Source organism: Balaenoptera musculus, chromosome 10 (assembly GCF_009873245.2).
Source record: "Balaenoptera musculus isolate JJ_BM4_2016_0621 chromosome 10, mBalMus1.pri.v3, whole genome shotgun sequence".
NCBI classification, from domain to species: Eukaryota; Metazoa; Chordata; class Mammalia; order Artiodactyla; family Balaenopteridae; genus Balaenoptera; species Balaenoptera musculus.
In genome coordinates, this window is record NC_045794.1 from 79,261,670 (window position 1) to 79,365,203 (window position 103,534).

Here is a 103,534-nt window from a genome sequence, read left to right on the forward strand (position 1 = left end):
TTCTTTAAACTTTTAAAAAAATTTATTTATTTTTATTTATTTTGGGGTGTGTTGGGTCTTCGTTTCTGTGCGAGGGCTTTCTCTAGTTGCGGCGAGCGGGAGGCCACTCTTCAACGCGGTGCGCGGGCCTCTCACTGTCGCGGCCTCTCTTGTTGCGGAGCACAGGCTCCAGACGCGCAGGCTCAGTAGTAGTGGCTCACGGGCCTAGTTGCTCCGTGGCATGTGGGATCTTCCCAGACCAGGGCACGAACCCGTGTCCCCTGCATTGGCAGGCAGATTCTCAACCACTGTGCCACCAGGGAAGCCCTGTTTATTTTTTAATAATACAAATAGTTTGCAAAGCCTCAATACTACCTGTAAAGTGATCCAAGTCTGTGGCCTGTGTTTACAAATCATTGATCTAACCCAGTGGTTTTCAACAGGGGACGACTGTGCCTTCCAGAAGACACTGAGCAATGTCTGGAGACATTTTGGTTGTCACAACTTGGAGGGAGGGCGTTGCAACTGGCATCTACTTGGTAGAGAATGGGGATACTGCTGCAATACATCCATTCTACAATACAAAGGGCAGTCCCCACAACAAGAATTGTCTGGCCCCAAATGTCACTAGTACTGAGGTTGAAAACCCCGATCGAGTCCAATCCCTTCATTGTTATCAGCGAAGAAACTGAGATCCAGAATGGTCACATGACTTTTCAAATTAGGCAATACATTCAAGGGTTCCAGAAATAGAACATATAAAAAGGCATACAGGGGCTTCCCTGGTGGCGCAGTGGTTGAGAATCTGCCTGCCAATGCAGGGCACACGGGTTCGAGCCCTGGTCTGGGAAGATCCCACATGCCGCGGAGCAGCTAGGCCCGTGAGTCACAATTACTGAGTCTACGCGTCTGGAGCCTGTGCTCCGCAACAAGAGAGGCCACGATAGTGAGAGGCCCGCGCCCCCGCTTGCCGCAACTAGAGAAAGCCCTCGCACAGAAACGAAGACCCAACACAAGCCATAAATAAACAAACAAACAAACAAACAAAAAAAGGCATACAGGACTTGAACAGACATTTCTCCAAAGATACACAAGTGGCCAATAAGCACATGAAGAGATGCTCCACATCATTAGTCATTAGGGAAATGCAAATCAAACCCACAATGAGACGGCTTATTATTATTAGGATTACTAGGATGACTATGATAATATTTTTTATTGGTAAGTAAGTGTTGGTGAGAATGTGGGGAAATTAGAAATCTCATACATTGCTAGCGGGAATGTAAAATGGTGCAGGCATTGTGGAAAGCAGTTTGGTAGCTCCTCAAAAAGTCAAGTACAGAATTACTGTATGACCCAACAATTCCGCTCTTACGTTAGAAGGATCAGTCCGTGATAGCGTGAACATCCTCCACCTTCTGCACTATACGTGCAGTATAAAGACTGTAGCGGGCCTCTGCTCACAACGCAAAAGAAACAGATGGAGCGGGAGCCCACCACACCGTGTTCTAGACGCCATCTAACCTCATCTGAAATATATTCTGTACTTGACTTTCTTCGGTGCGTTTCACGTCCCTTAGCCTATCTAGTCTTGCTTCTCCCACTTCCCCTGAAGTGGGTTGACATGAGCATTGAGCATTACAGAACAGAGAGAAGGGGACCGTGTCAGAGGAGACCCCCCAGCACAGATTCTGTGGGAAAGTGAGGAGGAAACCCGAGAGCCCCAAATTCGTTCTCCCAGGTGTACAAGGACAAAGGAAACCCCCACTAGCCAAGTTGGCGAGACATCACGTCCACTCTACAGGGTACACAGTGTACCCTCGAGGTAGGTGAACAAACGAGAAACCCGAGCCGCCTCATGGCCTTTGCAGCCTCGCAGGTATCCTCTCGTTGGCGTGGAGCAGCCGGTTTCCCACAGGTCCGTGCACTGCCAGGGAGGCGCGCACGCTCTCAGCGCCGCTGGTTGCCAGGAGACATGCCCAGCCACCTCCTCCAATCAGCACGCACCTCTTTGCGTCCAATCACAGAAGCCAGAAGAGCGGTAGTCGGAGGTGAAAGGTCACGCTGCTATTTGGCGGCCATTTCTCTGGAAGCTACGCGGCTGGGGCCCTGCTGTGGCTACTCCAGTCACGAGGGTCGGACGACAGCTGGGTCGGCGGCGAGTAGCCTGCAGCATTTGCCCACTACTGCAGCAGTAGTCGCGATGGTAAGGAGAAAGAGAGAGGCCAGTGTCCCGTGAGAGAGGGAGAGAGAGAAGGCGGGTGACCAGCGTTGCCGGGCCTGGTGGTTGGTTCTCGCGTTTCCCATTCATCCGCGTGAGGCGCGGCGCGCCGGGTTGCCAGCACTTTTCTCCCTGCTCTGGGTGTCTGAGGCGCGCCCTCCTTCCGAAGCGCTCACCTCCGCAGGAGTGCCCCTGCCCCCTTCCCCGTCTTCTTCGTTTTGTATCCGAGCCTGAGGTGTCCTTGCTGCCTGGGGCCACAGGGCTGGGGTAAAAATGCAGCGGTTTTTCACGTCCCACTTATCACACTCCACAATCCGCTTTCGTCCCGTGATGTTGGGGGGCCCTGCAGCCCTTCGGAATACAGAGCCCAGACTTTGAGCATTCTCCTGTTCGTTTAGCAAAGCTTTACAGAGCGCCTGCCACCTGCCAGGGCCAGGCAACATTCTAGGTGCTAGGAATATAAGATAAAAAGTACTGGTGCGGACCCTGCTCTAGGTTAACTCAGACATTAATCAGACAACGATAAATACATAATTTCGAATAACGTTAACTGCTAAGAAGGGAGCAAACAGGGTGCTCTGAGGGGGGCGCCGTGGTACGTTAGAAGAGTGGTTACAGATGGCATCCCTTGGAGGAGGGATTGAACCTGAAACCTAAGCGATATGAAATGCAGCCCCGTGAAGAGCAGGAGGAAGCGTGTGTACCTCAAGCTCAGGGAACAGGAGCACAGGCTCTGAGGCCGGAAGGAACACCTGACTAGCTGGAGGAATTGAGAGAAAGCCACAGCCGCCTGCAAGGATAGTGGTCATGAGATAGGGTCGGGGAAGACCTCTTAGGCCGTTTTAGGAGGTCTGGGTTCCACTCCAAGTGCAGTTGGAAGCCATCGAAGCATTTTAAGCAGAGATATGGTATGATAAAAATAATACTTGTCGTGTGGCTAATAAGTTGGAGAAAGACAAGAGTGAAAACTGGAGACCCATTTGAGATCTCTCTGAATGTGGTTATTCTAGAGGGGTTTAGTAGCCAAGTTTCTTGGTTGTTTTCTTTCTTTGGGCCGATGAGTGAGCAGATGAGGAAAGGAAGAAGAGTCTGAATTCACTGGGGGTACTACCGGTTTGCTGAATAAACAAACATTAAGTGACTGCCCATATGTAGGAGGCACTGCAAAGTCAAAGAAGACCCAGTCCTAGCTCCTGGAGTTCAGTTGAAGATCGTGGAGCATGATCTGCCCCTGCCTCCTTCTGTAGCCTCATACAAAACTAATTTGTGTGTCCCTGAGATCCCTTGTTGATTCACTCTTCCCTCCTTTTACACAGGTACCCCCCCACCCCACCCCGCCAGATCAGCCCTTTTCCCTCTGGAAATACCTCTCATCCTTTAAAACAGAGGCATTACTTATTTCAGGCAACTCTTCCTTTTCTTTTAACCCTGGATTGTTTGATTGTTTGGTACCCTTGTACATAGCATATCTCCTCTTACTACGTTGCAAAATAATTGTCCATTTGCATGTGTTTTGGCCCTCCCCCCTCCCACTGTGGGCCTGAGGACAGGGACTGTTATCTGCTTTTTTTTTTTTTTTCTTTTTTCTTTTTTCTGCCTTTACCTTTGTTTCTTTATGGCCTTGGAACAGTGAGTGATGTATATTAGGTGTTCAGTGTTTCTTAAGTGAACAGTGAATACTTTTATGAGTCTTGATGGATTGAAGGTGAAATTGGCTAACTGGGTATTTAAATTTCTCGGATGCTCTTCAACAAAAGTGAAAATTGTGTAATAATGTGAGAGGGAATCAAGAGTTTTGCTTCATTTGGAACTATAAAATATTGGTGATTTGATAGAGAAGAGAGTAGGTAATGGAAGCCAAACTAAGGAAAAATAATCAGTTGGGTTCTTTTTTTGTTCTTTGTGCAGAGTTTGCCCCTCAATCCCAAACCTTTCCTCAATGGATTAACAGGAAAGCCAGTAATGGTGAAGCTTAAGTGGGGAATGGAGTACAAAGGCTACCTGGTGTCTGTAGATGGCTATATGAACATGCAGGTAAGCTGAAGAGTTACAAAGATCATTAAATTGTATTTTTTTTTCTTCATCTGACTCCTCAAAGGTTTAGTGTGACTTACAAAGATGTAATTAATTTAATTGACAAACACAGAGCAAAATTCAGGAATAAAGTCAAGGCCAAGGAGGGTGTTGTAACTGTGATAACTATGTATGAGACATATTAAACCAAAATTCAAGCACAGATTTGACTCCTAGTGGTTAAAAGTAAGAAGAGCTCAGACATTTGATTCACAATGCCATAAGACAAATACACTAGAGTTTGCAGAAAAAGCAAAACTTTTCCCAGCACTTAGCTCTGAGAGAAACTTTTCCAGTGAAATTCTTAAGTCTTTTGATGAATGCTAAATGTACAACATCAAAGTAATTTGATAAAAGCAATTCTTGAGGGAGAAGACAGACCGACCAAAAGAATTGATGAACTGGCTACTTGTCTGTTAAACTAGCTTCTATAAATGTTTCAGCCAGGTTTTGTTTTTTGTTTTTAATTGAGGTAAAATATATATAGCACAAAATTTACCACTTTAACCATTTTCAAGTGTGCAACTCAGTGGCATTAACTGCATTCACATGGTTGTGCATCCATCACCATTATCCATTTCAAGAACTTTTTCATCATCCCAAAGGGAAACTCTGTGCCCATTAAACAGTAACTCCCCATTCCCTTTGCCTCTTGGTAAACACTGTTCTTTTTGTCTTTATTCTAGGAACCTCATATAAGTGGAATCCTACAATATTTGTCCTTGTGTGTCTGGCTTATTTCATTCAGCATGGTGTTTTCAGGGTTCATCCATGTTGTAGCACGTATCGGAATTTCATTCCTTTTTATGGTTGAAATATTCCATTGTGTGTAGCGGTCCCTCAGTATCCTTGGGGGATTGGTTCCAGGACCTGCCTGGTATACTGAAATCCACAGATGCTTGAGTCCATAGTTGGCCCTCCGTATCCGTGGTTCTGCATCAGCTCGTTCATGCAGTCTCAAACCTGTGTTTTTCAAGGGTCAACTCTACCTCATTTTAATCGTTCTGTTGGTGAATATTTGAATTGTTTCCACCTTTTGACTTGTGAATAATGCAGTGAACATAGGTGTACAAATATCAGTTAGAGTCTCTACTTTCAGTTCTTTTGAGTCTGTATCCAGAAGTGGAATTGCTGGATCATACAGTAATTCTTTGTTTAATTTTTTGAGGAGCTGCCAGACTGTTTTCCACAGCAGCTGCACCATTTTACGTTCCACCAACAATGTACAAGGGATCCAGTTTCTTAACATCCTCACCAACACTTGTTATTTTCTGTCTGTTTTTAATAGTCATCCTAATGAGTGTGAAGTGGTATCTCATTGTTTCGATTTGCATTTTCTTAATGATTAGTGATGTTAAGATCTTTTTATGTGCTTATTGGTCATTTACATATCTTTGGAGAAATGCCTGTTGATGTCCTTTGTCCGTTTTTAAATTGGGGTGTTTGGTTTTTTGTTGCTTAATTCAATAGTTTTCAGCCAGGTTTTTTTTTTTTTTTTAAACTTTTGGGTTTATTTATTTATTTATTTATTTATTTATTTATTTATGGCTGTGTTGGGTCTTCTTCGTTTCTGTGCGAGGGCTTTCTCTAGTTACGGCAAGTGGGGGCCACTCTTCATCGCGGTGCGCGGGCCTCTCATTATCGCGGCCTCTCTTGTTGCGGAGCACAGGCTCCAGAAGCGCAGGCTCAGTAATTGTGGCTCACGGGCCTAGTTGCTCTGCAGCATGTGGGATCTTCCCAGACCAGGGCTGGAACCCGTGTCCCCTGCATTGACAGGCAGACTTTCAACCACTGCGCCACCAGGGAAGCCCCTCAGCCAGGTTTTTGAAGAAAGAGTTTGAGGTTATATTTTCCTGAAGTGCAGGTATTTATGTGACTGATTAATGGCTGATGAATGAATTTTAAAGGGTACCTAGATAGATGGTCAAACCAGTCGTGACTCCAAGTATTCCAAACTGGTAGTGCTGTAGGCAGAGTACTAATAGGAGCACTTGTAGGCCCAAAGCTGAGATTTTCCTTAATTTAAGAGTTTACCACCTGAACAGACAATGCTCAGGTCCCCAAAGTTCTTATAGAGCATGGTTTTGGCCTGGAAAATTCCCTAAGCAGGAATCATTTACCAAGGCCATAGAGAAATTTGAAAACTATATCCATTGTGCTGAAAATGTTCCAGACTTAGATAGTGGTGATAATTACATAACTTTATGAATATACTAAAAACCACTGACTTGTATACTTTAAAAGAGAATTTTATAAGAATTATATCTCATTAAAAGAAAGGAATAAAGAATACCCACCAAATATTTGGTTTTAGAAGTAATATAGCTTCCTAGTGAACCTACCAGAGTTATGAAATGTATCTCTGAGTAACTAACCACATTGGTGATGCTTTTGAGTTTATTCACTCAGTGAATATTTACTGAGAGCCCCTTATGTGCCTGGCACTGTGACTACACCAGTGAACAAAACAAAGTCCCTATCCTCAAGAAGTTTGTGTTTTAGTGATGGGAGATGGTAATATAATGTGATATGATATCAGTAATGATAGATGCTATGGAGAAAAAGAAAGCAGAAATGGAAGAGGGTGACAAGAGTGTACAATATTAGATGGGATAGCCAGGGAAAGCCTCTCTGAGGAAGTAAATTTAAAAAGAGACCAGAATTGAATGAGCAACTGAAGAGAGTGTTTGGGGAAGGAGCATCCCAATTTGAGGGAACAGCAAGTTGCAAAGGCTTTGCGGCAGAAACATGCTTTTTCTTTTCAAGGCAAAACAAGAAGGTGAGGGCAGAGTGAGTTACAGGAAGTATGATAGAAAGATTGGAATGGTAGTCATGGAAGACCTTTTAAGGGATTGTAAGAATTTTGGGTTTTATTTAAAATGTGATAATATACAAACAGCTCATACAACTCAATATCAAAAAAAAAAACAACCAAACAACCCAATCAAAAAATGGGCAGAAGACCTAAATAGACATTTCTCCAAAGAAGACATACAGATGGCCAAGAGTCACATGAAAAGATGCTCAACATCACTAATTATTAGAAATATGCAAATCAAAACTACAATGAGGTATCACCTCACACCGGTCAGAAGGGCCATCATTAAAAAGTCTACAAATAATAAATGCTGGAGAGGGTGTGGAGAAAAGGGAACCCTCCTACACTGTTGGTGGGAATGTAAATTGGTGCAGCCACTATGGAGAACAGTATGGGGGGGTTCCTTAAAAAACTAAAAAATAGAGTTACCATTATGACCCAGCAGTCCCACTCCCGGGCATATATCTGGAGAAAGCACTAATTCAAAAAGATACATGCACCCCAGTGTTCATAGCAGCACTATTTATAATAGCCAAGACATGGAAGCAACCTAAATGTCCATCGACAGATGAGTGAATAAAGGAGATGTGGTACATATGTATCACACACACACAATGGAATATTACTCAGCCACAAAAAGAATGCAGTAATGCCATTTGCAGCAACATGGATGGACCTAAATAAAGATGATCATACTAAGTGAAGTAAGTCAGACAGAAAAAGACAAATATCATATGATATCACTTAAATGTGGAATCTAAAAAATGATACAAATGAACTTATTTATAAAACAGAAACAGACTCAGAGACATAGAAAACAAACCTATGGTTACCAAAGGGGAAGGAGTGGGGAGAGATAAATTAGGAGCTTGGGATTAACAGATACACACTGCTGTGTATAAAATAGATAAACAAGGACCCACTGTATAAAACAGGGAACTGTAACTATATTCAATATCTTATAATAACCTATAATGGAAAAGAATCTGAAAAATGTATGTGTAACTGAATTACTTTGCTGTGCACCTGAAACTAACACTTCATTGTAAATCAGCTATAGTTCAATTTTTTAAAGTGTGGTAGAAGGCCTTTGGAGCATTATTATAGTTTAGAAACCAGCCAAATGTTGGTGAACATCTGCTGGAAATCACTTTTAAAAAAATTAGTTGATGTTAATACATTATTTCTGAGAGCTATTGCATACAAAACTAATTGTTGGCAACAATTTCAGACAAAACCATATCCCCTGAGTATAAGAGGTTATTTTTTGTTCTCTATAGGAGAAGGAATAATATCCAGTAGCATTATTAATTCATTAACATGTTTTAAATGCCTTACCTTATATCCTCTCTAAGACCTATTTTTCTTTCCCTTTGCCCACTTGCCTAGTTAATGAAGGAAACTTCCCTGTTTCCTTTCTATCTTGTTCATTTCTTTTGTGAGTCCCAGTAGCACTGATTGTAATTTTTTTAAATTATAAGTAAAGTTTATTATCTTTATGTAAAAGGAAAGCTAAACATTTTGATGTAAAATTAGAAATAATAGAGTTCTCTAAAGTAACTATAAAGGTCACTCTTAATTAAACCTCCTCTTAAGAACTTATTTTTTTCCTGTTTATTAGCACATAATTTTTAAAAATTCTTATTCAGTTCTTTAGTTTGGTTGTTGACTAATATAAGAGTATTTGGTATTTTAGCCATAGCTTTTGTACCCATTGGGTTCCTCAGTATGATATAATGCTATTACTCTGAGAAAAGTTAATGTCTGTTTCTTTAGACCTGAATTATTCACAGCTTATTCATAAATTGGAGACTGTCTTCCTTGACATGTTGTTTTAATGTTTAATAGAAAGAAATATTACATTATTGAGATATTTAAAAAATTGTGTTGAAACGAGCTTTATTATATATCAGTTCTACATCCATCAATGTTAACTTTACTGAATGTTTATATGAAACCAAAAAGTACTACAGTAGTAATAGAAAGCTAATCTTCTAATTATTGTAGGTAAATGTGAGTCATTGGTACCGAAAGGTCTCAGTTAATAAGTTCTCTCACCAATATTAGGTGTATAATACTATTTTCCTCTTGTGTGATTATACTAATATATTTTCTTTTTATTTAAAGCTTGCAAACACAGAAGAATACATAGATGGAGCATTATCTGGACATCTGGGTGAAGTTTTAATAAGGTAACAAAACATCAGTAGTTTATATAAGGAGTTACTGGTGAGCAGTAAAAATACCTGTTTAAATAAACTATTAGTGCCCCAATCTCAGGATTACTTTTTTTTAATCACTATTAATTTAATATAACATTCTACAACTAGACTTCAAGATTCTTGAAATTGTTAAACTTGTCAAAGCAGGTTTAAATATTTTGGAGCTGTTCATTCTTAAGGTTTTTCTAGTGTTGATATTAAACTTTCTAGCTCTTAACTGTACCTTTTTCAGTGGTTTTATTTGCAAGAGCTTGGTTTTGAATTTTAGGTGGGTCTGGCTGCTATTAGGATTCATATTATACTTATTTTCTAGAACTAGCTTCACATCTCCAAATTCTAGTCATTGTTCCCTTTGGAAGATCATAAAGATACCATTTTATAACAACCGCATGGTATAAAAATGAGTGTCACGTGCTCTTTAACAAACCAAAGGTAAATTTTTTTAAAAAAGAGAAAGAAATGATGTGATTTTAGCATTAATATTTTTGTAATGAAAAAATCTAATAAAAGTAGTAATTCAGATCTTATATGGTTTCTTGTTGGAACAACAAAATGGACTGTTTTTCTGTTTACAGGTGTAATAATGTCCTTTATATCAGGGGTGTTGAAGAAGAAGAAGAAGATGGGGAAATGAGAGAATAGCATCTTTCGGGGGGAATTTTTTTTATATATATTTGTAGACAATAAAGATTTGTTTGTTTTTCAACTTGACTGTGAGCTATTCATATTCAGATATTTACATGCAGAGCTCAAATGTTGAAACAGTTGAAAAATTATTCACAGAACTAATGCTTTAAAAGCCACCCAACTTTATTCAAGTTGGTTTTCATGTAAGCCCAATGCTGTAATTTTTTTTTCTATAAGGGAAATTTATTTATATGCTCTATAAATGTTTATGAAAGTCAATTTTAGCCCTTGTAATTGTGTATTAACTGAGACCTTTTAAAAGCAACTGTTTCTTTTAAAGTTATTTTTGAGCCACTTTTGACACGTATAAAGTTGAATATTTTCTTAGAGTTAATATAGACTGTATTATTTTACTTAGTAGTCAATAAGTTACATGTTAATTCTATATCAGTGTGAGCTAAATGATATGCACATTACAGCTAAAATTGAAACATCACCTGAAAATTAAAATGGTTTTGAGTATAGAACACAACAGAAATTGTGAACTGACATTTAGGCTGAAGACATACGGTTTGTTCACTTGAGAGAATTAAGTTTTCTGAACAGAACCCCTTAATGTGAATTAAAAATCAGTCTCATGGTTGGTTATGTCTCATTATGTTCTCATGAGAACATAATCTAGTAGTTTTCATTTAAGTTTTAAACTCCTCAAATCAATATTTTAGAGTTGCACATTGTTAAAATGTATACTCCACAATGATAAAATTTACACTATGAACTTTCCTGTGGACTGGTTGAAAAAAAAAAGATTATTTAAAGTCTTAGGTTGTCAGGATGCCATTATTGCACTTAAATGGTCATTCACCATACAGTTACATCAGTAAGGTCACTTTGGATGTGTATCCCCACCTGGGACAACAGAAAGTATAAATGTTTAGCTATATAGAATAATGGTTAGGATATGGATAATAAAGGTCTTCAACAAAAGAAAATAACTCCCATTTCCAATCCTAAGGGCCTTTTAGAGTAAGGACCTGTCTTCCTGAAATTGGTTAGGCCTGTGTGTGGGGCAGAATATTGCCATTACTGAAAAGCAAAAATCTACAAAATATGCCTAAAGCATTCTGGTTATAAATGTCTTACTGCTCCTATTCAAGTGAAAAAATATTCTTCCTGCAGTGATTTTGTTCTTGTATCCTTGACTAAAAGTAGTTCACGTTTGTTACCAGATGGAGGTTTTGAGCGGTAGATAAGTCGTCTTCCCAGCTGAAACAAAAGAAAAAGTACTTAATATTTTCATATAACCATTTTCTATTGAAGTGTAACTAAAATACTAATATTAACTTGATTTTTCCTAAGAATAATATAGTTTAAAATAGTAAATAATAATCCCAATTATAAAGGGATTGATAACCTAATGGATGTCCAAATGCAGGCAAAGTTAAGTAACGAATGGAGCACCATGGTATGCAGAAGACAGGGCAGTTAGGTTTTATGGGGAAGTGGGAGGATTTAGATAAAGTCATCAGATAGCTTGTGTTTCAGATATGCTAAGCTTAGAGAAACTCCATGTTTTAGGCCAACACTTCATTTCTCAGTAACTGCCATAGCTAATTTCTACTCCATTGGTTGGAAGAGATCACTTTCCTCTGCTAAGCAACAGCTGACTGGCATTTAAAAATCCTGTAAAACAAAAACTTGAGAAAACCATGTACTATTTTCTTAGGCACTAGAAATCCTGTTGGCTCTTGGTCCCACCAGGAGAGGCTTAGGGATACCCCAGTTCATACCTATTTATTCTCTCTGGAGCATATACTCAAGTATATCATACTAATCTTTCTCTTTGAGTCTTTTCTCCCCCTTCTCCTTATTCATTTATTTATTTTTTGTTTTGCCTTTATATCTGAATTTGTATAAATTAAATGGATAAGAAAACTTCTGTTGACATGAAATTTGATGGGATGTTTCCATTGTGCCTCAAAAGGGGCACCAACCCTTTGTGTGACTGTCCCCTGCATTGCAGAATGTTTGACATTCCTGACTCCAGGGAACTAAATAGCACTAGCAATCCTCCCCTCATTATAACAACAAAAACATCCTTAGAGGACTGGAATCCTTGAATTCCTTTCCTAATGTCATATTTTTTCCCCCACTGGTGATGATCTCCTTTGATAACCTTTGTTATTTCTGTCTGAGAAAATTGCCAGTGATGAAATGTCCTAAATGTCCTCTGAAAGAGTAAAATCTTCTTTCAGAGGTCTTCATACATTGTTGACTTATCAACATTCTTTCTCCAGTTTTCTTCCAGATTTAGTTTTCATTCTCATTTTTAGTTTGTTAATTCAGTAAGCATTTATTGAGTGTCCACTATGTGCCAGGCATTGGGGATACAAAGGTCATAAAACTCATTCGTGGTCTAAAAGGAAAGATGAATATATTAAAAAATAATCACTTTAATTTGGTGAGTTTAGTAAATAATAGTGTATACATGTAGCAGGGTGATGAATGGTTAATTCTCTCTTAGAAGAAGAGAAGTTAGGTCTTCATAGGCAGAGTTGAACTAGATAAGTACAGACCCTTTTAAAGATGAAATGCTTATTTAAATAAAATTAATCATCACTTTTTGATATAGTACATATTAACAGTTACCATACTTCAGAACTTTAAGTACTTACCTCAAAGGCTGTTGTGAGGCGCACAAGCATTCACTATAGGTTAGCTGTGACTATGGTGAGAATCAATGTCCATATTAGCTTTGCAGATAACTATGAGATTGCCCTCCTGGAATATACTTCAGACTCTAGCTCAGAGGAGGGAGAGTGGCATATAGAAACAAAAGGCCCTTCACACCCAGGGGGAGTCATAGACCATGTGCACTCTGTGACTGCCCAATTCTAAACTTATTGAACAGGTAATCTTGAAATATGAAGAACCTTGGCTTCTGGTCAGATTCTGCTGCTAAATCTGAAGTGACTCTGGGTAAATTATTTTAACTTCAACTATAAGTCTCATTATTTTTACAATGTGAGGATTAAAAGACCCTTCCAGTAATACGTAATTCACTTACTATTACTTTTTTAGTTCTCTAGTTTCATGGCACCTGGAGCTAAAGAAAAAGAGGAGAGGGGAGAGGTTTCTTTTACCAAAAAGTTAGTCTAATGGAGAACTGTAGAACCAGTAATTTGAATCATTCTAAAAGTAGCAAGGAACCAGAGAGAGATCAATTTAAGCTGTTAGCAATCTTACTGAAGTTTAACCTGGATAAATTAGATGAGTTAGGTATTTTGGTTTTGCACCACAGAAGCCCTCACACATTGATGTAGTGGAACCTATTAATAACAAAACACAAACCTTTTTCTTTGGTTGTGCTACTGCCCTTTCCAGAGCAGCTTTTAGCCTTTCCTCCTGGTGTTTTTGTTTTTCTTTCACTTTCTCTTCACGCAACCTGTCAAGAGGGGAAGACATTGTTCTAACTATAAATCACAGAAGTAAAAAAGACCTACATCATTACTATTTGGTAAAGAATTATCTAAATATTATAAAGTTTCCTTTAAGGTTAAATGAAAATAATACTTCATCTTCACCCAAATCTATGGGTTTTGAATATTCAGGTGAAATTTCAACAACAAATCCTGTTTGTGTTGAAATGGGAAGAAAATGCATGTCACCATTTTGGAAGAAGTAAAATCTACCGAAATCTTGGTCTAAAACAAGCACCTCAGCAAAGCTTTCTCATCACTCCATTTACAGTTCAGTACTTCGCAGTTAATCCGTATGACGGCCACTTGAATTAATTTCCAGCTATTTCCCCCCTTTTTAAACCTTTTTGTTGAAGTATAATGTGCAGAAAAGTACACAGATCACAAGTGTATATAGTTCAATGGATAACCACAAAAACATACTTTCCAGTAAATCTTTTTGAATGTTATCCTCAAATTAAGGCCAAGAAATACTATTTGTCTTTGTTCTCTTTAGGGTTGTTATGAGGATAAAATTAAATGAGCTGACTTATGCAAACTGTCTAGTCCAATGCCTGGTGCAGAATAACCACTGGACAAGTGATAGCTTTTTTATGGATGTATATAATTATCAATGTAAAATTCACTGAACATTTTTTACGCAAAATTAGGTGTTATGTTAGGTGCCTCCAAACCATGGGAAAAATCCAGTAAAATTCTCCTTTTGATAAGAATGATAAGTAATTGGAATTAGATTCATGTATCACTACTGGAAATAGTAGAAATTACAAGATGCAAATGCTCTTAGTGTAATTAGTCAAAGGTCATCTTCTGGAAGGAGTGATCTTTCATTTATGATTTCTTAAAACATTTGCTTCATATTCAATAAAATCCCATCAGGATCACCTTAATATATTCTGGACTTTGTTTTTATATGGAGGAAACAATATCCCCCCCACCCCAGTAATGTAAGCAGTAACAAAGTATCTAATATTAATGGCTACTCTTTGAGTACTTACTATATGCCAAGCATGCTTTAGGGCTTTTACATAGATTATTTAATTTAATCCTCACAACAACCCTGTGAGATAAGTTCCATTATTACTGCCATTTTACAGATAAGGAAACTGAAACTTAAGAGAGGTTGTGTGGCCTGCCTAAGGTCACAAAAGTTGTAAATGGCGGAACCTGGATTGAACCCAGGCAGGTCAGCTCTAATTCCCATGCTCATAACCATAGTTCTAGTATGCCTGGCAACATGTTTTTTTGCTATAACATGAACATTATTCCACCTATAAGCATTCTCTATATGCTACATTATACTAAGGATCATATTATATTTATAATAATCATTGCCTCAAAGGTAGTATGTACATAAAATCCTTATTTAACTTGGTATGGAAATTTGTAAATCAGTAGATTCTCCAGGAAAGGCCCCAAGCTAGGCAAAGATGTGGGGACATGGGGGCTGGGCAGGGGTGGAGGTGAGGGTGGTGGTATGTGTTCCAGGGATGATAATCTTCATGAGATTATCTTGAGGAATAAATGACTTAATGAGTAAATGTGATGTATGTAAGTGTTGGCAGTTAGGAACTGAGGAAAACCCTCATTACATGGCTCTAACTTTCAAACAATTCCTTCATAGATTGAGTCTCCCTGTAGTTCTCCAATGAAAGGCTCCTAATTCTAGTCTTGGGCCCTTCACCACAAGTATAGTTCTCCTTCTACATGATAGCCCTTTGAAAATTTTCATGTAAGTAGTGAATATTCACTCTGAAAATTCACTTTTTCAGGCTAGAAGGACCTCTTGCCCATCCAAAACTATGTCATTTGCCCCTGATGAGCTCTTTCCTTCACAGTGCTCGTTTTACCATTGATAACGAGATATTTATTTCGTAAGAATATGGATGTTATGTGTCTCCACACTAAATAATAGCTCCATGAGGAGGGCAGGGCTGAGTTTGATTCCACTGTATCTCTATATGGCGTATAATAGAGACTTGCCATATAACAGACTTCCTTAATGTGTGTGGAATCCAAGCAAAAACAGCTTCTCATTAAGTCTTTCACTACATTTATATCATAAGACAGTGACTGTACTTTTGCCGTCGTTCTTTCTGTTTCATCCTCTCAATTGCCTCCACGTTTTCTTTGGGAATGGATTCAATGAGATCACTCAGTTCCACCAGGCGAGACTCTACTTTTACCAGCTTTTGAACTGGGTTGAGGCTGCCAACCTCAGCATCTCCAATGCAGACTTTGTATACTTGATTAATTTTTTTACTAAGAGAGTCTATCAGTTTTTCCTGAGGTTGAGAAGAAAAGGAGAGCAGAAAACATAAAATTTCATTACTATTTTCTTGTTCATTCAATAAACATAAAATTCCCTTTTACTATATTATAATGAAAAAGGCTTTTATGTTCTAAATATTTCCTTTTTTAAAAGAAAAACTTTAATACAACATAGAACAGTGAGAAAATGCAGCATTGAATTTATATTATAATTTATAGTCAGATCATTACTATAGTAACACCTTGGATTATTTTCTTTAAAAATATTTCAGTCTAGGTATAAGAAGTAACTTAATAGGACAGATTGTCTTTTTGCTTGAATGTTTTTGTGTATCATTCCCATTCAAGTAGACACTACATAAACATTTTAAATCCTTTTTTTCCCCACTCTAATGCATTTCCTAGCAGCACAGTGTGTGAGCTCCCTTTTTTGCACTTACTATTCTATTTGGTAAAACTATAATCCTGTATGATAGTTATTTACGTACACGCCTTATCTCCCCTCTTAGACTGTAAGCACCTGGAAGGCAGGAGCTATTTCTTATTTTTACACTTATATCTAAAGCAGCACCTTGCACATAACTGTGCACTTAATAAATGTTTGCTGAATAAATGAATGCATTCTCTAAGAGCAAAAAAAAAGTTACAAGCAAACAGATTCCTAAGCTGGCCTATAAAACCTTTTGAGGAGTTTTCATTCTCTCCATTGGGAAGCCATTCTAGTACTCTAGTCTAAGCAGAAGCTTAGGCCAAACCTTGCTGATCCCTGTACCTGGCCACTGTGCCGTTTTAACTGTTGGTAGAGATGCTCGAGCTTGTAGGTAACATGTTTCGGGACCGTAAGGAAACTTTCTTTCTGTGTCTCCACTGTGTACCCGGCATTCGCAGATAAAAGGATCTCAATAAACTTCTGGGCAAAGTAAATCGTTCTCCAGGTAGCATCCTGCCCCCATTCCTGCTTCTGCTCAGGAAGATGAGAATCACCATAAAGCCAAGGACAAATAATACTCAAGACAGATGTAGCTCCAGGAGCCATGCGAGACCCCTCCTGAAACCACAGACTCATTACAGAGCCACCAACACTTAATTACAAGTTAAGATCTGTTACCAATAGTTTACTTCAAACAGCTTGTCTGTCCCACCTCCTAGTTTAACAAGCTTTCTGATGGTCCTGTTTGCCATAAAGTCCCCCGTTTTTCTTCTAAAGTAACACTTACTGTATTCCCTATTTATATTTAAAACATGCTTCTTCTAGGAAATTTGGAGAAATACAAAATAATGAAAAGTCAAAAAAAGCAAAAGTCCTATTTGCCATAAAGCTTCTTTTTTCTCTCCCTTTCTAAATAACATTTATTGTATTCCCTATTTATATTAACACATTCCTTTCAGAAACCATCAAGGGGCTAAAATATTGTACTTGGATATGAAAAAAATTACTGCAATGTGGGTCATTAAAAATATATATTCTGAGAAAACATCTTTAATATGAGAATGATTAGTAGTTGATGGAAGTTTTGTGGGGAAACCTCTTGAACACTTAGAAAGAGCTTTAGAGATGGATGGGCAGCGACCTTTAGCATGTCTTTTCTTTTTAAGTTCTGCCTGTCAAACAGGAGAGGAAAAGACAAGGAGAGATATTTTATTAAGATAAGTTAAGAACAGTGTAAGAAGTAGGATTGGGGAATGAAGTTAAAGAAAATACTCATGTATGAAAAAGAGATTGAGGGCCTGGCCCAACAGAGCAGAAGGACAAGGAAAAAGGGAGCTCAAGGCACAGGCCTACAGATGACAGAGAAGTAAAGTATCAGTCCCATCCCTGGAGCTGCCACCAGGTGGCGGGCCCAGCCCAGAGCACCTCAGAGGAGGGGCAGCCAAGAGAGGCTGCAAGAAGTGGGAGGAGCTGCTGCCTCCTGCTGTGTAGCGGGACAGGATCGTGACAGGACCGTGAAAAGCTCTGAATACTGGATATGAACTCTGGATGCCTTCAGCAGTGAGTGGGAAGTGATCTGACCAGAGCAATGTTTAGGAGAAATAGTTGTATCAGAACTGGATAGGCGAGGGGGTAGATGTCTAGATGACCTTTAAAGTCCTTTCCAACTCAAGGATTCTGTAGTTCTAATCCATGTCATGTTCTGCTGAGTGCTGACTGTAAACAACTTTCGCAATTGAACTTGATTAGCTCCCTGTGCCAAAGAACAATAAAACGAGAGATGAGGATGTTCTGCAAATTGAACAACGGAATAGCTTACATTCCATTTCATGTTCGATAAACAGACAACTGCACAAAACAACATGTATGAATCTCACAAACAATGTTGAGAGAAAGAAACCAGACAAGCCAGACATACTACATGATTCCATTTATATAAAGTTCAAAAACATGAAAGCTAATCGATGGTGAGAGAAGTCAAGATGGTAGAGACTGGAACGGGGTGTATGGTAGAGACTGGAACGGGGCATGCGGGAGGCTTCTGGGAGTGGTAATGGTGTGTTCACCTTGAGGAAACTCCTTGAGAGATAAACTTAGGATCCGTGTACTTTTCAATATTACATTATAGTTGAGTTTAAAATTTTATTTTAAAAGTAAAATATTGAATCAAGGAAAAATGTTTTTAGGGGATTAAGTACAGTTAAGAGTGTGGAAATTTTGAAAGAATAAAATACTCATAGCTCCAAAATACCTATGATAATTTATGAATGTCAAAATTAGACACAGCTATGCTTATTCACTCATAAAGGATTATGTTTTGCACATTTCAATATAGGAAAAGAATGGGAGTGGGGAAGCTGGAAAATCCTTAGAAAAGAATACTTTCCCCCCTGCCAATTGTCCTGCTCTGCCTCTGCTTCTCTGCCCCAACATTTCACATTTTTGGGAGATACTGTGAATTATTAGCTCCATTTTCCCAGAGTATATAATACACGGATGCCAAAATTACACTTGTGACCCAAATGTCATAGTCTTTAAAAAAGTAATTTGCAGATCAATTCTATCTTCTCAATTTAGGGCTCTGGTTGCTTCAAAGTTTGAGTATTGAGATGCCACTTTTTTTCGTAGCCACCCTAAATTTGGATGAAAGGGGCTTGGTGGAGGGCATGGGGAGATACCACTGATATTCACCTGACGTTTTTCATGTTAATCAGTTTCAGAATTATTTAGAACAGAATTGAAGGGTGGAAACAACCCAGGTGTCTGTCAACAGATGAATGGATAGACAAACTGTGGTATAAAAATACAGCGCAATATTATTTGGCTGTAAAAAGGAATGAAATTCTGACGCATGCTACAACATGGATGAACCTTGAAAACATGCTAAGTGAAATAAGCCATACACAGAAGTCCAGATACTGTATGCTTCCATATATATGAGGCAACTTTATAGAGACAGAAAGTAGAACAGAGGTTACCAGAAGCCGGAAGGTGGGGGAATGGGGAATTATTGTTTAATGGGTATAGAGTTTCTGTTTGGGATGATGAAAAATTCTGTAAATAGATAATGGTGATGCTATGCAATATTGCAAATATCCTTAATGCCACAGAATTGTACGCTTAAAATGGTTAAATTGTAAATTTTATGTTATGTGTATTTTACCACAATTTAAAAAAAGGTTTAAAAAAAAAAACCAGCATTGAAGAACTGAGAGGTGGCTGTCATCACACTTCCTGCTCTGGCAGCGCACAGCCCCATCCCCTCCTACCTCCGGGTGTTATGCCACCCTAGGAAATGTGGGCTGTGAAGGAGCCATACACAGGTTTGTCTTTTATAACCCTGCCCACCTATGGGTAGGGGAGCACAGTCATCTTCTGATAGAGTCCCCTTAAATCTACCTCTGTTTGAAAATCAAGTTCATAACTATAATTGTGATATTAGTCTCACATATGAGTTTTGAATTTTATTCATTTGAGATTTTTACAAGAAAACCAATGTTAGCTGGAGTTTGTTATGGGTCTTAAGACTAACCTAAGCATTCATTCAACAAACATTTATTGAGCACTTACTTTATGAGGACACTAAGCTGACTAGATAGGGTAAGACAATCCCTACCCTGGGGTTTGCATGGAGCTGGGAGAAACCAGCATGCAAACAGATAAGCACACATGGATCTATGCAGATCCAAAAGAGGCCACAATCTATTACAAGCTCACTGTTGGGAAGATAATTCCATTCAGTGCTGATTCAGTGCTTCCTCTGTTAATTATTTGCCCCTCAAATTAATACCAAAATGATCACAGGTAGTGAACTACTTCATATGTTTGGTAATATGTATACTGACTAAAAGAAATGTATTTATTCATTTATTTTTGGCTGTGTTGTGTCTTCGTTTCTGTGCGAGGGCTTTCTCTAGTTGCGGCAAGCGGGGGCCACTCTTCATCGCGGTGCACGGGCCTCTCACTATCATGGCCTCTCTTGTTGTGGAGCACAAGCTCCAGACGCGCAGGCTCAGCAGTTGTGGCTCACGGGCCCAGCTACTCCGCAGCATGTGGGATCCTCCCAGGCCAGGGCTCGAACCCGTGTCCCCTGCATTAGCAGGCAGACTCTCAACTACTGCGCCACCAGGGAAGCCCCATACTTTGTAACATTTTAAGAGAACTCCAATGCCAATTTGAATGCTTTCTATCTACTGTGTAAATTAGCTATTACATATTGACAAGGTAATTAGTTTCAAGCTGCTTTCCTGGCTCTATCATCAACCTGGGACTTGTGGTTTGCTTTAATTCCCCTATTCCAATGCTTAATACACAGGGAATGCAGATTATTATTATCATGAGCCAAAATAAAATTACTACAGGCAAAGAACGATTACCTGAGCATCTGAATTAAATTCTCCAAAACTAAATAGCCTGGACCTTAATTCCAGTTCTGCTGCTTTTTCCTCTTCTCTTACACAGTTAGCCTTAAGCATTTCCTTGTGTTCCAAAAGAAACTCTATGTTTGTATTTCTATTGCAAAAGAAGAAAGAGACCCTTGTCTGTAATTTGTGGTTTAGTGAAATAAGGCATCAGTCAGGAGCTTCAGCACTCCCTCCAGATCATGTGTCAACATCCTATGTCTAGCAAGCCAAATACAAGTTTATATTTTAAGACATTGACAAAGTACATGCAACTTTTCAGGTTAAAGTGAGAAAAATAAATGCACAGATGCTTTTTAACTTCCATCAGGAAGCATTTTCTCACCCCACCCCCACTTCTGTGGTTCCCCTGAGTCCCCCAAATAGAAAGCAGCAGAGCTGAGGTATCGGGAGCCCAAGCTGTGTGACCTAGTATGTCAGTGTTCTCAAACCTGGCTGATAATCAGAATATCTGAGGAGCCACTGGGTAAAGTACAGACTCCTGACTACTCACTTAGAGATTCTGATATAGATCCCCTTTTCCTGCCCAACCATACCCACCCCATCCCCTCAAATCATATTGTCAGGGCGGGGGCCCCATACACTGAGGACTGGGAGAGAGGAGACAAGGATTAAAAGGATACAGTAGTCTACTGGGTGGTTATGAGATTATGGTTTTAGGTTCTTAACTTATGAACAAGTTAATATGCTCCGAAGTTCAATGTAGTTTGACTTAACTATTTAAAAAGATTGCCGTCTTCTGATCCAGAAGACTCTTCCCAAAAAGGTTCTACACATTTTTAGAATGAGTAGATATAAAGATCTATTCTCTGCAACTTGAAGCTATTTTCCAAAATTGTAATCATATAAAATTTTAGAGTAGAAAGGAATTTTGTGAGTCATCAAATCCAGCCTCCTTCCCAACAGAAATCCTTTTTTATAATAGCCCTGATATATAAATATGTACATTATAAAATGATATAGTATTTAAGTCACACACACAAAAAAACTTTTGCTGAGAGTCACAGCCAAGGAAAATGCATTTATTAGCATTATCATCCAAAGCATGAATTGATTAGCCAGATGATAGCATAAAACTGTATGGAACAAAAATTAAGGCAGTAGGTGACATTTCAATTCTTTTTAATCTTTTAAATTGTCTTTTATTATTGCTAGCTAGGAAAATATTTTGACAAGTGAAAGTAGGGACTAAAATTAAACTAAAGCCAGTCTATTCTGTGTAAATATAACTTCTACCTTTTACACTCTTCAGTGTAAACTATTATTAACAAAAATCCCATCCTAAGTCCAGAGAGACCACAAGGAAGGGCCATACATAAATGAGTTGGACTTTATCTCTGGTTAGAAATCTGTTAATAGAATAAGTCTACTTGTTTTTAATGACTTACATTTTATCCTGTATAAGTTTTTCTCTTTTATTTACATCTTCAAGATTTTCATCTACATCTTGGGAGTATTGTACCAAAGTAAGATTCTGCTCTTCCAGCTCTGTGAGGACCTGAAGTAACTCTTCGGGTTCTTTGAAATAAAGTTCTGGCTCCTAATCAATCAATAATGAAGAATATAATTCACTTAAAAACATGCTACCTGTGTACATGTGACATCTAGGAAAAAAACAGTGGGGTAAAGGAATACCGTTCTGATTATGAGGGAGACATGGGCAGAGAGTGACAAAGGAGCCTATTTCCACGTGAGAGCTGGCCTTCAGGAAGAGAGCACTTTGGGTGTTAGGGGGAGATGAAGGTTATTAGAGAAGGGGAAAAGGAAGAGAGTGAGGAAAAGAGAAAGAAGAAGGGATGGAGCAGAGGAGGAGGCAAGGGCAGGAAAAAGGGAAAGGCAGGTCTAGGGAAAGGTAAGGGGAGAGGAACAGAAGAACGGGAAAGGCAGGTCTAGGGAAAGGTAAGGGGAGAGGAACAGAAGAACGAGAAAGACAGGAGGCTAAGTGAAGGTCATTTTCTCCCCACATTTTAATGATTTTCTATATTCCAAAATTTTAAGTATAAGTTTATATTACTTTAAGTAAATTTAATTATTAGCAAGATGACTTGGATATTTGCACACCCATGTTCATCACATTTACTATAGCCAAGAGGTGGAAGTAACCTAAATGTCCATCAACGGATGGATGGGTAAAGAAAATGTGGTATATCCATTCAGCCTTAAAAAAGAAGGAAATCCTGTCATTTGCTACAATATGGATAAACCTGGAAGATATGAGGACATGAGACTAAGCAAAATAAGCCAGTCACGAAAAGACAAATACTGCATGATTCCACTTTTACGAGGTATATAAAGTAATCAAACTCTTAGAAATGTAAAGTAGAACGTGGTTGCCCGGGGCTAGAGGGAGTGGGCATAGGGGAGTTGTTCAATTGGTGTATAGTTTCAGTTTTGCACGATGAAAAAGTTCTAGAGGTCTGTTACACATCAATGTGCTTATAGCTAACACTACAGTACCATACACTAAAAAATGGTTAAGATGGTAAATTATGTTTTTTCTACACTTAAAAAAAAAAGACTTGGATAAGGTATGTTATACATAATACATGGATGGTGTTTTCAAGTGTTTCCCATTCGTTTTGAGTTTCTGTGGTTATATTTAGGGTGGGATTGGCTCAAAGTCAGGGTTGTAGCCATACAGGGCTGTTTTGTTGAAGGTCAATTTATCTCGCAGTCCAGCTACCCAGTATATCTCAAGCCCCAATAAAATGATAAACAATCAGAAGGTGGTTATTTTTACAGGAAAATTGTAGATAATGTATATCTCCTAAATTGTTACCTTCTCATAGACCTTTATTTATTTATTTATTTATTTATTTATTTAATCTTTTGGCCACAACGTGTAGCATGCGGGATCTTAGTTCCCCGACCAGGGATGGAACCCATGCCCCCTGCAGTGGAAGCATGGAGTCTTAACCACTGGACTGCCAGGGAAGTCCTGACATTTATTTTTCATTAAATGTCTGATGACAAAGATGAACTGTATGTAACTGGAGAACAGTATCAAAATCATATTTTCTTCTGGAAAGTTGTGGAATATTTGGAATAGGACATTTTAATTTCAAAAGAAGAAATGAGCATCTATACTTTTCACCAAACACAATTTTTAAATCAAGAAAGATCATCTGGTTACCAGATCATAGTCCATATCATCATTTAAAAAGAATTCCAAACTGTCTTCTGAACTGATACTTTCAGCTCGGCTGTAAAAGAAAAAGAAAATGCCTGATTTCTGAGCCACTTTCTGTCAACAGATTTGCTTTCATTTCTAAATTGTCTTTGGAACCTAACTGTAACATAGTTCTTTTCAATAGCCTGTTTAGCCTTTTAGGGAATTGCTGATTGCAGGAATCCATGGATTCCATGAATATGCAAAAGAAAATCAGATTCAGTCCCAGACAAGGGTGACATACACAAACAGACCACAAGGAAGGGCCATGCCACATGATACCAATTATTTGAAGTGCATCTATAAAATTTCAAATTTAAAAAAAATTAAACAAACACATGACAATCTGCATTGCTACATCTGCTTTGTCCTTTTTAAGGCAGTCTTCTTGAGAAACTAAACATGTGCTCTAGTGCTCAAAACAAAACGTGTGTTCCAAGTAACACAATATTTGTCTTTTTTTTTTTTTTTTTCTTTTCAATATTTGTCTTTTTAAGAGTAGATTTTACCTTTTAAAATATCTTCTGATCAGGCTGAGGAAATGTTGGTTGGGGGGTGGGGTGGCTGATGAGGTACATCTTTAAAGAATAATTATATGGCTTGCAAGGTGGCTCTGGAAAAATCCTTTAAGAAGGATAAATTGAAAATGATTGGAATATTAAGAGGGGCAGGGACTAAGGAGAGAGTAAGGCGGCTGTTGGTGTGATCTAGGTAAGTAACACTTTCAAGTAGAGGGTAGTGATGATGGGAAAAGTGAGTAAATGGTTGGGGCTTGGGAGGAGAATCTAGAGATGCATGAAAGAAAGAATTCATGGGAACCAAGAATAGAAAGAGCTACTGGGGCCAAAGCAGAAGAGACAAAGATGACTCCAACGCTTGTAGTTTGTGAGCCTGGAATAATGGAGGTTGCACTAACAGGAAGGAAAATGGTTAAAGAATGGGATGAGAACAAGATTAAGATCTGCTTTGTTCATGTTGAGTTTGAGGGGACAAAATAACCTACCTGGAGCTGCCCGTTAGGCAATGGGAAATAAGTTGTAGGAAAACTGAGAAAGGGCCATAGAAGTAAATGAATATTTGGGAAACATCCCCTGAGAAAGCATTTGGTACTGCTGTCCATGCCACTCTTCTTGGATTCAGTGATAGCATTTTTTAATCAATCTTCTCCCACCTCTCTGATACTCTTTTACCTTTTGGGGTTCCTTTTCTTTGGGTCTGGTTCCTCAGCCTTCTTGCCTCTCATTCTAACCATTCTTTTGGGCTGATCTCATCCTCTCTCACAGATTCAACCATTGCTAATATACTGACTCTCACATCTCTCTCTCCTTCTCTTGAGCTCTGGACTTCAATGGCCAGCCTCTAACTGGACACCAGTATCCACTTGGGTGTCCCCTAGGGAGCTCAAACCAACACATCCAAGATCACACTCCTTATCCTCCTCCCAGGCCTGCTCCCCTTACTGTGTTCCCAGTATCATTGAATGACAACATCATACACCCGGTTGCCACACTAGACATTTGGGAGTTCTCTGTGGCCACTCTCTTTTCCTCACACTTCCCCCAAAGTGTAGGGGAAGCCTGTCAATACCACTTCCCTCATGTGTCCCACAGCCTTTCCTTCTTTGTTCCCGCTGGTTGAGGCAGTCCATTATCTCTCACCTGAGGAACTGTGACAACAGGCTCCTAACTGGCCCCTCCACCTCTAGTTTCATCCCTGTCCATTTTATTCTCTAAAATACCACCATATCCAATTTTCTAAAATGCAGATCTGATTGGGTCTCTGTCACACACTTGCTAAAACCCTCAGTGGCTCCCAGGGCACTTGGAACAAAACATAGACTCCTTTGGATGGCACCACTGCTTCCCTGTTCATGATACAATACCTATTTACCCCTCGAGCCTCGCCCACTTGCACCCTGCGGCCCAGCCATTCTGAACAGAGCCAAACGCCATCACCCCTGTCCCAGAAGGCCCCTCCCTCTTCCAGAGCGTGTCCTCACTGACCCCTCCTCCTCACCAGACGCAGCTTAGATGCCACCTGATCTGGAGGGTGTTCACTGATCCCGCCCTTGCTTTCCCAGTCCCTCACCTCTCCTCTGGGCTGAGAGTCCTTCCTTTGCATGCCTGTGGCATCCTGAGCTTATCCTTCCAATGGCCTTATCACATTATAGTGTAACTGACGAATTCCTTGTCTGTCTCCCTCTCTAGATGGTAAGCTCCTGGAGGGCAGAGACTGTCTTTTATTTATTGCTGGCCCTGCAGGGCACTCAATAAATATGTGCTGAGTAAATGAAGGAAACTAGGAGAGTGGTGAGCTTTCTGAGAGAGTGAATGTGACGTTTGAGTATTACTGTGTGCATCAACATGAAGAACCCTTATGATATTCTGTATTTGATTGTATCTTGACTCTGTTGATATCAATATCCTGGTTGTGATATTATACTACAATTTTGTAAGATGTTACTATTGGGGGAAACTGGGTAAACCGTAGTGGGACCTCTCTGTATTTTTTTCTTACAACTGCGTGTGAATCTACAATTATCTCAAAATGAAAATTTAATTAAAAACACAACAAAACAGTGACTCCTAAATGCCACAGAAGTGCAGTCACCCCAGGGCCCCTGGAATTCAGAGCACAGTGTCTGTGTTGGCTTTTGTCATGGATAATACAGTGCTGGCCCAGATCCTTCCTTTGGGGCTGATGCACCCATCCTAGACATCAACATATTTTCTTAAAAGCTCCCCTGGGGTAGCTAGGGTTGAGAACTACCAATTTATGAAATAATGAGTATAAATGAGTCAATAATCAAATAAGGGAAGAAACAAAAAATGCTTTATAGTCTTATTGCAGCAATTTTGAATGACATGGTAAAATTGCAAACACACAAGTCAGCAGTGGATTCAAACAACTGGGCAGTGAATTCTGAGAGGCAAAGACCCAAGATGCAGGGCGCAGGCAGTTTCTGCAAATAGCAGTTGTAGGCCCTCATCAAAGGGTGCAGGGAGGCCTATGAGAGCTTGGTCACCTCAGGAGCACATGGAACCACTACCTCCGGCATCTGTTATGGTGGGTGTGGATACGTGGTACATATGTTAAAGAAAGGCTAAAAGAAATATTTGCTAAAAAAAAAAAATTCACAGTTTCCAAGAGAGTTAATCAATATGTACCGTACTTTGATAAGGATGATTTCTTTTGCTCTAGGGTGGGAGTGGTCGTCTTGCGCGGTTTTGCTGTTCAGAATTTCCAGGAGAAGTCCATGTCATTGGTGATGGTGGAAGTGAAAAAAATAACATGTAATTAGAAGTGAGTCCTTGTTATTTGGTACAAGATATTCATTTTTTCTGCACCGATATGCCCATTACTTTTTTTTTTTTTTTAACTATTTTTTTAAAAAATTATTTATTTATTTTTGGCTGTGTTGGGTCTTCGTTTCTGTGCGAGGGCTTTCTCCAGTTGCGGCATGTGGGGGCCACTCTTCATTGCAGTGCGCAGGCCTCTCACTACCACGGCCTTTCTTGTTGCGGAGCACAGGCTCCAGACGCGCAGGCTCAGTAATTGTGGCTCACGGGCCTAGTTGCTCCGCGGCATGTGGGATCTTCCCAGACCAGGGCTCGAACCCGTGTCCCCTGCATTGGCAGGCAGATTCTCAACCACTGCGCCACCAGGGAAGCCCTGCCCATTACTTTTTAAAAATTATTATTAGAATAATAATCATATAGGAAATAGAGCTCTTTTATTCTACTACTTTTGGTTCCAAGCATAAAATCAAAGGCACTGTTTGGGGTGGGGGGTGCGTATTGTCAAAAACATGGCACAACTATTAAAGGTCACAAATCAGGGACGTAGATGGTGAAATATAAACCATGGTTCTATTTTTACCTAATCATACATATTTCTAATCACAGATTTTAAAAGATCAAGATATAAAATAAAAATTATGGACTTCAATTATTACATCTTGTGGAGAGACCTACCATAGGCCCATACAAGTCGCCCATGCACTCATTCCCCTGACAACAGTGTCTGGGCCTGACCCTGGTCTGAAACTGAGAAGTGGGCAAAACTGGTCTTGGGTCTCTGCATCCACTGGCCCCCAGGTCCCCTCACCCCAGCCAGGCCACGCTTCCTCATGCCTGTGCTCTCGTGACTTCCAATCACCCTTTCTGCTATTCTGTCTTGAAACCACAGCAGGTCCCACTCTCCCACCCTCTACCTGGGAAGTTCCTACTTATTCTTCAAAATCCAGCTCAAACGTCACCTCCTCTTAAAGACTCTTCTGGGACTTCCCTGGTGGCACAGTGGTTAAGAATCCGCCTGCCAATGCAGGGGACAAAGTTTCAATCCCTGGCCTGGGAAGATCCCACACGCCATGGAGCAACTAAGCCCATGCGCCACAACTACTGAGCCCATGCACCACAACTACTGAGCCCGCACGCCACAACTACTGAAGGCCGCATGCCTAGAGCCCGAGTTCCGCAACAAGAGAAGCCCCCGCTCACTGCAACTAGAGAAAGCCCGCGCGCAGCCATGAAGACCCAACACAGCCAAAAATAAATAAATAAATTTATATATATTAAAAAAAAAGACTGTTGTAAATGCCTCAGGCATAGATCACATTTTTTGCTTTTGCTCCCAGACCCCTCACTATCACTGCTGTATCGTTTGCCCTATTGTATTGTATTGTATTGTATAGTATAGGTCCAGGGTGCAGAACTATGTCCTATTGGTCTTTGTGTACTCAGAGTCTTAAAAAGTACCCGATACATTGTATGCCTCCAATATATACATGGTGAGTGGGGGAAGGAAAGAAAATGGATGAAGAACCAGTGGATTCTACCACCGCCATAAATTACCATCTTAAGCTTTTAAACTGATACTGGAACACATATTACTAAAACGTCTTGTTAAGGGATGTTATTTAAACTGAGTGACTTCTATATTCAAGATTTTAAAGAGAAGAAGACATTGACCCCACCACCTACTTCCTCCACCCCCCTCCCCTACACTCTACTCCAGATCCTCTAACAGGCAAAGTAATATGTCTTAAATAATTTGGATCCTAATTGGCCTCACAGTCCGAAGGAACTCACTTTCTCAATCTGCTGGCCAAGTGCACTTATATCAGGGTTGTTTCTGGGCAGGCAGATTGCACTGTTGAGCTTTACCTGCACCACTAAATAAATACCTCCAGTGGTTGACAGCAGGATAAAGGAGAGGAGTCACCAGAAGTCAGCCTGCATGGGGCGGGGTTGGGGGACGGGGTCACAAACTCGAGTGACTACAGGGCAGGGCAGGCTGAGGCTGAAGGCATTCTTGGAGTTGATTATGGGCATGGTAGAGCTTCCTCGGTTTTCCCAGTTACTTCCCTGAGTTACTGGCCAATGGCAGTCACCTGGTTGCCATTGACCTGGTTTGCTGGGCCCTGGGAATGGGTCCATCAATACCAGAAGGCAGGCCTGAACCACAGGAATGAGGAGGTCCAGCCAGGAAGGACCTCAGGGGATGTGCTAGTCAGCCAGGGACAACTCGTGCCAGATCCTCTGCCCCTGACTTCTCTGCCAGTTCTGTCCATTCGCCCATCTCTCTGAGTTTTGTAGTAATGTCAAGAGAGAGAGAAACAGATCTCCTAGCTCCCCAGGATTAAGGGTGATGTGGACACTACCCTCTGTTTTCCAGGTTAGTTTATAGGTCCTGGATCTCCACTTTGAGATGGGCACCTGTTCTGGCTTTGTTTTTGTTAGTGAAGTGCCAAAGCCCCAGTGTTACCTTGGCCACCCCTTCCCAGAGAAGAGTCTTCTGAAAATGATATCCTCCTGGACTCCTCCATGTTGCCCTCTCTTCTCCTTGTACTTAATTCTAGAACAGAAAATAAACAAGGTGGGGAGGGGGGAACACTTCTGAGAATGACAGCTTTGTTTCAGGGTGAAGGTAGAGTTATTGTGAAAACTTCCAGGGACAGAAATTTAAGATGGGGACATGGTAACCAGCAAGTGTATTATGCAGACGGCCAGGGCTGGTCTCTGGAGCAGGCGGGATGGATGAGAACTGACCTGGGGGGCCTGAGGAGGTCTCTCTTTCCCATATCAGTCTGTCAGAACCGCTAAAATCCGAATGTTAGCCATTCACTCCTCTGGACTGAGACTCACTGCTTTCTTTTTTTTTTTTTTTTTAATTAATTAATTATTTATTTTTGGCTGTGTTGGGTCTTCGTTTCTGTGCGAGGGCTTTCTCCAGTTGCAGCGAGCGGGGGCCACTCTTCATCGCGGTTCGCGGGCCTCTCACTGTTGCGGCCTCTCCTGTTGCGGAGCATAGGCTCCAGACGCGCAGGCTCAGTAGTTGTGGCTCACGGGCCTAGCCGCTCCGCGGCAGGTGGGATCTTTCCAGACCGGGGCACGAACACGTGTCCCCTGCATTGGCAGGCGGATTCTCAACCACTGCGCCACCAGGGAAGCCCCTCACTGCTTTCTGAGCATCCTCTAGTTAGATGAGAAGTCTAGGAGCACTGCATCTTAAGTTGTCAAATGCAAATACTTCTCAGTTTTCCTTTCATGGGTTTTCTCTCTTGTCAAACATCATGTATTGAGTTTAACTGCTTGATGCTTTATACACATGATCTGATTTAATCACACTCAGCACAGTGAGGGACACAAGAGAACTGAGCAGGACAGCCACCCCTGGTGTGCTGACAAATGTTTAACAACCGGCTCTCTGGGAAAAAGATTCTCCCTGATTTGTAATTTGCCGATTTCAGTGGAGTGAAAGCTCTCACACCTAAGGCTCAGGATCAGCTCTCAGCTGAAGAATGCAGATCATCAGAACCCTCTTTCTGTGTGGCTCTCTCCCCTCCAGTACTCTGCTCTAGGAACTCCAGCCACCATGTCCTCCCTACGCCCAGCTCTGCCTTTTCAATCCATGGGGACTGCTGAGTACCCCATCCCCATGCTGTGTCCTGGAAATGCTCTCCAGGCAGCACACTGAGGCCAGCACAGGACCCATTTCATTTGTTTCCCTTCCCTCAGGGATTACTTTGCTTTGCTCCTTGATGTCTGGTGTCTTAAAACTGTTGTTCCATGTATTTTTCAGGCAAGAGGGTAAGTCTGGTCCTTGTTACCCCAAGGTTGCTGGAAGTATAAGTCTTCTTCTTCAATTTGCGACCCTAGGTTCATCACTTACGAAATTCTTACATGTAATAGGATCTATTCCTGGTCCATTGAGCTGGCTTCCTAATGCCAGTACCATACTGTTTTAATTTCTGAGACTCTGTGATAATATGTTATATAACATTTTAAAGGATAAGTAACAACCCCCCCGTTACCTACTTGCTTCAAAAGTATTTGTTTATCTTTCTAGATGAACCTCAGAATCATTATGCAAAGTTCTACCTAACCCAACACCCAACTCCCTGACAAATTTTTGGTAACATTTTTATCATAATTCCGTAAAACTTATAATTAATTTCAGAAAAATTGACAGCTTTACAAAATCAACCTTCCTATCTAAAAACATGACACATTTCTCATTTGTCAAATCTCCTGGTCACACAATTAAGGTTATTATTGCTTTCTTGGATTTAATTCCCTTGTATATTTTCTAATTAATAAAGTTAATCTATTTAGCTTGACATATTAGGTTAATAAAGTATAATTGACTCTGTGTCCACTTACTCTATAGAACGCTTTAATAAGTCAACTTGTTTTCCAGGTTTTTTATTGGGGAGAGGTTTGTAGGTATGCTATCATACTATCTACAAATAAAGTATTTTCTATTTCTCCATGTATATATTTTTATTGCTTCATATCTGAAATTAACCTGAGTTTCCAAATTAATAATTTATAATATCAGAGATAGTGGGATAGTGGGATTGTTCAGGTTCTGCTTAAAATAAAAATTCTGACTAATAAAAAACAAACATTGAGGCAGAATATTTTAGAATTAGGGATATTTACTTAATTGAATTTTAGAATATGGGACTTACTTGTCATTATACTTGGAAGCATGACATTCACATTTTCTTTATTCTTTGACACCCTTTTCATTGCTTGCTGGATTTGCCATTGTTTTGGAGACAATTTCAGCAGAAAAAATCCGTAGTTCATATACTCTTTAAGGAGGAATTCTGTTTTTGCTATTTCACTACTCAAAAGAAATAAAGATATGATTAGATATATCTGTGTGAAAGCATGTTCATTTTTTTAAAAAGGTTTTACAAAAGTCATTTTCTTGGTCATGTGTTTGAATAATAATTTGCTTAACAAATATTGTAAATACGGCCATAAAAATATGGGCTTCAATAAGATATGAGACGAGAGGCAAGAAACCTGTAGGACGGCTTCCCTCGTGGCGCAGTGCTTAAGAACCTGCCTGCCAATGCAGGGAACATGGGTTCGAGCCCTGGTCCGGGCAGATCCCACATGCTGCAGAGCAACTAAGCCCGTGCGCCACAACTACTGAGCCTGCGCTCTAGAGCCCGTGAGCCACAACTACTGAGCCCATGTGCCACGACCACTGAAGCCCGCGTGCCTAGAGCCCATGCTCCGCAACAAGAGAAGCCACCACAATGAGAAGCCTGCGCACCACAACGAAGAGTAGCCCCCGCTCACCACAGCTAGAGAAAGCCCCTAAGAAGCAACGAAGACCCAATGCAGCCATAAATAAATAAATAAATTTATTTAAAAAAAAAACAAACCTGTAGGAATGTTATTTGAATAAAACATGCCCAAGGATATGCACACATAGAATAGATTGATGATCGTGTTACTGGGCAAGGGCTCACTGCCCAATGTGCATAGATGCCAATACTATGGCACCGGCTTTTGAGAAAAGAAAGAGCTTTATTGAGAGGTTGAGCGGCAAGATGACAGGAGGCAAGGCTCTCAAATCTGTCTCCTTGCCTGTCAACCTCTCAATAAAGCTCTTTCTTTTCTCAAAAGCCGGTGCCATGGTATCGGCTTCTATGCGCATCGGGCAGCGAGCCCTTGCCTGGAACAATTTTGGCGACCACAAAGGGACATAGGTCTTCTGAGTGCCTGCCAGAGGCACTGCGGCCCTTAGTGGAGTGTGTGCCTTGCCACCAATCCAGAGTGGCCACCTAGACCGAATCTGTCTAGAGGGTCACCTGTCAGGTTCCTGCTTCCCCAGCCTGGCACTCCAGCTTCCTTGGTGCTACTTTCACTTTTGAGAAAAGAAGCAGCTCCTGGATCAGAGGTGTTTTGGGTGAGTAAGCTCATTAAAATGCACCTGTGCCTGTCTAATAACCTTGTTGGGATTATAGTTTAGAGCTCCAACCTGGGGAGATTTTTGTTGGGTTAGATTCCCAAACCTTGGGTTAGAGCCCCAAGGTTAAGATCACGGGTTACAGCCCCACCCTAAGGGAGACAGTGTAAATGGTTCTAGCCACTGAGGTGGGGTTAGAGGTCCCAAACCCTGGGTTAGAGTCCCAGGCCTTTGGTTTCATTGTTCATCTATGTTTGTCTGTGTCTGACTTATTTGTTAGGATTGGCTGATAGGGGTTGGCTCTTGTATGACTGTAGCAAAACTTTATTAAACCAGATATGAATGAGGGCCCTCTGACTCAGGAGACCAAAGACATTGCTCCCTGACTAGAAACCTTGCCTTATGGAGGTGTGGGGGTTTTTTTTCTCCCTTGTCCCTAATATGATTGCCTGAAGGTATTGATACAGGTGTGTATTCTTAATGGAACCAGCCCTGATTACCTTGTTGGGGTGAGAGGGTAAAGGAGAAATGAGGGCGTGTAAAGCAGGAAAATCCTCCATCCCAGAGGAACATACCCTGTTCTTGGGTTAAAGGAATTCTATATAATTGGACACATTTTGGTTTTCCCTTACTGAGAATTTTAACCCTATTTTGCATGAGCCAAGCTAACAGGGAGTTAGCACTGAACTGCTTTTAAGTCTCTCTATATATAAAAGGAAAGTTTGCTTGGAGGAACAAACATTGGTCGTGGTGCTTAAGGCCATGGGCTACATACATGGAGGCCTTGGGCTGAATGCATTCCACCTAGAAATAGCCCAGACGTCTAGATTAGCTCGCCTGTGATCTCTGCTGGGGAGGTACAATGTTTTGGTCATCTACCAGGAAGATTAAACACCAACATGCTCAGAAAGGAAGTGAGGGCTTGGGTATTTCAGCCTGTATCTTCCTGAATTCCTCTCTCAAATTCAGCTCCGACTGAGTCTAAGGCAGCCTCCTCACTTCACTTTCTTCCAGGTGGTACAGTCACCTCTTTCACCCTCCTCCTCACCAGGTAAGTTTTCTGAGCTGGCGAGTGAGACAGTCTGGACTTTCACAGGCCCCTCTGCACTAGGCAAGCCTGCCCTTAGCACACAGGGGGAAACTATTAGGAGCCTCTGGCCAAATTGACTACAGTCTTGGAACTGCTGGGCAGCTTCCTCAGCAGCTGGTAGCATGCATGACTTTCAAGCCACAGTTCTTGGCAATCACCTCTAATGGACAGTTTTTCAGTGTCCTCTAAGGGAACCCTCACATCCACGCTGGCCCTCTTTGACTCCTCATTGGATCCTCCGGGGAATTCATACAGCCAAGTTGTGAATAGTCACTACTGCATTTGTTTGCTTCTTTCCAGAAACCAAACTAGGAGATGGAATTGGTTCCCAAACTGTACGGTTCTTGCTTTCTCCCTCACACCTCTTGAGGCTGTCTGCTGTTCTGGGCAGGGTGGGGTCGGGGGGAGTGAGGGAAGGCCATTTTCTAGAGGTTTGCCATCCGTAGACTGTTCTCAGCTCTTGGGTTTGAATTCTGGGGTACCAGCTAACTGTTGACTTAGGAGTTGCTTGTTTGCACACTCTCTCCAAACGTCCATTCTCAGGGGGGCCAGCTAACCCCTCAGAATCAGCACTAAGGTGGAGTCATTGAGGGGGCAAGCCCCGAGTGTGCCCAGGTGCTTCCTACAAAGGAACAAAGTGTGCCCTGAGCCCCAGATTGGCAAACCCTGTGCTTTCCTTCATCTCCCATGAACTCAAGGGTTTTCCAGGTGCAGCCAGCATTGCAGCATCCCACGGACGTCGAGTCTCTGATAAGACTGACGTCAGGCCCAATCCATGGAGGCTGGGAAGAGGCGGCAGGCACTTGCTAACGGCAGTTGTTCCAGGCTCTTCCGTGTTTTTGCTGGCCAAGAAGTAAAGTACTTGGAGCACAACGATGCAGGCAGCCCGGTCAGCCAACAACAGAGCTCCTGCTTCACGAAGGGCTTATTTTTCCTCCAGAGGATGGACTTCCACATGGAGAAATCTTGGCTGTCCTACCATCAGCTCTGCCTTGCACTGTGAATATCAGCTTTCCTCAGATCAAGAGGAAGCAGGTACAAGTCATTTGACTGTTTTTTCTAACTTATTTTGCAATTTTTTCAGCAGCGTAACCAAATTAGGTCTTTATATCAGAATAAGAATTTGCAGAATAGATGTAAAATCATGGTTCAGAGGCAAGACCCTCAGAAAAAGCCTGTCTTGCCTGCAGTCAGAGCCTAATGATGATCTCGACTTACTACATTTGGCTCCTCCTTGGGTGCCCTGTGGCCCTCCTGCCATATGAAGGGGGAAGTCCTGCGTGGCATGCCAAGACTTCTACCAACAATCCTCCTACAGCCGCAACCAGCCCTACCCTCGTACCCTCCTTACCAGACAGTCAGAAGGGATCGACTCCCCTCCCCGTACATGCCAGGGTATTCAATTCAGTCCACGTGGTCCTCTGCCTCAGGCAGGGCAATATCCCTTAAGACAAGTTCCTGCCGATCTAGATGACCAAGGTCAACCCAGGGGGTTGGTATCTGTGCACTCCCCCCTTTTCTACCCCTGATCCATATAACTGGAAAAAAACCATATTTAAAGCCCAGCTTTCTGTACATGCCTGATGCCCCTGTTCCCTTGTTGGGGCAAGATCTACTAACAAAATTAAATGATTTTCTCACCAGACATTAAAGTACTCCCAGATCAAACCTGCGCCCTCTGAGCTGCACTATTACAACTGGAAGACCCGTCCTTGAGGAAATTCCACAAAAGGTAAGAGCAGATGTTTGGGCTGCAGGAAGGCCAGGGAGAGTCAAGATGCCTGACTCAATAGTAGTAAAACTCCATCCAGGCACCAAGGCTCCAAATTTAAAGCAATACCCTTTAAACAGGCATTCAAAGAAAGGTATAAACCCTCTGATAACCACCTTTCTTAAATGCCAATTAATCGGGCCTCGTCAATCCCCATATAACACTCCAATCCTGCTGGTACAAAAACCCGGGGCCAGAGATTATCGTTTTGTACAGGATTTGAAAGCCATAAACCAAACTGTAGGGGATATACATCCCGTGATGCCAAATCCTTATACTTTGCTTCTAGTAAAACTAAGGAAGCTTCAGACCAAAATGCAACCCTCACTTTAAACTTTCTGGCAGACTGGGGACAAAGTCTCCAGGGGAAAAGCGCAAATTTCTCAGCCAACTGTAAAATACCTAGGATTTGAGTTATCAAAAGGAAAAGATCCCTTATTGCTGGATCGAAGGGAAGCATTAGCTGGGGTAGCTGTACCCACTACCAGAAGGCGATTGCTAGGATTCTTAGGAATGGCTGGGTTTTGTAATACTTGGATTCCTAACTTTGGACTCATGGCCAAACCCCTATATGAGGCTCTTAAAGGAAATGACAATGAGCCATCAAGTGCACTGTGGAGCGCCATAAGGCATCTCGTACCGTACAGATGACCGAAGAAGTCTATTCTAGCAGTCCGAGCCTAACTGATCAGCCTTTAGGAAATGCAGATATGGATATGTTTATGATCGGGAGCAGCTTCGTGGACTGGGGCCTCCAGAAGGCAGGGTACACAGGAGTAACTCATCAGGAAGTCTTCGAAGCAGAAGCCCTCCCTCCAGGTACATCTGCCCAGAAGGCAGAGCTCACGGCCCTCGTAAGAGCCCTGTGCCTCAGAGCTAAGAAAAGGTAACCATTTATACTGAGTATGCCTTCTCCGTCATGCATGCACATGGGGCCATGTGGAAAGAGAGACATCTACTAACATCAGGAAGGGAAGAAATTAAACACACAGAGGAGATACTGGCCTTATTAGACTCTATTATAATGCTGGAAGAAGTAGCCATAGTACATTGCCCGGGCCACCAAAAGACTGATATTAATACAGCTAAAGGAAATATTTTGGCTGGTCAGGCTACAAAATGGGCAGCCAGAACCCAAAACCCAGATCCTAAGGCCCTAGCACTCATTCCACTTACTCCTGTTTAAGCTCAGTATTTAGAAATGGATTTAGAGAGAGCAGAGTAAGGGGGATTTCATGCTGATTCTCAAGACTTAGAGGGTGATCAGTACCAAACAACCAAACAAGGCTGGATTTATACTGAATAGGGACTAGTGCTTATTTAATGGAAAGAATTACTACTCATCTACATCAAGGAATGCATCATGGGAGGGAGGCAACCTATCATTGTCTACGACAGTTTATTGTTGGTCCACAGATGCAAAGGACCATCTAAAAGGTAATACAGAATTGCAGGATCTGTGCCAGAAACACTAAAACCGGGCCACCCCCAGTAATAAAAGGGGTGCAAACCCGAGAGACAGAACCAGGAAATGACTGGCAAATAGACTTTAATATATGCTGGTATTTGTGGACACCTTCACAGGATGGGTCGAAGCTTTTCCACATTGGACAAAGCTTCCAAGGTAACAGAGGCCTTACTGAAAGAAATTATCCCTCGTTTTGGGTTGCTTCATTCAATTAAATGACAACAGAGGAGCTTTCATAGCCAAGGTAACTCAAGGGGTGTCTGGGACCCTCGGAATACCATGGAAGTTACATGCTTCCTGGAGACCTCAGTCTATGGGAAAGACTGAAAAGATGAATCGTACCTTTAAAGACAATTGCCGAAATACGTCAAGAAATCCACTTAACTTGGGATAAGGTCTTATACCAGTTTCCCTGCTTAGGGTAAGGGTAGCCCCTAGAAGTAAGTTCCAGTTGAGCCCTTATGAAATGTTATATGGGAGACACTTTCCTGAAAACTAAGTATTATTGCAGTCTTGAAAATGATCGTATTATAGAAGAATTAGATACTATAGAATGTGTACAGTCTCTGGGTGTTACTTTATCTGCTATACCTAAATATGTTTCTAGTCCATAAATGTTTTCCACAGACATTCCCCTGCACTGCATAATCTCAGGGGATTGGATCCTCCTTAAAACTTGGAAAAATCAACACCCTGAGAATCAGCTGCAACCTGAGTGGAATGGACAATTCCCAGACAGGGCACACTCTCCATCACTGGAGGAAACAGGAGGACCCAACCGTCCTAACACGGGAGGGAAACCCACTACCGATTTCCCCGCCCCTCATTACACTTGCGAACCCTTACCTGACCTTAAATTACTTTTCCAAAAGAAACAGGAGAGCTAAGGCTCCACCTGGCCAGGAAGAGAAGAGGCAGACATCTTCAACCCGAGTCCAGATCAGCCCTATATAAATCCAAGTTCAATCACTAAACATGTTAAAAATAACATATTTTCTTGCATTCCCAAAGAAATAAGGTCCATTTCTGAAGGAATGTTAAAATTAGGAGTTACAGTTCTGTGTATCTTAGAGTTAATCCTTTTACTCATCAAATTTTGTACTTATTGTCTGCATTTTATTTTAAAAAGGCCTCCCCAACTCGCAGGATGATTGCCAAGACGTAAGAGTTCAAGATGGGACTCATAAATAGTTACAATTAAGTGCAAAACAATTTCATTCCTCTTATAAAAATCCAAGCCCTTTAATCAGCAGGGAGCAGGTAGGACAGTCTTGCCCTCACTCCCTCAAGACTGAGGAGATGTACAAAGAAAAAGGAAATTGAAACAGCATGTAAAACATTGACCAACATAAACTGGTTTGCCTCAAATAGGTTGTTGATTCATCAAACCTTGAGTTATTTTAAAGACGGCACCGCACATGTGCTAGACAGGAATCCATGTCTCCAGGATGACCCCAGAACAAAGAATCTTCAGTCTACGAACTTAAAGAATAGAAATGTTGCCACGAGAGAGCCCTTTACAAAGAGAAGAGTCCTTAAATGAGGAAAATCTGGCTTCCAGCAGCATGAGTAACTTATGTGGACTGACTTAAGACTAGCCAATCAGCTTATTCCCCCAACCCCTCACATTTCGCCCCAAACCCTGGATCAGGGAGACAGATTTTAGCCCTGCCTCCTGCCTCCTTGTCTGTTGACCCCACGATAAAGCTCTTTCATTTCTCAAAAGCCCGTGCCATAGTATTGGGTGCTATGTGCATCAGGCAGTGAGCCCTTTCTTGGTAACAATAGATTTATTCTCCTTATTTCTGAGGGAAATATTGTATTAAGTTTTAGACACAGGGAGAAATTAGAAGACAGCAAAAGATGGCACTTATGTAAGAAGAAGAAGGGAAACTAACACTCAGCGAGCATTTATGTACCAGGTAATATGCAGGACACACTGCATGTATGATTTCATCCTCAGTACAGGATAATACTGATGATAATAATAATAATACATATTATTATTCCTATCTTTTGAAAAAGAAATAAATGACTTGCAAAGTCATCTGTGTGGTAAATGAGCAAAGTCAGCACACAAACCTGGGTCTGTCTGACTCAGATGCTCATGCTCTCAACAATTCCCGGTGACTTGGACAGAAAGCCTTCCCCCAGCCTCGCATTGCTTTCCCATAAAATCATGTTACAGAATGGACCCAGAAGGAGTGTTGAAAATAACAATGAAGGTCCTTGTGAAAGGGAGCTCCACTCTTATCCTTCAGAGCCTGCCTTATCCATACCCTTGTCAATACCCTTATCAATATTACTCCTCTATCTTCAGCCTCAGTACTTCTTTTGCTCAGCACCTCTCTTAAGCCCTGCTGGGAGTGATAGTCAAGAGTCAATAAATGGCGGGCTCATGTATCACCCGTCAAAAGATGTTAGGAACCCCTCATTCTACCACCACAGTATTTTTAGACTGAAAGCCTCTCAGATGTGCTACAAAGAACAGGATTAAAATGGCTAGAACTGCACAGCTTCCAAGCAAAAGCTTCAGAATAAGCTCCCTTTCTCTCTTTTTTTTTTTTAAAGCAAACTTTCCTTTCCACCAAACTTGCTTTTTTTAAAAAAATTTTTATTTATTTTTATTTATTTATTTATTTATTTATGGCTGTGTTGGGTCTTTGTTTCTGTGCGAGGGCTTTCTCTAGTTGCGGCAAGTGGGGGCCACTCTTCATCGCAGTGCGCGGGCCTCTCACTATCGCGGCCTCTCTCGTTGCGGAGCACAGGCTCCAGACACGCAGGCTTAGCAATTGTGGCTCACGGGCCTAGTTGCTCCGCGGCATGTGGGATCTTCCCAGACCAGGGCTCGAACCCGTGTCCCCTGCATTGGCAGGCAGACTCTCAACCACTGCGCCACCAGGGAAGCCTCCCTTTCTCTTTATAAACAGATGTCCAGCCCTCCCTTCAGCAGAGGACCTCTGTGGGTCATCATGAGCCCAAAAAGAGAAGAGGAAATAAATAGCAGATGCCTGCATCCCTTTGCTCTGTTACCAGCCTGTTTTTCATGACCTTTTGCACCTTTTTAGGGTGACAAGACACATAAACAACAAGCAAGTTCTCTATGGCTAGGCTGTTTGGAAGGTTTAACTGGGTGGCAATTGTGTATAATTACTGTACTTTATGCAAACATAGAGGCTGGTACTCTAGTTCTATAAAGAGAATCTTCTAATTATATCATGGAGGGAAGGAAGGAAGGACAGGATTCTTCGTCTTGGAGCACTTTCAACCTTAGGCTCCTGACGAAAGAGGCTGCTGAAGCCAGAATGCGTTTGAAACACACATTTGGTTAGTAGCAATCGTTTCCAAGAAACTGTCATCCAGTTCATTTGCTGTGTTTCAGACAAGCTATTGTCTTCCTCCCAAAAAAGTCTGGGATGTAAGTCTAGGACTTAGTTTTAGAAAAGAGAGAAACACTGAGTCCTCAAAAAGAAAAAACAAGTTTTAGCATGACTCGATACCAAGACCAAGTGTCTCCTGGATCGTGAAATTTCTGTTTAAGGATGTGACAGAAGGAAGCTTCTTGAGGTATTTAAAATTAGATCAAGTTGACATCCACTTGACCATAGAAGAAAATATCCGGGTTTTAAAAAGAGTAGCTGGTATTAGAAAAATTTTATCCCAACTCCTGCTCCTGTAATTTTTGTCATTATAAATCCCAGTTTTTTACTCTTTTTTGAAAAATTTTATTTTATTGAAGTATAGTTTACAATTTGTTAATTTCTACTGTACAGCAAAGTGATTCGATTATATATATAGATACATTCTTTTTCATATTCTTTTCCATTATGGTTTATCACAGGATATTGAATATAGTTCCCTGTGCTATACAGTAGGACCTTGTTGTTTATCCATTCTATATATGATAGTTTGCATCTGCTAATCCCAAACTTCCAATCCTTCCCTCCCTCTCCCCCCTCCCCCTTGGCAACGACTAACCTGTTCTCTATGTCTGTTAGTCTGTTTCGTAGATAAGTTCATTCATGTCATATTTTAGATTTCGCATATAAGTGATATATGGTATTTGTCTTTCTCTTTCTGACTTACTCCACTTAGTATGATAATCTCTAGGTCCACCCATGCTGCTGCAAATGGCATTATTTCATTCCTTTTTATGGCAGAGTGGTATTCCATTTTATATATGTACCACATCTCCTTTATCCAGTTATCTGTCAATGGACATTTAGGTTGTTTCCATGTCTTGGCTACTGTGAATAGTGCTGGAATGAACATTGGGGTGTGTGTATCTTTTCGAAATATGGTTTTCTCTGGATTTTTGCCCAGGAGTAGGATTGCTGTGTCATATGGTAACTCTATTTTTAGTTTTTTGAGGAACCTCCATACTGTTTTCCATTATGGCTACACCAATTTACCTTCCTATCAACTGTGTTGGAGGGTTCCTTTTTCTCCTCATCCTCTTCAGCATTTGTTACTTGTAGACTTTTTAATGATGGCCATTAGGACCACTGTGAGGTGGTACCTCATTGTAGTTTTGATTTGCATTTCTCTAAGAATTAGAGATGTTGAGCATCTTTTCATATGCCTGTTGGCCATCTGTATGCCTTTTTTTTGTTTTGTTTTTTGTTTTTTTTTTTTTAGGCTGCGCCATGCAGCATGTGGGATCTTAGCTCCCCGACCAGGGATCGAACCCATGCCCCCTGCATTGGGAACACAGAGTCTTAACCACTGGACTGCCAGGGAAGTCCCCATCTGTATGTCTTCTTTGGAGAAATGTCTCTTTAGATCTGCCCATTTTTCGATTGGGTTGTTTTTTTGTTATTGACTTATTCGAGCTGTTTGTATTTTTTGGAAATTCAGCCCTTGTCAGTTACATCATTTGCAAATATTTTCTCCAATTCTGTAGGCTGTCTTTTCGTCTTGTCTATTGTTTCCTTTGGCTGTACAAAAGCTTGTAAGTTTGCCTATGTCCAATTTGTTTATTTTTTGCTTTTATTTCTACTGCCTTGGGAGATTGACTTAAGAAAAATTGGTACATAAATCCGGTTTTAATATCAACCAAGTTAGTTTCAACCAAGTGTAAGTATAAATATAAAAAATACTCCCAATTATAATTGTAAGATGACTGTAAAAATATAAAAAGCACCCCAATTTCAGAGATGTTAAAATGGGGGAAGAACAGTGCCTTAGAATGAAGAAAAAAGGACACTTAGAAAATAATTTATTGTTTACCCCTAACATTGGTTTACTTCTCTTCAACTAATTTCTTGGTTTCTGTAACAACAAGTTATAGAAATGTTTCAGCCAGAGGTCACTGTGTCCTGGCACCCAGGTAGAGATAATCCTTGATCGACAGATTACTTATTTTTAAAATGTGATCGTACTTATGAAATCATCAACTGATCAGGATTAGTCCCACTGAGGTCTTGCCAGGCACGAGTAGGTTTCAGTGGGGCAAGGACACTTGATGAGGAGAAGACGGTGCCCAGCCTCACCTTTTCACCAACTGTATCTCCATACTCGCCTTCTTCAGCTCTGCTGTCATTTGGAGTTTGTTTATAGTTTCTTGTGCTGCACTGAAAAGAAACAGATTTATTAGTTTGTTTTGTATTGGGCTGTGTTCTGAGAAACTAAAAAGAAGAAAGAAGGAGGGAAAAAGGCGATCTGGCCAGAGTGAAAAAACGAACATTTTAAGAGCGTCTACAGATCTCTGGTCGTTTTCTCGAAGGAACTCTTCAAAGGCCATTGCGTCTTCTTCGAGCTTTTGTTCTGCTTTCATGAGTTGTCTTTCCTTCATTGTTGCGTGTTTTTCAAACTTTTGAATTGTGTTTCTTTTGGTTGACAGAGCATACTAGGAATATTGAAAACAGAAGTGCATCAAAAACATGATTCCACATTTCTAGCACATTTCAACGGTCTCACAACAAAGGGAAAAATAACTGGCCTGTTCTGTGATCACTTGTATTAGAAATAATAGTATGCCCAATCTTGGGGCTATGGCCTTCACTGCATGTAGGGATTTTATTTTCAGGATAGTTAGAACGGAGACTCATGCCTTTCTTTCACTTTTATAAAGAGGCTCAATGTTGTTCCAAAATGGTCCCGCAGATCAAAATAGCTACGTATCCCCTCAGGCTCTATCCTAAAAAAAATGGGGGGAGGTTCCATATCCCTCCAAAGAACAAGTCTACTTAGTATTATTCAGTGTCCCTCCAATACTTTCTGGGCCTTGGGAAATTGGGCTGTCTGTAGCCACAAAAGCTTTCTTGTAGGAAGTACCGTGGGAGAGTCAGGTTCCAGTGATTCCTCCAAGGGGGTGGGGGGGCTGTTTAACCAGCCTCAGAGCACCCTGTTTAGATCCCCAAATACAACTTTGATAGCTAGCTGCTTTTTTTTTTTTTTTTTTAGTACATAATATAAGAATCCACTTGGGTTTTTAATGCCATGTGTGAAAAATAAAGTATAAACAAAGCCACATATATTATAATATAAATGGATTAGAATATGGAAATGAGATAACGTTAAAGAAACAACAACCAAAAGTTAGATACTCCAAGTTTACAACCCCAAAATATTTCATTTATTACTTTGTTTGCCAAGTAGTTACTGAGTGTCTAGTGTGTGCCAGGTCTGTTTTAAGTGGTACTGATAGAGAAGTGACCAAAACAAACAGCACTGCTTTTACGAAGTATTCACTCTAGTAGAGCAGGGTGTCGATTAAAGGAGAATAAGTGGTCCAGTGGGCAAGGGCAGGGGGTTAGCCCAGGAAAGCCTCACTGAAATGGTGAAAATTAAACAGAGACTGGAAGGAAGTAGGACGCAAAGCATGCAGATATCTGAGGGAGAAATGTTCCTCCCAGAAGGAAAAGCCTCCTGTGCAAAAGTTCTGAGGAAAGAGCATGATTGGTGTGTCCCAAGAACAGCAAGGAGGCCAGTGTGGCTGGAGCAGAGTGATGGAGCAGAGAGTGGTAGGAATGAGGTCAGAGAGCAAGTGAGCTGGGGACCAGAAAAGTCACCAGAGGTCTTCAGCAAAGGAGGGGCAGGTGTGGAGAACAGACTGACTACAGAGAGCAAAAGTGGGAGCAGGAGACCAGTGTTCAGAAGTTCTAACAATAATTCACACAAGAGCTACTGGCAACACGGACTGCAGTGGCAGCAGAGGAGGTCATGAAAAGTAGTGTGATTATAGATATATTTGGAAAAATATATATTCCAAAGGATATTTGGGTGTGGGCTGTAAGAAGGAGGAGTTGAGGATAACTCCAATATTTTTGGCATAAACAACTGGAAAAATGGAATTGCTGTTTACAGAGATAGGGAGCACTGCCTGAGATTCAGATCTGCAGGGGCAGGGAAGGGTATAGCAGGGGCAGCTTTGGAAATGCGAAGTTTGAGATGCCTATGGAGCATCTAAGTAGTGATGTTAAGAACTACAATTACAGTTGTTGAGTCTGGAGTTGGCGTTTGTGAGTCTGGAGTTTAGGAAAGAAGATCAGGCTAGAGAAGTAAACTTGGAAGCTGTTAACAGGGCAGTGGAATTTAGAGCCTCCAGCCTGGAGGAGGGTAGATAGAGTGTGGGGTGAGGTGTGAGCCCTGGGCATTCCAGCATTTGGAGATCAGGGTGAAGAGGAACAAGAAAATTATGAAGGAGTGAGCTGCCAGTGCCGTGGAAGAACCAAGACATAGAGAGGCCTGGAAACCAGCTGAAGAAACTGTTTCAAGGAAGGGTGATCACCTGGGCCAATACCTGCTGGAAGTGAGTAGAAGGAAGACTGTGAAATGACCATTTGAATTTGGCAATAGAAGTGGTGTTGGTGGAATGATGAGAAGAAAAGCCCCGACTGAAGTGGGTTTAGAAGAGGCTAGATCTTCAAGGTAGGAGAGGCAATGTATCTGGGGCATGAAATTGAAAAATAAAATGTCCAGGTGAAAATTTGGCAGGTATATGCAGGAAGTCTTCTATTCGGCTAATGGGAGAAAGAAATTATTTTAACTACCTCGAGCATAAATCTGTCTCTCTGGTCATTAATAAATTCATGGACAGTCCTTTTTGTGTCTGCACCTTTAAAGAAAATTGAAATAGACTTAGGTTTGGTTCATTATCCCTCAAAGAGGTTGTATAAAATAAAAGGTATGTAATTAAATTATTGCATACAGTATGTATCTGACTTTAAAAAAATACCTTCAGATAAACCTTTTCCTAACCACTGAAAAATTACTTTAATAATATTAGCTACCATTTATTTTATGCCCATATTCCAGGAACTTCACTAGACTTTTTAAATATATAATTTAATTCTATTAATAACCCCAGTAAGGTTCTTATTACTATCCCCATCCTGTATGTGAGGTCCTGAAGCTCAGAGATGTCAAGATGCTTGCCCAAGACTGCACAGCTAACAAGTGGCAGAAAGGTATAGTCACTGGTACCACCGTGTTGCCCAGCATTTGCCTCTTTCTCATACAATTACAGTGCAGAATATGCACCTCCAAGAGCTTCTAAATAAGTTGACATGGCTTCCTTCTTCTACATTAATTATTGAATTCAAAGTCCTTTCCTAAGTGATTTTCTTGTTCTCCGAAGATTTTTTTTTTCCACAATTTGGGAAAGTACATGGATTTTGGGAGCCAAAGAAATTTTTTTTTTTAGTTACCACAGCAAATGCTGGGCACTCCATGTGTGTTCATCCTTCCTTCCTTTTAATTTTCAATTTAAAAATTTGGACAAGACACATTTGGGGGAAGATTTTATGACTCCATCATCGTACCATTAACCACTTTAACCTCATTAGCTTCAAACTGCTATCAATCTCATTTATAGACACTTCTTGATCTGATGAGTAAGAAACGCCCATGACATTTTGATGACCAGATTGCCCTCATTCATAGAGCAATAATGAATAGCTTGTAGTATTTTAACAGGTTGCCTTCAAAGAACATTAAAACAGGTTATGTTTTTTTCAACAACAGGCAAACTTGCTTAATTCTATGAGCTTCCCGATTCTGGACGTAAGAGTTTTATGGCCTGGACAGTCAAGGCTCCTCTTTAGAAAGTTTCTGTATTTCTACATCTGAAATGAGATGAGTGTAAAAGGTAGAACTGAGTGTAAAAGGCCAGAGCTAATAGCTCTAATACTGTATCATTTTGGCCGTGACCTTCTTCCTTAGAGCCACGAAAATGAGTCACAGTCTATTTCTTTTTTTTTTTTTTCCCCTGGCCGCACTTTGCAGCCGCTGAACTTCCCTGACCAGGGATGGAACCCGCGCCCCCTACAGTGGAAGCATGGAGTCTTAACCACTGGACCACCAGGGAAGCCCACGTCTATTTCTTGGAAAAGGTATGTTTTCTTATTTAAAATAGATTTTCTCCCAACTCTCAACCCCCGTTTACAAAGACCCCCTACCATATTATGAGACTGCATACTTTGTTTTTCTCACCTCCAGAAAAGCCCCCAAACCTAACATTAACAGTAAATATTCAAAACAATATTCTTAATCAAACAGTAATTTAGCCTTACCTTCTGTTAATCTGAGAATAAGAGTGGGATCTAGCCCCAGTTTTTCAGTTGAGGTACCACCTGTGTCAGCGAAGATTCCTATTTGGCCCAGGTGTGAACGATTCTTCATTCGGGATGAAAAAGTAGACTTTTGGTAGATTTTCATGCTGCGGTTCATAAATTTTTCCTGCCCAAGTGAAAAAGTTTAACAGAATTTCTAATATACAAAAATAATGTTGTGTTAAAATAGTGATTGTATATAAAATTATCATCTGCAACAAGCCCTTTTCTCATTACTAATTCGTTAAACAAGCAACTTCAAGTTCTTTTGTCTGAAGGATTGTGCCAGTTTTCAATTCCTTCTCATATGAAGCTGAGCACAAAGATAGGAACATTCAACCTTGATTAAACATAAACTTCACGAACAGGAGACTGGAAAGTGTTCTGGTTTTATTTTCACGATCTCGTCTTGCTCAAAATGCGGGTCTCTTGGAGATTCCACCGATTTGAAAGGATTGGTTCTGTGGAACTGAAAACTTGAGAGCAAATGGACCTCCCCAGTAGACATTAAAAAAAATCAGGCTTCCCATTTCTTGAATCTTTTCTCAATATCAGATACTTTCAAACTATAGAACACATGCAGAAAACCATCACCTCACAGCTGAATTGGTTAGTAAGCATTTCTAGATTTTTTCCCCTCATTCTAATTAGGATTTAAAAAATTTTTTGTAATCAACCTTTACTTCTAGTAATAAGCAAAGCAAACCTCATGAAATCCAAACCATGGATCTGCTTTTGTACTTGTATGACCCTGAGAGTGAGTGCCTTACTTGCCACACCTTCGTCCCAGCCCACCGATCTTGTCTGTATTTAAAATTTTGATATTTTGTTCATCATGGATTTTTTTGCATTAATTTTAATTTCTTACAATAGTGAATTAAAATGTTGCTTATTCTGATTGCTGAGTTTTTGCCTCCCCCGTAAATTTTGCACCCAAGGCAAGTACCTCACTTGCCTCACCCTAATCCTTGTCCAGATTTTTATATATATTTTTTGTATCATTCAAATTTCTCAATGAGCTTATGTAATTTTTACAATGAAAAAAATAGCAATGATGTTTTCATTTGAGGGAAAAAGGATATTCAGGAGTTTATATAAAAGGATGTGCTCACAACAGGAACAATGGGACAAAACATCCTATCTCAGGCTGCCCATTTAAATTTTTTTTGTTTTAATTAATTAATTTATTGATTTTTGGCTGTGTTGGGTCTTCGTTGCTGCATGCGGGCTTTCTCTTATTGCGGTGAGCGGGGGCTACTTGTCGTTTCGGTGCGCGGGCTTCTCGTTGCGGTGGCTTCTCTTGTTGCAGAGCACAGGCTCTAGGTGCGCGGGCTTCAGTAGTTGCGGCACATGGGCTCAGTAGTTGTGGCGCACGGGCTTAGTTGCTCCACGGCATGTGGGATCTTCCCGGACCAGGGTTCGAACCCGTGTCCCCTGCATTGGCAGGCGGATTCTTAACCACTGTGCCACCAGGGAAGTCCTGCCCGTTTAAATATTGACATAAGCCTCCGTAATCTCAATGAGTCACGTTTAAGACCCAAATGTTCCAGCAGCACTGTAGCAGGTGATCAGGAATGCAGACTTTGGAGTGGACAAATCTGATTTTGAATCTTGATTTGGTACTTACAGATGTGTAAGCAAGTTCATTTAACATTCAAACTATATTTGTGCCTACTGTGTGTCAGGCACGGTTCTGCGTGCTGGAGAGAGGGCAATTTTTTTTTAAAAGAACAACAACAAAAAAAGACAAAACCATTGTTTTCATGGAGCCTACATTTTAATCCCTTAGCATCTCTGAGCCTCAGTTTCCTTCCATAAAATGGGAATAACAGTTCCAACTCTTAAGGCTTTCATGAGGATTCAGTGAGGTTGTACATAAACAACCAAGCAGGATGCCTAGAATACAGGATGAATTCAGTACGTGGGAGCTACCAGGTGCTAATAATTACTAATTAGCCTGTGATTTTACTTCTAGTGACTATAAACACAAAGATGAACAGGAGAAAAAGAAACTATGTTAAAGCGTCTAAAAGAGAAAATATTAATAAAAACCTACAACATTGATACTATACTTTTCCAGATTACTGAAGTTTTTTCACAGGCATTAGGTTCATTCTGACAGGTAGAAAAGAAAGGTTGGTGAAAAATTGATAACAATCTGTTGGGTTGATGTATTTGGAACTTGGATGGCTAATACTAAAGATTTGTAGGAGATTTTCTTAAATTTATGCTCAGCACTCATCCCCACCCTTAAGATTCTGCTCACCTCTTTCTTGTCACATTTCCCCCCTCTTCAATCCTTCTATCTATTTAAATTCACTCCCTTCCTCATCCCTACTCTCATTCCCTTTATCCTAAAAGTCTATCTGCAATAAACATCTTTATCCATGGGTTCTGGCACTTTTTCACTCATAGAAAAACTGGAAGTTCTCATTCCTCTAAGCCAACTGCTAATGGCAGACGTCTGCTCTTACTCCATCTCTTGGATAATTCATAGTACACGTAAAGAGAATCAGTAGTCCCTAGAAGTTGTTATACTTCTATATTTCCATATGTATTAATCCCCCTATTGATTAATGAAGGGTTGGTGATGAACATAAAGGAGAAGAAGAGAACCAGCTATGCTTAGGAAGGGATCATAAAGTTCCCGAACTAAACCAATATGGTGTACCAACCAAGAAAAATAAGTAGAAGCTGGTGAATGTCTTTGTTGTGCAAAATAAAAATAGCAGAATGACTAAACAAAGGCTCTGTACCCAAATGAGAGGGAAAATGTTGTTGGATTGCACAGCAAATGCATGCAAATTCACATCTAAAATACATGTACAAATCCAACTTCTGATGGATGAAAAAGATAAAGAGCTCAGAAAACCAGGGATTGAAAACGGTCGTGTGTGATTGCAAGCCATCAGTTTTAGAGGCAGCACAGGCTTGTGATTAAGAGCATGGGCTCTCATTATGCTCCTTCATCCTCACCCCTCAATTTCCCCACCTTTCAAAAGAGATGGTAAGAATAGCACCTACCTTGTGGGATTGTTAGCGGAGTTAGCATATGTCCTGCCCTTTGGACAGCATCAGGAGCACAGTAAATGTTATATAAGTGTAAGCTCATGGAGAAAGCACTCCAAGGAGGGAAGATACTTGGTGTGTTTGAGAAAGAGCAAGGAAACTAGTGGAGCTTAAGCACAGTGAACGAAGGGGATTGACAGCCAAGGTCAAAGAGACAACAAGGGCCCTGTAGGTCATTTACTCAGTGGAATAAAGATCATTAAATGAATCACTCTGACTGCTGAGCTGAGAAGAGACTATAGAAGAGGTTGAGGGTCAAATCGGGAGACCTGTTGGGAGGTTACAGCCATTGAGAGGCAAGAGCTTATGGGGTCTCTTGGGATAGTAGTGGAAGTGGTGAGAGGTGGTCAAATTCTAGATATATTTGGAAAGTAGAGACTACATGACTGGCTGATGGTTTGGATGTGGGGTATGAGATAAAGAGTCCAGGAAATAAAGAATGGAGTTTCCATCAACAGAGACAGAGAAGGCTGTCTCTGGGGGAAGGGGTGGGTGGGAAGAGCAAAGTTTCAGTTTAGAACATGGTAAGTTTGGGGGCTTCCCTGGTGGTGCAGTGGTTGAGAATCTGCCTGCCAATGCAGGACACACGGGTTCGAGCCCTTGTCTGGGAGGATCCCACATGCCGCGGAGCAACTAGGCCCGTGAGCCACAACTACTGAGCCTGCGCGTCTGGAGCCTGTGCCCCGCAATAAGAGAGGCCGTGACAGTGAAAGGCCCGTGCACCGCGATGAAGAGTGGCCCCCACTTGCCACAACTAGAGAAAGCCCTCGCAGAGAAACGAAGACCCAACACAGCCAAAAAAAAAAAATAAAGTAAAAAAAAGAATAAAGGCAAACACATTTAAAAAAAAAAAAAAAAAGGAACATGGTAAGTTTGAGGTATCTATCAATATTAGAGATCTAAGGGGATGTGGGTATAAAATATACTGTTCTTCCAAGTGAACACCATGCTGGTTGGTTTAATTCTTGCATTATTCTAACATTATGCAATCACACGTGGTCACTACATTATATAAAAGGTTGAGTCAGGTCCTTTGATGCGTGTCATCGTAGGGGCAGCACGAATGGCACTGTGGAAAGACCCTGGCCTTTGGGAACAGGCAGGTTTGAATCCTGCCTCTGACTCCACCCAGCTCTTTCTCTTAGGCCTACCCAAGTAAACTCAGCGCACCTTAGCTGCTGCTTCTATCAAGTATGGATACTAATACCTTTCTTACAGCCTTGTTGCAATTTCCAAGCACAGATAATGTATGGGAAGTGCCTACTCATGATAGACTGATAGGGAAATAATTGCTTATACTTTTTTCAGAGTAGATATCCAGATCTGTCCTCTTTCTGGTCCACTTTGTCTTGTGAATAACCACAGCACTTGAAAAGAATAGGAGAGGTAACTGACAACTAGCTTTCCTAAGGAACCCTGACTTAAAGTTATTGAAACCCGGTCCTTTGAGAGGAATTGACCACCAATATCCATACAAATTTGGGGACTCTGACTCACCTTAGGGCTGATTCTTATTATTCCAATCTTTGTGGAAGTGGAGAAAGAGGAATGGGGTTTTATAATGTCCACACCTAAAGTCCTAGACCAATTCTAAATGAATTCACAATAACAATATCTAGCACATGTTATCTGAAGCAGTTTGTGTTTGATTTTCTCGACAACTCTCTCTACAATTCAATGAAAATGGATTTGCAGATTCTCTCATTAGGAGATAGAAAGCTCTGTTTGTCCCCCACGTGCAAATGAAGATTTAGACAGATTCTCTCAGACTCAATGCCTTTCAAGTTTTTCCCACCTCATTCCGGCCACTTGGACAAATACTAGGAGAAAGGGCTGTGAACTGTGTCCTGGGATAGTGCGTGGAGACCAGCACTAGCAATCTTTTATTTACAGGAAAGCCGGGGGCCACTAGGTCCTTGGCCTGCTCTGTGACCCGCCTCTTTTCATTAGGTCAGAAGCAGAGCGTGATGGTGAGGAAATTACCTTCAGCTTGACCTTTAAGGACCTGCTGGCATCAAGCTAGCTATTTGGTATGGGCTTTTCTGTTGACATTTCTGACTGCACCTTTTGCAAACTGAAAATATTACTGGAGTTCAAGAGGAAGGAAGAGTAGGGGAAAGAAATCAGCCAATTTGAGTCCCATGATGTGGAAAGTACTTTGTAAACCAAAAAGTGCTACAGGGATGCTGGTTATTTCTGAGGAAAAATGTGTTATCCTCACCCCTCTATAATTATTTAACAGTGACCGGAGGAGAGAAGTCCACTCTTAACCTCCTTGCTTCTACAAACTTCTTGTTTGCAGGGGCTTTTTGGGGAATGTTGTCTATCTGGACTGTAATCGGATACACTCAGTTCACCCACAGATATAAATTCCCATGAAGAAAAAGTATGATTTCTTTTAGACTTACCAAGAGCTTGTAAGCTTTAAGAACATGGTATATTCTTTGAAGGACTATTGGTTGAAATCAAATCTTTAACTTAATTGACCAGCAAGACAAATAGCAGGATTAAAAGAAACTAATAGTAATAATAATAATAATAATACTTCTTTAGAGCTAGGCACTGGGCTGAGTGATTTACATTTCATCTTATTTAAAGCTCAAACAAGTCCATAAAGTAGAATCAATTATCCCCATGATATGGATGAGGAAAATGAGGCTTAGAGAAATTAATTGCCCAAGGTCAAATAGCTCATAAGTTACAGAAGTGTGATTACGACAAGTTTACTGAACCCCAAAGCCTTCTATGTTCCTATAATTTCACCCCATGCTTAGTTTATGCCTATAATTGCAAAATGTAGCAGATTCAAGTCTTTAGCAGAAATTTTATAAACAAAATGTTAATATTTCTCTATGAATTAGTGACTTTATGTGTTTCTATTTTCCACTGTTTATTTATTTATTTATGGCTGTGTTGGGTCTTCGTTTCTGTGCTAGGGCTTTCTCTAGTTGTGGCAAGTGGGGGCCACTCTTCATTGCGGTGTGCGGGCCTCTCACTATCGTGGCCTCTCTTGTTGCGGAGCACAGGCTCCAGACGCGCAGGCTCAGTAATTGTGGCTCACGGGCCTAGTTGCTCCGCGGCATGTGGGATCTTCCCAGACCAGGGCTCGAATCCGTGTCTCCTGCATTAGCAGGCAGATTCTCAACCACTGCGCCACCAGGGAAGCCCCAATTTTCCACTTTTCTATGGGTTGGCCAAAAAGTTCCGTTTGGATTTTATACTTCTCTTATAGTATTATTTCTCTGTATATATTATACCTTTCTTTCTAAAACTGTGAAAGACTCACATCTCTTTCTGATTGTGTGTCTGAGCTGTGAGTAATCTATGAATTTTTTTCCCCTTTAGGGTCTCTTTTATTCACATTATCTATTTAATTCTCCCCCCCTCTTCTTTTTTCTTCTCTCTTTCCTACCTGTCTGATCTGTCTCTTTCATGGCCATAATATGAAGCTTAAGTATATTCGTATTTATCGTGTTCATTTAAAGGAGATTTTGCTTTCTGTTCTTCGTTTTTAAATGGCTTTATAGTGACAAAAAAATGGACTTTTAGATTTTGTGGGTTTGCTGGCCGCAGCTTTCTTTTATCATATGTTATTTGCGTCCATAAAGTGTCTTCCTTTTGATTGTAAAGTTTTTGCTGGGCAGGGAAAGGGCCTTCCTATCTTTGAATGTCCTACCAGGCCTAACACAGAGCTTCTAATAAAAGTGTATAAACAAAATAAAATATTTGAGAAACTCCAAACCCAGTGCCTGCCAGTGTATTCACAGCAACTGACAGGCAGGCGAGAGATGTGGCTAAGAATTACAGACCATCTTCCTTAAACAAACTTAATTTGGTGTCCAATCTTGGTGAGGGCAGGTCCCACCGGATACAGTTGCGGTGGGCGACACTGAGCTGAAACCAATCTTACCTCGACGAGTTTGCATTCAGGAGCCGTTCCAACCTATCCTTCAGGAAGGCGTTAGGGGAAAATGGGCGAAGGCGCCAATCGATTTTTTAGTCTCGGCTCTATCCTCCCCTGCCCCACTCCCCCTTCATCTCGGGGACCGTGTGGTAGGGAATCCGGGAGCGGAGAGGGCCAACCGCAAAGTGTGCGGCACCCGCCACCGTACTCCCGGCCGCGCGGACCCTGGAGCGACGCCCCCCCCCCCCCTCTCCTCCCCATCCCCGGGTTCCCTCTGCGGGCGGCCCCCCGAGTCCTAGCCTGCCGCGAGTTTCTGGGCAGAGGTTTCTCCCCACTCTGTCCCCTCCCGGGACTCCGTCCCAGGTTCCGGCCCCTGCCCCTACCCAGGTCCCCCTCCTCCCCCATTCTGCCCCCTCCGGGCCCCCTCGCCCTCGGTGACTCCCTTCCGCCAGGTCACGTGATCGTCGCAGCCCGCCTTTCTCTCTCCCCTCCGCTGAGCCGCAGTTTCCTTACCTGTAAAGTGGGGACAGGACTCTCTACCACATTTACCCAGAGCATGACAAAGCGACCAGGAAAGAGAAGATTCCATTATAACGTTTATTACTAATCATCATTCTCATTGCTGGTGCTCCTATTGCCGGCTCGATAGTGGGGGGAGGCACGCATCCCAGGCGGTCTGGACTGGCAGCTGCTAAGACCGCCCTGCTGGCCCCGCCCCGCCCTGCTGGCCCCAAGCGGCGCTGCCTGCGGACCTGCCCCCTCTACCCCCTGCTGCCGCCCGCGGCGAGAGCCGCGCAGCCTCCGCTAGACCTGCGGTGCGCGGCGACATGGCGGGCGGCCACCGCCTCCTGCTGGAGAACGCGCGGCAAGTGGTGCTGGTGTGCGCCCGCGGCGAGCGCTTCCTGGCGCGGGACGCGCTGCGCAGCCTGGCGGTGCTGGAGGGCGCCAGCCTGGTGGTGGGCACGTAAGTGGCCGCGCGCTCTGGAGCTGCGGGCGCCCCGGGTCGTGTGCTGGGGGGACCGGTCAGCCAAGGCCCAGCTTGGTGCTCTTTCTGTAACTTGTGCGCTGTGGAGGGGAACGCGGTAACAGCCTTTCCGCACCCAGGGAGTCATTGGCACGCCTGCCTTTTAGGCGCCTGTTGCTAATGTATTTGGCCGCCTCCGGTTGTCATTCAGTTGAAGAAACCTCTCTCAAGCTCCACATTCCACTGGGGAGCATCAAGATCCCGCCTCTGCTGATAAAATATAATTGCAGCAATCTGAAGGCGTAGGGGTTCTCTCCAATGCTTCTTGAAGTGCGGACGGGGGACCACCTGCCTCAGACGGCCTGAGATTTTTTTTTTAAAGACAGACTTCTGATGCCGCCCCCCCCCATCCCCAGATCTTTTTCTTTTTTGCAAGTTTTACTGAGATATAATTGGCATACAGCACTGTATAGATTTAAGGTATACAGCGCAATGATTTGACTTACATACATCGTGAAATGATCACCAGTAAGTATAGTGAACATCGTCTCATATAGATACAAATTCAAAGAAGTAGAAAAAAATTTTTTCCGTGTGACCAGAACTCCTAGGACTTATTCTTTGGACAACTTTCATAAGTAACATACAGCAGTGTTTATTATATTTATCATGCTGTACATTACATCCCTAGTACTTATTTATCTTCTAATTAGAAGTTTGTACATTTTGACTACCTTCATCCAATCCCCTCCACCCCGTCCCCACCTATCCCCAGGTCTTTTGAATCAGGATCTCTATGGGTGGAGTTCTGAGATCTGAATTTTTACAAAGCACGTCTCCCACCCCCTTCGTCTGCACCCCAAAGCTTGAGAACCACAGAAAACGTTTAGATGGCGATGGTTTGGGGTGATAGATAATTAAGATTCAGCCACCAGAAAGAGAGCACATTTTCAGTTATTTTCATTTAAACTTCTGAGAATAAAAGAACAGCCAAAGTTTGGAAGGGTGGACTTGGAGTGGGAATGGGGGTTGGGTGCCCATCTGAATTGGAGAGCTCATGCTCATGGCACTGCGATTACACAAGTCTCATCCCTTATCTGAGGCTGCTTAGGGTTGTGTAAGAGCCCAGCTTTTAGGGACTCCGTGTGTGTTTGTTTTTAATTAACGAAGGAATAAAAACATCCCCAGTGTTACCGTCAAAAATTTGTTAAAATGAGGTGACAGAATTGCATGGATGTAGGAACCTAGGACTAGCTGATGGCCATACTCCACGGAGTTCTAAGGATCCAGACCCCTACTGTCTTGCTCAGCTGAGCACTGCCCTCTTGCTCACAGGCACTCCAACGTCCAAGATTGCTGTGCCATCTCTCATTATGGTGTCTACATTCCAGCCAGTAGGAAGTAGGCAGAGAAAACGATCCTATTGGCTAGAACTTAGTCACATGGCCACACCTGGCTGATGGGAGACACGGAAAGGTAGTCTTTATTCTGGGTGGTCATGCCTCCAGCTAAAATTTAGGAATCTAGCACTGTGGGAAAAGGGAACATTGATCTTGGGGAACAATTAGCAATCTCTGCTACACCTGATTTGACTTTTTGCCTTGCATGTGGCTAGAGTCAATTTCCAAAGATACATGCTCAAGAAGGAAATACAATAAATATTGACTGACACCAAAAGGCATCGATAACATGATCATTGGTCAAAATTTTCACAATATTTCCCCCAAAGTTAGTAATAATTTCTTGATTTTTATTCAGAGATGGGTTCATAAAAGCCATCGGTCCTGCTGATGCTATCCAAAAACAGTTTTCAGAAGAAACATTTCAAGAAAGAATTGACTGTACCGGGAAATGCATCTTGCCAGGTATCAACCTCTTTTTCAGTAAAGCCCTGAAAGCAGTTTTAGTAGTGTAAAGAGGAAGAGTAGTAGCTTGTTTTAAACATGGTCTCACAATAATATGAAAATATAATAGCTACCATTTATTGAATTTCTACTAGTAAATGTCTAGCTGCTTTACAAACGCACTTACATGTTGAATGAAACCGAACTGCCCTGTAAGGTAAGTATCATTATCTACACATTGCAGATTAGAACACTGATGTTTAAGGGTGAAATATCTTACCCAAGATCTCTAAACAGGTAAAGGGCAAGCTGGGAATCACACGCATTCATTCACTCCACTTCTTCCCACTCATATGCTGAAGAGAACCAGCTGTGCTGGGTTTGGGTTCAAAAGCTGTTGGAAGAATTTTATTAATCCATGGCATAGGGGAGGCAAAGACAGCAAATTGCTCTCTGTAATTCCAGAATATACTCTAAATTTGTATAGAGTATGAAACAAAGGACCCATCTCCAGGCAGAAAAAACATAAACCAAAAAACCCTAGAGATTTCACTGAAGTTCATTTGTATCTTTAGTGATTGATAACAGAATCAGTTTATTAGCCATCATCTCCTACATTTTCTATGTTTTATGGCTTTATGTCATCCTCTGAAACAAATTTCACAAATTTTGAGTTCTGCGCAAACACAGAGGCTAGGATTTATACTTGCGTGCTGTGCGCATCTGACAGAGCTTCTACTATCTGGCCCTTGGGGGTCAGGAGAGAAAGTCAGGGTGAAACTTCATGAGAAAGAGCAGAATATGGTAGAGAATATATGGTAGGGACTTTTGATTTTACTCCGATCAGAACCACTAATGAGCCATTTAATCCATAAGGCACTTTGAATGTTCTGGAAGGACAGACTTTACCAAATTGTACCGGGATAAACAAAAGTTTCAAGTGACCATTTTATAGTTTCTCTTGAATTAAAATATTTTTCTTTCTTAAAGAAAGATTCATCTTTCTGGTTTTATACTTTTCCTGCTCAAAGTTGAGTGTAGAGATAGTGTTATTCTTTTTCACACCCAGATTCTTCCTTGGTCATATAGTCCTTGGTTTTGCTCAGCTAATAGATTTGACATCCTGTTTTAAAAGGTTGCTTGGTGAGCATGGATTTATTGGGCAAAAGGAGCTGTATTTCTTTAGGGGATATTTTCATCATGTTGAGTCACACTCCTCCATTAGAGCCTTCTAGACCAACCATGCAGGGAGTCTTCTGGGAACCACACAGACAAATTCTCCCTTCTCCACCCTCCTCCAAGACGGCTGACCACCATCATGCTTTCCTAAGAACCGTATAGTAGAGTCTGCCTGCTGTCTAAGTGCTTTCTGTTTCTTAACTTTAAACGTGATTTGATTTATTGATTACAGGTTTAGTGGATGCACACACACATCCAGTATGGGCTGGTGAAAGAGTTCATGAGTTTGCGATGAAGGTAACTGCAATAAACAATGGCAAATCAAAATAAAGCACAAATATAGACGTGTTTTTCTAGAGTTTGTAGGCTGTTAGGCTTTACAACAAATGTCTACATGTCTTTTAAACGGACATTTTTACTGGCTTGGACTATGGAAATAAATTACAACAAAATTAACCAATTTATAGCTTGGTACCAAATCTTTATACTGTGCCCAGGGCTATCAGTCATTTCAAGTATAATAGTTTTCAAGATGTTTTAGCTGCCGAATCCTCCTTTTAAAATAGAGCTGACCTGCTTTGCTCACTAATTTCTCCTCTCTTTTCTTTTCCTCATTCCATCCCTTGGTAGCCTTTGAAGGGACTCCAGGAAACAGTTTGAAAATCACCATTCATTGGGGTCAAACTTGGAAAAACATATTATTAATCACAAAAATAAAATGTCTTATATTGTTCCCACTTTTTTTCCAGAAAAATGAGACTTATTAAGAAACATAAATTGTAGTCTTTGTCAGTCATTAATTAGCTGCAGTCAAGCCTCAAATCCCTGGTTTGAGCCATTTTCACATTGTTTATTTCCTTGTTTTTAGTAGACTTTATTTTTTAGAGCAGTTTTAGGTTCACAGAACAATTGAATGAAAGCTATAGAGATTTCCCATATACCACTGCTCCCTGCCCCCTGTCCAAAGTACAGCCTTTTCCATTTTCAACATCCCTGACCAGAGTGGTACATTTGTTACCATGGATGAACCTACACTGACACATCATTATCACCCAGAGTTCATAGCTTCCATTACTGTTGACTCTTGGTGTTGTGCGTCCTTTAGGTTTGGGCAAATGTATAATGACATGCCCCCACCATTGTAGTATCATACAGAGTAATTTTACTGCCCAAAAAATCCTCTCTGCTCTGCCTATTCATCCCCCTCTCCCCCCAGTCCCTGGCAACCACTGATCTTTCTACTGTCTCCATAGTTTTGCCTTTTCCAGAATGTCATAGAGTTGGAATCCTACAGTACGTAGCCTTTTCAGGTTGTTCCCTCCATGTCTTTTCTTCACACTGTTTTTTAAAAACCTGTGCAGCCTAACAGCTAAATTGGATTATTTCAGAAAAAGAAAAAATTTCTTCAAAAACTGTCTACCTTTCTCAACAATCTAGAACTGTTTTTAAGGCTTTATTAAATCATTGAATTTCAGAGCCAAAAATCAACCTTAGAGATTTACGGTCCAATTCTCTCATTCTGTGATGCAGAAAGTGATGCAAAAAGGGCCCAACCCATCAGGTTTTTTTTTTTAACACGAAATGAACGAAGATCATTTATTATAAAACCATTGAAACTTTCCTTAAAAGCTCGAGTTTGCAATAACTTGAACGTGACAGAATTAAGAACAGAAGGGAAGGGTGTGACTAAGGGAGCCCCCCAGGCCGGCACACTTTGTTTGCACCACACACTCCTTGCTGCCCAGAGTAACAGGGGTCCAGTGGGATCCCAGAAAGAGCCTCTTTATTTGCTTGAGTGACAGAGGTCAGGCCCGAAACTCTAGGTGGCCAAATACTGAGGGGTGGAAATGCTCTGGGTCTCCTAGTGGGGACTTGAATAACCACAGTGAGGTCCCTAATCGCCTAAGCTTTGCTTTCTCATAGGTACTGAGACTAACTGGTACACACCGGGACTGACTGGGTTGTTAAAATACCGAAATACTTTTGTACCTGTTGGTAAACTGTCTCTAGCCTGAGGCCCCAAGTCCTCCCCACATCTCCCATTTCTGCCACCCCAGTCCCTTCCTGAAACACCTCTGACCCCTGCAACTCCCCACCACCCCGGCAGAGTAGGGACTTCCAGAGCTGTGTGCCCCACCATCCTTCCTGATCGGTTGGTGCCTGTGCCATGTCGATTGTCAGTCATGTCGAATATCACCCCTGTACGTAGGTTCTGTAGACCTGCCTGCAACCTCCCTGCGTTTTGCAGACCTAAGGGTGAACCGTGTGTTCAGTTGGCAGGAGCCACATACATGGATATCCACCAGGCTGGAGGAGGGATCAACTTCACGGTGGAGCGCACGCGCCAGGCCTCGGAGGAGGCGCTGTTCAGCTCCTTCCGGCAGCGGCTTGGGTGCATGATGAGGGCGGGGACGACGCTGGTGGAATGCAAGAGCGGATACGGCCTCAACCTGGAGACGGAGCTCAAGATGCTACGCGTGATTGAGCGCGCACGGCGGGAGCTGGACATCGGCATCTCAGCCACTTACTGCGGGGCTCACTCGGTGCCAAAGTAACGTCAGCCGAAGGGACCGGGGTTTAACTCAGGGTAGTGAGAACGCAGAAGGGCTCATGTGGTGCCTTAGTGGGGCTGCGTTCTCCAGGGAGTGAAGGTGCACCAGCACATTAGCTCTTGCAGAGGGACCAGTTAGAGCCTTTGGAAAGGTGCTCTGATTCTAACCTTCAGGCATCTCACACACGTGGGTTTAGGAAGGCGGGCCCCACCAGACCCATCCGTTTGCAAGTTCCTTAATAGTGAAGGAAGAGGAGATGTTCAAAACTCTTGGTTAACAAAAAGAAATTCCCCTGATAGGTCCTTTAAAATGACAGATATGAATTTAAATAGTTTCCCATGACAGTGAGCACAAAGGCACTTCAGGAACTGAGTAACACTCCATGGGAGGTAGATCAAATCTTGAAGTCAAGATGACTTAGGGAGGTTTTTATTTTTGTTCATCTGTTTGCTTGTTTAGCAGCAAACATTTTTGTTTTATTGCTGTAAATGTATTTTTCAGCTTTCCTCTTTATCTAAAAAGTTCCTCCTGTATGGATTTGCTATAGAGAATTCTCTCCCCTTCTGCTTCTGCATTTCATCCGTCCCGGAATTACTAGATCAGCAGGCCCTCAGTCCCAGAACCAAACGATCCAAAAGAAATCCAGGACTTGAAAATTCACAGGGCGTCTCCAAAGTCTTAGCGCAGTTTTAAATTGTGATAACTAACTTAGATAATAAATGCTGCAGGCTTACAAAAATGGTTTAATCACATAAATAGCCCATTTAATTAAATCATATTAATAATTAAATCATTTAAGGTTAATCATTTAAAAAATTTTTACATTTATTTCTGTGAACTTTGACAAATAAAATTTTAATGTTAATATTTCATTTACCATCTTTAATCAAAGGAACTAAAAAAATTAACATTGAAATTATTATGAAAGATTTACAGAACTAAGTAGAAAAGAAATATAAATACTTAACATTTCCAATGATGTTTGTTGTATGTTTTTAGCATTTATACTTCCGAAATTATTATGGCTTGAAACTGCACTAAGACTTTTGGGATATCCTGTCTATTATAGTCTGTTTTTTTTTTTTTTAGTAGGAAAGACAATGTGACATGGCAGAAAAGTCTCAGGCTTTGGAGGGACACCAGACCTGGGTTCGAGTCTAGCTTAGCTACTTCCAGCTGGGTGATTTTGAATTAAGTTTTGATCACTTAACTCTTCTGAACATGAATTGCTTATCTGTAAATCAGCTAAATAACACCCTTATCCTGTGTGGTTGTCTTGAGAACTAGAAACAGCATATATAAGTACCTGTCTCCTCAGAGTCCACCTCTATCTACCCACCCAGATGGTTTTTGCTGAGAGCCTTCTGTGTGCCAAATACAAGGCTGAAGTTTTACAGAAAATTTCTCCATCTGCCAGTGAGCCTCTGAGGTCTGATCTTGATCCCCGAAGATAAAGCCTGAGGCCCAGAGGATACCAAATGACGTCTACATCATGTGTCCAAAGTTATACGGCTAGCAAGTGGTGCAGCTCTGTGTCTGACTTCAAAAGCCCAGACCTTTCTCATATATAACTACCCCAGAATCTTAGAAAGAATTTCAGGGCCTCCTACTATCTTCCTCCCCTATGTCTGATGAGACAGAAAGCCTTAGGCAGATGCTTCTAGAAACAATGTGGAGGAAGAAAAAGTCAGGGTAATAGCTTGGCCCAGGTAAGGGGCTCACGGTTGGGTTGTCAGGGAATCATCCAGGATGTCCTCTACGTGTCCTTGACAAGAAGATTGAGTTTTTCAGCCAGGCATTCCCAAAGGCAACCCAGATGTGCCAGAATGGATGAACCATCTGAGTCTCTGCCTATAGGGTCAGTGTGTACAGAAGTCTTATCAATACCTCTGCTATGTAGGCTCATCCTGATTGCTAAGAGTCCTGAGTTATAGCTTTGATCTTCTCTTTACCTTTCTGAGGCTTGGGGTCATTTACCTACAATTTCTCAGGTTCTCCAAGTGCCAAAAAAACCCTTTCTCCAATTAAAAAAAAAAAAACAAACTTGCCCACGGTAATCTCACTTTCTTCTTCCCTCAGAGGAAAAACTGCTGCTGAAGCCGCTGATGACATCATCAATAACCACCTCCCAAAGCTGAAGGAACTTGGCAGAAATGGGGAAATACACGTTGACAATATAGATGTGTTCTGTGAGAAGGGCGTCTTTGATCTCGATTCCACCAGAAGGATTCTTCAAAGTGGGAAAGATATAGGGTTACAGATTAACTTCCATGGGGATGAACTCCACCCAATGAAGGCTGCTGAGGTATGGGTGACCTTTTGCTTTTCCTTTGTCAACACTTGTGCTGTGGAAAACTTAATGAGTTTGTTCAAAGGAAGGAGTAACCTTCTGAAAAGATAGAGAATGGGGAAATTTGTTTGAAATATGTGCAGGTTGGTGCGGTTGAGCCTTGGAATCCCAGACTTTTTTGCTGATCATTTATTTTTATTATTTCCTTCTGGTGATACTAGTAGAAAAAAGAAGTACCTTTGTGATCTCATTTACTATATTCACAACCTATTTTGATTGGCACACAAAGCCACCCTAGCTCAGTCTGTTAATTCCACATGTAGCTTCTAGGGTCTTTCTGTGGCAGCATCCAGAGGACTTTTAGTGGAGCATACCATTAATAGCCACAGGATGATTTTCAAATCTATATGTCTTTTCCAGATTAATTTATTCATGCTTTCTACGAATATTTGAATATCTGCTGTGTGCCAGGCACTCTCCTAGGCACTGAGAATTCAGCAGTAAGACGCACAAAATCCCTGCAGTTGGGGGTCTAGCTCTTTCCTCTAAGCCCTGGAGCTACATAAACAACTGCCCTTGGGGCATAAATACAGATGTAGATACTCTACATGTGTCTCGACCACCACATGTCCAATATGATCTCTTAATATCACGTCCAAATCTTGCCTGTGTTTCCTGCCCCAGTGAATGATGCCATTATCCATCTGTTGCCTAAGTTGAGACCCTGAATATCATTTTGACTCCTCCCTCCCCCTCACCTACTGCATTTCAGCTAACCAGCAAGTCCTCCCAGTTCTCCTCCTAAATATCTCTGGATCCACTTCACAACACTGCCCACTTCAGATCACCGAGCTTGTGCTCTTGAGAGGTAGTTGGCAAGAAAATAATAGAGTGCTGTTTGTTTTTGCAGGAAAAACCATTTGCTGGCATGTTATCGATTTGTTGTTGCTGTTGGTGAAACTTCTCTCTGTCTCTCTGTCCATTCTGCTTAGCTCGGGGTGGAACTGGGAGCCAAGGCAATCAGTCACCTGGAAGAAGTGAGTGATGAAGGCATTGCTGCCATGGCAGCGGCCAGGTGCTCTGCTGTCCTCCTGCCCACCACGGCCTACATGCTGAGGTGAGGTTGTTTCTCCCCGCAACATGAGAGCTGCAAGTATAAGCTGTGGAGACACAGACTTCTAAGATGCCCAAATATTCATCACCCTTACAAATCCCTTAAAAATGCAGATCAGGAAAACTTAGCTCATGGAAGATGCTAATACTGGTATGATATTTGTAATGAATTACCCTGAGGAAGGAGCTTAGGCCCAAATTGTGTTTGAGTGGTGGGATTACTGGGGAGAGTGGTGCTTTCTTTTTCTTTCTTCCTCATTTTTGGAATTTTCCAATTAAAAATCAATATGCATTACTTTTATAATTAGAAAATAGTGATATAGGCTTTATACTTTAAAAAACATGCATAAGATATTAGGGATATTTCACAGTATTCTGAATCTGAATGAGCTGCTTTCTAAGAGAATACAAGTGGGGACCATAATCCTCATAAATCCTGGGAGTGGGAGGAAAGAAGAGATGTCTAAGTATATTTTGTGGCATCTCCCCGGGGCTTTGGCTGTGTGCCCTCAATGGATTGAGCCCATGTAGTCCATCTTTTATCACGGCCATTGCTCCAGTTCAAATATGAGACCTGAGGTCTCCTGACTCATTGAACCACTTCCATGACAGCCACCGAATTTGTGGTCAGAAGGTCCAGCATTCAAGAGGCAGTTGATTTCCTCTTAGGACTGGATGCTTACTCTGCGGTTGTGATACATGGTTTTTTGTGGGGAGGGGCATGATTCCGCAGTTATGGCCTTAGGACAGTGGTTCTCAAACTTGGAGTGATTTTGCTCCTCAGGGGATATTTGACAGTATCTGGAGACATTTTTGGTTGTCACAACTGGGAGGTGTCACTGGCATCTAGTGGGTAGAGGCCAGAGATGATGCTAAACATCCTACAGTGCACGGAAAAACCTCCTACAACAAAGAATCATCCAGTCCAAGACATTAATTGTGCTACGATTGAGAAACTCTGCCTGAGGGATTGGAAAAACAGGTTCAAGTAACTTTTATAAGGGAGAAGAAAGGAATATTACAGTGCTTTTTTCAAATTTATTATGATTTTATACACATATATATAAAATATTATAGATTTCTCTTATTACTATTCTCTTAAAGAGTAGACATAATGTAGGTTACCGTCAGGAAATATCCATCAATAACTATTCTCAGTATGATCAGCTGCTTTTCTTGCAAATCTCAATAGTCATCAGAGTCATCAAGGCTTAATCTGGTTAATTTTCCACCACCCAAGGAATAAGTTTTTACAAAAGAAAAGGATTCCTTTAACTCACCTTGAATCTCTTAAGACAGAGCAAAAATCTGAGACTTGTGGTGCTGGAGGGCAGTTCAGCATTAAAAGTCTGAACTTTGTCCCTATGCCAGTGGCAGCTGCCACGTGCCGTCACCACAAGATGGGTTTAGCATCCTGCTTGGATGACAGGGGCAACCAAAGAGAAGGCCACGCTCTTCCCTGGCTTCTCTGTTTCTGTATTTCTCTGATCTCTCCATCAGGAGGAACCTGCAGGTTTCCCAGCTGCGCCCTGAACTCTCTTGACTCTCATTTCCAGAATAACCATTGCCTTATGCCACTCAAGGGCTTCTTTTAATCATTATTTTATGCATCTTTGTATATAATATTTAAATTTATTCAGGACACATTCACCTTAGTTTACCTGGAGCCCCCTTTATAATTTTACTGCCTTGTACATACATATATTTTTCCTCCTTGAGCAGTTCGGGAAAGGGAGGGGAGGCCATCAGAGTGACCGGCAGGGCAATTTTAACGTCTACCCTTTCCTCACTCTGTATCTCTGCTTCACCCACCTCTCTCACACATTGTCCTAGCAGAGAAACACTATTTTAAGTGGTCCTGGAAACTGCCTGTCGTAGACTGGGAATGCTTCAAGGGCAAGTGTCACCTCTGTACCCCCAATCCTTGATTAATTTCTGTATTCAACACGCGTGTTGGGGGCCCACTACTTGTCAGGCACTGTTCTAGGCACTGTGGATCCAGCCACAAGTAAAACAGAGTCTTGTCCTCAAGGAGCTTACATTCTAATGGGGAGAGACAGACAATGTGCAAACCGACCAATGAACATAGAAAATGTCAGGTGATGCTTGGTGCTGTGAAAACAATCCAAGTGAGGCGAGAGGATAGAGTGTTTGAGGGGAGGGTGCTGTGTTTTTAGGGTGGTCAGGGAAGGCTTTCGGAGGAGGGGACATTTGGGCAGAGACCTCCAGGAAGTGAGGGAGCAAGCCAAATCTGGGGGAAGGAGCCGGGATAACTAGAAGAGTGTTCTGAGTGGATGGACGGTGAGCGCAGTGGTAGAAATGCACTGAGGGTATTTGAGGAACAACAGAGTGAGGCCAGAGAGGCACAAGCCAGGCAGGGAGAGATAGGAGACGAGGCCAGAAAGAGGGGCAGTTCTTGAAGGGCTGAGTTCATGGTGCAGACAGGAAGCCCACGGGAAGCCACTGAGAGTGGTTAAAAGCACAGCGACATGATCTAACTTATTTTTCTAAAAAATCCCTCTGGCTGCTAGGAAGAGAATATATTTTAAGGGGCTTGAGGGTAGAAGCAGGAAAGCCAGTTAGGATGGTCTTAACAAATATCCTAGCAAGCAATAATGGTGACTTGGATCCAAGATGGTAGCAGAGGGATATAAAAATGAGTTGGATTCTGGATATAGTTTTAAGGGGGAGCCAACAAGATTTTCTGATGGGTTGGATGTGGCCTGTGAGAAACAACTCAAGGATGACTCTGAGGCTTTAGTGCGTGGCACAGAGTTTTCACTAATGGGATGGTTTTAGAATGACTGGCTGAATTAATGACCAGGCAAGTTTTATTGATCTCCGTGTGTTAGATACCGTATGCTTTTCATTGAGGCTGCCAAGAAGTCCCTGTATTTTGAGGAGAAAATAAAACTGAAGTGCAATGCAAACACAATAATAAAAAATTAAAGAATTCCTTTAACAAAACATAATCGATCAGCTATTAATACTAGGCACTGTGCTGGTACTAGAGACACAATGGTGAATAAGACACACATGGTCCTTCACGGAATTTGCAGTCTAAGCATATGAAACATGATAAATGAATAGACAGTAAGACCTATAGAGGTAATGAAAAGGATAATCACTTCTGGCTGAGTGGCCAGGGAAAGTGAGCATGGGTGGGCGAGATGTGAGCTGGGCCTGGGAATATGAATGCATTTCAGGGAGGGGTGGATATTCTAGGCAAGGAGAACGGCAGACTCAGAAATGTACAAATAGAAAACCCCAGTGGTTCGAGGGCAGTATTGGGTAGGGCAGGGATGAGAAAGGAGGCCCTGAAAGAAGTGTGGGCTCAGCTTGTGGGGAGCCTCGAATGCCAAACTTAGGTGGACTTTGTATAAAACATAAATAAAACCTATTCTGAGCACAGCTATAAAGTTATTCTTTTTTTTTTTTTAAACAATGGTTTCATGAGCAGTGATGGGGGCCTCTGTGTTTTGTTTTGTTTTTTTAATTTTTATTTATTTTTATTTATTTATGGCTGTGTTGGGTCTTCGTTTCTGCGCGAGGGCTTTCTCTAGTTGCGGCAAGCGGGGGCTACTCTTCCTCGCGGTGCGCGGGCCTCTCACTGTCGCGGCCTCTCTTGTTGCGGAGCACGGGCTCCAGACGCGCAGGCTCAGTAGTTGTGGCTCACGGGCCTAGTTGCTCCGCGGCACGTGGGATCCTCCCAGACCAGGGCCCGAACCCATGTCCCCTGAATTGGCAGGCAGACTCCCAACCACTGCGCCACCAGGGAAGCCCAAAGTTATTCTATTCTTTGCCATATTTAGTACACTCCTAGAATATAACAGTATCATTCATTCATTCAATCAGAAATATTAATTAGCCAGAGGCAGGACTGGGTGCTGGGACAAATTATAAGAAAAAGAAATCATCCTTTCAGTGATCCTTAGCCCCTGCTGGACTTTCCAGCAGAGGGGCAGCTGTAGTAGTCTCAATACTTTACAACCAACCGATCAATCAAATTGAACTGAAGGCTAGAGTAGGGTCTCAAAGGAGGGGTCAGGGTTACCCTCAGGAGCTTTTTCTAAAGACAACTCCTGGGCAGTACAGGTTCATAATGGCTGAGCACCAGTGCTCTATCATTGTCATGAAACAATAGCTATTGTCTCTAAAATGGAGGTGTGTGGGGTGCTGGGGAAGCCAGAGGAAATGAGGGCCAACAAGGTGACTCGGAAGGCTTCCCAGCGGAGGTCTCTCCTTGACCAAACTTTATTCAGGCTCCTCTGAGCCCCTCTCTCCAATAAGCCTCAATCTTGCCTATAAACCTATAGACTCTTAGCACAAATGATTTTGTTCACCCACCTTCCCCAACATTATGAGACTTGAACAAACACTGGCATAGTTTCTAACAGCTCCACGATGCCTCCCTAGAATGAGCCCAGGCCCCCTTAGAATACCTGTCTGAGAAAGCCCAACCTGCCAGGAAAATTAACTGTTTGTTCCAGTAAAGCCTGGTGATAGTAGATAGGCCTTTGAACTTCCTCTTAGAGCAGTTACTTTAAAAAGCTTGCAAGGAGGTCAGGGTGATACCCAATCCAGGAAGGAGCACAAATATTTTACATATTAGTTTCTTGGGCCTTCAGAAATTTGAAGGACCTATAATAATGTTTGAGACCCCCTCTCCCCCCCAAAAAAGGGGAGGGAGAGATATGAACAAAAAATTACAAAATGTTAATTTAGAAAGCATTATTTAAACCTCATTGTTTATATTTGGGAATCAAAAAAAGTTTATTACATTTGAAAACAATTTTAAGTTTTCTCCCTTCGCAAGAATCTCTGAATATATATAAAGATTGTCATGATAATCCCAAATTTAAAAAGTTAGCTATAGCCAAGTGATTTCAAAAGCAGGATGATAAAAATCAGGAGTCCTGGGGTTCTGCTGGACGCCACCTCTAATCACTTAATCTTGAGTTTCTGTTTCTTCTTCCAGAACACGAAGGGGTTGGATATCTTAAGTCTGCTTCAACTCTGAACATCTGTTCTTCAAAAGTTCCACTTCTAGAGACTGACATCATTTTTTTCCCTCTCCTTAGACTGAAGCAACCTCGAGCCAGGAAAATGTTAGATGAAGGGGTAATAGTCGCTCTGGGCAGCGATTTCAACCCTAATGCGTATTGTTTTTCAATGGTAATTACTTTTAATGTGCCTTTCATAGTCTATGAAACTTCTACCAAGCATATAAATAATTTTAAAATATTTCACTAACTGTTAAAATGTTTCAAAGATCTGAAAAGATTTTCCTGTGGAACAAGAAAAGAGTGTGGACAGCAGTGTAATTGGATATTTCTGTGCCACTTGAATGCCTCCAGGCTGAGAGAGGAGAGAGAAGGTTCTATTGATACTATGCTTTGATGCAGCCTTTGGGCATAGTGGTTTTACAGTAACCTATTTCCCCTCTCAGAATTGCATAATCTCCAAGAAGTTTAGTAAGTTTTAGTAAGTAAGTGTGGAGGTGAGCTTCATCTTACACAGTAAGTGGCCTTGAAAAGTAATAAATAAATATTAAATACATATAGGGGGTGGATGGGTAAGTAATCTCTATAATAAACGAATCTTTCCCAAAGCATAAGAATCTTTACGTGTAAATGTAAATTTCACTTTTCTCATACTAATTTAGTCAGCTCCACTTATACATTTAACTATCATTATTTGTTGTGCTGTGTTGAGAAATGTCCTAGGTGGCAGCTGCTGTTTTGTTGCTTTTCTCCAATGCTTTTCTTTTCCCGTCTTAGCCGATGGTCATGCATCTGGCCTGTGTGAACATGAGAATGTCCATGCCCGAGGCCTTGGCTGCTGCCACCATCAATGCCGCTTATGCCCTGGGAAAGTCTCACACTCATGGATCTTTGGAAGTAGGAAAACAGGGAGATCTCATTATCATCAATTCATCCAGGTGAGTGTTCTCCCAGCTGAGCCATTTTAATGTACACCCACTGTAATATGGAGACTTGGTTTAAATCCCTTTTCCACTGATTAATATCAGGCTCTGTATAAGCTCAGCAGCTACCCAGTCTTCTCAGTGTCACCCCTTTCTAAGCAAAAAGTCTCCCTCCAGGTCCTAAACTGCAGGGTAGACCAACTTTTCTGGTCTCTTCATCCATCTTATATCTTTCATAGATCTCCAGGTTTCTGCTCTGTTTACCTGGACTTTGGACTTGTGCCCTCTGGCCTGTGTTTGTTTTTCTTCTTGGGTTCTGACCTTTTCTGCTTGTGTTGGGCCACGCAGGTCCCAACTCTGGCTTGTCATCCTGGTGCTGATTCATTACCTCGCTGACTTCTCATTCCTGCTGGATCCCAAAAGCCTTGCTTCAGTTTTCCTGCCTCTTGTTTTGTATTACTCACTCACAGCCTGCTGCCTCCTGGGTCTCCAGTGTAACAAGTTGAGTTTTATTGTTCTAAATCTTAAAGTTGTGAATCCTATGGTGTCTGGACCCTAGCAAGCCTCTGCCAGGCCTTGGACCTCATGTTCCACAGAAGAGAGTGGCTCCATAATTCTACTCTTGAGGGTCATAAGCCATTGTCTCTATCGAAAGTGATGCTGATGTTACCATTCATGCATCATTTAACTAAAGCAAAATTTTTTTTTTTTTACTGTTCCAATAACACTTTATTTATGGACATTGAAATTTGAATTTTATATAATTTTTATGTCACAGAATATTATTGTCTTTGTTTTTCATTTTAAGTCATAATTTAGAAAACCCCAAACAAAACTATCTTAGCTTGGGGCTTCCCTGGTGGCGCAGTGGTTGGGAATCCACCTGCCAATGCAGGGGACACGGGTTCGAGCCCTGGTCCGGGAGGATCCCACATGCCGTGGGGCAACTGGGCCCGTGAGCCACAACTACTGAGCCTGCGCGTCTGGAGCCTGTGCTCTGCAACAGGAGAGGCCGCGACGGTGAGAGGCCCGCGCGCGCACCGTGATGAAGAGTGGCCCCCACTCGCCGCAACTAGAGAAAGCCCTCGCACAGAAACGAAGACCCAACACAGCCAAAAATAAATAAATAAAAAATAAATAAATTAAAAAAAAAACAACGATCTTAGCTCAAGAACAATAAAAAGCAAGCATCAGGCCAGATTTGGCCCACAGACCACAGTTTGCCAACTCCTAGTCCAGAACAGTGGTTCTCAAAGTGCAGTCCCAGCAGCAAGGGCATCCTCTGAGAATTTGCTGGAAATGCAAATTCTCAGGCCTCTTGGACAGTCTACCAAACCAGAAACTCCAGGAGTGGGCCTAGCATCTCTGTCTTAAAAAGTCTTCTAGGTGAAAAAGATACATGCTAAAGTTTGAGAAGCACTGATCTAGAGTCATTGTTCTAATGTGAATCAAATATTTTAAGAACAAATACTTAATATCATTAAACAATATTGGATTTATCATAGACTAATTATCATGGTACTCTACCATTTTTTAAAAAGGTCAAATATTAACTACTAAGTGTAAACAAATTTTTAGAGAATGTATTTTGAAATTAGCATTTATTGACAGAGTGATAATTTTGACTTGTATCCATTTATGTTTGATTTCTTTCTAGATGGGAGCATTTGATTTACCAGTTTGGAGGCCATCACGAATTAATTGATTATGTTATAGCTAAAGGAAAAGTCATCTATAAAAAATGATTGATCTGTAAGGAAAGAGCACACGGTTCTACTGTATAAGTCAGTACAGTTATATTAAAAGTTAAAATACCTTAGTAGTTTACCAGAATGATGTCACTTAAATCTACTTCTGTATTTTGTTTATCCACTTGAAAACCCCAGGGAATTCACTTATTTTAACATGTGCACCTGGACGTATAAGCAAGTAAACCATTTGTGATGATAATCTCAAAGGATTAAATTACTTCACAAAGATTTTCTATAAATATTCTGCAGGTTAATATGATGGAGTATCACAGAAATGCCTTTGTGGGGAAATGCAGATTGGCAAATAGGTAGACATGGCTTAAAATTCCCATTTTGTTTCTACTTTTCAAATTTCAATTCTTAAACTATATTTACTGAAAATTGGGGAAGGAAGTGGGAAATCCAAGTCAAATGCCACAAACTAAGCTAAAATGTAGCCATCTATAATAAGCAAATAGTTTTTCTTTTCCCCACGCAGTTTGTCTTTCTAGATGCTCTTCGAATGCCTTAGGGTCCTCTGAGGGAGGGTGTTCTTCGGTTTTCTTCTCAACCCTTGCAGTAGAGCTTCACAGCAGAGCTCAAGACTTGTCATTTTGTACACAAGTACAGGGACCTTCTTGTAATGGATGCATTTTGACCAAATCCAATAATGTAATTTTTAAAAAAGTTTTAAAGTTTTTGATTCTTCACATTACAAATGTATAAAAAAATCTATAGCTCTCAATAAATATTTGCTGTCACTATTATTGTTATTGTTTACAGCCCTGGAAGCCAATCAGTGGTGTTGTCTATTAGAACCTTTTAGGAAATGAACAAATTACAGAAGAAAGTGGATTACATAAAGAAAAAGTGGATGATTATATAAATGGGTGTTTCTAAAGCCATGTGTTTACTTGAAATGTTTTTAAACGCTTTGATCATTCTTACAATCACAACTGCATGATAAAACTTTGTCCTATTTATGAAGAAATGACTAGAGAAGTAAACATTAACTACCCATATTATCACCTATTTCAAGTTAATAGAGCCTGAACCAATGAGGCTTTACTGTATTCAACATAGATCAACTCAAGATACCCCTTGTCAGAAGGTTAAGGGTAACAGGGCACATCGCTATCACTGGCTAGTAGCGTGGGGTATCTGGAGCTCTGCTCCTCACGTGCTTGGCGAAGAAGCCGTGAGGGGGGTGTGGGAAGCACGAGTTGCTGTGGGTGACGCCTCCCCTATGACCGGTCTCCTAGTCGATGGTGGGAGTTTGGGATGCAGGAGATACATATAAAGGCCAAAGCTAAAGATTAGGTCTGTCCTGGAACCCAAGCCATGTAGAAGTATATCGTTATACCTATGGAATAAAAAGGTGAAGCACTTCCTATTTTCTTTCCAGGAGATATTCACTCTACACAAGTAGTGTTCATGTCTTTTTTGAATGAAAGCAGAAGAAGATACCCACCCGGAACTGCCTTAGTCCTCCCAGGCCAGTGTCCTGTAAGCTCTTGCAACTCATAGGAGCTGGCTAGAAATGCAGAACTTCAGTTCTACTCCAGACCTGCTGAAACAGAATCTGGTCTTAACAAGCCCACAGGTATTTGTATGCCCTTTCAAGTCTGAGAAGGGCCGTGGTCTAGACCCTAGCCACGTGGACTTTCACACTGTGCCTCAAAATCGCCATTTGTTTTTGCTGCTCCAGGCCTTGCAGCACTGTTCGTCTGCCTGGAGTGCTTGCCCTCTCTTCTCTAAGTGGGAAATCAGAGCTAGTCACTGCCCCCCACACCAAGCTCCCATCCCTCTATGACAGCCTCTATAGCATTGCAATCAAACTGTCTTTCCCTTTAGATTGTGTGTTAGTAGAGGGCAGGGGCCTGGTCATGTCCGCAGGATCTAGTGTAGTGACTGGTTCATAGTAGGTGATCAGTGAATGAATTAATGAATGGCTGCACAAGCATACATACGGTCCTAGTGAAAAAAACTGCTTATTAAAACACACCCAGCAGGCCAACCCAGGAATGCAGTGTTAAGGAAAATACTTGTTATGTGTATTGGAAAAAGCATATGAATTCCTTAATATAATGGATGATGCTTATGGGGGAGTAAAGTGGAAAAGCGAAACCCAGCAAGAAACATTTCCATGGCTGGGTGGGAAGGGGCATGGCCATCCTCAGCCCGAGAGGTTGGAAAGATTTTGATGTGAGGGAAAGGCTCCGGAGATGGAGCATCATGGGGTGTTCAGAAGGGGGGGGGGCCTGAGTCCTCCTAGAGTGGAGGGTTCAGTGGGGGCGGGGACTACAAGGTCAGGTCGACTCAGGTTGGGTCTTCGTTGCTGCGCGCGGGCTTTCTCTAGTTGCGGCGAGCGGGGGCTACTCTTCGTTGCGGTGTGCGGGCTTCTCATTGCAGTGGCTTCTCTTGTTGTGGAGCACGGGATCTAGGCGCACAGGCTTCAGTAGTTGTGGCACGTGGGCTCAGTAGCTGTGGCTCGTGGGCTCCAGAGCACAGGCTCAGTAGTTGTGGCGCACGGGCTTTGTTGCTCCGCGGCATGTGGGATCTTCCCGGACCAGGGCTCGAACCCGTGTCCCCTGCATTGCAGGCGGATTCTTAACCACTGCACCACCAGGGGAGTCCCGGAACTTCGTTCTTAAAGTCAGGGTAAGCCACTGCAAGTTTCTGAACAGGTTAGGCCCAGGACAAGAGTGTTGTGGTAGAAAGAGTAATCTGGTTTTAGTGAACAGAGTAGGCACTCAGGTATGTGCTGCGTGAGTGGACTCCGGCAAGACACCTTCACCAAGTCCTTTGGTGGAGACAGTAGGAGGTATCAGGTGCTAGAAATCTGGGTGGAAAGCTCTGGAAACGGCACAGTGAGATGTGAAACGCCCTGACTAAAATTGGTTTGAAAAATAAGGAAGTTCCTCTATGACATACATCACAGCAAGACCCTTTTTGACCCGCCTCCTAGAGAAATGGAAATAAAAACAAAGACAAACAAATGGGACCTAATGAAACTTAAAAGCTTTTGCACAACAAAGGAAAACATAAACAAGACGAAAAGACAACCCTCAGAATCGGAGAAAATATTTGCAAACGAAGCAACTGACAAAGGATTAATCTCCAAAATTTACAAGCAGCTCATGCAGCTCAATATCAAAAAAACAAACAACCCAATCCAAAAATGGGCAGAAGAGCTAAATAGACATTTCTCCAGAGAAGATATACAGATTGCCAACAAACACATGAAAGGATGCTCAACATCACTAATCATTAGAGAAATGCAAATCAAAACGACAATGAGGTATCACCTCACACCGGTCAGAATGGCCATCATCAAAAAATCTACAAACAATAAATGCTGGAGAGGGTGTGGAGAAAAGGGAACCCTCTTGCACTGTTGGTGGGAATGTAAATTGATACAGCCACTATGGAGAACAGTATGGAGGTTCCTTAAGAAACTAAAAATAGAACTACCATATGACCCAACAATCCCACTACTGGGCTTATACCCTGAGAAAATCATAATTCAAAAAGAGTCATGTACCACAATGTTCGTTGCAGCTCTATTTACAATAGCCAGGACATGGAAGCAACCTAAGTGTCCATCAACAGATGATTGGATAAAGATGTGGCACATATATACAATGGAATATTCCTCAGCCATAAAAAGAAACGAAACTGAGTTATTTGTAGTGAGGTGGCTGGACCTAGAGTCTGTCATACAGAGTGAAGTAAGTATTCTCAGAAAGAGAGAAACAAATACCATATGCTAACACATATATATGGAATCTAAAAAAAAAAGATGGTTCTGAAGAACCTAGGGGCAGGATAGGAATTAAGACGCAGACGTAGAGAATGGACTTGAGGACACGGGGAGGGGGAAGGGTAAGCTGGGACAAAGTGAGATAGTGGCGTGGACATATATACACTACCAAATGTAAAATAGATAGCTAGTGGGAAGCAGCCGCATAGCACAGGGAGATCAGCTCCATGCTTTGTGACCACCTAGAGGGGTGGGATAGGGAGGGTGGGAGGGACACTCAAGAGGGAGGCGATATGGGGATACATGTATACGTATAGCTGATTCACTTTGTTGTACAGCAGAAATTAACACACCATTGTAAAGCAACTATACTACAATAAAGATGTTAAAAAAAAAAATAAGGAAGTTCATTAGCTCCCCCTCGGAATTTCACAGGAAGGACAGGCTTCGGGAGGCGTTTACCCAGCCGCTCAGAAATCCTGAAGACCCAGATCCCTTCCCTCCCTCTGCTCTGTCCTCCGGCGTTGGCGGCGCCCCGAGGCCAGGTCCCCCCGGTGTGGCTGACCGGCAGCAGCCAGAGGGGCCCTGCGCCTCCTCACTGAGGTCAAGCAGGAGAGGGAGAAAGCCTGGCTGTCACGGCTCTCGGGAGAGAAAGCGTTTGCTCCAGCCTGCAGTAAAATTCTTCTGTCTCATTGGCCCAAACTGCAACCTCCGCTGTCTCTCGAACTAATCACCCAGTAAAGGGAATGCGACCCCCTTGAGACGAACCAGGCCTGTGCCCTGAGCTGAAGCGAATTTCCTCCAGCTCTTCTTGTGGTTTTGTTTTTTGGTATAATTTCAGTGTTTCCATTTAATAAGTTAATACCTTCAACCAAAGTAAACCCCCAAATGCAAAATGATCATGCTATTCATGAGATAATTAGAAGGTTTAATAAAAAAGCTAATAATCCAGGGACCAGATTCAGAAAGGAGACACAAGTTTAAAGTAGTAATGAAAAGTAGCTTCCTGGGAAGTTTTCAGGTTGTGTGTGGAATTTCATGTATGCGGCAGACTGTGACAGCTACAGCCCCCAAACTACACGCCCACGCCCTTGTGTGTTACTCTCCCAAACTGACTTGGGCTTGATGCGTGACTTGCTTTGGCCAACAGGACATTAGCAAACGTGGCACAAAAGAAGCTTGAAAATCCCTTGCGCTTTGGGGTTTGCTCTGTGGCTGCCCCGAGAGAACAGGTGAAGAAGCCCAGGTGAGCTCACTGCGGCAGAAATCGCGATGCCTCCAGCTTTTCTGGGCTCCTCAGTGGGGAAGAGAGAGAATGTATACCGAATCAATCACATTTTCTAAAGACACTTTGTACCGTGTGAACGTTCACTGACGAAATCTTTCAGAAATGTAATTAACTGCAGTTAGAATAACCTTTCCCTGACAAGGTGTTAAACTTTGTTATAAAAATCTAAGAATACAGCAATGACATAAGACAATTGAGACTTAGTTTATTCCACATTTACCTTGAAACTCCCTTGATGGCACAGTACAGAGCTGTATAGAAAACTCAATGACAGAGGGCCCCGCAGGACCGCGCGGGCCTGTGGGAAACCAGCCCGCCCCATACCAGTGACGAACAGCCATCAGACCACTGGGTTTACTGGCTCCACTGCAGCTCGTGGATAAGAATGAATAAACTTCATTTGCGTGTTTACATTTCAGCAGAGAACAGCATCAAGAATCACCTTTCGGCAAACAGGTTCCTCAGCACATTTTGCTTCACTGAATTTTGGTTTGCACTCCTGTCTCCACCTTTCCTGTGGACAGGCTGCAACCTAAGAGAAGACTCTACTGTGAAAAGGCTGTAATCAGGTAGGCGAGCTGGCAAGGGTGCCTGTCCTTTCCTTGACCAGCTGCAGTTGTTAGAGCCATGGTTTCACAGTCCTGCACTTGGAAAGCGCCTTGCTCATGTTTGCACAGAAGGGTGCAAAGTCACAGCTTCGGGAAGCCAAGAAGTCATGTGACCCATCCTTCATCGGGACAATTACACTTAAGCCTTTCCAGGAGGTTCTTTATCTTCTTTTGGAGGAGGGGAGGGAACAGATTGGGTAACATCCTAGGGCGCATCTGACCTTTGTCAACGGGGCCTTGTTTTAATGATTACCATTATAGAGAGGGGGTTGGTTTACTCTGAACATCAGATTCCTTACCTGTGAAATGAGGAGGCTTCTTAAGCTGGGTTATTACAAGAGTGTGAATAGAGACTAACACATGGTAAAGCAGCAGTAACACTAACCTCCTACTGCAGTTTAAGCACCTGAATCCTTTTTTTGATATGTGCAGTGACATTTGATAAATATGAAATGCACAATTCATTGAGAACCACTCCCATAGCAATCTTTATATTCATTCCTTAACTCCTTTACACAGAATCTCTTGTTGACCTATTGACTATTCTTTACTATGATTTAATGAATAAAAGAAAAAGCAGCTTAAGAACTAATTATGACTTCAAAAGTGTCATTTACAAAATATTAAGGAACATTCATCGTAGCATGGCACAGTACAATCACCCAGAGTTAACTAGTGGAGAGTTTGACAAAGCAAAAAAAAAAACAAAAAAAAAAACCAAACAAACCCAAAACAAACAAAAAAAGATTCACAAAAGTCTAATGTTTTTGGAAAACAATGCCATCAATCTGTCTCAAGATTTGAGTTCATCTAATATTGAGTCAAAGGTCCATGCAGTTGTGGTTAGTCTTCTCACCCTTAAGAGTGAGTGGCCTATAGATTTCGTTAAGATTTTGTTAATTGTGCATGTCCTATAATCTGGAAACACCAGCTGCATCTGTAACCAGTGCTAGATTTAATAAATGTAATACTGTCACCAGCCTAACCAGAGCAGGTATTAGAACTGAACTATATAATTGATTGATCCACCTGAGAAAGTTCTCAGGTCTCTCCTTCAGCATAATACTGTTTGCTGTTAAACTAAGTACCATCTGATCTGCTAATTCGTGACAAAAAGCATTAAAGATCCTCAGACTCTGGGATTTTGGTCGATTTCTTGTGCAGAAATTCCAATGAAAATGCTGTTGGAGAAACAGGTCTTGATTCCGGAATATGCTCCATTCTGTATTTTTCGATGTATGGTGCAGCTACTTCCCAAACCTGAAATGCAAGAACAAAACAAAGTCAAAGTGTTGACAACATTGTTTTCACATGCCATTAAACATCAACTTCATGTGAAGTCAAAACATTATCAACCTGACTAGATAACACAGCAGCTGTTTGCTTGCTTTTATTATAAGCCATTTGACACATGATCTGTCAATGAGTCTTTGGTTGCTTTAACAGCTTTTAAAATACAAAGTCCAAAATGTTTCTAAAGTTACCATGAAGGTTTTCAGCTGCTTACTCTTCTAAAGCAAAACAAGCCAGGAAACAAACGAAACCTAGAGAATTCAGTGTGGATGGAATTAAGGAAAGCCGCTCAAGGATGGGACTGTGTGTTTTCTAAGGCGAGCCTTAAATGATAAGAGGCAGTGGATTTCCTCTTTGCTCTCTTTCCATGCCACACGCCCTCTGTTCTCTGGACCCTTGCTACTCAGAACGTGGCCCCGGACCAGCAGCGTCAGCATCGCTTGGGACAAGTCAGAATGTCAGCCCCTCTGCAGACCTACTGAATCCCAACCTGCATTTTAACAAGAGCCCCTAGAAATTCACGTGCACTTTACAGTTGGAGAAGCACTGTTTCACAGCCTTGTTTAGTGTTTACCTCCACCCACCAACCTATTCCCTTTCAAGCATAACATCTTCTCAAACTAAAGTCCGGCTTTTGGTTTATATTATAGCTGCTTTTTATCTGGTTGCCGCTGACGGGGAAGGAGCATTTCCTATTCTTTTGTATTACCTTAGAAAATGTATTCTTTCAAAAGCTAACCTCGTTGAAAAGATATCTGCACCCCCAGGTTCACTGCACTATTTACAATAGCCAAGGCACGGAAGAAACCTAAGTGTCCATCAATGGATGAATGATACAGAAATTGTGAGATACACACACACACACACACACACACACACACACACACACACACACACACACACACTGGAATTTTATTCAGCCATAAAAAAAGAAGGAGCTCTTGCCATTTGTAACAACATGGATGGATCTTGAGGGCATCATGTTAAGTGAAATAAATCAGACAGAGAAAGACAAATATCATACGATCTCACTTATACGTGGAATCTAAAAAAAAAAAGAGTTCATAGATGCAGAGAACAGATTGGTGGTTGCCAGAGGCGGGGGTTGGGGGGAGTGGGTGGAGGGGGTCAGAAGGTACAAAATTCCACTTATAACGTAAACAAATCCTGGAGATGTCATATACAGCTTGGTGACTATAGTTAATAATACTGCACTGTATATTTGAAAGTTGCTGTGGTGACCATTTTGCAATATATACAAATGTCAAATCATTATATTGCAGACTAATATAATGATATATGTCAATCATATTTCAATTTAAAAAAAGGCTGAGCTCTTACACACCTCTCTTGTAGCACCAAGGTTGGCAGCAAGCAAGGGAATTCTTGTAGCACCAAAGTTGGCAGCAAGCAAGGGAATTGCCCTCAAAGGGTACAGGGAACACTTAGAAATGACAGGGGTGAAGGTCAAAGGAAAAAAATTGTTCCCCAAGAGCAGCGCAATGGTTCCAGGGGAAAATCAAGCAATTCTAGGGAACATGATACCTACAAATTAAAGGCTTAAAGGCTTAAAGGCTTAAAGAACTTTAAAACTATGTTTTAAAAACGAGTCCGCATTCTAGGCATCTGTCCCTATCAGATGCATCTGCAGTCAATGTAGCCAGAGAGAAGAAGCAATAAAGAGACCCAGTATCTCACCCAGTGTGATGGGGCAGGACACACCAGTGCACTAGACACATCCAGATCCCTTTGAATAAAAACTCGGGAAATTTGTTTTCTCTTCAGGTCTATGCAGTCACTGAACCAGGTGGTGGTGGTGGTGATAGCATTACAGAAAGAGAATGTATCTTTAATAAGAGAGAACCTTCTTGATGGGGAGGAATCCATGAACCTTTCATCTCATTTTCTCCCCACAAATACTTGTCCCCAAATTCCATTTAAAATTCATCCCAGCTTCTAATCCTTAGATAGTCCATGTTTGGGTGCAACATGGGACACTTAAGAGTGTATCGAATAGTTTTCTTAGTGACCTTGAAAGTTGCATGAGTACCTTTTGGTTCACTTCCAAGGAACAGCCAGGAAGCAAAAGAATATGAATGTTTCTCCACTCTCCACTCCCACTTTGCTTTCCCACAACGACCCCAAACTAAGAACTAAGCCAAGTAGCCAATTTACCTTCTGCTCTATGAGCAGTCTGTGCGCTGCCTCGATGTCCGGGGCCATGAAGCGATCTTTTATCCAGGGCCTGCAGAGACAGCACATCAAACCATGAGCCAACGTTAACTGCTGCCAGGGTTCAAAGTTCTAAAACAGTGTCACTTTCCAGGAATCTGTTTGACTTTACCTTACAACGGAGCGCACCAGGTCGTAGACCTTCTCCAGTGGAGTGGTAGTTTTCAAAGGGCGTAGAAACTCTATCCCTTGGCAGGCTGCAAGAAGCTCGATAGCCAGCACTGAAACAAGGAAGGACGAGGGGATGGCTGATTAGAGTCTGACTTCATGCTTGAGGGATATAAATCCCATGCAAGCTGACGGCCATCGCCAGCCAACTAACAGATGGTTGGTTCTCCCAGTCTATGGGTAGAATGAAGATCCCTTGGTATTTGGTTACCATCTTAAATGTGCTTTTCTAACCTCTTGGCTGCATCTTTAATGGTGAGAAGGGGAGGACTATCCAGGTAAATCAGCTTTCCCCTTCTCCCCTCAGCTGATCAAGATGGATGACCTGTTTCCTATTTCCACCTTTGTGTAAATTTTAATTTGTTTTCAGTCTTGCTGTTCCCTATAGCCTGAAATACCTGGCAGATAGACTTTCATCAAAGGATTGAAGGAGCCAGTGAATGAGCAGATGAGTCTTTGGTTGCCCTGGAACTAATTCTCCAATGTCTGTTTCAAACCTTCAAACTTAAAGGCTCCCAAATCCACTAAAACTGAAATTCTAGCCATTGGCATCTTGCCAACTTTAAGTTTCTTACTAAAACAATCTTTACATTGTCTTTTCCTAGCTATGAACACTTGAGGAATGTACCATACCTTGAGATCCACTCTGAATATTGAAATCTAAATCTCTCTGCATTTGATACAGTCTAATGAAGAATTTTTTATAGAAATATAATTCAAAATTAAACCACTTTGGGTTCTGTTATTTGCCAAGAAGATAATTTAGAAGCTTAGAGGCCACTTAAGTGGTCTCTTGTTCAGGCCACTTAAGTGGTTAACCAAAATGGAGTATTAAAAACATTTGACTTCTTGTCTTAAAATTTATAAAGCACATTCCAAGCTCTGGTGAGTACAGACAGGTCACGATGGGAGAGGATGAAGTTACAGAATCCATTAGGACCTGGAAGAAACTTCACATTTTCTAGTCCAGTCCCCTCACTTTACACGTAAGGAACTGGAAACTTTGAGAAGTAAAGCATCTTATTAAATAAATGCTTATACTTATTTCATAGAGCTGGAGCTCAAGATCAGAACTGGCTAATCTTCCTGATTTGCCTTCACCCACATGACACAAACCTGGCCTCTTGGTTGGAGAAATGTGAGTAGGAAAATGGCAGATTTTGCTAGTGCATATAACAGACAGCTTCTTAGGTGGGTTTGCAAGATAAACGTGAAACATGTCAGGAAAACCTTGAGTAACCATCTCTCAGCATTCTGTTAACTGCTCTTTGTTGCTATTCACAACCATAAGTTCTCCCTGATGCCATCAGATGGGATTTAAAAACCACACACTTCACTGATACAGATGCAAAGGGTTCAGTGTATCTTGATTTACCTGGATTTTTAAAAATACGATTCTCATTTATTTTGAAATAAGCTGATATTCAGTGGCCTAATAACCACCTTCACCCTTCCCTTCCAAAAATTTAAATACACTTAAAATATCCTAAGAATCATGGAAACACCTTCTAGTTTCCCATGAATATTTTCTTCACCTTAACAGAGTATGAGTCACATGAACTAAAACGATCCTGAGCAAATAAGCAATAGTTCTACTTAGATATATTGCAAGGATGTTCTTAAAGTTTTCAAAACTGACGCTATTCATTTTATCAACATCTGAGGCTAATGTATACCTGTGTCCCTTTCACTAAGAAAAGACTGCTTCTCCTGACCTTACATCCCCTTCCTTCCCACCTCCCCACCATCCCCTGGCCTTGACTGATGTCTGTGCTTGGGCTTCAGACTCCCTCTCACTCCAGATCTTTTTTGGACCTCCGCGGGGCATGCGGATCTTAGCTCCCCAGCCAGGGGGATGAACCCACGCCCCCTGCAGTGGAAGCGCACAGTCTTAACCCCTGGACTTCCACGGAAGTCCCCACACTGGGTTTTTTAAGCTGCTCCCTTTGAAAAGTTTTCCCTCCTTCCTCCAGTGGGCTGGTAACATTTCAGGTCTTCTTTTCCCCTGAGTGCAGCCGCCTCTCTGTTCCTGGTGTTCTTCTCACCTGACCTCCTGCAGCCGTCAGCTGCCTCCACGTAGAGAACTGTCCTTCATCATCCATCCCAGTTCTTTCCTGAGTGTGGGCATCTGTACATCATTACGACGCATCCCAGAACAATTTATTTTGTGCACACACATCCCCTTTCCTTATTAAATACTGCTCTCCTCTTCCCAGTTAGCTGGCCCTATTCGTTTCAGGTCTTAATCTTAAACACTCCTTTGGAAATGCCTTTTCTCATCCCTTCAGACTAGGTCAGGTTCAGTTATAGCCTCCTATAACTCAATTCTTTAGTCAGAATTTTGTTAAGTGCTACAAAGAGTTGCCAAGTTGTTGTTCAATGTCTTCCTCTTTAGGTAGACTCTGATTTCCAAGAGGGCAGAGAATACCTCATTCACCATTTAATCCACTGTGCTCAGTGATACATGCCTTTCCACCGGAACCAGGCCGGATAGGGAGGAGAAGGGAGTGATAGTAAAGGGTACAAGGTTTCTTTCTGGGATGATAAACATGTTCTAGAGTTGATTGGGGTGTTGACTCACAACTCTGAGTATATTCACAACTCTACTAAAACCCACTGAATTGTACAATTTAGATGGGTGAATTGTATGGTATATGAATTATATGTCAACAGAGCTGTTACCAAAAAAAGAATACTCAACTCTCTCACATTTATCTTAAAATAGAGGTATTCTTTTGTCAGCCAACTGCTTCCAATACAGTAGCAAAAATTTAGGAATTTAGAGAACAATGCCTAAAGGAAGGCAGTTTCTCTTTAAGAAACCAAGCAAGCAGTGATTAAGAAGGCTGGAAGAGGTTGACTCAACACGGCTCCACCTATGAACTCTCTTTGCTGAAAAGGCTGGGTCTAAATCTCGTCAAGTCTTTAGGATCAACGGCAACACACAAGAAATGATGGGACAGAGAACAAAAGTACCACCACAAGGAAGCTCACAGGTAAATCCAGAATGTCAGTCTCTGTCAGAAAACTGACGTGGTTTTTTAACTAGTCAATGGCATGAATTAAAAAAAAAGGGAGAGGGGACTGTTGTAGTTGAGATAATTTGGGAAAATTTGAATTTGTACTCGATGATACCAAGACTTATTGTTGATTTTTGTTGGATGTGATAATGGCATCATGGTGGATAAGAAAGTGTTTGTATTTGAGAGAGAAAGTATGCCGGAAGAAAACACGACAACAGGGATTTGCTTGAAAATAATTTGGGAAAAGTAACAAAAAAAACCAAAACAAAACAAAAAAGAAGCAAATGTGTTAACTGTTGAATTAGAGTGAGGCATATGAAGGTTCCTGGTACTAATCTCTCCACTTCTGAATATGTTTTAAAATTTTCATATAAAAAAAAAAAGCCAGCTGATGAACTGGCTTAGCCAGCAGGTGTGGTTCTTAATCTTCACGGAGCATCAGAACCACCTGGAGGGCTTGCTAAACCCAGCTTGTTCTGCTGTCTTTCCTAGGGTCTCTGATTCAGCAGGTCTGGGACAGGCCCTGAGTTCCCAGGCGATGCTGATACTGCCGGTGGGGATCCCCCTCTGAGGACCACTGGCGTCTGGTTTATCAGGGAGGCCTGCATCCCGGCCTGGCTGGGGTTACCTTGCTCCACGTGCTCAATGACCCTGAGGGCTTTCCTTGCTGCCCATCCTCCCATGGAGACATGGTCCTCCGTGGCAGCACTGGTGGAGAGAGAGTCCACGGACGAGGGGTGGCATAGAGCCTTGTTCTCAGAAACTGCAAGAGGCCAGAGAAGTTAAGTTAGGGACATACATACGTTCCTAATAGAAAAATTGCCAAAATGACACATGGCTTCCCAAAGTGCTCCTCAGTGTGGGATACCCTCTCCAGGAGCTCTTGGTCGTTATCAAAGCACCAGATGGTCCAAAGTTACTTTGGGAAAAGGAAGAAGGTTGGGTTTTGTTTTTTTTTTCCCCAAAGTGAGAAGGACTCTAAAACTCTAGTGAGTTCTGAGATAAGACCGGGATGGGAACCCTCATATTACAAAGCCAAGTTGTAAACACTAGAAGCATTTATCATGACAGGGAGACTCGGAGTAAAAAAGGTGATGGTCATTTCCAGGTATTGGAGGACAATCTGGTTATGTCACCAGAGGAGGCGGGATCAGAATTCAGGCGTGGCGTTTGGGGATTGAGGCTGGACCCACAGATCTTCAGCAAGAGAAGATTTACAGTTGAGACTGTTCAGTGATGACGTAAGTGGATGTACTGGGTTTAAGCAAGGGCTTGATGACTGCGGGGATGTCTTGGGGAGGTGGGGGGAAGTCTAGAGTTGGCCTAGGTTGCTGTCTCTCAAACTTTATCGTGCAAATGAATCACTGGCTCTTGTTAAAAGTGCAAATGTTGAGTTTTACATGGGGCCTGATATTCTGCTGTTCTAACAAATTGCCGGTGATGGCTGTATTTTTGGCCAGAGGACCACACCTTAAGTAGCAAGAACCTAGATTACAGAGTTCCTTCTCCCCAGCTTCAGAAGCTGGGAAAGGTCACACACAAAGAGTTTTTTCCCCTCTTTTTTTGAACTTTGAGAGCAGCTCTGAGTGAAGCTGCAGTTCTTCTCTACGCTATAGGGGATCCTGAGATAATATACTATAAACTATGGTGATCCACTCATCCTGGTTTGCCCAGAACTTTCAGGTTTCAGCACCGCGAGTCCTGGGCCCCTGAACCTGCTATGCGGATCACCTGGTTTGGTGGGGCTTGTTCAGAAACGTAACCTACAAGTGGCCAAAAAAAGAAAACCACCAGTTTTATTACAATGAAAGCAAGCTGAGCAACTTCAGATGACAGCTAGGGCAGCTAAACACATTCAAACGAGGCTTCCCAAATTCATAACGCTTCTCTGAAAATCAATTACCACCCCCCATGTTAATGTGAGAAGTTGCTGCCCCTTAGAGGGATATTTTAGTAAGGAGGTGAGTGAGTAAATAGAAAATACTGGACAGAAAATGAACTCAGTGGCTCTTTGTTGGCTGTGTGGAGTCTTAGTGTGAGACTTAACTGAGGAAGGGGTGAGTAGTAATAGTAACAACAACTAATATTAATTTAGTGCTCATGACACTCCAGGCACAGTTCTAAGGCATTCCACGCATTCATTAATTTAATCCTCAAAACAGCCCCGTTGGGTAAATTTATCACCCCCATTTTACACAGGAGTAAACTGAGGGTCAACAGGATTAAGAGATTTGCTCCATATCATGCTGCTGGTAAATGGGCAGAGCTGGGATTCGGACCCAGAGTCTATGCTCTTATGAACCACTATGCTATCCTGCCTCTTGGGTACATTTGCCAGAAAAAATACCGGATGCCCAGTTAAATTAGAATTTCAGATTAAAAAAACAATTTTTTAGTACCAGATAATATGCTGAATAATTCAAATTTAACTGGGCAGCCTGCATTTCTATTTGTTAAATTGGGCAACCATATTTTAGGATTAAGTATTGATTAAAAAGAGATCCTCATTAATTGAAGTGAGAGCACAGATTTGCAAGCCAAAATGCCTGGGTCTGAATTCTGCTTTATTTCTTACTAGCCGTGCAATATTGAGTAGGTCACTTAACTTCTTGGATCTTCAAGTATTCATCTTTGAAATGGAGGAAATAATAGTACCTGCCTCTTGGTATTGTTTGACGATTGAGTAAATATAAGTGAAGCCCTTTGCACTTCCTTTGTGCCAGGCTCTATTCCGATGTTACTTCTCTGTCCCTTACAGTCTTGAGTCAGAAATCTGCTATATTAAAGCTCAATTTTCATAGAGGGCATCTTGCTTCTTATAAGCATTTTTGCATGTCGTAGTCACATCCTTATGTTTTTAGTGGTTGGTATGTCTTATGGAATGTATCCAAACTTTAATCATCTGGATCAGTTCAAGTTTCACCAGTAGCTATAAACATCTTTTGCCTTTTTCCTTCTGATAATCTTCAAATTGAGATTAGTGAAAAAACTACAAAGATGAAGTTCACATGTGATGTCACATTGCTTCCTACAGAGAAATCGTGGAAACCTCCTTATTTACAACCTCATTAGTGTGTTATTATGTTTCAGTATAATGTTGCCTAGGTTTTATATTTTTTTCTCTAACCCTGTTGCATTTGTATTGAGGATGCACATGGAGGTGGTGAAAACGTTAGATCTCAAAGACAAAACGTGACACTTTTAGGTAAAATGGAAAGGCCTTTAGGTGGATAGGCTTGCATTCTGGGCAAAGTGCAGTGTCCTTACCCAGGGCTGCAGCCGTGCAGTGGGCTATCATGAATCCAGAGTTCAGACCACCTTCAGCCACTAGGAAGGCAGGCAGCTCACTGAGGGAGGGGTTGCAGAGCCTTTCAATTCTTCTTTCACTAATTGCAGCAAGTTCATGGACGCCAATGGCCAAATAGTCCAGGGCCTGAAAGAGTGTCTCAATTCAGTTGGCCTATATTAGAATATGCTTTCAGGGTCAGGAGCAATTCTAAAAAGCTTACTTTGGCTGGATATTCACCATGGAAGTTTCCTCCAGAAACAGTCTCTCCCCTGCTGGCAAAGACCATCTTTCAAAATAGGTTAAGGCTTTCACATAACACTTGGTGATCACTTCAAGTATAACACTTTCCCCAATTGCTCATTTCTAACATTGAGGTGGTAGCCCTTGTACAAAGGTAGGGTGGAGAGAAGGAGAGTCTTTCCACAGGCAGGTGTTGACATGAAGAGGTACAAAGGTAAACAAAACAAAACAAAAACCTTAAAGATGATTGTGTCCACCCAACTGGGGGGTCAAAGAAACATGAAGCATGAAATGATGTTTTCTCTTGGGATGAGAGATCCTCAAGCACCATAACATTACTAATCTGGTGGTCAGTTACTTGCCTTCAAAAAGTTTATAACCTGAAACTAAGAACAGAGATCAGGACACCAGTTTAAAAGCAAATTCTGTTTCTTCAATGGGCACTGCGAGCTTGTGCTTCATCGAAGAACCTGCTGAATGGAAGATTTTGCTGATGAGCAACCACCAAATTGTTGGAACAATCAATTCTGGGAAAACTTTCAAACCTTCTACTCACTGATCCTGTGCCAGTGTTCACAGCAAATGGCGGCCGAGAGGTCATTGCAAACCCACTTAAGTCAGTGGCAACTTTGGACTCACCGAACATTAATACTCTCAGGGATCATTCCACTCCATCATGTATTTTACTTAAGTCAACAGGAACCCTGACAAAGGCAGCAAAAGACTTTCCAAAGAGCTAATTTTCACCTACTGGACTAAAGACTATTCACAACCTATTAACTAGGAACTCACTCTGTGTAGGAAAGGTTCTGACTTCCAAAGAGGTAGAGGTGCATGTGTTACTTAACAAGTTTGGAATTACCCTTTTCTGTGCATATAACTGTGAGCCTCTTAGGCCTAGCTCCTGCCCTTTTCCATGGACCCACCCCCAACGACAGGCCTTGGTCTTCTCTCCATTCTCTGAATCCTTATAGCAAGTGATCTCTGCACCAATTTACAACTTAAACAACATCTATCATTCTCTAGTTGTTCCAAATTTGTTTGTTGGCTACTAAGTTATAGCAATTAGAAGTTAACTCCTATAATATCCAGCAACTATGTAATAGATGGTCTATATATGCAACAGAAGATTGAGAAAAATATTCTTTCGGGTAACACCAGTATTGCTGGAGAACTCCCAAATATTAGCCAACTGGAAATTCATCAACAATTAAGAATCTTTCTCTGAGAAAGTAAAGGACTTTTGGCTGAAATTTTTGCTGAGGCAAGTGGTGGGGGGAAGAATTTAGCAGGGAATGATCCTCCCTCCCTTGGCCAGTAACTTAACGGTATTTTTGTTTATTTGTTTTGCTTTTTATTACTCCATAAGATACCCTTTCAAGTCTAAATTATGTAAGTGTAGAATGGATACCTCTGCTCTACAGTGCAAGAAATAAGAGATGAGAGAAGAATGCATAGAGTTCATGAAAACTACTTCTCCATTTGGGGGTGGCTGGTGTTGAGGAGGGTTAGTGAGTTGAGGGGTATTTAGCTTGGGTCTGACTTAACTGTAAAACAACCTGAGAGGACATAAAACGCACATCCTGAAGTAAGCTTGTCAGAGAAGGCACATTGAAAAGGTCTAGTGAGAAACCTTATACAGCTGCTCTCTGCTAGCCCGGGCTGTGCAAGGCTTTTAGGGCTACTTTCTCCAATGGTAAGAACTGAGGCAGATGTGGGGTAGGAGAAATAGATTCCTAAGAAATAGATTCCTAAATGGTCTTCAAAGGCAGTATTGTCTCTGTGAAGACTTTGCCTGTGTGCCTCCTGACCGATCACATCGACTTCTGGGGGGAACTAAGCCATCACAGAACCTTCCATAGCAAAAACAAGATGCCGCTGAGATACCCACACCGTGAAGGAAAAGAAGGGCTCCATCCTTGAGAGATGGAAGCATTGTTACTCTTCTTTGTACAAATATGGGAACACTGATTTGAGTAAACTCCATGTCAGAAATAAACTCAGGATGAGGAAAGCCATAACTCTTTGATCAATACTTAGGTAAGTGTTAAAAGGTTGCCTCTGTTTAGTGCACCATGGTATCACTAGCCCTAGGAAGCCTCACATGAATGCCATCCTACCCAGGGTCTCTACAATCACACTTGTGATGTAGATCTTCATCCTTCTACCAACAACCTCAGCAGTGGGTTTTAGGGCAGATGTCTTCGTGAAACCCTGCAGCCAATGTTGGAAATACCCCCTTTAATCTTTCATCTGTCAGTTTTGGAAGCACAGCACGTTAGACTCCGAACCTGAGACTAGGTTCACAGACCTGCCTCTGCCGCTTACCAGCTCGGCTCTAGAGCAAGGCATTTAACCTCGGAGCCCAAGTACTTAGTCTATGAAACGGAGCAACAGAGAGGCTACACAAAACGATCACTTAGATCTTAAAATGACCAGCTGGAATTCTATAATCACAGCTTAGTAAACCATCAAAAGATACAGGATTATCTGTTGCACTGTTAATTTCTGTGGTAATGATGTTCTTCGCAAATGCTATTGTGTCGTTCACCACACCATGGATCTAAAAGACAAGATCAAATGAGCTAATACATGGAAGACACTGATAATGGTCCCTGTCACATAGGCTGATATTCTTATTAGAATAGCAAGAACATTTAAACTGGGATTTATTCTTACTGTAGAGCTAATTTGGCAATTCTTCCCCATAGGTGTTTTCAGTCTAGCTAAGCTAGAACAGAACTTGCTGAGAACAAGGAAAACAGGGTATTTATGCTAGGGAGGACTCTTTAGTACCCTACGGATTGGAACTTGGTACAACCTGAAATATTGTTTCACTCTTGAGATGCGTGTTAGTATGTCACTTAACTAATTGCCATTTGCAAATGAGTTGGAACATCTGCAATATAGGTTGCCTCATGCCAACCCAGTTCATCTGCATTTTATATTTAAAGTTACGACTCACAGATTCATTTATAATGGTTTATGTTTGCCTATTAAATGCAGATAAGATCTAACCATGGATATGCCCTTGAATTGTGGTTAGATTTTCCCATGAACGTTCCTGGCAGGCTGGTTCTAGTTCTATCTAACAGGTAGAGCCAGTAAAACTCCATTAACTGGTTAGGATGATGCTATTACTAAGAATTTTTTAAAGTTAGGGCACTAAACCAAAACAACAAGCTGTCCGTTGGACTTCTCTACATGGGGGTTGAGCAAAGTAATTCAAAGGGAAACAAGCAGCTTACCATAAAGAACAGAAACTTTACGATAATTGGAAAGTGGAAGTATTACATATACATCATTTTTAATAGAGGCAGTAAAGAAATCTGGATTACCACTGACCATTACATGACTTTCTAACACCTTCCTCTCTTTCTATTCCCCACCCCGACAAACTGGGGGAAAGAATAGAAACTTGTTGGCTTTTTTGTTTACCTGTGGACAGCAGCGCAAGGTGTAAGCATCCTGAACACGATCACAGAACCTGTGACTTTCTGTGGAAAAGATACAGGGATGGCAGGGGGCATGTTAGCAGTTCTTTCCAATTATTTCCAAAAGCAAATAAGCTCATTCACATAGGCACGCCCAGACCTGCTATTTCAGATGGGTGGTGATCTGAGTCCAAGAGGGACCGAAACCGAAAAGCGACTTCAACTTGCCCACGATGAGGGCGAACAGCGTGAATGTCTAGAATTGATGAAAGCGGAAAAGTCTGAGCAATTCTTATATTGAATGAACTACCATTGCTGGCACAGAACCATCCACTGTGCTGACACAGCCCTCAAAAGTCCAGGGGTCCTTAACCATCACTCAGGATTAGAAACGTAACTCCAAAAGCAAGATTTTCCTTATGGACTTTATTCTTTCTACTTTAAGTATCTGAGGGCAAACTATGTGTTGAGATCTCTGGGAATTCAACTCAAGACACTGGGCCTACCCTAAAAAAGTTTAGGCTCATAATGGAAGGGAGCTCAATAGTGTCCTAATTTAGCTAAGTCATTTTTTAGACAGTTTTTTTTGGTCCTACTACATATAAGAGTAGGGAGTCTTTCCAAGTCATTACTTTCTAGAAAAGCTACCACTTCTACAATTTTTCTCTCCCGATTTTCAAATGGGGATCAGCACTAATCCTACTCTAGTTCTCAAATCCTGCCCATAAATTCTTAAGACAACATGTAGTTTGATGGGAGTCAGAGCTGGTGATCTGGGGCAGGTCACTTAACCCTCTGAGTCAGCGTTTGTCTGTGAAACATGGTCGTTTCAAGGGTCAAGTGTGACGTAACTTAGATGAAGCTGCAGCAGTCCTACGAAGGCACAGGCACTTGGATTTTCTTCTTCCCTACCATCTACCCCCACCACTCCCGTGTCTGAACACCTTGACCAGCCTCCCCTCCCCCCCTGCACCCGAGCTCTGCCTGAATGAATAGCAAACCAACGGAAGAGCCATACTGACCAGTATCGAAGGCTTTGGTGGTGCCCTTCAACACCTCAAGGGTCAAGGACGCCACTATGTCAGCCTGTCGAGCAATGGCACTGGCTCTCTCCACAGCTTCACAGCCCAGGGAGGTGATCATCTGCGTCCCGTTGATGAGCGCCAGACCCTTTGTGGAAGGGGAGAGAAGTTTTCTAATGCTGTTTGTTGTAACAAGTGTATGTGCAAGTTGATTTCATATCTTTTGCTTTCATAAGAGAAAAGTTAGCCTGCCAGGTGAATGATGTCGCTCCATGGTTTCTAAAGTGCAGGGCAGTAATGCTTATTTAAGTATGCAAGGATGAAGTGCCATCATCTGTGAAATCATTAGTATAAATCTAGCAAATGGAGTAGCTGTTAAGTATCCCCGTCATTAAGGCAGCAGTGGTGCTCCAATGTAGATGGCGTAGCAAATCTTTAGCTCTTAATTATGCTGCATTTCTTCTTCAACTTCTCATCATTATAGACAAGACACCTTGAAAAATTTCTGGTCTGAGACTCTTGGCTTAGAGCATCCCAAGGGATGTTGGCTTACAGCATCTCTTAGGGGTCCTTAGAGATCCCGATTTGAAGTTTAAGTTCTTCTGTAAGAGAACCCCTAAGCATCTGTGGCCTGAAGAGTCTTTTCAGTGCTTACGGCAGAGCCCTTTCTTCAGTGCCCAACTTAAGCAAACATGGAAGCTATGTTTATTTTAAGAAACCAGTGAGGCTGATATTAAGACTGAAAATAGCTATTAAGTAAAGATTTGTTAAAACGAACAAATTTTCCTTGAGTCTCCTTACCTCTTTTGGCTTCAAAACAATTGGTTTCAATCCATGAGCTGCCAGGACCTGTAGAATGATTTAAAGGGTAAAAATGGGTATCAAATGAAATACCAGCATATTTCTAATTTCATGTGGAATCCAATAAAAGATTTTTTAAGCCCAAAGGTCTGTCTTATAAAAGATTAGACCTACGTGAATTGGTTCTGTTTATCTTCGCTGGTCTATTCTCTAGTTCTGTTCTTTAGTCTGCAAGCAGACTTAGCTTTTGAGTAATTTTTGTACCTACATCAGGGGTTAGTGTCTACAAAATCAACCCTGAATGTTGGTTTCTAGGTCCTTTGCATTCAGTTTCCACTTTAGTGATTCACTTTTTTTTTTTACTGCTGCTTCCTGAGCAGATGCACATCCAGATGCAGGTGCGCTAAGGCTGAGCTCCAAACTCTGTCCACATTCCCTGGCCTCCAGAGCTTGACCTAAAAGTCCTCCACCCTCGTCCCACTTGTCTGAACACTAGCAGAACCTCAGAGCAGGGCTTCTCACTTGTATGGCAAATGTGTGAGCACCAGTGAAGAGGGCCTTATGGGCCCAAGAGATGGACACAGAATCCTGAGGAGAAATGGGCAGAATGATCTTCCCCTGAAATAAAAGACGTGAAAGCAATCACTAGGTTAAGATCCCTCTAGGGAAGAAGGAAGACACAGAGGTAGGACCACTGACTCTGTTAATTTCACAAGCTTATTAGAATATCTATCACATGATTAACTCTGTCCCAGGAGTGGGGCTGAGGGTAGGAAAAATGGAGACAGACAAGCTCAAGGGCAAACACAGACATAGTATGTTAAGTGTAACAGGAGGTAGGAAGTGGGTAAGGTTCCGTGGAAAATAATCACATAAGATGCTGGGAGGGCACAAAGGAGGGGCAAAAGGGAGTTGACGGGGTGGGCCTGTAGAGAAAAGAACCAGAAGAGCAGAGATGGAAGTTTCTCAGAGGACTTAATCAGAAGCAGGAACAGAAGAATGGACATGGCCGGTCCCTCTGCCTAGGACACAGGGCACTCCAGCTGCAGGCCACCTCTCGCTTCTGTGATGTACAGTGTTGGTGGGGAAGGATTTGGCTGGGGGGTGTGGATATGACAAGCAAGACTCTTGTAAGCCACTTTAATTTTAGACATCATCCTGAGGACAGTGAGAAGCATTACACGTTTTGGCCAGGACACGCTTGGATTTGCTGTGTGAAGTTGGTTGTGGGAACACTGTACATAGAGAAATAATCAAGATCAGTCTGCACAGAAGGAAGGTGATCTGGAACCCGAACCCCCGAAGGACTATCTGTTCCCTTAACTTCTTCCTCCTTGGTCCTCTGCCCCTTCAGTTACTGTTAGGGAACCTCCCGGAAAGAGATCAGAGACGACACTTCAAACAATTCTTTGGGCTGCTCTGATGAATTTGGAGATGAATGAAGAAAACATTAAAGCTTTATCAAAAACAAGCCTTTCGGATTGGCCACCAGATGAGAGCTTTGGGGGGAAGGGGGGAGTGGAACCTCCTTTCCAGAGGTTATAAGTCAGTGCTATGATCCACAGCTCTGTACCTATTAGACCAGCAAGTAAATAAACCTGCAACAGCATGTGACCTCCTGGATAGGCACTGGAAATGTTTTAGATGCAGAATAAATTCCCGCAATTAACACTGGCTGCTGTACCTTTTTACCAAGGTGATCACCAAGTCCAGAAGGCTGACAGTTGCATATGGAAGCTAAGAGCCTTGCCTAGTTTGACATCTGTACTGTGCTACGGCTGAGCTCCTGACTCTGTCCACACTTCTAAGCTTCAGTTGTCACAGCCATAGGATAGGGATAACAGTGGCTCCCTTGTTGGGCTGCTGTAAGGATGGAGTGCTAGAAAGCATGCAAGTACACCTGGTGTCCAGCCTCGGGAAATTACTGCAGGTGGAAGCTGTTATTAAAATCTTACGTATTTAGCGTCAGCCCAGCCACTCTTCGGAGACCACATCTTCCCTTCCCCAATTAGCCCAAGAGCAAGATGAGAGAGTGGGGCAAGGTCTCCACTGGCACCAACAGTTCCTTTCTCTGGAACATAGGGCAGGCAGGAGGCTGGGAGAGAAGGAGGCACCGGTTACTTCAAGAGCACTTCATTCAGGCCATCCTCGCTTTAGGGAAAGACAATTCCTCAAGCACAACTAATGCTTAAGGGACCTGGCTGAGCTGCTATAGAAAGAAAAAGGAGAGGGGGAGAAAGAGAGAGAGAAAGGCAGGGAAGAGAGAAAGAAAGGAGGGAAGGAAGGAGGACCCTCCCGGGAGCAAAGCTTTCTCTGTAAGCCACTTTAAGTTTAGACTTTATCCTAAGGACAACGGGAAGCGTTATAGGTTTTAGCCAGGACACGCTCGGATATGCTGTGTGAAGGGGGCGGGAGAACACTGTACATAAAGAATTAAGGTCAGACTGCATGGAAGAAAGGTGATCTGGAACCCGTACCCCCATAATGACTACCTCTTCCCTTAACTTCTTCCTTCTCCTTGGTCCTCTGCCCCTTTGTTTACTGTTACTGTGCATGTTCTAATCTGACCTAGAAATTTCTAGAAATTCTAGCAATGTATCTTAAAGATGTGATCAGGAGCTAGCTGTTATTCTTTGCTGCCTTATTTCTAAGAACATAAAGTTTAAAATGATCCAAATAGGAAATTAAGAGACTTTCATAGGACTGATTGGTGTATGTAGCCATTAAAAACTATTGGAGAATGTTTGAAAACATTATATAATGTAAATGTTTACATTAGAAAAGTAATACAGGGACTTCCCCGGTGGTCCAGTGGTTAAGACTTCACTTTCCAATTCAGGGGGTGCAGGTTCGATCCCTGGTTGGGGAACTAAGATCCCCCATGCCTCGCCGCCAAAAAACCAAAACATAAAACAGAAGCAATATTGTAACAAATTCAATAAAGACTTAAAAAAAATACATTAAAAAAAAGTAATACAAATTGTTCTAGAAAGATAAGGTGCACCAGGGTTTTAACAGGGGTTCTCTGGGGAAGTAAAGTCATAGTCAATTTGCTCTCTTCTCTTCTGCCCAATTCCTGGTCACCCAGTCTGCCACCTCACCAGCACTTATACATGGACGTGTACTGTTTTGGAGGAAATTCCCATTAAGTTACTCAAAAAGGAGGCTACATTTCCAAGGTAAACTCAGACTACTGATAGCAGTTTTTTTCCAACTGCTACGTAATGTCAGTAAGATAAAGCAGTGCCACCCACAGGTCAGCTTCCAGGTCATAGTTCACCCTGCGGAATTCTCAGAACTCTAGGACACAGAGGTACCCTGGGCTCACCCATAAAGCACAGGTGGATTCACGGCTGAAGTTGCACTATCTGGGATTTTAGGCTTATAGTCGGGCAGACTGGGTGGGAGTAGAAATAGGTGTTGAATCACTGCTGGTTGGTTCAGCACAGCCTTGTATACTATATATTGTTCATTCCATTGCTATTCACTGATTGGCATATCATATTTATAGGTCACTTGTGCCTATAGCACAGAAAATCTAGCATGTGTTTTGCTCTATGTGACTGCCCAGCCCTGCTTTTCCTCCCACTCCTTCACCCCAAAGAGTCCCCAAGTTTCCACTGACCTAGAATGTTTATCCTTATTTGTGGGAAGGGACAATGGCCTCCCACGCATGTCAAATCTCATCTCCACACTAGAATTATCCCAAGAAGCAAGCTCCGAAGAGTTGAGCTGCCTCCTATCTTGGCGCTAGACAGCTTCCTGATCACAAGCAAGCCTTTCATCTGCATATTTCTCTTCTACCTTTGTAAGAGGCTGAATTTCAGTTTTTCAAGTCTGGCTATCCCACCCCCTGGGGAGCATGAAGATTTCAGATTCCCAGGCACCAACCAGAACTACTGAATCGGTCTTTGGGGTGGACAACCAGGAATCGTTATGTTTCCCAGATGATTTGATGCAACTTCTCTAACCACATTTAAACACCACTGAATCCAAGGTTCTCTCCAGCCCTGAACTTAAGGCCAGACTCAAGGGGCTTGTTCTAGTCTTAAAGATGCCAAATGCTAAGTGAAGGCTGATAGAGAATGGGTGAAAGTCCACAGGAGTAAGAGTCTCTGCCTCACTCCTACCTTGCACCCCCATCTAGCTAACCTCCTTCTTGCCAAGCTCATTTTCCACTCATCTCCATTAGTTTATGTCTTCTCTTCTCACCAATTTCTCACCACCCCGTCAATCAAGTCTACCTGTGGTACACACACAGCCTCATCGGAGGGTCAGTTGGGTATCTGTTGCATTACCATTAAATACTTCGATAACTTGTTTGAGAGTCTCCAGGGAAATGCCACTGTATCCTTTGGCCAAGACATTGACCCTTAAAGCCAAGAGCATCCGACATCTCTCAGGGATTAGTGGTTTCCCAACACCTACAAAACAGAATTGAAGTTTTCTCCAAGAAAAACAAAAGCTTTTCCTTCTCCCAGCCGTCTCCATCTCAAATTTCTCTCCACGTCTTGGCTCAGATAGTTGCACTGCTTTCTCTCCTGATTGTCTTGCTTCTTCAAGTCTCATCTTCCAGACAGATATGAGAATCCAGTTTTGCCTTCTCACTTCCCCTTCTTGGAAGCGTCAGTGAACGCCCCGCCCTCCTCAATACCCTTAGAATAGCGTCCGGACTCCTCCGCACAAGCTCTCTTGCAGTCTGATGGGATTCTTGACAGACTTTCCCATCTCACCTTGTCCCGAACTACTCCTCCCTGAGTTCCAGCCTTAATTTCGTGTCCCCGACTGCATCACCCTCTTGGCACGATGGTATTCACGCTCCCATCCCAACCCCATCCTTTCACCTGGCCCATTCCTTTTTCTGAGATTCAGCTGAAAGGTGGTCTTGTCTGATGCTTTCTGCTTCCCCCCTCTCCATCCCCCGGCAGCAGAATTGGCACCTACTCCTTGGGATCCGCTAGCTTCTGGACGCTGTTAAAGGATGCCTGACACTGTGCTACACAGTCATCCGGGTATTGGTTCCAGGGCCCCCAACCCAACCCCCCTGCAGACACCAAAATCCCCAGATGTTCAAGTTCCTTATATAAAGTGATGTAGTACAGTCGGCCCTCAGCATCTGCGGGTTCCTAATCTGTGGATTCAGCCAACATCCCAGGCTGGTTGAATCTGGGAATGCAGAACCCGGAGATACCGAGGACCGACTGCACTTCATTCAAGTCAAACAAGATCTAGGAGGCCCTGAATGTTTGGAGTGAGTTACCTGAAGAATGTGAACGTACTAGGTTGACCTGGAGCTCCCTGGAAGAGAAAGAAAAAAAAAACCCTCTTAGATACCTCACCGTGAAAATGTTCCCTCAGCTGGGAACATAGTTAAATCTTTGGAGGGACAGAATAGGCATGATAGGGCAATGGAAGAAACCAGCAAGTCTGTGTTTTCTATGTCAACTCATGTGTGAGTTAATCCGAGCCTCACCCTCCTTATTTGTAAATTGGGGCAAATGTTAATTATTTCTGTTGTTGAAAGAAATCTCCAAAATGAGAATAGTTGGCATGTGACTGTGTGTGTGTTTGGTGGGGAGGAATCAAACTTACTCTAGTTTACTGACAGGAATTACAGTTCTGGCAAATTTCCCAAAACCTGTAGTAATGCCGTAAACAACTAGAATAAAAACCAGACGTTATACAATTAGACACAGGCGGCATTTTTTTAAGCCTATAAAAAGAACTGCGTAATACAAAGAGAAAAGGATACCAGTTTTTTCTTTCACGATGCTTTCTATGACTTCCCTGGAGTTCTGCACCTTCTTTTCAGCAGTGGGGGTGAGCTAGGAAAACATTGGTCAGAGCTGAATATGTCAAAGATTTACACGTGCCGCGAAAAAAGTCAGAGGATGTCCTTCCCCTCCCTCCAGCATACCTTGATTTTGTAGTGTCCCTTGCCCAAGCTGACCAGATCCTCTGTGGTCAGGCTGTCCCCATCTAAGGCAATGTACTGCACAAAAGAAGGGAATCTCCGTGAGTGCAAACAGCTTAGTCGCTCAAACAAAAGAGTAGGGAAGCCTGAAGCAGAATTAAGCTCTGACACGTCAGAGATTTTATCACTACTATCAAACACTAATGTGCTAGTTACAAAGACAGCTTGCTGAAGAGGAGGTTCAGGAAGGAAAATTAGAAGTGGAAAAGCATAATGCCTTTCCCTGTTACACAGAGCTGGATAAAGCCCCGTCCTCACTGATGATGCTTGGTCATAAATTTTGCTAGCCCTCCCCCTCCTTAAATGAGGGGTGGGGCGACTTAATTTTCTTAAAAAAAGGAAGTGGTTTGAAACTTACCTTTTCGGGTTCCCGGTATTTGCTGTATCTGTTGCCAGGTAAAGGAAGATACTGGGTAGTGTGGAAAAGCCCCAGCCCCATCATTGGCAACAGTAGCCCCCAGAGCAGACCAACAAGCCTGCAGAAAAGGATACAGGTAAACTCCTTCTGGTTGCGATGGAATGAAGTCGGAAGACATGGCATCCCCTTCTATAACTGAAACAAGAGTGCAAGAGAGACCCCTTAGGGATCACAGTGGAGAGCCACTTTTGGCGTTACTGGTAAACCAAGAAAAGGGCTCTTCAATTGCCTTCGAAATTCTACAGAAATGGCTGCTTTAAAACGACTTCTCATGCTTTTAAATTTACAAAGGAGGAGAGCAAAAGGCAGAGATGTAGGTGCCAGGCATGCATGAAAGGGTTTAAGTGAAAGTTCAAGATCCAACCCCACCTCCATCCCCATCACCGGCTTTATTTTGTTTTAAATCTATTGTTTCAATATTTAATATTTTAAATATATTTAATATTTAAATCTATGTGTTTTAATATTTGATAGTTTCGTTAAACAAAATAGATTTAATTTTGTTTTAAATCTATGCTACTGGCCTCCAGTCTGGTGAGGTTCTTTTGAAGGGCAAAGGGATTTTCAAAATGATTCAGTAACTGCAAAAGGCTTCAGCCCTGCGGTCTTGAGTTCAAATCTAGTCTTTGCTACTAGTAAGAAGTCTCCTCCTTTCCGAGTCGGCTGCCTCGTTGTAAAAGGTGGATAAGACTCCTGCCTTCCTCGCAGGGGTGTGCGAGAATCCCACCCCCGTCCCCCCCCCCCCAATTGGGGAGGACAAGGGACCGTCCCTCCCGGGAATGCCCGGCCGAGTGATTCGCACCCCTCCCCTCCGGCCACTCACCCACTTCCACGAACTCGTTGTCCTCCAGGGCCACCTCCAGCGGGTCCTCGTGGTCCAGCAGGCCCAGGCCCTTGCAGCGGCGCACGAGGAAGCTGACGTTGTCCACCGAGGCGAAGCCACCATTGTCTGGCTTGTTCTTGATGTACCTCCGTACGGCCTCCCGGCCCAGCCAGCCCACCGTGAGCTGCGCATCCTGGCAGGGCACCGCCAGCCACTCTCCGCGCACGTGCACCGTATACCTGGGCATGGTCGTCCGCTGGCGACAGTCACCAGGAGGGGAGAGTTTTATCCGGGAATGACTACCGACGTGTGGTTGATAGGGAGAAGTGGGATGGGCTTTCAAAACACGCCCCCTCCCTCGCCTTTACTCATTCACGCATTGGACAAATATTTATTGAGCGCCCCACGGTGTCCCTTTGATATTTTTGCAGCTGAGCGAGGGGCAGGAGAGCGGGATGCAGGCCACCTTTCCACCCGTCCAGGTCTGCTGCCAGCAAGGCCTGGCTTCTCCCGCCCTCGGGTCCTAGAGCCAGCCGACCCTGCTGCTGGCCCTGTCTCCGCAGGGGCCCTGATTCCTCCCTCCCCTGGTTTCTGTCTGCGTTCTCCTCCAATAAGGGCAGCTTATAAACACCATGTTCCTGTCTTTATCTGGAATTACTCAACTGTAAAATGCTCTTCACTGGCCAACTGTGACACCAGGGAGTGTGGCAATCTTCATCCATTTGTTTATTCCCAAATACGTGTTGAGCAACTCCGCCCTTACCACTATGAAGGTTTTCCGAAGCTGTCCCTCCACAAAGGGAGAGGGCAAGGCCAGAGGTCATTTTCACAACTAAAGGTCACCATTTGGGTGACAGCCACCTCGGCTTGGACTCCAGCTCCACCGCTTATTAGCCTGGAGCAGTAAGTTATTGATTAGCCTCTGTTTCCTCATCAAAAGGCAAAGGGGCTAATTTCCTCACTGCAGTGTTTGCAGTATCTACCTGGGATCAAATCCTGGTCCTGCCATTTCCCAGCTGTGTGACATTTGGGCAAGTTACTTGACTTCTCTGGGCCTCTGTTTCTTCACCTACAAAATGGGGATGATAATAGTACCTATTTCAAAGGGCTTTTGGGAGGATTAAGTGAGTTCGTATATGTAAAGCCCTTAGAGCAGCACCTGGTACAATGGAAATGCTATGGAAGTGTTTGTGATGACTATTATTTGGACTTTAATATATACCCATATTGCTTTATAAATGTTCTTTCATCGTGGTATCCTGAATGGATATCCCTAATCCAAGGAAGCTTCTTCAACACAGATTACTGCTCCCTGCACCTGATTCATTAACTAGTATTAAGGAACTCTGAAGAGCATGAAAAGGGAATCAAGGAAATGATGGCACTGTTTTAACTAGGCAGCATTTTAGTAGTAAGCCAGTGTCTAGAAATTGGATTATTCCAGTGGAAAAATCCTGAAAAGTCTGTTTCCACTAAAACAGACTCCTGTTGGGAATAGAGACACAGTTGTGATATCATAGAAAACACCCACACCCAGAACGTCCTTCTCTGAAACCTTCCCGGGGAAGTGTACAAAGAAAGAGCTGCCCCTCCTTGCGCTTCATTAAAACTTGCACTTCAGCCACCCACATCCTGACCGCACTCTGGAATTCATCATCACCTGAATTTCATCCACATAAGAAATCTTAAATTCCAGTACCCCACCTTCTGACCACAGCCTCCTCGCCTTCCCGTTCTCCCCTTACGTCAGTCATCTCTGACCTTGAACCTGGCTTCCGGTCAGTTCCTTCTTCTTTGCACTTCCCGCTGGTTTTCTCCCTCACTTTCCTTGGAAGCTGGTCCCCTAGTTACTCGCCTGGACCATTTTCTTCAGCACTTTGAAATTCCTTTATAACCCTAACCCTATTCCTACACTCTGAATAAACCGCCACCCGTCCCCCACCCCCGGGGTTATCACAACAAACTTCCGTCTGTGTTCACCCAGAGAGGCAGGCTCTGCTACAGAAAGTCTTGTGATGGGTAGATGGTGGCCCTGCCTCCTAATGCCCCTCCCCCTTAGAGAGTTCCCCAAACAGTCACCCCCCTCCTCAAGGACCTTCTCAATAGCCACCTCCTCTAATTCTCAGAGGAAGCCCTTACCAACTACATCTCAGAAAACTGAGGCCCTTAGATGTGAAGCACCTTAACTTTCTGTCCTCCTCCATTACCTCATCCAACACATAATTCTTGAATGCCTGTTACGTCCCAAGCACTATGCTAGGTGCCGGGAATGAAATAAGATACATCCTCCACCTTCATGGTGCTTACTCTCTGGTGATGAATGCAGATGTATAAAGAAGATTAAGAAGAAGTCCAACTATCCCCTGTGCTATGAGGAAACCCAAACGACTTGGGCACTCCAGTTGCTGGCCCCAGCTGAGCCCAGTTTCTGAGTAATCCCAGGCCAGACATCAGACATGTGAGGGAAGAAGCCGCCTGATCATACAATTTGCGTCATGCAGTTTGAGTCATGCAATTTGCGTCATGCAATTTGAGTCATGCAATTTGAGTCATGCAATTTGCGTCATGCAATTTGCGTCATGCAATTTGAGTCATGCAATTTGAGTCATGCAATTTGAGTCATGCAATTTGAGTCATGCAATTTGCGTCATGCAATTTGAGTCATGCAGTTTGAGTCATGCAGTTTGAGTCATGCCCAGCTGTTTGAGGATTCCAAGCTCCGGCCCTAGACACCGTGGAGCAGAGACAAGCTATTTCCACTGGCTCTGTCCAAATTCATGACACAAAAAACCCATAAGTCAATACCTTTACTTATGTTATTCTTTCTTCACCCAGATGGAAAACACTTCCAACTTTCTTTGCTTGGCTAGATATTTCTTATTCCTTAAGACTCAGTTTAGGCCTTCTCTTCTCCAGGAAGCATTCCCTAAACGCTTCAACTGGGGTAAGTGGCCCTTCTCTGGGTTGCTTTACTTCTTTAGCATTATGTAGAAATTACTTATTTTTGTTCACCCGGAAATTATGTGTATATCCAGCCTGGCACAAAGACATTCAACCTATGCTCATTAGCTGAAGTAAGTGTAGACTCTACTGAGTGGACCCCAGGTGAATCCCTACAAACATTTGTCTTTAGCGCCTTCTTCCTCCTTCATAGCGTCCTTCAAGACCACCCTCAAGCATCCCTTGCCCCAATTCACTTTCAGTATCACTAATCAGTGTAACTGAAAAATGACATTAGCTTAGAGTATGGGTGAGGACAAGGGACCGTCCCTCCCGGGGACTTATAGGGCGGGGGAAGCCTCCAAAAGCATCATCTGGGTCCATGGATTAGCTAAAGTCTAATCACTTCGACTGTGATTATATACCAGGGATTTGAGCTGAACTCTCTCCTCTGATATTCCTGGCGTGGAGACAAGTGAGAGCAGAGCCTGAGAAACAGAAGCACACTGCAGTGTAGAAACATGTCCAAAAGGAGAGAACCATTTGGGAGAGTGAGAACAGGGGAGAAGTCAGGATTACAGGAAGGGCCAGGGTGTTTGCTCCTATTTAAGACTTTTTTTTTTTTTTTTTTTTTAACTACTACATTAGCACTTCTGGAGGGTATTTAACGATGATATGCCCCCACCCACATTTATGCTCTAAGACACTATTTCTCTTTGCAAGAGTTTATTTGGCCAGGGGTGGACCAAAGCTAGGTCAGAGTCTCACCTTTGGGAGTTTGGAATGGAGACGGTCTCTCCATGTGGTAAGAACTATTGGCAACAGTAAAGCTGGGGTAGCC

The 103,534-nt window shown here is 42.3% G+C and overlaps 4 protein-coding genes and 1 long non-coding RNA gene across 5 annotated transcripts; 3 read left to right on the forward strand and 2 right to left on the reverse strand.

Annotated features, from left to right (window-relative positions):
• Positions 1-2,028: 2,028 nt before the first annotated feature.
• SNRPF (small nuclear ribonucleoprotein polypeptide F) lies at positions 2,029-10,019 on the forward strand. Its single transcript, XM_036865501.1, has 4 exons — positions 2,029-2,185; positions 4,109-4,234; positions 9,219-9,283; positions 9,889-10,019. Exons 1-4 carry the CDS (start codon positions 2,183-2,185, stop codon positions 9,953-9,955), a joined length of 261 nt encoding a protein of 86 aa, XP_036721396.1. The 5' UTR covers positions 2,029-2,182; the 3' UTR covers positions 9,956-10,019.
• A 144-nt stretch (positions 10,020-10,163) lies between these two features.
• Positions 10,164-54,499, reverse strand: CCDC38 (coiled-coil domain containing 38). Its single transcript, XM_036865499.1, is given in 15 exon segments — positions 10,164-11,206; positions 13,292-13,385; positions 15,499-15,704; positions 20,497-20,632; positions 21,930-22,081; positions 23,675-23,744; positions 26,883-26,940; positions 29,477-29,550; positions 30,453-30,474; positions 31,686-31,843; positions 42,745-42,825; positions 42,937-43,100; positions 45,247-45,311; positions 46,768-46,933; positions 54,293-54,499. Coding segments are annotated over 15 exon segments (1,605 nt in total). The 5' UTR covers positions 54,338-54,499; the 3' UTR covers positions 10,164-11,092.
• Positions 34,625-38,776, forward strand: LOC118901839. Its single transcript, XR_005021478.1, has 3 exons — positions 34,625-35,048; positions 35,658-35,745; positions 38,382-38,776. It is a non-coding gene; the product is annotated as an uncharacterized LOC118901839 (long non-coding RNA).
• Positions 54,500-54,541: 42 nt separating the features above from the next.
• AMDHD1 (amidohydrolase domain containing 1) lies at positions 54,542-71,474 on the forward strand. The gene is made up of 9 exons (XM_036865500.1): positions 54,542-54,743; positions 56,502-56,608; positions 57,999-58,063; positions 60,040-60,317; positions 62,398-62,623; positions 63,601-63,725; positions 68,803-68,896; positions 69,502-69,662; positions 71,305-71,474. Exons 1-9 carry the CDS (start codon positions 54,607-54,609, stop codon positions 71,390-71,392), a joined length of 1,281 nt encoding a protein of 426 aa, XP_036721395.1. The 5' UTR covers positions 54,542-54,606; the 3' UTR covers positions 71,393-71,474.
• A 5,139-nt stretch (positions 71,475-76,613) lies between these two features.
• HAL (histidine ammonia-lyase) lies at positions 76,614-100,276 on the reverse strand. Its single transcript, XM_036865183.1, has 20 exons — positions 99,754-100,276; positions 99,005-99,065; positions 98,871-98,898; positions 98,456-98,530; positions 98,291-98,363; positions 98,131-98,197; positions 97,799-97,836; positions 96,837-96,962; positions 94,494-94,633; positions 92,539-92,586; positions 91,738-91,885; positions 90,876-90,971; positions 90,720-90,778; positions 89,764-89,844; positions 87,262-87,327; positions 87,020-87,185; positions 84,381-84,515; positions 80,674-80,782; positions 80,505-80,574; positions 76,614-78,296 (listed from the first exon to the last, which is right to left on the reverse strand). Exons 1-20 carry the CDS (start codon positions 99,998-100,000, stop codon positions 78,156-78,158), a joined length of 1,974 nt encoding a protein of 657 aa, XP_036721078.1. The 5' UTR covers positions 100,001-100,276; the 3' UTR covers positions 76,614-78,155.
• Positions 100,277-103,534: the final 3,258 nt, after the last annotated feature.

What these genes read in the sequence shown, in the direction of transcription:
- SNRPF (XM_036865501.1), top strand. An exon ending in ATGGCTATATGAACATGCAG is followed by an intron (nt 4,235 to 9,218) that starts GTAAGCTGAAGA and finishes TTTTATTTAAAG; the next exon opens with CTTGCAAACACAGAAGAATA. An exon ending in CTGGGTGAAGTTTTAATAAG is followed by an intron (nt 9,284 to 9,888) that starts GTAACAAAACAT and finishes TTCTGTTTACAG; the next exon opens with GTGTAATAATGTCCTTTATA.
- HAL (XM_036865183.1), bottom strand. Translation starts at nt 100,000, where the DNA reads ATGCCCAGGTATACGGTGCACGTGCGCGGAGAGTGGCTGGCGGTGCCC. An exon ending in TTGTTTTGAAGCCAAAAGAG is followed by an intron (nt 91,886 to 92,538) that starts GTAAGGAGACTC and finishes CCTTCCACAAAG; the next exon opens with GGTCTGGCGCTCATCAACGG. An exon ending in CCACCCATCTGAAATAGCAG is followed by an intron (nt 90,779 to 90,875) that starts GTCTGGGCGTGC and finishes TCTTTTCCACAG; the next exon opens with AAAGTCACAGGTTCTGTGAT.
- AMDHD1 (XM_036865500.1), top strand. Translation starts at nt 54,607, where the DNA reads ATGGCGGGCGGCCACCGCCTCCTGCTGGAGAACGCGCGGCAAGTGGTG. An exon ending in CGGGAAATGCATCTTGCCAG is followed by an intron (nt 56,609 to 57,998) that starts GTATCAACCTCT and finishes TATTGATTACAG; the next exon opens with GTTTAGTGGATGCACACACA. An exon ending in ATTATCATCAATTCATCCAG is followed by an intron (nt 69,663 to 71,304) that starts GTGAGTGTTCTC and finishes ATTTCTTTCTAG; the next exon opens with ATGGGAGCATTTGATTTACC.